The sequence below is a fragment of the Engystomops pustulosus genome, chromosome 9 (assembly GCF_040894005.1).
Source record: "Engystomops pustulosus chromosome 9, aEngPut4.maternal, whole genome shotgun sequence".
Classification (NCBI taxonomy): Eukaryota; Metazoa; Chordata; class Amphibia; order Anura; family Leptodactylidae; genus Engystomops; species Engystomops pustulosus.
The window spans coordinates 24,817,092-24,961,270 of NC_092419.1; the positions used below are offsets into that span (position 1 = coordinate 24,817,092).

Genomic DNA, 144,179 nt, shown 5'->3' on the forward strand with positions numbered 1-144,179 from the left:
ACGCACACACGCACGTTTAAATCTCGACATGCTCTACTTTTGCAAGTCACGCGCGTGAAAAACGCACCATACAAGTCTATGGAGATGCATCAAAAACGCATCGCACTCTGAGACACATGCAAGTCCAATGCAAGTGCAATGCGTTTTTCACGCATCAATTGCCATAGAAAAGATAGAGCTCAGCCTGAGTCCATTTCACGCGCATTTTCTGTGCGTGAAAAACGCATTGAAATTGCATTGCAATTGCATCAAAAACGCGCGTGAAAAACTAAGAACCTGAACGAAAACTGATTGCACTCTGATGCAAAATGCGCGTTTTTCACTGACCAAACCCTGATCGCACCCTGATCAGACTCTGACGTGATCTGCAACGCAAGTGTGCAAGGGGCCTAAGGCTTTTGGCCTGTAAAGTCATAACATCTCAGCACAGAAAGAAGACAAAAAAAGACTACATTTCAGAAGACAAGAAAACTTTATTGTACATGAAAGGTTATCCCACATACAATGTGTACATCTCACATTACAGCAGCATATAATACTGATAACCAATGGGACGTGATGGAGAACCACACGTCCGGGTAAACACTTTCCATTCCCTTTTAGTATAACAACAGCAATAAAAGTACAATCTACAAGTCAGTAAATTAGAGGACAAAAAGATAACAAAGGGGGGGGGGGATCCTAAAAAAGCTTCAGCTGCTTCATAGCCGGAAGGTGAGAACAAAATAACTTACTAGAATAAAACACGTAAGAGGCTCATACTGAAGCGCAAATCTTCTCAGGCTTATGGCAAATTTTTTTACTTTTATACTAAAAAAACCAAAAACTGATATATAATCGAGACCAGTGTTAAGGAAAAGGAGGAATGTAATCAGAAAAATGGGAACGATACAAAAATCAGGAGGATGTAACCTGGCAGAGCGTCCGGATCACTAATCCGGCAATCACAAACGGGTTTACTTATATGAAGAGGTTAAAGGAAACCTACCATTTCAGATCGTCGGTGTAAGCTGTAAACACCGAGCACCAGCTCAGGGTGAGCTGGTGCCGGAGCTTAGTTTCGTTAGTGTTATAAACCGCGGTATCGCGGTTTTAACACTTTTTAAACTTTATAGCAGAAACTGCTTCGGCGCTGCGTGCGCACGCCTACATAGGAAATGCCGCAGGTCGCGTGCAGCGCCGAAGCAGCTTCTGCTATAAAGTTTAAAAAGTGTTAAAACCGCGATACCGCGGTTTATAACACTAACGAAACTAAGCACCGACACCAGCTCACCCTGAGCTGGTGCTCGGTGTTTACAGCTTACACCGACCATTTGAAATGGTAGGTTTCCTTTAACACCCTGATCAATGGGGCCCATTATACCATCTACTGACTATGATCCTAAAGTTTATGGGGGAGATTTATCATCAAGTTTCTGATGTAAAACTGGTCTAGTTGCCCATTGGAAACCAATCAGAGCTTAGCTTTCATTTTATAAACAGCTGTGGGGAAACGAAAGCTGAGCTCTGATTGGGTGACATGAGCAACTAGAACAGGTCTGTCCTAAAAGACTTCTGATAAATCTCCCCCTATGAGCGTGCACTCGCCTGTCTTTAGGGCGACTGGACCAAGACTTGACCCTATATTAATGATCGATGGGACTCAATCGGGGAACCAAGGAAAACATTAACCATTGAAGGAAAACATTAACCATTGCATTTGGCGCAACCCCTTTAAGACAAAGGAAAAATGAAGCAGAACATTAGATATACAAAATAAAAGTCATTAATAACAGATGGTAACTACATGATAGAAGGACAACGCTATAACAGGAGGGACAAAAAAACGCCAGGCCTTTATTTCTGGACATGATGAATAACATCCCAGCAATAACAATTACCAAGGACTAGAAGTGTTCTTAGTGTCTTCATATGACAGGATCTTACAGACAAAGTGAAGGAATATTCCCCATTGTTGTATGTAGTGTTCCCAATATAGTAGAGGTTTCCCAAATGTAATCATGGAAAGCGCAGGAGACAGATTTCCGGTCTCTGTGGCCGCTCATCCACGTCTAAGTCATTACAGGTTTTATGTGCGAAGAGAAAAATAATAAACTTCAGCCGGGGAGTCACAATACGAGTATCTGGAATCATGCAAAAATATAGACATTTCCCTGGAATGAAAGAAGGAATCCATTAAAAAGGGAAAGACAACAACACATCCCCAGGAGTTACAGGACGATTGTGGGACCTATCTCAAGTTTTGTGATCCCTGACTCCCATCTCGAAGAGGTGGTAATAGATGCAGCCCCCGCATCCCCCTCCCCGGTTGTGCACAGCACAGGAAGTACTACCCCCCACCCTCCCCAATTGCATGCAGCACAGGCAGCAGGTTTGTTCTTAAGTTCAGTTTGTATGCAAGTCGAGACATGTATATTTTTGAACGGTAATCAAATTTTTTTGACAATTGGACTTTTTTTTTTACATTTTTGGTTGTCATCGGGTAGAAGTATCAAAAATAAATTTCCATTGCAGACACTTTCCAGGACTCTTTAAAGGACACCTGTCATCAGTCCTGTCACCTCTACCTGTTGGAGCAGCTCACAAGGATCCCATCCCAGCCTTTATCTGGTCATTTCATACATTATTCATTGTAAAATCATCTATTCTTTATCATGTAAATGAGGCTGGTCACATGGTCAGAGGCAGTGATGTCACCCCTGTTACCCCTCCCCTCTCCTCCCCCTGCTCATGTCTGTGTGTAATGTATAGTAAAGCATTGCTAGTGTGTGTGCTGCATCTGCTGACATGCTGCATCCTCCTAATATACAGGTGAGAGACACAGACATCAGATACACATGAATCTGACATGTTCTGCTATAACATGGCTGCCTGGAGCTGCTGTATCTCTCCTATACACACACATGCACACACAGGCTGCAGGGGGCGCCAGAACCAGGAAGCACATCATTATACAGCCTCACTCCATTATACAGGCTGTCAGTCATGCACTGGGGGTGTGGCTGTGCCTCCCACTCATGAATAGAGTGGACAGCTTGAATATGCTAATGCTTCATTGGACATTTCACAGGTCATTTGCATACAGCTTTAGGACCTCATTGCTTAGGTTTACAGGCATGTAGAGGGACAATGAAGGGATACAGGCAATGCTCTCTAATGGCAGTTTATGAAAATATATTTAGTTTAGGGGGGGTTATTTTGCATGACGGGTTCTCTTTAAATGACAGTTATTAACAAGACCAAAGCATCAGAGGTCCGTCTCTAACTAGGAGTTGTCTGTAAGTCGGTGACCGTCTGTGTACCCAGTTTTATCATACTGTACCTTTATAATAAAAATCCGGAGTGTCGCCAGACTTACACCATCTCATACTGGTTGTTGGTGATATATCGCGATAGGCAGCAAGCCAGGAACATTCCTACCAGCTGCAAAACAGGGAACGGCACATTAATATCTGGGAAGGAGGGGGCCAAAAACAGCAAATCCTAATTATGTATCCTGAACGGTTCAGCCGGACCAGAACCAGTCAGCCAGTAGTCACATGATCGCTGCTTGTAGATGTGTCCGTCCTCCGAGCCGCATTGCCCGGGGCCCCCGCTGCTCACAGACACATCACAGCGACTACTGTGTGCACATCCACACTCACCTGGAAACAAGCTATTCCAAACGAAATCCCGGCTACAATGCCCATCCGAGACTCCATCACTGTGGTCACTTTGGAGATGCAGCCCTGAGAAGAAGGTTGTGTTAAAGGGGTTACAGACATCACCTTGAAGTAGCCTCCCTACCCAAATATAGGGATCCCCCAAATATAGGGATTTATAAACCCAAATATAGGGGTGGATAAACCCAATTTCTTTCTATTGTGTACTTTCACAATGCACGTCAGTGAACGTCAGGGCTCCCCCTAACAGGTGGGCCTCTATCAGTGGCCTGTGGAGGTCGTGTGCAAGAGGGTCTTCCCCAGCAAAACCAAATAAAAGGTTTGTCTCCCATAATCTGCAAATGGTCCCCAACCCCCTGTTCCAGTCGGGAGGAGGAGTGCGCGCTCCATATTGTCGGCTCCAGTGACGCTCATCAATCACACAAGTAAATGAGACCCAATGACTTACATCAGGGAAGACGACATTCTTGGCTTTCACCAAGTCCTTCATGATCTCCGGCGGACAAGTTCCTGCCGTCTTACAGCAGCTCTGAGGAATCCCGCTGAGCTGGAAGTAGGGGCTCTGTCCCCAGTCCGCGTAGGATTTCACCCCACAGCATTCAAGCTGCACAATGCAGAAGACAAGGGTCGGGGTCAGTATACAGAAGTGATAGGGCCGACTGCTAGGTTATTACATTTTCTATAGTCCACATCCATTCCCATTGCCCATAAATCCCCCCCCCCCCCCCCTGCAAAACCAAGTTTGCAGCTATTGATTTACTGTATAACAAGGTGACGCTACTAGACTGATCGCCCCTATGGTTGGGTACGAAATATTATAATATATATATATATATATATATATATATATATATATATATATATTATTAATGTACAGAAACCGCTGTGCAAGAAAATCTGTAAAAATAATAATTTTTTGTGCATATTTAAAAGGAACCCATCACCAGGCACCTAATTTTTACTACAGACAGGTTGTAGAAGCCCATTACAGCTGCACATTTGCCTTTCTGCTTTCTCTCAGCATTTGAATTACAATATAATAGTGTGCTATAACTTACCTTGCACCCTGACAGAATCTACTGAAGTCCCAGGGGTTGGGCTTTGGTTTGGAGGCATTTCAAAAAAGCAACATGTGAGCTAACGGTGCACAAAGGTGGGGGCTGAGAGCTGAGGAGTGAGCAGCACAGACAAGTCACATGTTTTTTTTTTTAAATGTTTCCAAACCAAAGCCCAACCCCTGGGACTAAACAGAGGATTCAGTCATGGTGCAAGGTAAGTTATAAAACACAATTAAATTGTAATGCAAATGCTTAGAAAAGGCAGAAAGGCATTTGTGCACTGCAGCTATAACGGGCTTCTGCAACATGTCTTTAGTGAAAATGAGTTCCCTGATGACAGGTTCCCTTTAAAGGCAAGACCGTGATAAATAAAAGGTGCGAGACAAAATAACATCCAAGAACAGGCAATGTATCCTCTCCTCCTACTCACCGTCCTCTGGATGGTGTCCACCGCCTGGCTCCGGGGGTCACCCGTCTCATTATACGAGTTCAGGGCTTGCATGTAACCTTGCTCAAAGCTGTTCTTAATCTGGGAACAGAGAAATACACTACAACCAATCAGGGCCAAGAGACCTACCAAAATAATTCACTCTAGCATCATGTTATATCCTGCATAGATGATCTGGTGTATACGGCCTCCTCCCAGTGAATAAGCCCTCCCTAGGTGACATTAGCTTGTGCAGTTATAGGACAAGATTCTGTGCCCCATTACTACATCCACATCATTAGTGCCCAAACACGACAGAATGACCCCTAGAGTCACATTACATTAGATAACCCTCCCCCCTGTGCAGAGAGTGCATGTGTCCTCCCGGGGACTGCGGGACACCCCATCACCGTACCTCATGTCTGAAGACCAATCCTACAATGGCAGCAACCAATTCAACCAGGAAGATCAGCGATAGGAACATGGCGTACTAAATCCGTAAAAAAGACACAAAGACAATCATTAATAAAGAGAACCCCAACTATTAATTAGGTTTTGTAGCAATTCATTATATTTGGCAAAACAAAAATGGTTATGGATCAGGACTCTCAGCGATGATGGCCATCTCCAGCAATAGACAATGCAGACGTCCAACTCGTCGCTCCGTTCATTAGAGAAATATAATCACAAATTTCTTTATTAATGGCGTCTCACTGACACTAAATATTGGAACAATTGGACACTTGGCCGTGAAGTGTATGTAAAATGTATGGGTGAATAAAGTCGCTGTGGGACAACTGGGGTAACATCAGATATTGCCAGATCCTTGCACCACTGAAGCTAAAGCAACAGAAAGCGACACCAATGGATCCATTTAAAAAAAAAAAAAAATGGTTCTGTGAAAGGTATCCATTAAAAAAGTAAACTTTGCTATTAATGGATCCGCCCCAAAAGTGGTTTAAATTACAAGTTTTATTAAAAAAACAAACTGCAAAACAAAATAAATAAATAAAACTAAGCTCCTGCACCCAATAGAAAGGCACCTTTCAGCCTATACCCTTGTGGGGAGAGTTCTCATACGCTGGCACTCCTGCACCCCCGGATACATCAAGATGCCTGAAGTGGTTTTGCCTAAAAACCAGAAAAGGGATGTTCGCTGGTTTTGCAAAAGAACGCAGGCACAGGGAGGAAAAGCCCACTCCTCTGGCCACCGCACCCCTCTACCCCCACAGTGTGTGGAGGTGGCGCAAATCACTGTTGGAAATGCGCAGTGCAAGAATTTGAGATTATTTCACCGCTTCTACGCAGAGAAAAGATAAATCTCCCTGTGCATCTATGGAGGCTCCATGACCTCACAGATAATCTTCCAGTGTTTAAAAATCTCCGAGAAGCGAGGTTAAACCCCTTCACTTTTAGATTGAACTTTCAAAATAATACTCATAGCATACTACAGCCAGGAAGAACAGAAAGGGTTAACACGCATAGCTGTGTAACAAAGGCATGGCAACATAGAAGTCAGATTGTAACTGAGGGGCACTTCGCAGGGTGCGGTCACACGTTCCACTGCAATGCATGTTAACAATGGGAAACACGTGCTGGCCGTTACCAATCCCCCGAGTTTCAGAGGAAATGCCGATGCAATCGGCACAAGCCCCTCCCCATTCCAAAAAAAAATGCACTGCCAGAGGAACGTGTGACTGCACCCAGTTTCTTTACAAACTAAGCAGAATGTCAAAAATCATCCGAAATGAGGGTTTCTCCATAATATTTCTTTTACCAATTTCAGCATCCAAGTGCTTGCCCGGCATGTGGCAAAGCATCCAAAAGTGCCCAGCAGGATGATGACCGCGCCGGTGCCGATGAGGACGTAGGGCACGTTGGTGGCATTTTCATTAAGCAGCGAGAAGTAGACGTCCAAGCCGACCTTCCCCCAGACGCCCACTGTCAGCAGTATGACACCCGTGATCTAACGAGAAGGGGAGGAAAAGTACTGAGTGAGTCACATGACAACATCATAGGGCGGCACAAGTCTAGTCTAGTCTAACCCCGCACCGGGGTATAACGTACACACAGACAGAGGTTTGGGGCATTTCCCACCTTTCTGGTAAAGCTTTGACCCCTTTGGTACAAGTTGTAAAAGTGTCTGAAAACTGTCAAACATGTGCAAATTGTGGTGCAAGACAATTTTTTGAGTTATCATTAGGACGCCATTTTTTCACCTGGTCAAATTTATCTTAATAGGTTCGCCTTTGTGATAAACCTCTGCGCCGCATTTATTAAATACAGTGCAGGGGGCGCCAGATTCAGGAATTCTGGTGCACGTTCTTCAGGAATCTGGTGCCCCCTGCACTGCTCCGCTTTGGTGCACCTTTAACACGGGCCGTGCAACACGGACTTTGCATGATAAATCTGCTGCGCTATCCGAATCCGCACCGGAACGCCGCCAGCGGTGCAGAAATTTGTGTGCAGCTGTACAAGCAGTTTCCACTAGAAATAACGTGCAAAGTCCAACAGAAAACTGGCGAACGACCCTTAATAAGTGTTAATTGTTAATTTAGATTATTTTTAAGCTGCGCTACAATTTAAAGACTTCAACATCTGGATTGAAGTGATAAATCAGGCACAACATAGAAAGGGCTCATATATTCCCCCAATCCCACAGTGCAGAGAATGGGAGTCCTTGCATCATATTTCTATAGAGTGCAGGGACTCCTGACCTCTGAGCTGTGTCTGGATCGTGTACATGAGCCCTAAATAATAAATGAAAAAAAAAAAAAAAATTGTCCTGGATCAGGACAGATGTGATGTACAGATCTCATTCCCGCGCCAAAACAATGGACGTACAGCGGAATTGTTAACCCCCAATGTTCCTGAATCCATAACCTTCTGTAATCGCTCCCCTCCCCCTACAAATTATCAGGAAGTCATCCGTTATCTGCACATTAATGACCGGCAGCTCCAACGTTCCTGTACTATGACCCCATCACCAAGCGCAGGTCATCAACGTGGCAGGAGTCCCCCGCGCTATAATCACTAGATAATAGCGACTGCACCTCCAGCTGACGGGCACACGAGGTCCCCAAAGACTTTGCGACTGACCCCCCCCCCCCTCCGTGTCTTTTGTCACTCGAGTAAGAAGGAAACAGAACAGACCAGTCTGGGTCTCTACGCCGCTCCTCTGTACACAAGTCACATAAGTTTAAAAACCTGATTTTCCTGATGCAAAATACGTACAACCCTACGATGAAACGGCACAAACGCAACAAACACAAGATCGGGGCTTATTCACACCAGTTTTTTCTTAAAATACTGATAATCGGTTTTGTCTGGGTTTTTCATCCATGTCTGTTTACATTAACTAGAAAGCAAACCCCCTGGATCCCAGCATCGTCCGTAAAAGAAACGCAGTGAACATAAACGTGGATCTATAGATATCTACTGTCGTCTGTGATCTCCAAAAGTGAAAAACAAAAATAGGACCAGTTCTAAAACATTTTCCCATGGACCACGGATACCGAAATGCGAGTCCGCAAAATAACGGAGGTCGTGAGGATCCTGAGGAGGACAGAAAGCAGCCATTAGGCCACATTTTATAATTTAATAATTCTTTTATTTATATAGCGCACACAGATTACGCAGCGCTGCACAGAACTTGCCAGATCAGTCCCTGTCCCCAATGGGGCTCACAATCTAATCAGCCTGATGTTGCAGATGTTGACCCTGGGACTTGAACCCAGGTCTCCAGCGCTGGAAGGCTAACCACTGAGCCACCGTGCTGCAAGGCTGCAGTGCTAACCGCTGAGCCACCGTGCTGCAAGGCTGCAGTGCTAACCGCTGAGCCACCGTGCTGCAAGGCTGCTTTGCTAACCGCTGAGCCACCGTGCTGCAAGGCTGCAGTGCTAACCACTGAGCCACCGTGCTGCAAGGCTGCAGTGCTAACCACTGAGCCACCGTGCTGCAAGGCTGCAGTGCTAACCACTGAGCCACCGTGCTGCAAGGCTGCAGTGCTAACCACTGAGCCACCGTGCTGCAAGGCTGCAGTGCTAACCACTGAGCCACCGTGCTGCAAGGCTGCAGTGCTAACCACTGAGCCACCGTGCACATCCAGAATCTAGAATCAGGTTACTGCACACACAGAAATTATCTGTCGATTTCATGGCCTCCTACACAGATCATCACACACGGAGGCGCCACTTACCTGACTGCTCACATCCAAATATGGCCAAGCACAAAAGAAAAAGGAAAAAAGAAAGCATTAACAAATGTCTGCCCCACACAGAGATCAGCAAGAGATCCACTCATTTCTGTACAGAACCATGGACTTTTCCCAACCCAAAATTGATCTTACATCTTATTGTGATACAGCTGGAAAACCATGTAGTTACCGTGTCCCGGATCCAGTCCTCACCACCAATGGCTCCGCCTCCACAGTCACGTTATGAGACCAGGAATCCCGGAGAACCCTTTTTGCCATAAATGAACTGATATTCAGGAAAAAGACTAACTTGTGTTGGATGGAACTTGATCTTTGCATTACAAATGTTCTATTCCGGAGCTGACCCTGCAGTGTGCGCCCCTCACCACATACAGCTTAAAGGGAACCTGTCAGCAGAAACTGACCTAATAAACCACCTCCAGTCTGTTGTCAAGCAGCTGAACGCCTTCCAGGTCATGTTTCTTTCATGACTCAGTGCGGTGTCCTAGAAAATCCACATTGAAGTGAGATGTAAACTGGTTGTATAAAGTCAAGGAGGCGGAGATTTCAACATGGAAGTCAAGCTCTCTCTTCCTCAGAAAGCCCACTCACTGTAATTGATGTTCCTGCATCCTGAGACATCACTAACCAGATCTCCTGAAGTCTGATGCATGATGTCAATCACAGAGGAGGAGGAGTCAGAGCTCCCCACCTTGACTTCAGTGTTAAACTCTCCGCCTCCTTGACTTTATATATAAACAATTTATCTCTCACAACATTGATTTTCTGGATGTTTCCACCACCACACTGGGCCATGGAAGAAACAAAAACTAAAAGGTGTTATATACTGGTAGAGGTTATTAGGCCAATTTCTGATGACAGGTTCCCTTTAAGGCCCAAACACACCCAGGTCACATCACATCCGATCCTGTACTACACATGGGCCGCAGGTAGGGGGACTGCAGGTTACTGTGGTTTGCAGCAGCCGGGGCAAATATCAGGTAGATGAGGTGTAGAATGTATTGTAGGGTTGGGTAGAGATGGATTAGGACTTTGCACATTACTAGGAACCTACCTAGGATCTAGATTCCTTATATAAGGAAGTCAGAGTTTACATAAGAGACTTTAGTATCATCTCTGCCCACAGAGCAGCAACACAGAGCAGTTTTATGGCCTTTGGGCTTCAGGCAATGAACAGGATAGAAGATCTACAACTCTGAAAACCGGATAGAAGACACATGATGCTATAAAAAAAAATGGATTGGTCCCATTTTTGACTGGCAGCTCCCATTGCCATAATTACCTCAGTGGTGACCTTTGACAATGGTCTTGTCATTGGTTATAGCTGGAGGGCCCCTTGAATATTGACTCAGTATAAAGAACATTTTGACAATCTGCTGACATCCCACAGATTGAGTGATCCCCCCCGGAATAGTGGTCTCATCCAGGTTATATTTCTCTGCACTTTGTTGCTGTTTTGTTATCATAATCAAAGGCAACAATGTGCTAATTGTTATAAATTATATGTCAAACATTCACCCAATAACCTACATTACAAAAGAAGGTAAGAAAGAGAAGCAAAATATCTGCAGAACATCCATATATTTGAATTTTACCCAAACACCTAAAGTATAAAATATACAATAATTGTAGGTTATCAGGATAATATCTGTCTACATTTCCACATATATATTCTTGTACATAGGGGGCAGTATTATAGTAGTTATATTCTTGTACATAGGGGGCAGTATTATAGTAGTTATATTCTTGTACATAGGGGGCAGTATTATAGTAGTTATATTCTTGTACATAGGGGGCAGTATTATAGTAGTTATATTCTTGTACATAGGGGGCAGTATTATAGTAGTTATATTCTTGTACATAGGGGGCAGTATTATAGTAGTTATATTCTTGTACATAGGGGGCAGTATTATAGTAGTTATATTCTTGTACATAGGGGGCAGTATTATAGTAGTTATATTCTTGTACATAGGGGGCAGTATTATAGTAGTTATATTCCTGTACATAGGGGGCAGTATTATAGTAGTTATATTCTTGTACATAGGGGGCAGTATTATAGTAGTTATATTCTTGTACATAGGGGGCAGTATTATAGCAGTTATATTCTTGTACATAGGGGGCAGTATTATAGTAGTTATATTCTTGTACATAGGGGGCAGTATTATAGTAGTTATATTCCTGTACATAGGGGGCAGTATTATAGTAGTTATATTCCTGTACATAGGGGGCAGTATTATAGTAGTTATATTCTTGTACATAGGGGGCAGTATTATAGTAGTTATATTCTTGTACATAGGGGGCAGTATTATAGTAGTTATATTCCTGTACATAGGGGGCAGTATTATAGTAGTTATATTCCTGTACATAGGGGGCAGTATTATAGTAGTTATATTCCTGTACATAGGGGGCAGTATTATAGTAGTTATATTCCTGTACATAGGGGCAGTATTATAGTAGTTATATTCTTGTACATAGGGGGAAGTATTATAGTAGTTATATTCTTGTACATAGGGGGCAGTATTATAGTAGTTATATTCTTGTACATAGGGGGCAGTATTATAGTAGTTATATTCCTGTACATAGGGGGCAGTATTATAGTAGTTATATTCCTGTACATAGGGGGCAGTATTATAGTAGTTATATTCCTGTACATAGGGGGCAGTATTATAGTAGTTATATTCCTGTACATAGGGGGCAGTATTATAGTAGTTATATTCCTGTACATAGGGGGCAGTATTATAGTAGTTATATTCCTGTACATAGGGGGCAGTATTATAGTAGTTATATTCCTGTACATAGGGGGCAGTATTATAGTAGTTATATTCCTGTACATAGGGGGCAGTATTATAGTAGTTATATTCTTGTACATAGGGGGCAGTATTATAGTAGTTATATTCTTGTACATAGGGGGCAGTATTATAGTAGTTATATTCTTGTACATAGGGGGCAGTATTATAGTAGTTATATTCTTGTACATAGGGGGCAGTATTATAGTAGTTATATTCTTGTACATAGGGGGCAGTATTATAGTAGTTATATTCCTGTACATAGGGGGCAGTATTATAGTAGTTATATTCCTGTACATAGGGGGCAGTATTATAGTAGTTATATTCTTGTACATAGGGGGCAGTATTATAGTAGTTATATTCTTGTACATAGGGGGCAGTATTATAGTAGTTATATTCTTGTACATAGGGGGCAGTATTATAGTAGTTATATTCCTGTACATAGGGGGCAGTATTATAGTAGTTATATTCCTGTACATAGGGGCAGTATTATAGTAGTTATATTCTTGTACATAGGGGGAAGTATTATAGTAGTTATATTCTTGTACATAGGGGGCAGTATTATAGTAGTTATATTCTTGTATATAGGGGGCAGTATTATAGTAGTTATATTCTTGTATATAGGGGGCAGTATTATAGTAGTTATATTCTTGTACATAGGGGCAGTATTATAGTAGTTATATTCCTGTACATAGGGGCAGTATTATAGTAGTTCTATTCTTGTACATAGGGGGCAGTATTATAGTAGTTCTATTCTTGTACATAGGGGGCAGTATTATAGTAGTTATATTCTTGTACATAGGGGGCAGTATTATAGTAGTTATATTCTTGTACATAGGGGGCAGTATTATAGTAGTTATATTCTTGTACATAGGGGGCAGTATTATAGTAGTTATATTCTTGTACATATGGGACAGTATTATAGTAGTTATATTCTTGTACATAGGGGCAGTGTTATAGTAGTTATATTCTTGTACATAGGGAGCAGTATTATAGTAGTTATAGTCTTGTACATAGGGGGCAGTATTATAGTAGTTATATTCCTGTACATAGGGGGCAGTATTATAGTAGTTATATTCTTGTACATAGGGGGCAGTATTATAGTAGTTATATCCCTGTACATAGGGGGCAGTGTTATAGTAGTTATATTCTTGTACATATGGGACAGTATTATAGTAGTTATATTCTTGTACATATGGGACAGTATTATAGTAGTTATATTCTTGTACATAGGGGGCAGTATTATAGTAATTATATTCCTGTAGGATAATAGTTGGTATTATATTTTAGATTCAATCAGTTTCACAAAACACAAGCCAATCAATTTCTTTTTTCCCATGGAGAAATAGATGTCCTCAAAAACTTGTACAAGTTGAACAAACGTCTATCAGGTTATTTAGTGCATAGAGAGTCTGATAAGTAAATACTAGACAGTCAGTGTCACATAACCTCTGCCTACAGGGTAGATAAGATCTGTAGCAGCAGATTAACTCTTTATGCACCAAGATGAAGGGAATGAAACAATCCTGTGTAGCATTTATAGTTTTAGGATCTTATTTTATTATTGTGTGTATTATTTATACATGTGAGAATTTATCCCATAAAAATTAAATATTTGTAGCTCATTTTCCTGCTGCTCTCGTGCGTCTGATCTACGAATGACTCTCCTGTAGTCAATGTAAATGAGGCCCCGGCAAAGGCAGAGAAGAAGTGCAAATGGAAGAGGAAAAGCTGCATATCTGGTGTTAATAAATGACCCCCGGAGACTGCGACCAGGGGGTCCCAGATGCCAAAGAATTAGCGCAATGAGATACGACCAATAGGAAGATTCATTGTATACGAAAAAAGATTTTTTTGAACAAAACAAAATTTCAGGCGTGAAGGTCCACGTCCTCTTCACGGATCAGTTCTCTTATCTGAATGGATGAGAATTTGGCTTTTTGGTGCTTTACACCGGATCACTCGCCCGTAATACCAAATATAAAATAATAAGACACCCGATAATCCAGCACAAGCCCCTAATCTACACATTTCTCTACGTGTCTATAGGGATCGGCGGGGAGGAGACACTCGTGTGTGATCTGGTATGTAACACGCGGCTGTTGCTTCTAACGTTTACCTCATTATTAAAAAACGTGAGTTGTCACCTTCAGATCATTCCGTGAGGTATCCAGGAACCTCGCACCTCACACTAGTGACAGGCAGCGCTGGGGTCACACGTCCTGGGGTCGTTATATATTAAAGTATTTGACCTCATTCTTTATCATAGAGACAAGAATCTATATACAGTATATACAGTCTACGCACTATATACACATACTATATACAGAATATACACTAGACACACTATATGCAGTCTATACCTACTATATACAGTCTATACCTACTATATACAGTCTATACCTACTATATACAGTCTATACCTACTATATACAGTCTATACCTACTATATACAGTCTATACCTACTATATACAGTCTATACCTACTATATACAGTCTATACCTACTATATACAGTCTATACCTACTATATACACACACTATATACAGTCTGTACCCACTATATACTGATTATATACACACACTATATACAGTCTATACCCACTATATACTGATTATATACACACACACACTATATACAGTCTGTACCCTCTATATACTGATTATATACACACACTATATACAGTCTATACCTACTATATACACACTATATACAGTCTGTACCCACTATATACAGTCTATACCTACTATATACACACTATATACAGTCTGTACCCACTATATACTGATTATATACACACTATATAGTCTATACCTACTATATACACACTATATACAGTCTGTACCCACTATATACTGATTATATACACACTATATACAGTCTATACCTACTATATACACTATCCCCACTATATACACACACACTATATACAGTCTGTACCCACTATATAGTCTATCCTTACTATATACATTATATACCCTATTCCCACTATACAAGTCTATACCTGCTATATAAACACACTATATACAGTATATAGTCTGTACCCACTATACACACACAGTATTTACAGTCTATACCTACTGTATACACTATCCCCCCTATATACAGTATATACATTATATACAGTCTATACCTACTATATGGAGTATATACCCTACCCCAACTTTATACACACACTATATACAATATAGATTAAGAAACATGGCTACAAGCAACTGAAAAAAAAACCCTGAAGACAAAAAAGTATCAAATTATCTGAGAGACAAAGAAGCGGCTGAAGAAACAAGACAGAAAGTTCCGGCACAATGGCGATTCCATCATCTCCGCCCAGAGGAGCGGTACCGCAGCGGCACCGCAGCTCACAGCACGCAGCCTTACCCAGAAGATGAAGGTGTAGATGAGCAGGACGCTCTTCAGACAAGTTATAACGGGTTTGGTCTGCAGCCTCCGGGACGGGGACGCCATGACTGCTCCCAACTTCTGCCAACTACGAGCCGTGAGCCGGAAACTGCCGAGTCCCTGCCGGAAACTGCCGAAGGAGCTCGGCCACTCCCGGGAGCCGCCGGAGTCTCCGGAGAACATATAGACGAAGCCCCGGGGGGTATCCAGGCGCCTCCTCCGTGTCATCCGGGGTCACCTCCACCAATGGGGCCCCAGGTCATTTTTTGTCTTCACACAAATGTGTGAACGCAGCCAGTAATAGTCTCAGATCCTCTGCCTCCCGTTACTGTGTTTTTATTATGTTATAGCTGTCCGTCCTTTCAGTAAAATAATGGAAGAGTTGATGTATAGGCAATGGGTGTATAGGCAAAGGTAAAGGCAATGTTGGCCACAATGTATTAAGGCAAATCTCTTCTCAGCTGTTGTGATGTGTTTGAAAACGCAAAACGCAATGTGTGAACGCAGCCTCCGAGACATCCCATTTGTAGGTGATGAGATTGTCTTTTTTTCGGGGCTATTGGAAATTGTAGCGTCCCCCATACCGGGGGTTGGTAGGAATCTGTAGTTAATGGGTTACACCCATCAATAAGAACATGTGATCCAAGTCCTGGACCCAAAGTACATTTCTAAAGAATATGGTGGAAGCTCAGATGATTGACAGGTGATTCCTTCTGCATGCAGCTCATAGGGTGATATGGAGCAGCAGCGTAGGGCTTTGTATAGAGCATTGGGAGTAGTAGTGGATGGACAATACCTGGAACCTGATCACAGTTTTCGGTCCTACGTGTTGTGTTGTCCCTTCTGCCGGGCACTTACGGTTTTCTATCTCACCGCTGACAGTCGGGCCACCACTCCATGGGCACTTTGGTTGTGGCCACGTTGTGTGCAGGAGCTTATTTTTCCTGCCATCCTTGAATTTCATAAAACTAAAGAGCGTGTATTCCATGGTGCTGTACATTGTAGAGAAACAAGTCCGGGTTCTACCAAGTTTGTGTGTTATCCCCTATCCACCGTCCAATGGACCCCTACCTACCTGAGGACAGACCCCAAGCGAGTCCTGTTCTCACTTGTGGGTGGAACTTTAGGTCCAGCTTGTGCCCTGATGCTCCATCCAATTGTATGGGAGTGTCAGATACCCCAGCGCTGTGCTCAGCAATTTCTGGGGTATTTTCAAGAAGACAAGATTCTTAAATATACACATTCTCTAATTTGCTGTTATTAGCAAAAATACAGCATTTCACAGATATGTCTGTCTCTATCAGTCCTGCTGCACACAATTTTTGGTTGCTCCGGGATACAACCGTAAATCTTCTGGCTTAGGGTCGGGCAGGACAGATTCTTCTCATGAATAGCTTCTGCCCTGCCCCCTGCATTACAAGACCAGCTCAGGCATAGGCAATTCCTATTGTCTATTGAGACTACAAACTACAGACAGATAAGGTCTTTATAGCGGGGAAGGAGATGTAGCAGAGCTGATTGTGTGTGTATGTGTGTGTTATAGCTGAGATGTAGCAGAACTGACTGTGTAATTGTGTGTTGTATCCATCTCATGCATCTCATCTCGGATCTGTCTCATCTCTTTTTCTATGTATAAGATACTAGTGAATGTTCAGAAGCTAAATCAAAGTGTGGATAAACCTTGTACCCTGACAATCCAAGTACAATGTCAGCACACAGCATCTCACAGCACAGAGGGATCATGGAGTGTCTGCTTAGAGAGTCCCCACTCACACTCTGGAATCTTACACTGACCCTCACTGACTGATGTTCTGTGTAGGCAGGGATCCGTTATCCATGGGTTTTTTTCAACGGCAAAAATGATGGAGGTTGCAGAACTTCTCCTCCAATTGAACAAAATGCATTGCTAACGGATTCCTGCCGCACTGACCATAACGGGTCCCTGACAAAATTTACATAAATGTCAATGGGATTTTTAAATGATATTTTAAACTTCAGTTCAACATACTTTTTGTACTCCAGATTTGTGAAATCCAATTTTTAAAAAGTTGCAATCTATTTTCAGGCTAAATTGCGCTGTGTGAACACTTCCTTATTTTATAAAGGTTTGTGCGGTACATACGGTAAGATGCTTTTTACATGGTTTGTGGATGTGTCTTCATGAATACATTATATTACTGGGTTTACACTTTACTTACTGAAGTTTATTTGTTTTGTCTCGTATACATGTAGATCTGTTGTGTCACTTACTTTCCTCCATTGTGTTGCTAATGGTTTTCCTGCTTATAATTCCCTTTGATCAGTTGTCCCGGGGTAGAGGAGACATCCTGGAGGCTTAGAGATTACTGGACTGGTCTCAGTTATACAGAATGTGCCACTCACACGTGGGAAACACTGGGGGTTATTTATCATTCGGCTCCTGGGGAAGGTTCTATGTCTGTTCATTTAAAGGGCTTTTCCATTTACTACATGTTCTTATGCTTTACTTTCTGTCTGGGATTTTTTTTTTCAAAAACTGCCAAGAATGTCTCAGATTGCATAAAAAGTCCCAGAACATCCACCAGCAGGGACTGGAGTGACTACAAGACTTTTTATGGGACTTTTTTTGCACTGTGTTGCCTGGCGCTGGACTCGCATTAGTTCTAAATTTAAAGAGGACCTGTCACCTATAATAAAAGGCACAAGGAGCTGCTGACTTTAGTAAGTATTAAACAATGTAAAAACAAAGTATCTTCAGGCAGCATGTTATAGAGCAGGAGGAGCTGAGCAGATTATACTTAAGTGTCCCATCTGCAAGCAACATGTTATACAGCAGGAGGAGCTGAGCAGATTGTACATATTGTCCTATCTGTGGGCAGCATGTTATAGAGCAGGAGGAGCTGAGCAGATTGTACACAGTATCCTATCTGCAGGCTGCATGGTATAGAGCAGGAGGAGCTGAGCAGATTATACATAAGTGTCCCATCTGCAAGCAACATATTATAGAGCAGGAGAAGCTGAGCAAATTATACATAGTGCGCTATTTGCAGGCAGCATGTTATAGAGCAGGAGTTGATGATCAGATTGTACATAGTGTCCTATCTGCAGGCAACATGTTATCGAGCAGGAGGAGCTGAGCAGATTGTACATAGTGCCTTGTGTGCAGGCTGCATGGTATAAAGCAGGAGGAGCTGTGCAGATTATACATAAGTGTCCTATCTGCAAGCAGCATGTTATAGAGCAGGATGAGCTGAGCAGATTGTACATAGTGTCTTATTTGCAGGCAGCATGTTACAGAGCAGGAGGAGCTGAGTAGCTTGTCTAGTGCCCTACCTGCAGGCGGCATGGTATAGAGCAGGAGGAGCTGTGCAGGTTATACATAAGTGATCTGCCAGCAGCATGCTATAGAGCAGGAGGAGCTGAGCAGATTGTACATAGTGTCCTATCTGCAAGCAGCATTTTATAGATCATAAGAAGCTGAGGAGATTGTACATAGTGTCCTATCTGCAGGCGGCATGTTATAGAGCAGGAGGAGCTGAGTAGATTGTACATAGTGTCCTATCTGCAGGCAGCATGCTATAGAGCAGGATGAGCTGAGCAGATTGTACATAGTGTCCTATCTGCAAGCAGCATTTTATAGATCAAAAGGAGCTGAGGAGATTGTAACTAGTGTCCTATCTGCAGGCGGCATGTTATAGAGCAGGAGGAGCGATTGTACTTAGTGTAATAAGTGCAGGCAAGAGCAGAAGGAGCTGAGCAGATTGTACATAGTGTCCCATCTGTAGGTAGCATGTTATAGAGCAGTAGAAGCTCTCTACTGGAGGCGGCAGTGTTTGCTGGATACCTATATACTGGGGAGGGGCAGTGTGTGCTAGGCTACCTATCTAATGGGCCGCAGTGTTTGCTGGATACCTATATACTGAGGAGCAGTGGGGCTACCTATCTACTGGGGCCTGCTATTCCCTGAGGAAGCCTGCCTGACTTTTAGGGGTTTTAGCTGTCTTTTATTATACAAGCCTTGAGGCAGAGTGTGCATTGATGCCTATTGTATGCTTGTGTTCTGATACTACTAGTTTGATTAGGTGATATATATATATTTTATTACTCTATTATTCTATAGAGGATCCAACTTGTGCATTGTTGCTTATTCATATCTTTGCCATCATGTTGTGATATATCAGGACTACATATTGGCAGCCAGTTTGCCTCTACATGACTTACTATGGTGTGAGGATAGGGAGGGTTTTTTTTTTTTTACATCTTTAAGTGTTTTTAACTCTATCTTCTGTGGGGGTAGGTTGTGCTGGGGCTACCTATCTTCTGTGGGGGTAGTTTGTGCTGGGGCTACCTATCTTCTGTGGGGGTAGGTTGTACTGGGGCTACCTATCTTCTGTGGGGGTAGGTTGTGCTGGGGCTACCTATCTTCTGTGGGGGTAGGTTGTGCTGGGGCTACCTATCTTCTGTGGGGGTAGGTTGTGCTGGGGTTACCTATCTTCTGTGGGGGTAGGTTGTACTGGGGCTACCTATCTTCTGTGGGGGTAGGTTGTACTGGGGCTACCTATCTTCTGTGGGGGTAGGTTGTACTGGGGCTACCTATCTTCTGTGGGGTAGGTTGTACTGGGGCTACCTATCTTCTGTGGGGGTAGGTTGTGCTGGGGTTACCTATCTTCTGTGGGGGTAGGTTGTGCTGGGGCTACCTATCTTCTGTGTGGGTAGGTAGTGCTGGGGCTACCTATCTTCTGTGGGGTTAGCTTGTGCTGGGGCTACCTATCTTCTGTGGGGGTAGGTTGTGCTGGGGTTACCTATCTTCTATGGGGGTAGGTAGTGCTGGGGCTACCTATCTTCTGTGGGGTTAGCTTGTGCTGGGGCTACCTATCTTCTGTGGGGGTAGGTTGTGCTGGGGCTACCTATCTTCTGTGGGGTTAGCTTGTGCTGGGGCTACCTATCTTCTGTGGGGGTAGGTTGTGCTGGGGCTACCTATCTTCTGTGGGGGTAGGTTGTACTGGGGCTACCTATCTTCTGTGGGGGTAGGTTGTGCTGGGGTTACCTATCTTCTGTGGGTGTAGGTTGTACGGGGGCTACCTATCTTCTGTGGGGGTAGGTTGTACTGGGGCTACCTATCTTCTGTGGGGGTAGGTTGTGCTGGGGCTACCTATCTTCTGTGGGGGTAGGTTGTACTGGGGCTACCTATCTTCTGTGGGGGTAGGTTGTGCTGGGGTTACCTATCTTCTGTGGGGGTAGGTTGTACTGGGGCTACCTATCTTCTGTGGGGGTAGGTTGTACTGGGGCTACCTATCTTCTGTGGGGTAGGTTGTACTGGGGCTACCTATCTTCTGTGGGGGTAGGTTGTGCTGGGGTTACCTATCTTCTGTGGGGGTAGGTTGTGCTGGGGCTACCTATCTTCTGTGTGGGTAGGTAGTGCTGGGGCTACCTATCTTCTGTGGGGTTAGCTTGTGCTGGGGCTACCTATCTTCTGTGGGGGTAGGTTGTGCTGGGGTTACCTATCTTCTATGGGGGTAGGTAGTGCTGGGGCTACCTATCTTCTGTGGGGTTAGCTTGTGCTGGGGCTACCTATCTTCTGTGGGGGTAGGTTGTGCTGGGGCTACCTATCTTCTGTGGGGTTAGCTTGTGCTGGGGCTACCTATCTTCTGTGGGGGTAGGTTGTGCTGGGGCTACCTATCTTCTGTGGGGGTAGGTTGTACTGGGGCTACCTATCTTCTGTGGGGGTAGGTTGTGCTGGGGCTACCTATCTTCTGTGGGTGTAGGTTGTACGGGGGCTACCTATCTTCTGTGGGGGTAGGTTGTGCTGGGGTTACCTATCTTCTGTGGGGGTAGGTTGTGCTGGGGCTACCTATCTTCTGTGGGGGTAGGTTGTAATGGGGTTACCTATCTTCTGTGGGGGTAGGTTGTGCTGGGGTTACCTATCTTCTGTGGGGGTAGGTTGTGCTGGGGTTACCTATCTTCTGTGGGGGTAGGTTGTGCTGGGGCTACCTATCTTCTGTGGGGGTAGTTTGTGCTGGGGCTACCTATCTTCTCTGGGGCTAGCTTGTGCTGGGGCTACCTATCTTCTGTGGGGGTAGGTTGTGCTGGGGCTACCTATCTTCTGTGGGGGTAGTTTGTGCTGGGGCTACCTATCTTCTGTGGGGGTAGGTTGTAATGGGGTTACCTATCTTATGTGGGGGTAGGTTGTGCTGGGGCTACCTGTCTTCTGTGGGGGTAGGTTGTGCTGGGGCTACCTATCTTCTGTGGGGGTAGGTTGTGCTGGGGCTACCTATCTTCTGTGGGGGTAGGTTGTGCTGGGGCTACCTATCTTCTGTGGGGGTAGGTTGTGCTGGGGCTACCTATCTTCTGTGGGGTCAGCTTGTGCTGGGGCTACCCAGCTGGATACCTATATACTGGGGGACATGTGCAGGCGCTCCCTATCTCTTGGGGGTTATTTGCTGGGGCTCCCTTATTTACTGAGGGACATGGGTGGGGGCTCCGTGTAGTATATATTGAGTATCCTTCACATTGCATAAGCATTTTGTGCTTTATGTTATGTGAATTATGGGGGGGGGGGGGGCTGTGTATATGGCTGAGGGGGGGGGGGGTCAAAATAAAAAAGAACTTCTCCTCACTTCTATACCTGCCCCTGTTCTCCGGAGTGTCTCCCCCTATAGGTGAAATCTGTGTCAGGTCTGAGCCTTCTGGTAGAATTAGGTGGCAGAGCATCGCTAGGGGGATTGCTGGTCCTAATATATTCCTCCGATTGGGTTGGCCAGGAAAAACTCCCTTCTACAGGTGACCGTCTGGCCTAATGGGTAAGGCGTCTGACTTTGGATCAGAAGTTTGAGTGTTTGAGTCTCATTGCGAGTGACATTAGTTTATGGATAGCGCCCCCTATCATTATGGGGAGGGGGATTTATAAGGGCACATAGGGCATATAAACCATGGGTTTGCTTCTTTTATGCCTCCAAAATGGAAGTTCCTCATCTCCCTCACAAATGTCAAAAAGAAAAGCGCGTGGAGGAATAAGTAGACCCCAACCTGTGGCGGATTCATCATGAAGTGCCCCCGCTGGTGTAGATGGGGGCAGGTAAGTGCCTATTCATCCTAATAATAATAATTCTTTATATAGCGCACACAGATAACGCAGTACTGCACAGAGCTTGGAAAATCGGTCCCTGTCCCCAATGGGGCTCACAATCTAATCAACCTACCAGTATGTTTTGGAGTGTGGGAGGAAACCGGAGGACCCGGAAGAAACCCATGCAAAAAACCACTACAAAAAAAATGATGTCAGAAGTGGGATTTGAACCCACGCCTCCATGTGGAGACCAGAACACCCATATGTGGGAAGAGCTTCCTCTTGAGTCTGGCGCCTTAGACCGCTCGGCCATCCTGACAATATACTGGAAACAGTTACTGTAACATATTTATATCATGGAGTCAGTGGCTCCACAACCTGTTTATAACGGATTTATCGGAAAATCCAATTATTACAGGCTGAAAATCCAAAAACCATAATAAATCTTTATTTCCAATAGCGCCATCATATTCTACAGATCATGGAGGACAGATTCAAATAAAATAACTGCGAAATAACATGGAAACAATATGAAACAATCGGAGTCACAAGTGCTGGGTGGGTGTTTCCAGAGCCCCTCTGTGCTGTAGCTTCACAGGCTGTTACAAAGTGCAGAGCACATCTCCCCTCCACCTGCACCTCCTGCTGCTACATTACACAGGCAGGGGGAGGGGGAGACATGACTCGCTCATTGTAACAGTCTGTGAAATTCTGTAACAGCCACCAGAGCCCTTCTGGCTCATTAACATAATTACAAAAGTTGATTTCAGAAGGAAGGAGGCCATAGATAACAAATATAAGAAGATTACCACAGTCACAGTGCCTGGATCTATCAGTCCTTGGCACTTTAATGGACACATTTTTTTAGGAAAATTTTTACATGCTGTTGCACAGCAAAAAAAACCCAGCAAATGTGGGAAATGATCGCACTACCTCTCTGATGGGAAGGGGGCGCTCTACCAGCTGAGCTGATTCCTTTCTTTGGTATTTCAGTGTTTGTACCGACCTAAAGAATAAAAGTGTTATTTGGGTCAAACAGTGAAAACCCACAAAAGTCCACAAGAAAATGGCACAAATGTGTTTTTCCAGCAATTTCGCATCATTTGGAATTTTTTTCCAGCCTCCTAGTACATGGCATGGAATATGGCATGGCATGGAATACTGTCACTGGGAAGTAGAATTTGTGATGCAGAATACAAGTCCTCACACAGCTTTTCACATGGAAAAATAAAAAAAGTTATAGATCTTTGAAAATGGGGAGTGAAAAATGGAAATGGAAGTGTCCTTAAGGGGTTAAATAGAAAAAAAACATTTTTTTACAATTATTTTGAAAACTGCTGAATTCTAAATCAAAGTAAACACAAAAGTTTCCCTTATTTTGTTCAATCCAAATGAAGATAGGAGGAGGACATGTAAAAAATAGAGGGTGTGAACGTTCCAGGCGGCCGACCATGACGTCTACCAGACTGGAGGGCAACAGAACAGTTTATGTAACCCACCTGTGAGGGCAATTTAATAAATTACCTGTAACACAAATATCAGTCAACTTTAATTGTATAATTAGCTTCCAAAATATGACACTTTTTGCTGGTTGGAAAATTAGGTCACGGCTTTATTTTTTTTTATATAGGTCACATATCACACACGTGAGCCGGCAAGTCGGCCATCCGAGCAACCACTATCTCAAATCTTCCACCGTTCCGCCTGCTGTGACATGAAATTAAAGGGAACCTGTCACCAGGAGACCCATTTTTACCGCTCCCCCAGTCCCCACAGAGCATAGTACATACGCTGCCAAAGTGTTTTTGTATAAAAAAATAGGTTTTACAGAAAAAAAGATATGTTATATTGTACCTTTCATTACCATCTGCTGTGTGACTAGGCAGTTGCCAAAAGGGAGTGGCTGGAAAGGAGCAGTTCCCCACCACCCTTGGGAAACATGTGACCTTTTCAAATATATGAATAACTCCCATCACTCGGGATTGGCTGTAGAGGAGCAGGGGGCGTCGCTAAGCCCAGTGATGGGTGTTTTCATATATTTGAAAAGGTCACATGGAGAAGCTGTTCCCCAAGGGTGGGGGGGGGGGGGGAACTGCTCCTTACCAGACCCTCCCTTTTGGCAACTGCCTAGTCACACAGCAGATGCTAATGAAAGGTACAATATAACATATCTTTTTTTCTGTAAAGCCTATTTTTTATACAAAAACACTTTGGCAGAGTATGTACTATGCTCTGTGGGGACTGGGGGAGTGCTAAAAATGGCTCTCCTGGTGACAGGTTCCCTTTAATTATAAAATGGTGCACACCCTCCATTCTTCAGTGTGTCAAGTTGGGTTATCAGGCCCTCTGATACTGTGGGCCCCATAGCAGCTGCTACCCATTGTGTCTATAATAGTGATCAGTGTCTTTTACAATGATCTAATTTACATTTTTATTCAGTGCTTAAGAATATTTACAATTCAAATACCGTATATACATTCAAGGTCAAGCCGACCCAAGTATAAGCCGAGGCACCTAATTTTACCACAAAAACTGTGAAAACCTTTTGACTCGAGTATAAGACATGGGTGGGAAATGCATTGGGCACAGCCTCCCCAGTATATAACCAGCTAACCCTCAGTAGAATATAGCCAGCCAGCCCCCAGTAGTGTATAGCCTGCCAGCTCCCTGTAGTATACAGCCAGCCCCCTGTAGTATATAGCCTGCCAGACCCTGTAGTGTACAGCCTGCCAGCCCCCTGTAGTATATAGCCTGCCAGCCCCCTGAAGTGTATAGTCTACCAACCCCCTGTAGTGTATAGCCTGCCAGCCACCTGTATTGTATAGCCTGCCATCTGCCTGTAGTATATAGCCTGTCAACCCCTGTAGTATATAGCCTGCCAGCCCCTGTAGTGTATAGCCTTCCAGCCCTCTGTAGTATATAGCCAGCCAGCCCCCTGTAGTTTAAAGCCTGCCATACCCCTGTAGTGTATAGCCTGCCAGCCCCTGTAGTGTATAGCCCCCCTGTAGTATATAGCCTGTCAGCCCCTGTAGTGTATAGCCTGCCAGCCCCCTGTAGTATATAGCCTGCCAGCCCCTGTAGTATATAGCCTGTGAACCCCTGTAGTATATAGCCTGCCAGCCCCTGTAGTGTTTAGCCTTCCAGCCCTCTGTAGTATATAGCCAGCCAGCCCCCTGTAGTGTAAAGCCTGCCATACCCCTGTAGTGTATAGCCTGCCAGCCCCCTGTAGTATATAGCCTGTCAGCCCCCTGTAGTACATAGCCTGCAAGCCCCTGTAGTACACAGCCTGCCAGCCCCTTGTAGTATATAGCCTGCCTGCCCCCTGTAGTACATAGCCTGCCAGCCCCCTGTAGTATATAGCCTGCCAGCCCACTGTAGTATACAGCCTGCCAGCCCCCTGTAGTATATAGCCTGCCAGCCCCCTGTAGTATATAGCCTGCCAGCCCCCTGTAGTATACAGCCTGCCAGCCCCCTGTAGTATACAGCCTGCCAGCCCCCTGTAGTATATAGCCTGCCCATAAAAAATAAACATCACAGTTGTAGGCTGGCCGAGCTCCGCTCAAGGAGCTTTCGGGGACCTGGAGCCGGCGCCGTGGCACATGAAGATAGAATAGGAGCTGCCCAAGGCATCAGAATGGTGAGTACACAGTTTAATTTTTATATACCCGAGTATAAGCCGAGCGGCAAAAAACCACTGAAGCAGTGGAATTGGTGAATTTGCGCCATTTTCTTGTGGGCTTGGTTTTTACGGCTTTCTCTGTTCACTCCAAATGACACCTCCCCTTTATTGTTTTGGTGCGATCATGGGGAATACCAAATTTACACAGGTGTTTTATTTATGGATTCTTGCAGAGCTCTTTCCAAAGCTAAGCTACTAACCAATCACAGCCTGAGATTCTGCAGGAAAGATAACACAAATATCCCATTTTAACCCCTTCAGTGCCCGGCATGATATACTAAAGGTGACAACACTACATTTGAGCAGTAGGTGGCAGCAAAGTACAGTTATAATAAGGATTACTCATCTAACCAAGGGAACCAATGGTTTTTACTTTTCTCAAAATCAGTGACTTTGGATCCATACAAAATTTTTAGGGGTGATGATGTAACCCATGAAGGTGATTTTTTGACAAACACTTGGACAGTTTAGCAAACGATACATTTTGACATTTTAAAATTAAATTTCTTACGTGTTCTATAAGAGTTCCCCAATCTGGAGAAAATATAAAGATATCATCCAATTAAAATTCGTTACACAACCCAAGGGGAGCAAAGTGCGTTTCTGTAATAACGCAGTCTTCCACTCATCCCCTTGTCTGATCCGGATCAGATTGTAGAGAACCAATGGGCACCCACTACCTGATTGTCTGGGTTTAATCTAAAAAATATAACTGGCCGGAGTGTAAGAAACAAAAAAAAAAAAGCTTAAACTTACCTTCACCGGCGGTCCTGCGCAAAATCTGCTGTTCTCCTCCTCTAATCTCTCCCTCAGACAGAACACTGCAATGTGCAATGAGCTGAACACATAACCAATTGATTCCCCATTTCTAATGTAATCGGCTAAGTGTAAAAAAATGGTCACCACATTTATTACTATGCTTGAACAATACCTGGAAAATCCAATGAAGGTAATTGAAAGAGTGTACCGGAAACAACAAGCTCAGCTGCTGTACTGGACTACCAGCTGGAAAGTCGGCCAGCCGAGCATCACCATTTCCAATATCTCATTCACCAGCTGTGACTTAAGAAAGAACCAAGAACAAATAAACAGTATAAGGCTAAATTCACATGCACGTACGTCCGGAGCACTGGAGATGCACAGCATATGGGGAAAGATAGGACATGTTCGAGGGGATGTACGGTCATGTGAATGCAGCCGAAAACAGTAAAAAAGTGCAATAAAAGAGGGAGGGGAGGGACTGCTTATGTGTGCTGCGATGGAGTGCAGGAGGAGCCGGAACCGCAGCTTCTATTCCCCCTATGTGCTGCAATTAGAAGGGGGAATCGTCATGAGGTCACTCACTGGGAGTGGTGAGTGCCCCCCCATACCAAAACCAGGCTCACTGTCCCTATCGTAAAGTGCCAGACACCCCTTTCGCCATTTACCCTATATAACTGGAAAACCGCAACCACCAGTCCAGGGGCACCAGTCCTACTTGGTCTGGCATATGTTTGTATGACTATGCAACCAAGGAACATGTAAGAACACACCTCTCAAAGTATCTGTAACTTTAAGCCTCTCTGTAACTGTGTAAGAATCGCCGGGACACTATGAACAAAAGAATTTCCCCCAGGGAATCAATAAAGTTGCATCGTATTGTATCCACAGAGGTGTGGATTTTATTGCACAGAGATGATTTTTGCTGTTGTGTCGATAAAGGGGAAAGAAAACTTTCTTAACCCCTTAACGCTCTGCGCCGTAGCTCTACGGCGCAGAGGTATAAGGGATGTATGAAGAGGGCTCAAGGGCTGAGTCCTCTTCATACAAAGGTGGGGATTTTTGCATTTTGCATAAAACCCCCACCGCTAATAACCGCGGTCGGTGCTAGCACCGATCGCGGCTATTAACCCCCCCCGTTGCCGCCGGCAAAGTCGCCGCCGGCATTTAAAAGACGGCGGCGTGCGGGCGCCACCATCCTTTTTTCGATCGCGACGCCCCCGAACGTCATTGGGGGGCGGCGATCGGTTGCCATGGTAGCCTCGTGTCTTATTTATCTGGCAGCCAGTGGCTCATTGTAATGAATGTGCTGCAAAAATGCCATATATTGCAATACAGAAGTATTGCAGTATATGGTAGCAGCGATCTGACTATCTAGGGTTAATGTACCCTAGATGGTCTAAAAGATAGTGAAAAAAAAGTTTAAAAAATAAAAAAAATTAATAAAATATTAAAAATTCAAATCCTCCCCCCTTTCCCTAGAACTGATATAAAACATAATAAGCAGTAAAAATCACAAACATATTAGGTATCGCCACGTCCCAAAATGCTTGATCTATCAAAATATAAAAACGGTTATGGCCGGCGGTGACCTCCGAGGCGGGAAATGGCGCACAAATGTCCGAATTGCGACTTTTACACCTTTTTACATAACATAAAAAATGAAATAAAAAATGATCAAAATGTCGCACAGACCTCAAAATGGTAGCAATGAAAACGTCGCTTCATTTCGCAAAAAAATGACCCCTCACACATTTCCGTGCGCCAAAGTATGAAAAAGTTATTAGCGTCAGAAGATGGCAAAAAAATTTTTTCTTTTTTGTACACATTCGTTTAATTTTTGAAAATGTATTAAAACACAATAAAACCTATATAAATTTGGTATCACCGCGATCGCACCGAACCAAAGAATAAAGTAGGCGTGTTATTTGGAGCGAAGAGTTAAAGTCGTAAAAACTGAGCCCACCTTTTCAATTTTTCCACATTTGGAATTTTTTTTCAGCTTCGCAGTACATGGCATGTTAAAATAAATAACATTACGGGAAAGTAAAATTTGTTACGCACAAAATAAGCCCTCACACAGGTCTGTACACGGAAAAATGAAAAAGTTAGGGATTTTTGAAGTTGGAGAGCGAGAAATGAGCCGAAAAACCCTGCGTCCTTAAGGGGTTAAACACCCCATCTCTTCTCCAAACTTTCTAGCCCTGCGCACTCCTGCGCTCAAATTCACACACATGTTGATAGCTTCTGCTCCAGCAGTAATAATCTCTGTCCCTGCATTTTGGAAGCTCCGCCCCTCTGCCAAAAGACCCTTCCCCCTCACCCACGAGGCTCCACCTCCTTCCCACAATGAAGAGAGCTCAGGAGCAGAGCACAGCAGGGAGAGCAGAGAGCTCAGAAGCAGAGCACAGCAGGGAAAGCAGAGAGCTCAGGAGCAGAGCACAGCAGGAACAGCAGAGAGCTCAGGAGCAGAGCACAGCAGGGACAGCAGAGAGCTCAGGAGCAGAGCCATACAGGGAGAGCAGAGAGCTCAGGAGCAGAGCACAGCAGGGACAGCAGAGAGCTCAGGAGCAGAGCCATACAGGGAGAGCAGAGAGCTCAGGAGCAGAGCACAGCAGGGACAGCAGAGAGCTCAGGAGCAGAGCCATACAGGGAGAGCAGAGAGCTCAGGAGCAGAGCACAGCAGGGACAGCAGAGAGCTCAGGAGCAGAGCCATACAGGGAGAGCAGAGAGCTCAGGAGCAGAGCACAGCAGGGACAGCAGAGAGCTCAGGAGCAGAGCAGAGCAGGAACAGCAGAGAGCTCAGGAGCAGTGCACAGCAGGAACAGCAGAGAGCTCAGGACCAGAGCACAGAAGGGACAGCATAGACCTTAATAAATGGCCTAGATGCCTTTTTATAACTAAATAACATTGTTGGTTATGTTATATAGAATTGTTTCCCTTAAATCCCTTCCTCATCCAATCCCTTCCCTTCCTTGGTTGAACTTTAAGGACATGTGTCTTCCAACCATATAAACTGTGTAACACTGACAGCAATTCAACTGACATAAAAGTCCCCTAACAATTATTAAAAAGATAAGTAAAGTTTTAAATAAAACAAAAAACAACAACACACTTTTCATCCCCTTCTCCTCCAAGTTAACATCAACTTTTATAATTACGCTTATGACCCTGAATGGTTCTGAGGTATTATCAGAGCCCCCTTTGTGCTGTAGCTTCACAGGCTGTTACACGGTGCAGGAGGACTTCTCCCTCCCACTGTGTGAGATTACATCAGGCAGACTAAGGGGAGAAGTACTGAGCGATGAGGGGAAGAAAGACAGTGTAACAGCCAGTGAATCTGCAGCACAGTGAGGCTCTGGTAACACCCCCAGAGCTCTTCAGGCTCATTAGCATATTTTAATAAGGTGATTTTAGAAGGAAGGAGACCATGGACAACACATATGAGAAGATTCACACAGTCACCTTCTCTAATTATTTAGCTTGAAAGGTTTAGTTAAACAATAAGATTTACGTATCCTGAGGCTACATTGTAATCAATGCGAAATACCGGGTGCTGGTCACCGATCACGTACGTTTCCATTAGTCCCCAAATCAATCCAACCAAAACGTGTGAATGTGGCCTTAAATGATACCATGAAAAAGTAATACTGCTCCCACAAAGAGACAGACCTCATGCATCAAGTTATGACTGCAACGAGGCAATGACCACAAGGGGTTAATGCGACTTGTAGGTAGTGGATTCCCAGTTCCCTTCAATGAAATGACACAGGCGGCTGCTGCTTGGCAGACGCACATCCGACTTCTCTTCCTCCACCCTAAAACCTCTCCTCTCCTCCACTACATGACTCTACAGAAGCAGAGGACGCCCGGCAGGAGTCACGTCTGGGGTCAGGAGCCTCCGAGGGAATGAAAGAGGTGACATCACATCAAGAACCGCTGGTAAATTCAGAATTATACAAAACCGGAATACAATATGTCAAGAAATCTTATTGTTACAATGTTGCACGAAATGTATCTTCTAGAGGCTTCTAAAGACAAAGTAAAATGTATGAAATCTTCTCCTTTCTGGTCTCCCTCATTCTCTCTCTATCCCTAATCCTAGTAGATTATCCGATTTATTTTAGTTTGTATTTTGTCATTTCTTATTTAGGCATCAGACAGATTTCTTGAGAAAAATTTATGCAGTTTAAATCATTTCCATACATGTCACTGGGGTTGTTTTGGCAGGAAGTTTATGGATTCCTCCGCTTCTTATTTAGTATAAATGGGAGAACTGCAGATTAGGGTTAGGACGTCTCGTCTGCATTCAGAATTTGGAACTTTATCCCTGCATTTTCTGCAATAGTTTTCGTTTAGTTACTGAATCATCATCCAATGTGAACAGTCAGAAAGTCCCCAATACTGATAATGTAGTGTCTCCTTCAGCTGGGACCCCCAGTGAGCATCCAATGGGGTGAATCCGATATCTCAGCCGGAAGCCGGAAGGACAGGCGTCCATCTATTCCGTCTGCTTATATGGATAAGATCAAAATTATTTGTATGAAATCATCACATTTCCATGGGAAATAACCAAGGTCCATGCAGTTCTCATCATCATCTGGGACCCAGTAAACAGACCAGGATCAAATTATTATCCCCAGTCCTGTGAATAGGAGACAAAAATTTGAGACAACCCCCTTAAGAATACTCAGCAATAATTGATATGTTGTCAACTCAAAACCTGCAAAGTAAATGATTTAATGTTGCAGATAGAAGAGTAACCCTCAGTGATTACATCTTTTGTGTCCCTGGCTTAAAGGACATTTACCACCAGGATGAAGGAATGTACACCCAGCACACTGACATACTGGTGCGCGCCCCCTCTGGTAGGATCTGATCTTCTTCTAGCTTTTTATGCTCAGGTTTTTACAAAAAAAGCATGTGGGGCTTTGGGCTCCATAGGTGTTAATATGATTTGCCCTACAGAATTTGATGCTGCTATATAAATAAAGATTATTATTATGGATCCAGGAGCCCCTCATGCACAATTACCTAATTTTTAAGCAATTTTTTTCTTACAAATCAAGGTCATAGGAAGCTTAAATCATAACTGTAAAGTCACAGAAAAAAAATTGTTTTCGAACAGCTGGAGAGAGTCTTTGATAACAATTCCAACAATACCTGTATCATGCTGCTGCGATATATCTGGTATATTTAACATTATTTCTTATTATATAAGACTCAGCTTTTTCTGAAGTGGGTGGGCACTTCCTGGTTGCGACATCAGCTCAGGGCACTGAAGCCAGAACAGGACAGCATGTTTGTAATTGGCCGATCTGAAGCATGTGACGAATCACATGCTTGTGACATCACTAAAGGTCCTACAGCCCCTCTCTACAACCCTCCTGTCATCTGTAACTGTTCTATGTGGTTTCCCTTGGTTACCAGAAAGCATGACAAATGGAGATTAGCCTGAGGGGAGAGATAAAACCTCCTTTAGCTGCTAAACACCTGCAGATAGCTAATTAGAGTAAATTGGATAATTGCTTATACTTGCTTGGTGCAGAGTTAGGCAAAAGTTTTTATACTTTTCAGTTGTTTCCAGCCCAAGAGGGCAGAGGTAGCCCAAGAGGGCACACACAACCTGGAGGTAGATGTCCTTTAAAGGAGATATTCCATTTGTTTTTATGCATTATGAACCAAACACATGTTTCTCTACTTGTACTGATTGAGGACCCCAGGGATATCCACTGCTTAGAGATATTTTACACCTCCCACATGAGTCATTTGTGAGAGTACATCTGGATTTTCATTCTATCACTGTGTCAGTCTGGTTTTCACCGTGGATCTTTCCTTTAACTTTTTATGTGTTATTATATTTATTAGATCAGTCAAATATATTTGGCAGGAATTTGTATTAGTTTGTTTTTTTGTAATAATTATGCATTCAGCCAGACAGACATTTTGGGGCACATTTACTTACCCGGTCCCGCGGAGTTCACAGAAAGTGCATTGTATGATGATAATGCACCTTGCCGCGATTCACTTAGATCGTGCACCCGATATTCTGCATTTGTCGCTCCGTGCTCAGGTCCGCCGGAGTTCACCTTCTTCTTCCTGGTGCATGTAAGTGCTTGGGCTTGTGACACAATTTGAAAGTTAAATCCCGCGCTCAGTCCGAATCAGTCGGATCGTTTGACGGCACGCCCTCCGATTTCTGCTGCATGAAAGCCACCGCAGTCCAATCGCGTGCGACACAATCCCCAGTTACATACCTGTCACAGCGGTGCAAATCCTGAAAATGTCGGAAAATCCAAGGAAAGTGCGGCCACGGACCCTTAGTATATATGCCCCATTTAGAGCACTGATCGTTTTCTATATATCTGTAGTTATTCTACTGAAAAGAGGAGGAAAAATTAAAAAAAGGACGTCGCCTTGTGCAAGATATCATGGTATAAAGAAAAAGAGTAAATTGGGGGAAGGCTGATTAATTTATCCCCCCCAAAAATTATGCAAGTTGGGCAAGTATATGGAGACGTGACAAGGCTGCCCTCGTCAAGCTGATATCATATCCCAAGAAGGGGTCGAAGGCCAGTGAGAGTAATAGGAGTGTCCTCCAAAACAAATAATCCTGCAACACTCTGTCAGTCCTTAAAGGAAATCTACCATTTGTTTTTATGCATTGTGAACCAAACATAACTTGAGAATGCTGTAGCGACACTGTTGCAGAAACATATCATGTATAATACCTGAGTGGTTTTGCTCAAAAAAACAGTTATAAAATGCTGCCGTACATAAAAAGCACTGAACTTCCTGAACTATCCAGACAGGACTATTCAACCTGAGCTGGATGACTCATGCACAGCAGCTGGGAAATGGTGCAGTGATTGATTACTTCTGCCTGTCAGGGACAACACGTGATGACGTATTCTCGGCTTATGCTGGGCAGTACGAACCTGAAGCAGTGCATAATTAGGGTGAGGAAAGCATCGGGGCAGCCACAGGAGCGACAGAGACTCCTTATCATAATTTTATAATTATTTTTTCAGCAAAACCACTCGGATCAGGGATTAAACAAGATATGTTTCTGCATCAGTGTAATTACAGCATTATCAAGGTATGTTTGGTTCTCAATGCACAAAAGCAAATGGTACATTTCCTTTAACTCCAAAGAATTGTTTCAGGCAAAGGTATGGAGAAAAAATCTATTTACTATCTAACTATGTAATCTGAGTACACGTGTGTGGGGCAGTATTGCTCTTCTTCGTAATTAGTAATTCATAAAATCCCACATTGTGCTGCACAGTCGGGACATCATTGGCTATTATACCTTATAGATGTCAGACCTTATGATCATAACCCTAATGAATACAGCACCTAGATCTTTCCAAAAGTTCTGCAGAGATACATGTTGTGGCACCATATATACTTTATATAGGGGACAGAGGCCCCCATTGATATGACCTATGGTGGTCTCAGTGGTCTCTATTCACATATTTCCAATAGCCCCAATCTTAAAGGGATTTTCTTTTTTATTTATTTTAAAAATGGTTTTCTGACTGTAGTATTTTATCAGCTTCCTGGTAATCAGGAATATTGCCGTAGAGGAGACTTTATTCTGCTGTAACTTCATTTCTACTTGAAATTTCAGGGCAAAGAATTTTCATGAAAGGAACAAATTGTTCTTTGATTTGATTCAGCTGTGAAATCCATTTCCTCGGTAGAATTTGCTGACTGACTGCGTCTAGGATCATCACCATGGAACAGTCCACCCCGCTGCTGCTGCTGCTCGTCCTGGTCCGGGCGCTCACTGCTCAGTATTCTGAAGGTAATTTTGGGTCTATTTTAACCTTTGCAGAATTGCGTAGATTGTGTGATGTTGATTTTTTTTTTAGTTTTCACACTTCCTTCCATTCCTTTTGCTTTTCCATTTACATTCTGGGACTTCATGTGGGAAGTTCTGTGATAATGTTGGGATATTACAAGTTTGAACAGCTCCTTCTTGGGCCCCCTGATCAGGACGTGATAATGGCGAAATGTTCTGGCCCCATCTTCTTCTATGGGCTCCAAAGCCCAGTGGCCGGTACAGTCTTCTAGAATTGTGCACTGCACACCCATTGATGACACATGGGCCCATTGAATTGCACACGTCTTGTGCCTTACATTGTATTTCTCCCTATATCAAAGACGTGTGCAGAAGATTACAACTAGGAGTTATTCTTTCTGCTGGATCTACTTCTGGCATAAAAAAATATACTCACCCTCTCTAAAAAACAAAAACACTCATGAAAGTGTCCTGTCTGCAGTATACTTAAAGAGAACCTGTCAGGGCGATTTGGAACACTAAACCCATGGATCATTATGGACCTTATCCTTATGCATTATACCTTCCAACTTTTTGGGTAGAGAAAAAGAGACAAAAAGGAACCTTCCCTTTTTCCTAAACCATTCCCTTTGTCCCAAAACATAGTATAATATCGACCTTAATGGCCCCTGCATAGTATAATGCCTCCTTCCTGTGGCCCCATATAATGCTGCTCTTTAATTTTATCCTCCCTTTAATTTTATCCTCCTTCAGCAATCTCAGTGTAGTATCTAATGTATGTAGTAATATTCATATAATTCAGCATTGGTGATGCTCAAAGAAAAAGTAAGTCCTAAAATACTCTGTGCTGCTGGGGCCTCTGTCCCTTACTCCACTATGTAACTCTGTCTGTGACAGATCTTCTCGTTGCCTTAGACTATGTGACTTCCAGAATCCTAAGAGATCCTGTACTTTCCATACAGATACAGAACAGCCATCCTTAAATACTCTGTGCTGCTCTATGTAACCCTATGCAAATCCACACACATTCATATTGTGCCCGTAGACCCCCCTCTCTTCCATCTCCTGAAATTCTCTGTGATACTGTGGGCTCCATGTAACCTTCCACAAGATAAGCAGGTCCCTCTCCTGAAATGCTCTGTACTGCTGTGAACGATTAGTATGTTCCTAGCTAGAAACTTTCTGCACTCCTAAAATACTCTGCATTCTGCATATTGTCTGTGCTTACACATCACAGTGTCCTCGGCCTCCAGGGGAGCCCGCTCTAAGATGCAGAGGGGTGCAGCGTTAAATGACTTCATCCCCTTGTAATATTTTCCGAATGTCCGGGGGGTTTTGCAGTAGACGGACTGAAACCACAAAGTGCATGTTCCTGCCGCTGCGTTCCCCCTCTTAGCATACTCATCTGATGAAGTCATATAGCATTCTGCTTAGTCATGGCTAATTCATCCGTCCATAGTCTATGTGAAGCCAATTAAAGGGATATTCCCAACTCAATGGCCAATATATATTAAAGGAAATCTACCATTTGATTTGATGCATTATGAAGCAAACATACCTTGAGACTGCTGAAGCTACACTGATGCAGGATCATATCTTGTTTAATCCCCGAGCTGAGTGGTTTTGCTCAAAAAACAATTATAACATTCAGAACCTTGGGAAAGCTGGGTCAGGCTGGCTGCCTAGATAAACACACTAGACACTGAGCTTGTAATTACAAATGGAGGTTAGTCAAGACATGACTAATCAACCTGAGCTGGATCACTCATACACAGCAGCTGGGGGATCGTGCAGCAATTGATTATTCTGCCTTTAGGCACAAGCCATGTATTACATCAACTAGGAGAAGCCTGAACCAAGTGCCGAAGGAGCCATAGAAGGGGCAGAGCTTCATTATTATAATGTTATATCTGTTTTATCAGCAAAACCACTCACACAGGGATTAAACAAGATATGTTTCTGCATCAGTGTAGCTACAGCATTCTAAAGGTATGTTTGCTTCATACTGCATCAAATCAAATGCTAGGTTTCCTTTAAAGTGTTTGCGCCAGTTATGTTATATTGGTAGCTTCTTTTTCAAATAAAGGGGCGTTCTGCTGTCGATCCGAAAATCCTGACGTAATTGTGGCGCACGTCCAGTAGTCAGTATTCTGGAGCGCTCTGCACATTAGTGACATTAGTGACTGTGCGGAGCATCTTTCTGCCTCCCTAATGATAAATGTGGGCCAATTTCTGCAGTGATGCATTAAGTGCAGATGGTGCTTGGCCTTCAATAATTTGGCGCACCCTGCTTGCGCCGATCGTGCACTCAGTTTGATGGGCAAGCGCAACATTTCTATGTGCAGAGTTTTGTGGCGCAGCCAACACAGTGCAGTTGTATTCAGTGCAAAGTCAGATAGAAAATTGGCGCAGATTTGGGCCACTCAGTCCGATTGGGTCATGCGCTGCTGATCAGTATGAGCATTGTCTACTCAACTCCATTGGACATGGAGTTTAGTTCATTGATCGGGGAAATCCTATTTCTTGGTCCAAACTGGTTCGCGGGCAACTGGCTTTAGACAACCCCTGGTGCAGGCCAGGCGTAGGAAAGAAAAGGGGGGACTTGCCCCGGCTCCTTGTTCAGAAGCTTTGGTCCCTGATGTGTTCAAAGGGCTGATGTGGTTGTTCGGTGGCTCCAGGAGGACCCAGCCACATGTTAACGTAAGACTCCACCTTGATGTACGTTTGGAGGTCTATATTTTTTTTATGTATTATTCAATGTTGTGTTTTTTATGTCCATAAATCTGCTTTAGATGATGGCAGAATATCCCAGAATTAAAGGGGGTTTCACCTTTTACAGAAAATCCCTGAAAGGGGAGCATTTGGTGCCCTCTAATGGGCATCTCCTGTTTGTCTGTTTTTTGCTCCCATCGGGCCCTGATGACTTCATGAGATTGGGCATGTGACGTGTATACTTACACCAGGGATTGTCCCAGACATGACGTGAGGAATGAACATGACACCGTCATCACTGTCCCATTGGGTGCAAAAACCCAGGGGATCGGATCGAGTGCATCTAAAATTTCCCTCAATTTCCCCCAAGTCCTGACCCTTCTAGGATTTTACCCTAAAGTGTTATTCTTATTAGAAAATGAACTAACCAACCATCTTTAATAACACAATGGGGTTCCCATCGTGACGAGGATCCATCTCTATCGGTTATTTCCAGCATAGTCTAATGTGAACGCAGTCTGTTGTGGGTAGGTTGGATATAAGACATTTTAATTTCTTCCTATAGGCTCAGGATATGCATCAGATGAAAGTAGCAATAATGAAGTCTATGTTGAGCTGCGGCCATCTATACCTCAACCAGATTACAGAGGTAAGTGGAAGAGCGAGGCAAGTTTTCAATGAAAGTAAATTTTATGCAGGACAGTAACACATAACAAAAGCTTAGATACTCAACATACGGCATCACAGTAATGGCGGTGGGTCATCTTCAATGGTGGTCACGGCCACGTCCTGCTCATAGGAACCCGGGTGCAGTGGTATAAAATAATCGTGCACCGATGTGTCCCTATCCAATCCCTGTGCATAGCTGGGAGGTGGCTGAGCATTAAAGAGAACCTGTCATTCAAATTAACCCACCCAAAATAAATACTTCATTAAAAACTATGGTTAAAAAGCATTGACCATATCTCTAAATGGTTCCTTTCCAAGGCTGCAATGTTAAAAAATCAGTTTGCAAACTTATATGCAACTGTCCTGACGTGAGTCCAATGAGGCCCTGCATATTCATTGGTTACTTGCATTGTCCGCCTCCTAGTTCAAGTCTCAGTGTCACAGAACTCGATGTGGAACATCATTGGAACATCATTGGCCACTTCATGTCATATGACCAGGGTGACATCATGTAAGGTCCTGTTACATCTATCCTATGTATGTATCAGATCACATGAAATCACAGCAGCCTCCATGGAGGATGGGGAGAAGTCTGCAGGGGCATGCTGTAATCATGCCATGATACTGCCATATGCATAGTGTACAGTTTGTTGTTAGGAGGCTAAAGGACCTGTGATGATGTCACCCTGGTCACATGGCATGCTGAGAAGAAGCATGAGACATGGTGGGTGGTCTTAACCCCTTCACACTCTGCGGGGGGCGTATGAAGAGGGCTCACGGGCTGAGCCCTCTTCATACATGGGTGGGGTTTGCATGGTTTCTGCAGATTCATTACAATGAGCCAGTGGCTCATTGTAATGAATACTGTGCAAAAATGCCATAATCTGCAATATAGTAGTATTGCAGTATATGGTAGGAACAATCAGACTATCTAGGTTATGACACCTCCCCCAGCTCCGTACACAGAAGTATGAAAAAGTTATTAGTGTCAGAAGATGGCAACAAATGTTTTTTTCTTTTTCGTACACAATCGTTTAACTTTTAAATAAAACCTGTATACATTTGGTATCACCGCGATCGCACCGAACCAAAGAATAAAGTAGACGTGTTACCTGGAGCTCACGGTGAAAGTCGTAAAAACTGAGCCCACAAGAACGTGAAGCAAACATGTTTGTTTTCTTCAATTTTTCCACATTTGGAATTTTTTTCCAGCTTCCCAGTACACGGCATGGAATAATACATAATGTGACGGAGAAGTAAAATTTGTTAGACACAAAATAAGCCCTGACACAGCTCTGTACACGGAAAAATGAAAAAGTTATGGATTTTTAAAGGTGGAGAGCGAGAAATGAGCGAAAAAACCATGCGTCCTTGATGGGTTAATTATGAGTCATATAGATAAGACCCACAGTCCAACGATGGATTCACAGAGTTATATATTGTACCAGAGCACAGTTCCTGCGGCCGGGCCTAGGATGGGATCTGTACACAAGTAGTAATTATATCATGAGGTAACATGTCCTTATGGAAACTTATGTTTTCCTAGTTCTGCTGTAATTGGTTGGCAGAGAATGGGTTACATTGGACCTACACCACACACAAACTGGCAACAGTGACCCCCACAGTCTGAGGTGGGAACTGCTTTAGGTAGTTTTCGTACTTTCCAGTTTTTCCTAGAACCTACTGGAAGGCATGCTAATGTAGCATGTGACAATACCTTGTGCTGGAGACATATATATATTTTTATAAAAATTCTTTCATAAGAGAATTGCTGGGTGTTGTAGTTCTTCTGATCATGAATGCAGGAGCTGGGAGACTCCTTATAAAAGGAAAAGGTCACGCTAACACGCATTCATATACAGGCAGTCCCCGGGTTACGTACAAGATAGGGTCCGGAGGTTTGTTCTTAAGTTGAATTTGTATGTAGGTCGAAACTGTATATTTTATAATGGAAGTTCTAGACAATTTTTTTTCTTTTGCACCAGTGACAATTGGAGTTTCAAAATTTTTGGTGTAATTGGACAAAGAGTTATCAATAAAGCTTCATTACAGACACCTTACAGCTGATCATTGCAGTCTGGGACTATAGTAAAGCATCCAGAGAGCTTCACCAGAGGTCACATGGGGCAGAGGGTTCCGTCTGTAACTAGGGGTCGTCTGTAAGTCGGGTGTCCTTAAGTAGGGGACCGCCTGTACTACTGGATAACATAAGGATAAAACATTGGGATAATCACATTAAAATATCCACATTGTTATTTATTCCTGAAATTTTTCCCCTACAGTTCCTCGCTGGTGTTATGACTTAAAGATCCAGGATGGGGAGGCCGCCTGTTACTCACCCCGAGGCGGGGGGTATCGCAGCACCCTAGGAACCAGATGCTCTTTGTCATGTGATCAGGGATTCCGTCTGATTGGTCAGAGCTCTGTGCGTTGTATGCAGAACCGGCGCTGGTCGGGATATGCTTACTGCAGGCGTAAGTGACCTTGTAGATAGATAAAAGGTTAAAGGGATGTGTCATATTATTTATCATTTTATTATCAAGATTTATAATATAATATATAATTTTTAATTTGTTTGTGTTTCACTTTCTTTTGACTTTTTTTTTAGATTCTAATTTTATGACTTTTGTAATGTTGTTCTGTTTTTACGTTCAGGAATCCAATGCCATGTTCTACCAGCGATATCTTACGGCTCGTACCAGTGCACGGCAGGGGTTAATGAGGGATCCCGTTGCGATTATACCTGTTCTCCAGGCTATCAGATTGAGGGCGATCGCAATCGCGTCTGCATGGAAGATGGGCTCTGGAGCGGGGGAGAACCTTTTTGTGTAGGTAAATTTTTTGGATGGATTGATTGACCTTTTGCCCCAGCAAGTGTCATCTGTGATCTTGGAATTGGTGGATTTTTAAGTTTACTGTGGAGGGTGAGAGGCTCATTAAACAAACAAGGTGAAACTTAAGGGGTTGTTCTACACAACTTTTTTTCTTTTGTAAGTGATAAAAATAAGTATAATTTTCTCACTTGCCTTTCCGTCTGGCGCTGGATCCAGCATTGGGTCATGGTTTGGTCGCCATAATCTTTGGTTAGCTTACGAGTGCTTCAACCAATCAGGGATGAGCAACCAATCTTTGTTTGAATGTATCATCATTGATTGTTTGGCTCGGGATTCTGCATTGGGTCTGCATTCTGTTTATAAGACATTGGTGGTCACTTTAGTGTCCCCCCATACCTCCAAAACTCTTACATGCGCCCATCCGTCCCCATGAAATTCCAACAAGTCCCTGGTTTTACACAGTGAAAGTGCCGTTCATTTTGTTATACACAGTATAATGACCTTTACAGCTGATTTTTTGTTGTTTTGAAGACCTACACTGTGATCTTCTCTTCCATCAGATATTGATCCACCAAAGATCCAGTGCCCGAACTCAAGGGAAAAAGTTGCCGAGCCAGAAAAACTGACTGCAATGGTGCACTGGGGTAGACCGCTGGTGAAGGATACGGCTGATGGGGTCATCACAAGGTGATAAGACAAACAGTATGTGACCATAGGGGCCGGTGGATCCGGGGGGTAACGTCTCTATGAAGCGAATGCACCTCTGTAGCTAATATACCTGGTTTCTGTTCCATCCAGAGTATTACGTAGAGGTCCTGAATCTGGTTCTGAGTTTCGCGAAGGTGAACACATCATCCGATACACGGCGTACGACAGAGCAAACAATCGTGCGAGCTGCAAGTTTATAGTTAAAGTAGTAGGTAAGGACCAAACTAACCTGAAGTTTGCCCATGAACAGCACAGCAGCCAATGAAAGCTTTTCTTATTGTCTTCCAGTGAGAAGATGCCCGATTCTGTCTCCCCCTCTACACGGCTACATGACCTGTAGTTCTGCTGGAAACAACTATGGCGCCAATTGTGAATATCAGTGTGAAGGGGGTTATGAGCGTCAGGGGGCGGCCGTCAGGGTCTGCCAGTTCAGTCGGCAGTGGGCTGGATCCCCGGCTATTTGTACACGTGAGTAGCTTCTAGGGATAAAAGGATTTAGAGGAGGTCTGTTAGGCCCAAAATGTCTCCAATCCAGTCCAATAATGCTGTATATGGGGCTTCTGCCAAAGACACTAAAACTTATATGGAATTGCTAATCAGCCTGCAAGTGCAGCGGGGGCGGACCTGACATCCAGTGTCGGCTACAGGTTTCAGTAGGCCCCTGGGCGACAGAGCCTCACTGGGCCCCTTTGCAGGGAACTCACTTGGAAACATTAACAATTCAGAAACTAAAACAGTCTCCTGTCCTGATATATTCCCTAGTTTATCATCCCAAACAACCCCCTCATGGTTATTTTGTATAAAGCCTCCCTCACCCCCTATGGGTTCATTAGTTACAGCCCCCCTCACCCTATGGATTCCTTATGTACAGCCTTATGTGGGCCCCCCCCAGCATCCTTGGGCCCTGGCACTTGCCCAGGTCTGCCCAGTGCTGGCGCCGGCCCTGCTGAAAGCTACAGAGAGGAGCTGGAGCAATTACTTCTCTACGTCCCGGCTCACTTGATTTGCATTACCATAAAAAGACGATAAACTCTGCATTGGTCTCTTGTTTTCCCCTCACTTTAGGGAGTTTGTAAAGAATGTTTAGAGGAAACTGCACTTTGCACCTTGTGTGTCGTGACTTTATGTCTATTAAATCTTCAGCCATGCAGATCAACGTCAATGTGAATTCCGCCGGTGGCTTCATTGACCAATTTTTTGAAAAGCAGCGACTTCTGATTATTTCTACCCCCAGTTCCTCTGACAGATACTACAGACTTCAGAGTAATGCTCTGCAGGTAGGTACTGATACAGATGATGTAAGTAGCCGTGCAACTCTCCTTCATATTCTTACCCATCCTCAGACTGGCCCAAAGAAGAGAAAGTAACTGATGATGGACCCCTGAGCTAAGAAGCTACAAGGGGAATACCCCCACCCAGGGCCCCATAATGGAAACAGCTGAAGACCAGGCAGCAGGACACTAACAGGACCTGTAACAGACCAGGGCGAGGCAGCAGGGCACTAACAGGAACCCTAAAACAGGACCCGTCATAGACCAGGGTCAGGCAGCGGGACACTGACAGGACCTCCATAACAGCAACTGTCACAGACCAGGCCGAGGCAGCAGGACTGACAGGACCCACATGACAGGAATCGTCACAGACCAGGGCCAAGCAGCAGGACACTGAAAGGACCCCCATAACAAGAACCGTCACCAGACCAGGGCCAAACAGCAGGACACTGAAAAGACCCACATAACAGGAATCGTCACAGACCAGGGCCAAGCAGCAGGACATTGAAAGGACCCACATAACAGGAATCGTCACAGACCAGGGCCAAGCAGCAGGACACTGACAGGACCCCCATAAAAGGAACTGTCACAGACCAGTACCAAGCAGCAGGACACTGAAAGGACCCCCATAACAGGAATCGTCACAGACCAGGGCCAAGCAGCAGGACACTGAAAGGCCCCCCATAACAGGAACCTTCATAGACCAGGGCCAGGCGGCAGGACACTGAAAGGACCCCCAAAACAGGAACCTTCATAGACCAGGGCCAGGCGGCAGGACACTGACAGGACCCCTGATAACAGCAATCGTCACAGACCAGAGACAAGGAGCAGGGCACTGAAAGGACCCCCATAACAGGAACCATCATCAGACCAGGGTCAAGCAACAGGACACTGAAAGGACCCACATAACAGGAATCGTCATCAGACCAGGGTCAAGCAGCAGGACACTGAAAGGACCCACATAACAGGAATTGTCACTGACCAGGGTCAAGCAGCAGGACACTGAAAGGACCCACATAACAGGAATCGTCACAGACCAGGGTGAGGCAGCAGGACACTGACAAGACCCCCATAACATCAACGGTCACAGACCAGGGCGAGGCAGCAGGACACCGACAGGACATCCATAACAGGAGTCGTCACAGACCAGGTCCAGCCAGCAGACCACTGACAGGACCCCCATAACAGAAACAGTCTGACACCAGGCCAGGAAGCATGACACTACTGAGAAGATCATTTCAACCCCTGACTCCACCATATTCTAAATTCCAAATCCCCATAACTTATATTTATATAGATTTTAAATCTGTTAGATTGTGAGCTTGCTGCACAAACTGCAGCTAACCAGGACCCCAAATCTTACTAATATAATCTATCTCATATCTTTGTATTTATCTATTTATCCCACGCAAACACGGAGAGAAAATACAGAAAACAATATAGTTCACTATTGGGGGGGGGGGGGTCGATCTCTTGACTTCTGTACTTGCCTCTAGGACTCCATAAAGGCAATTTACTAAATAGAGAGCAGGGCCATTGTCTTCTGCCAAATTTCACATCCTTCATGCCAAAATATTGGTGTTAAAGCTCATCGCATTTTACTCCAGTCTCCTATTGGAGTCAAATGTTGGGAGAATTCTGGGAAGGCCTATGCAGGAGGTATGAAGACCAGCTTAAAAAATGGCAATCTTGATATATGCCAACTCGCAAACACCCTTTTGAAGTCTTGGGGGTTTTATATCTGACATCTAGAAAAACATGAACCTGAATCTCAGAGGTGATATTTGTGGATGGCATTGAGGTCAGGACGCAGTAATACAGGCAGGACATCCTTCGGCCTAATGTGTCTCATCTCATAGCCGGACTCCGCACACAGCCATATTACTACACGTCCTTGGCTACACACTGGCCAGATTTTTTGACAATCCAGCATTTATGGGAGCAGTTGAGGAAACATGTGAGTGGACACCAAACAGAACCTGAATCCTCCATACCCAGGCGTATCTCATCCTGCATCCAGTCTGGAGGCAACATGTTCTAGACCAGTAAGCATAGTCTCCAAAGGTGAGCACCCAGTAGTCCTCCCCTGAGAACATTGGATATAAACTGGGAATTTTACAGGGAAAATAAGCCAATGCTGAGAGGTTATCTCCTAAATATCTATCATTTGTGTTTTCACAGAGAGCAAACTGTGGCTTTGAGCAGCGTCACGTTGTGGTGGTGGAGTTGGTCGGAGAAATACCCAAAGAAGTAGGACGTGTGAGAGCGCATCAACTATCCACAGAACTCATTGATCAATTGAGGTAAATTATCTAAAAACCCTTGTAATGTTATGGTTAGAGCATGTGTAAATCATGAAATGTGAGGGTTCTCCATGTTCTTAATTTTTTCTGGATATAACGCAAATCACTGAAATTGGTGCCATTTTTGCGCAAATTGTGTTCATAAAATCGTAAATAAACTCCAGTCCAGATCATGCATAGGAAAACCATTAGAAGAGATTGTAGTGTGTGACTTTTGCGCAACTTTTGGATAAAAAGTCAGAGGTTGATCAGACAGCAGAATCTGTGGGGTTTTTCTAAGACGAACACCTCAAAGTTCCACTGCACCTTTTCAATGTTATATTCCAATAGCATATTCAGAGGTCCCATATGTAGGAAAAAAAAATGTACTACTTACATTTTTGTTTGAGAACAAACAGTGAATAAAGATATGGCTGCAGCCTCACCTCATATCTCCATCTACCCTCCATATAGATTGTGTCCTCCCCTCGTGTCTCCATCTACCCTCCATATAGATTGTGTCCTCCCCTCGTGTCTCCATCTACCCTCCATATAGATTGTGTCCTCCCCTCGTGTCTCCATCTACCCTCCATATAGATTGTGACCTCCCCTCATGTCTCCATTTACCCTACATGTAGATTATGACCTCCCCTCGTGTCTCCATCTACCCTCCAGGTAGATTGTGACCTCCCCTCGTGTCTCCATCTACCCTCCATATAGATTGTGACCTCACCTCATATCTCCATCTACCCTCCATATAGATTGTGTCCTCCCCTCGTGTCTCCATCTACCCTCCATATAGATTGTGTCCTCCCCTCGTGTCTCCATCTACCCTCCATATAGATTGTGTCCTCCCCTCGTGTCTCCATCTACCCTCCATATAGATTGTGACCTCCCCTCATGTCTCCATTTACCCTACATGTAGATTATGACCTCCCCTCGTGTCTCCATCTACCCTCCATATAGATTGTGTCCTCCCCTCGTGTCTCCATCTACCCTCCATATAGATTGTGTCCTCCCCTCGTGTCTCCATCTACCCTCCATATGGATTGTAAACTCACCTCATGTCTCCATCTATCCTCCATGTAGATTGTGTCCTCATCTCCGGTCTCCATCTACCCCCCATATAGATTGTGACCTCCCCTCTTGTCTCCATCTACCCTACATGTAGATTGTGACCTCCCCTCGTGTCTCCATCTACCCTCCATATTGATCGTGACTCCATCTATCCTCCATATGGATTGTGACCTCCCCTCGTGTCTCCATCTACCCTCCATGTAGATTGTGACCTCCCCTCGTGTCTCCATCTACCCTCCATATGGATTGTGACCTCCCCTCGTGTCTCCATCTACCCTCCATGTAGATTGTGACCTCCCCTCGTGTCTCCATCTACCCTCCATATGGATTGTGACCTCCCCTCGTGTCTCCATCTACCCTCCATGTAGATTGTGACCTTCCCTCGTGTCTCCATCTACCCTCCATATGGATTGTGACCTCCCCTCGTGTCTCCATCTACCCTCCATGTAGATTGTGACCTCACCTCGTGTCTCCATTTACCCCCCATATAGATTGTGACCTCCCCTCATGTCTCCATCTACCCTCCATGTAGATTGTGTCCTCACCTCCGGTCTCCATCTACCCTACATGTAGATTGTGACCTCCCCTCATGTCTCCATTTACCCTACATGTAGATTATGACCTCCCCTCGTGTCTCCATTTACCCCCCATATAGATTGTGACCTCCCCTCGTGTCTCCATCTACCCTCCTAATGGATTGTAAACTCACCTCGTGTCTCCATCTACCCTCCATATGGATTGTGACCTCCCCTCGTGTCTCCATCTACCCTCCATGTAGATTGTGTCCTCACCTCATGTCTCCATCTACCCCCCATATAGATTGTGTCCTCACCTCATGTCTCCAGTTACCCCCCATATAGATTGTGACCTCCCCTCGTGTCTCCATCTACCCTCCATATGGATTGTAAACTCACCTCATGTCTCCATCTATCCTCCATGTAGATTGTGTCCTCCCCTTGTGTCTCCATCTACCCTCCATGTAGATTGTGACCTTCCCTCATGTCTCCATCTACCCTCCATGAAGATTGTGACCTTCCCTCATGTCTCCATCTACCCTCCATATGGATTGTGACCTCCCCTCGTGTCTCCATCTACCCTCCATGTAGATTGTGACCTCCCCTCGTGTCTCCATCTACCCTCCATATGGATTGTGACCTCCCCTCGTGTCTCCATCTACCCTCCATGTAGATTGTGACCTCCCCTCGTGTCTCCATCTACCCTCCATGTAGATTGTGACCTCCCCTCATGTCTCCATCTACCCTCCATGTAGATTGTGTCCTCACCTCGTGTCTCCATTTACCCCCCATATAGATTGTGACCTCCCCTCGTGTCTCCATCTACCCTCCATATGGATTGTAAACTCACCTCATGTCTCCATCTACCCTCCATGTAGATTGTGACCTTCCCTCATGTCTCCATCTACCCTCCATATGGATTGTGACCTCCCCTCGTGTCTCCATCTACCCTCCATGTAGATTGTGACCTCCCCTCGTGTCTCCATCTACCCTCCATATGGATTGTGACCTCCCCTCGTGTCTCCATCTACCCTCCATGTAGATTGTGACCTCCCCTCGTGTCTCCATCTACCCTCCATGTAGATTGTGACCTCCCCTCATGTCTCCATCTACCCTCCATGTAGATTGTGTCCTCACCTCGTGTCTCCATTTACCCCCCATATAGATTGTGACCTCCCCTCGTGTCTCCATCTACCCTCCATATGGATTGTAAACTCACCTCGTGTCTCCATCTACCCTCCATGTAGATTGTGACCTCCCCTCATATCTCCATCTACCCTCCAGGTAGATTGTGACCTCCCCTCGTGTCTCCATCTACCCTCCATGTAGATTGTGACCTCCCCTCATATCTCCATCTACCCTCCAGGTAGATTGTGACCTCCCCTCGTGTCTCCATCTACCCTCCAGGTAGATTGTGACCTCACCTCATGTCTCCATCTATCCTCCATGTAGATTGTGACCTCCCCTCGTGTCTCCATCTACCCTCCATATGGATTGTGACCTCCCCTCGTGTCTCCATCTACCCTCCATGTAGATTGTGACCTTCCCTCATGTATCCATTTACCCCCCATATAGATTGTGACCTCCCCTCGTGTCCCCATCTCCCTTCCATGTAGATTGTGTCCTCACCTTGTGTCTCCATTTACCCTACATGTAGATTATGACCTCCCCTCGTGTCTCCATTTACCCCCCATATAGATTGTGACCTCCCCTCGTGTCTCCATCTACCCTCCATATGGATTGTGACCTCCCCTCGTGTCTCCATCTACCCTCCAGGTAGATTGTGACCTCCCCTCATGTCTCCATCTACCCTCCATGTAGATTGTGTCCTCACCTCCGGTCTCCATCTACCCTACATGTAGATTGTGACCTCCCCTCATGTCTCCATTTACCCTACATGTAGATTATGACCTCCCCTCGTGTCTCCATTTACCCCCCATATAGATTGTGACCTCCCCTTGTGTCTCCATCTACCCTCCTAATGGATTGTAAACTCACCTCGTGTCTCCATCTACCCTCCATATGGATTGTGACCTCCCCTCGTGTCTCCATCTACCCTCCATGTAGATTGTGACCTCCCCTCATGTCTCCATCTACCCTCCATGTAGATTGTGACCTCACCTCATGTCTCCATTTACCCCCCATATAGATTGTGACCTCCCCTCGTGTCTCCATCTACCCTCCATATGGATTGTGACCTCCCCTCGTGTCTCCATCTACCCTCCATGTAGATTGTGACCTCCCCTCATGTCTCCATCTACCCTCCATGTAGATTGTGACCTCCCCTCGTGTCTCCATCTACCCTCCATGTAGATTTTGTCCTCACCTTGTGTCTCCATTTACCCCCCATATAGATTGTGACCTCCCCTCGTGTCTCCATCTACCCTCCATATGGATTGTAAACTCACCTCGTGTCTCCATCTACCCTCCATATAGATTGTGACCTTCCCTCGTGTCTCCATCTACCCTCCATATGGATTGTGACCTCCCCTCGTGTCTCCATTTACCCCCCATATAGATTGTGACCTCCCCTCGTGTCTCCATTTACCCCCCATATAGATTGTGACCTCCCCTCGTGTCTCCATCTACCCTCCATATAGATTGTGACCTCCCCTCGTGTCTCCATCCTTATCACTGTTGTCTTGTATTTTGGACTTGTATTTGTTCTTGTCGTAATGTATGTGATTGTACAGCACCATGCAATTATTGCTGCTCTATAAAGAATAATAATTGGGCAATTGATAGCCTATGAGGCCCATGAGAACAACTGAAATCCTGATCCGGCCAAACATCTTGTGACTGGTATTAAGCGGAGCATAAAAATGAGAAATATAAAAATAAAAACCTCTTTTCGCATAATCCTCACAGACAGGCCCTGCGGATCTCCCGATCATACTTCAACATGGTTCTTATCGACAAGTATGGTGTTGACCGAGAACGATATGTGGAGCCTACGACCTCCGATGAGATCTTCACTTTTATCGACACGTATCTCCTGAGCACACGGGAGCGCGTTCAAGTAGAGGCCAACAAGGAAAACTGTGAGTGACAGACATCACTGCTGCTCTACGGAGACTGGAGATCGGAGCTGTGGATATTGTATTTATTAAATAAAACATAGATAATAACTCAAATGTATAATGTAAAGTTATGTACGACAATGTAACCTGTGGATATAAAACCCGTGTCAAAACTGAACAATCAACTACAGGCAGTCCCCGGGTTACATACAAGATAGGGTCTGGAGGTTTGTTCTTAAGTTGAATTTGTATGTAAGTCGAAACTGTATATTTTATAATGGAAGTTCTAGACAATTTTTTTTCTTTTGCCCCAGTGACAATTGGAGTTTCAAAATTTTTGGTGTAATTGGACCAAGAATTATCAATAAAGCTTCATTACAGACATCTTACAGCTGATCATTGCAGTCTGGGACTATAGTAAAGCATCCAAAGAGCTTCACCAGAGGTCACAGTGGGCAGAGGGGTCCGTCTGTAACTATGGGTTGTCTGTAAGTCGGGTGTCCTTAAGTAGGGGACCGCCTGTACGCGAGGAAAGCGATCAAACCGCGACAAGTAGAATTATTATAAAAGGCTTAAAAAAAAAACTTGCACAATCCATAATATTTCAGAAGATACATTTATTATTTCTACCCCCAGACTGTACATCACACAGGGAAAGATGTGATCAGACTTGGACTTTGTGTATAGAAAGTCCACGATGACTTTCTCCAATACCGTAATGATAGGTGTAGAGTCGTTCTCCGGGCAAAGCTCACACAGCCGGATGGATTCACACCTAATGCACCTCAAATTTCTGGTGCAAATGATTTTTAGGTAAATTCTTACTACTGGATCAACAAAGGGTTAGATAGAAGGGGCAACACAATTTTGGCAAAGTCAACCAATAGTTGGTGTACAGGCAGTCTATGCACCAGATTTATAGTACGGGGTCAACACAAGGATTCAAGTCCACTTAGAGCTACCCCTTATGTCAAAGGTCATATGCTCCATCATATCAGAAGTCTCATGGGGTCTGGTGCTCACATAGCAGCTCCCACTATGATGTGTAACAGTCACACGCACATAGTAGAGACCGGCAGCCATCAGCTGATCACTGGGCCGCCTTTGTCCCACAAAGATTGACCAACTTTTTTTTTTTTTAAGATTAAAGTCTTTTAAACGTAGTGTCTAATGTGTCTAGACAGCAGCTCCAGGGAGACGCTCTACACGTCCACATATAAACCATTGAACAACTTTTCCACCAATTTAAGTTAAAAATCAATAACCACAATTCAATAAATAATCAGCAACATCTACAATTATTGTTGGCTGCATAAAATCTAATTGTTCCAGTGTTATTCAGAGTCCTATAGAACCGAGGAGAACGGGCCAAGCCAGTCCCTTTCCAATATGTTGGGATCACTTTGACTTGGCCATTGATGGTCGGAGCTGTATGGATCCCTCTGCCCAGGATCCAGGATACTGTCTCATCTTAGTCCATAGACTGAGCTCTTCTCCTGTAGAGTCCATCCAATCTACAGGTTGTCCATTGTATACACCTATATAGGAAAATCAAAATCAGGATTACAGTTTCTTGAATAAGACAAGACATTAAAAGTGAAGCGGTCACCAGGAATGTCATTTTAAGCTGTTGTCAGGTTCTAATAAGCTCTGCTCTTTTAAAAAGGCCTTTGTCATCATTCTGAATACTTTCACTACTTTATAAAATGTTATTACACATCACCTGGCTCCCAGCCAGCAGCTGGTCTGTAATATCATAATGAGGGCCTGCTGGTCAGCAATATTATAAAGGAGGTGGCTGATGGTTAGTAATATTATAAGGGGAAGCCACTGCTCAGTAATATTATAAGGGGGGCTGATGGTTAGTAATATTATAAGGGGGACTGATGGACAATAATATAAGGGGGGAGGTGTTGCTCGGCTGAATTAGAATGGGGCTATTGAACTCTGTATTTACTAATAAGAAGGGCTGCTTTGCTAAATATTAGTGAATAGCTGCTGCATATAAATATAAATATATATATTTTAGGACATCCTTCTAATCCAGGTGACCTAGTATAAGTGACAGGTATTTTTAGGGGCGCAGTGTGGAGATGTGCTGCATGGAGTTGAAGGCATCTGCTAATAAATTCTGCAGCTATAAGTCACAGCTGGAAGAAGTTTTCAATGTTCATCATGGAAGACCAGGAAGAGCCATTCCAGCACAAGCGTAGAAGGTTATACAGTAAATGATGCAAACCACCTAAAAACATTAAGACCAAGGAGCACATTTGCCCACTTCTGCCGCAATCCCAGATATGTATTTGGCATCTGGCTGGGATGACCCATAATCGGCACATGAAGCTATTGGCCATATATCCTTTTGTAGGGAATTCTTGGTGCTGGCACAAATTCCTGGCGTTAACTCTTTGAATGCCACTGGCGTTTAAATCAATGTAACGAGTGCACGCTGGCACTACCATGCTGCACGCCGCTTATGGGATCGTCATTTTAGTGCCGCCACATATGCGCTAAATTGATTTAACAGTGTACCAGTTAGAAAGTTGATCCACAATATTCCCGGCTCTTGATATGCATTTTTAAAAGTAACTTTTAACAAACACTTTGTTAAACTGGAACTTCACTTCTCATGCAGGTTTATGAAAATATGACCGATAGTCCCATCACAAAGTGACTCTGTCCCCATTATTTTGTTTATATTCCCCCGGACCACCGACTAAAAGAGACTCCTTTCAGGCAAAAAATGACTCATCTCAACACAACTCTTAATGATTACTATGGAGGTAAATTATTTACTTATATGAAATAATATTTCATAGGTTAGTGGTGTAAAAGTTGAAGACAGGTCAGGTTTAACTAAAAAAAGCAGTTGCCCAGTTCACCGCAACCTTAAAGGAAATCTACCATTTGTTTGGACTGAGTAGTTATGCTGAAAAAATAATTATAAAATTCAGGACCTTGGGAAAGCTGGGTTGCACGCAGGCTGCCGTTCATAAACACATTACATGAAGCTTCCTGAACTGCCCTGACAGGTCTAATCAACCAGAGCTGGATGACTCATACACAGCAGCTGGGGGATGGTGCAGCGATTGATTACTTCTGCCTGTCAGGGACAACATAGTGATAATGTATTCTCTGCTTATGCCGGGCAGGACAAGGCTGAAGCAGTGCATAATTACGGTAAGAGGAGAAGCACTATACAAACCAGAGCTACAGAACCTCATTATCATAATTTTAGGATTGTTTTTTTTTAGTAAAACCACCCAGTACAGGGATTAAACAAGATATGTTTCTGCATCAGTGTCGCTACAGCATTCTCAGGGTATGTTTGGTTCACAATGCATAAAAACAAATGGTAGACACCTTTAACAGTATAAGATTTCATCTAAACCAGGATTACAATTCTAAATGAAGTCAAAGGAGACCAAAACTATGGTTGTGGCAACCCTTAACAAAATGACCTCACCTGTCCCCGGACCCAATCTTACTCCTCCCAGAAAATCATTGCTGGAGAGCGGCTCCCGATCCCAGACGGTCAGTTCCAGACATGTATTCTGCAGGTCCTCCGGCTTGATCCCATTGTATACAAATGTGTGGTTGTAGTGAGGGTTCAGACTCTTCTTCATCACCGGTGTTTTACGCTTGGTATTTCTGCTTTTGATTGGCAACAGATAACTAAGGAGAGAGAAAAACACACCAAGTCCCAATGGATCCAAACACAACAATGGACAGTATTACTTAGGCAGAAAGTTTTTAGGTAAGTCTTTACCCTTTGTACGTCCTTCATTAAGGAAAGCTATAAACTTTTGGTAAAACATAGACCCATTCATTAAAGGGGTTGTCCAGTCACTAGTTATGCCCTATCCAGAGGACAGGGCTGCTGGTCAGTGGAAGTCCCCTGATCGGGGGTGGGATCCCCAGGTATCACAAGAACAGGGCCCATTGTACCCCAAATAAATGGAGTCGCATATCGGACAACCAAGAACAGCGCTCGTTTACCCTCATCAGTGCCATAGAGATGAATAGAGATCGCTGACCTTGTGATATGTGGGGGTCCCGCCACTTGGACTCCTGTGGAAAGGGGAAAACTTAACTTTTTGGACCTCAGTGGCTGTACAACCCCTTAAACTAAAAGGTTTTTTTTTATTTACACAATTTGATTTTCTTTATGGAGAAAAACTTTAGCCTATAGGACAAAATGTCTAAATGTTAGGACTCCACAGTTTCTCACCCCTTGACGAAGCTATCGGATGTCCCGCCTGGTTTTACCGCAGTCAGGTTCTTAGCCTCTTTAATCCAAACCTGAAGTTCACCCGTTTCATCTGTCTTGGCTGGAAAAGGAAACGGAGATCAAAATAAATGTATAAAGGCAAAGGAAAAGTTTGGCACAAAAAATAAATCTCCATTGCCTCTCCATTATTCATGTGATTACCATCAGATTTAGGATCGAGATCCTATCTCCGTTATTTCTCTAAAGAAAACCTACCATTTGATTTGATGCATTATGAAGCAAACATACCTTGAGAATGCTGTAGCTACACTGATGAAGAAACATATCTTGTTTAATCCTTGAAATGAGTGGTTTTTCTGAAAAAAACTATTCTAACATTATGATAATGAGTCTCTGGCGCTCCTGTGGCTGGCCCGCTGCTTATCCCCTCACCCTAATTATGCACTGCTCCAGCCTTGTCCTGCCCAGCACAGTATTTTTCGGACTATAAGGCGCACCAAATTATAAGGCACCTGATTATAAGGCGCACCATCAATAAATGCCTGCTAAAACGTCTAGGTTCATATATAAGGCGCACTGGATTATAAGGCACACCTGATTATAAGGATGAATGACCAGCAGGTGGGAGACCTGTGCAAAGTTCAAGGCAGCTGTTGTGTGTAAGTACGGTTCATATATAAGGCGCACTGGACTATAAGGCGCACCTTTGATTTCCGAAAAATACGGTAAGTCATCACTGTGTTGGCACTGACAGGCAGAAGTAATCAATTGCTGCACCCTCCGCCAGCTGCTGTGTATCCAGTCAGTCATCCAGCTCAGGTTGATTAGTCCTGTCTGGACAGTTCAGGCAGCTCTTTTATGTACAGCAGCCAGTCTGCATCCAGCTTTCCCAAGGTCCTGAATTTTATGGATGCTTTTTTTCAGCAAAACCACTCAGCTCAAAGATTAAACAAGATATGTTTCTGCATCAGTGTCGCTACAGCATTCTCAAGGTATGTGTAGTTCACAATGCATAAAAACAAAATTTAGATAGATTTCCTTTAATGATATGAAGCAGAGATCTCATAAAAACTTACTTTTTCTCCTCTCGCTTCCAGCCGTGGACTTGGATGGTGGGATGTACTTCAGTGACACAACCAACTCTCCTTTGTAAGTGCTTGCCTCTGCTGTGCCCTGAAAGATAATTAGAGGGGGTTGGACAGGGTACACATCATGTAACAACCAGGGCTTTCCTAGATCACCAATAACACAAAGCCATGAAACCTCAACTTGTGAATAAGTTCTTAAATAGTTTGCCGGTATACCCAAAGACCCCCCAAAAAAACATTGGAATTACCTTCCCATGAAGAGGAAGACACTCGTCCATCACAACGTCAAAGTTCCAGGAGTTCAGTGGCACGTTGACCTCCCCGAGAAACGTGTTCCTTCCAAAGCGATCGTGATGCCACACAGAAAGTTGTAGGGTTCTGGTGTGAAGAGTGGACTCCGGCACGATATACTAGGAATAATGACAACCAATCAAAGGGTCTGTCGAAATCCCGCGACCAGCATCTATCCACCTACATGACACATTCACCTACCTGTAGGGTTTCCCCGTACAATGGATTGACAGTGTTCCGCTTTATCGTAGTCTTGCGTTTCCCCTGTCGGGATTTTTCTGGCAGTAGATAGGACTTTACATATCTATTATATAGAAGTGATGAGAAAACGGAGGAGGTTGTTGGAAAAAAAAACAGTATTTTTTTAAGAACCAAAATAAAGACTCCAATGTTTGGGGCAAGAGCTGAGTAGATATGATGAGAACTACATATTAGTGTGTCCACAAATCAGGGCAAGTCTGGGAATTATTTGGGAATACTGAGATTTAAAGGACATCTACCAACAGGATGAAAGACTGTATGCAAATTAACACTTATGGAGCCTGGAGCCACTCAGGCTCATTTGCATACAATACTTCATCCTGGTGGTAGATGCTCTTTAAAGATCTCAAAAATGGAAGAGAAAAGTTGGTTGACTATGGCAGATTTGTCTGGACTATGTATAGGGGCCTTATGTACCACACAGAGGATGTTTGTACTTTATTGTAGCCCCTTCTAGAGGTCTTCAAGGAGCACCCATGTGTATGGAGAGGGGGATCTGTGGATGGAGTCAGGGGCGTAACTACAGTGGTAGCAGCCATAGCAGCCGCTATGGGGCCCGCAGTGTCAGGGGGCCCCATTATCTGACCTGACACAATAAAGAATGGAGGATGTGCACCATTATATCTATATTGTACTGCACATGTCCAGCATAATATGTATATAACATATACTGTGATGTGTATATGGTGTCTGTATACACTGTATGCAAGTATGTTGCACATGGCTTTGTATGTGTATATGCACATGTGTGTATTTATATGTGATAGTAACTCGCATGTGTGAGTATACTAATATGTATATTTCTTAAGTGGGAAGGGGGGCCCCATGCAGTAGCCTGCTAGGGGGGCCCTGTCTCTCCGAGTTACGCCACTGGATGGAGTATAGCCACCTTCATGTAGTCCTTACTCACGGGTTGGATCTGTGCTTCACGTCATCCGCATAGGCCAAGTTCCGACACTCCTTCACAACAACACTGAGGATCTGCGTTTTGCCATCATATTTCATAGAGAACATGATTTCCCCCGTTACAATCACATTTCCAAAATCTCCAGCCTCACTGTAAATACTCATCATACTCCCAAGCGTGCTCTGATAGAAGAAGACAAAAAAACCAAAAGGTCAACAAAAATATTCTCTCCTATGGAACATCTATCTGCTCCCAGATACTGTATTTCTTGTGCACAATCCAAAAATATCCTAAACCTCTCACTATCAGAGTGAACTTTGACCCCGTATTTTACCCAGACTGAAAACACTCAAAAACTGTAAGTGTGAACAGTCCCCATGTCTGGCTCAACAGGTCAAAATGAAAGACATTCCACAACAGGACAAAGTGTCCAGCGCTCCGAGATCTGATAATAATAATCGTTATTTCTAACGATAGCGCCATCATATTCCATAGCACATTACACATCATAGGGGGCATATACAAATACAATGCTACATTACAGAGTAATAACCGTCATATGGAACAATAGGAGAGAGGGCGCTGATCACAAGAGCTTACAGTCTATGAGGATGAGGGCGTGACACAAGGGCTAACAGTCTATGAGGATGAGGGGAGGACACAAGAGCTTACAGTCTATGAGGATGCGGTGAGGACACACTTTAGCCCCGGCACCCCTGAGGACGCCACGAATGTGGCGAAACATGTCGGGGGGGCGTTAGTGTGATTAGTTTTTAGAGAGCAGACAAAGTGTGTGTGTGGTACAAATTGCTTGAATGAATACTAGGGCTAGACTAATACAGGTATAACGATACTACAGAAAAGAGCACTAGATACATAGGATCTTCAGTACACAGTGTTAGAGTGTAACCAGTTGACTGGCAGTGATTAATAACTGCAAATGACACAAGTGTCGGCTTTCTTCCAACTAGTGTACTGGGCACTCAAGACAGTTATACTAAAAATTCAGAGCTATCACAGCCACAATATCTCAATAATGTATTTGAGAGCTACAACATTGTAGCAATACCATTGGTAGCAATACCATTAGTATTAAATATTCAAATTGAGAGCTGCAACATTGTAGCAATACCATCCAATCTGCTGAATAACGTCAGTTTAAACAGCACTATACTGACATCTAGTGGCCGTTGATATATATATCAAGATCCTATGTTCTCTTATAGTCAGTCTTCATAGTTTCAGCGTATACCACACAATTATGTTTCCACGACGGTCTGCATAATTTTAACACAAATCCGACATTTGTCCTAGTGAAAATATTCTACTCTAGTGGTTGAAAGTTACAACCATTTTTTAAATATATATAAATAAAGGTGAAGTTTTAAAGACAAATGAGTCTCAGTGAGGCCTAACGGCCTTTTTTGTAAATAGGATGCGGGGAGGTCACAAGAGCTTACAGTCTATGAGGATGAGGAGGGACACTAGATATTACAGTCTATGAGGATGAGGGGGGACACAAGAGCTTACAGTCTATAAGGATGAAGGGGGACACAAGGTCTAACAGTGTATGAGGATGAGGGGGTGACACAAGAGCTTACAGTCTATGAGGATGAGGGGGTGACACAAGAGCTTACAGTCTATTAGGATGAAGGGGGACACAAGAGCTTACAGTCTATGAAAATGAGGGAGGACACAAGAGCTTAGAGTCTATGAGGATGAGGGGGTGACACAAGAGCTTACAGTCTCTTACATGAAAATGTGACTGCAAAGAAGCCTGGAGCTTGTATTGTTTGTCGGATAAGGATAACAGATGGGAGGAGGACATAGGATGGGATAGGAAAGAGAGTTGACATTTGTCTAAAGAGATGGGTTTTAATAGAACGTTTATAACTTTGGAGGTTGGGTATTAGTTCGATAGTCCGGGGAAGGGCATGAAGAGCACGAGAAGGGCGATAGACTGAGATGAGAGAGGAGAGGTAGGGAGGTGCAGCATTTGTTGATAAGGGTGATAATTTAAACTTTATTAGGAAAGGGACAGGCAGCCAGTGCAGTGATTGGTCCAAATTGGAGGCGTCCGTGAAGCGTTTGGTCGGAAAGAATACATTGGATAGGAGACGGTTTAGCAAATGGAAAACCCATTACAGGCGGTCCCCTACTTAAGGACACCCGACTTACAGACAACCCATAGTTACAGACGGACCCCTCTGCCCACTGTGACCTCTGGTGACCTCTCTGGATGCTTTACTATATTCCCTGGCAGCAATGATCAGCTGTAAGATGTCTGTAATGAAGCTTTATTGATAATTCTTGGTCCAATTAAACCAAAAATTTTGAAACTCCAATTGTCACTGGGGCAAAAGAAAAAAAATTGCCTAGAACTTCCATTATAAAATATACAGTTTCGACTTACATACAAATTCAACTTAAGAACAAACCTCCAGACCCTATCTTGTATGTAACCCGGGGACTGCCTGTAGTAGGGAGTTACAGTAGTCTAGTCGAGATTGAATAAGAACAACAATTAGTATTTTAGAAAGTTTCAATTGTATGAAATGGTCGGATTCTGAAGATGTTTCTGAGATGCACACAGCAAGAACGAGCAAGAGATTGAATATACAGTCCAAAGAAGAGATTGGAGTCCAGCACAATCCCAAAACAGTGGGCCTCCTGCCTTAGTGCTATAGTGATCCCGCAGATCGAGATGGAGAACTCAGGGTTGGGTCGGTTAGTGGATGGTGGAAAGACAAAAAACTCACTCTTAGAAAGATTACATTTCAAGAAGAGAGAGGACATGATGTAAGAGACAGCAGAGACAGTCACTAGTGTTCTGAATTAAGGCAGGGGTGATGTTACGTGCAGAAGTATATAGCTGGGTGTCATCAGCATAAAGATCATAGTGGAAACAAAATCTGCTGATGGTTTGTCTGATGGGGGCAGTATAAAGGAACTTCAACATGAAACTGTAACTCTCTTTACTAATCCATCCCATGTCCTCCTCCCGTCTTTTATACGGCAATCAGCAGATACCAAGCTGCAGGCTTCTCTATAGTCTCCCCGACCTTGGCCTTTGTATGTAAGGTGGTGGCTGATGGCTGGTTCAAACAGCAGCATTTTTTTTGCTGTAAATCTGCTCCATTTGAGCCTTTATAGAGGCCACATGTTGACCCCCCCATTAGTGTGTAATACAGATTTACCGTGGAAGTTCCACTGCGCAAGCTGCTTCTGGCTGTGGTCATCCGATGAATCTCCACCAGGTTGTCAATATCTTCATCTTCCTCATCCTGGGTACAAAATATTGGATTATCTGTCAAATTATCCAAGTTAAAGCAAATCTAATAATTTAACAATGAATAAAATAAACCAAGAACAGAAGTGCCTATTTATGGATCAGTCACAGCCACGTGGACACAACATAGCAACGGGTACAAAAGTCCTTCAGGACCTCTATAATAAACCACCGGGAAGTCTATACAATCATTTGCATGGTGGGTCCCTTCATAAGGTTCTGTTCCCTTATGTGGCCCCATTATATGGTGGGCCCAGACAATACTTACCATCTCAGCATTGAGTCCCGGAACCGACTTACTCCGATCACCCATCGTGTGCGTTTCTTGTGGCTTTTCCTCTGGACGCAAGTCTATCACAGATTTACTGTAGTCTAAAAACACCACAACATGATGAGAGTTTTATGACAATTCTGTATTCGTGGTTACTACAGTAGGGAAAGCATTTATTTCTCTACCTGATGGTTTTAGGAGTCTGCGGGGATTCTTCTTAAATATAGCCTCACTCTCATCTGCCGAGCCACCACTACGATGACCTAAACGTGGTTCCTAGAGGAAAAGATAATATGAAAGAGGTGTATTACACCCTAAAGCAAAGAGGATGGAGATAGTCCTGGAGCTTCCATATTACAATACAACCTAAAAAAATATATAAAGAAATGTTCTCGGTTTCATGGTTCCCATCCCTCTCTCCACTGGTGTCTGACTGGAAGGAATAGGGACCCCTCTGTTTAGTAATAGTTAAGTCCAACTTTTGCTTGTCAGAGCAATCCCATGAAATTGGTGAGTTTTAGGCAGGGTCGGCTCCAGGTTACAGTAGGCCCCTGGGTGACAGAGCCTCAGTGGGCCCCTTAGCAGTAAACTCACATGGCAACATTAAAAATTCAGAAACGAAAACAGTCTCCTGTTTCCTATTAATACCATAGTTTATCAATCCAAACAGCTCCCTCATAGATATATACCGCTCTCTCATGGTTGTTTTATATAAAGCCCCCCTCACACCCTATGGATTAATTAGATACAGCCCCCCTCAACCCCATGGATTCCTTATGTACAGCTTTATGTGCAGCTCTTGGCCCCCGGCACTTGCTCAAGTATTTAGTCCTGGGTTTAGGGTTTGGCACAGGCTCCATTGGGTCAAGATAGTCATGATAATATTCATCAGTATTTGGCACAAACCGATGTCTTAGCTAGATATTGCCCTAGATGAGCATCCTCAGCCATTTCTGTGCACCACAACATTTTACACGTCTTACTCCATACCCTGCAGACTATGAGACTCTAATTCAAATAAACCTCAGCTACGTTTATTACATAATTCGGAACTTTATTACAAAATGATAATATAACAGACAGGTTTCCATAGAATAATACATCAGGATTTCTTCACATTGTTTTCCAAGCACCTAATAAACATATGTACCTACCCCTTCTGAGTCTGAGTGATGGTCCCTGGAGCGCACAGGTACAGTCAGGGTGTCCACCTTAGCCCCACTCGGTCCATGGATTTTTCTTCCATCCTGGGAAGTGCTCATCTTTTCTGCAGAATTTCTCCTTTAACACAAAAAGTCAAAGTCATTGGTTTTGTTGGGATTTCTTGGCATAAAAATAAAAAAAAGGCTCAAAAAAGTTGCAAAGAATTTTTTACATCTTTTTACTGCTAAAAGGTTTCACAAGACTATTTCCAACACTTCACTATTCACTCTGCTGTAAACAATAGGACTACTGCGAGTCCAGCACTGCGCAGCGCCACATCCATGGGTCCCATAGTCACTCCAGTCCCTGATGATGGATGTGGTGGGACCTTTTATGACTTTTTCAACTTATTGAGAAAAAAAATCCAAGACATCCAAGAGCATCAGAACATTTATTAAAAGGCCAAAGCCACAGGAATGAATGTGACGACAGCAGAACTCCAAAGACCGACATAGAACATCCCAAGGAGTCCAGTGATACATAACCCCAAACTGTCCTGTTATCTATTCTCAGTTTCTTAAAGGCAGATTTTGGAGAAAAACTGCAGTAAAGGCTGCATGCACACAAAGGGGATGGGAATGGCTGCACATGCAGCACCGTACCGCTCTGTACATGTCCTATCTTTCTCCGTGTTACGACGCATGCGCCGTGGATCTCTATGGAGAGGGGTGGGTTCACGCCGTGCGGGAATATGTTCGTGTGCATGCTGCCAAAAAATGCTACAAAGGGGGCGACGGAACAAGCAGGAGGTATCTGCTGAAGCTCCGCTTCTCTCGTGGAGATTGCTAGTAATCCCCATTAGTCTCAAGGCTACTGAGCCCACAAAACCAAAAAGTTGGCCACTGGTGCCCCTACCTATCAGAAAAGGCCCAAATCCCTACGATCCAGAGGCCTAGCACATGCTGAAGCTGGGACCTTGATTTCTGGCCCAGCGTTACGGATATACCTCCTCCGTATCATCCAGCTGCAGGCCCTGGTGACTCCGGACCTGGAACACCACCAGAACACCAGGCGGGAGCCCTACCAGAAGAAGGAATTGATTACAGCCATCTGGCACCTCCTGCATTTACACAGAGCCATCATCCCCTATGGCCTGCTACCTCCAGGCCTCCCCAACCCTGTACAGAGGTTGGAGAAATACTCAGGTCATTATACAGTATAAGCCATCCACCTGGGGGTCTCCAGTACTTCCTCACCGATACCTACACCCACCCCTTTCCAATAGACAGTAGCCCTCTGATACATTGTTATTGGGTCTGAGGGCCTGTCTCCATCATCCCCACCCTCTCCTCTATCACCAGATACATCCCCATCTGCTATAGCTGAGGCTCCGTAGCTCTGGAGGAGTGGAGCGGCCACTGTGCCATATATCTTCTTCTATCTTGGACTCTTACTAGGAACTATAATGAAAGCAGAAGTCATGGAAACTTCCTGGGGTTAATAAACTTTTTATAAGATGCACTAAAATTGTATGCGAACAATGGTGAAGGGAGGAAAATATGACAACAATAAAACTCACAGGCAGATATGGAAAAAAATCTGGGAGAAGAAATCTCCATTTCGCCATGGAAACATTCCATATTTTAGGAGGAACTAGGAGCGAAACAAGATTAACCCAACCTCTTGTAAGACTCAGCAGTCCATGCAGAAGATTATCGAAAAGCTATTAGGCCAGTTTTATAAGAGCTATCGGATATAAAGCACAATGTGAGAAAGCTAGGCCCCTGGGGTTGAACGACAAGAAACGCAATCCTCTTTGGTTACTTTTGGGGATGTGACAGCCAGCGCTCTTTACAGTTGCCAATCTCACCTAAACAATATGTTGTTCTATGTAGAGAGTCAAGAGAGAAGGAGAAACAATCTTCGCATCAAATGGGTTCCAGAGACGATACTCCCTGCGGCCATCCCAGAATTCACAGGGACTGTTAAATTCGCAATACGGTTCCTCACACTAACAGCTTGCAGTGCACACACCACTCCAGAGTTTATAATCTACAATCTTAACCTGAACATAATAAGACCTCAATCTGACCCCCACCCCCCCACATCCTAATGACTACCCCATTAGAAAATGGCAGGTGTCAAGGTTACTTCCTGGAATATCAATGGGATGAAATCCCCACCCAAGATATCCAGGATATTCCATGCACTAAGGAAAGAAAAAGTTGATATTGCTATTTTACAGGAAACCCACTTCCTATTTGGACACCCCCCCCCCTTCTCCCCCAAAGACTTTTCCTTTATATTAACCTCTTATTTAATAGACTGAGAAGGTAGGTATTTATTCTATAAAGGGAAGATAGCCCACAACACTGTTACCATAACTGGTCTATACGCCCCAAATGAGAACCAGACACCATGGTCCTCCTCCACCATTCTCCAGCTTTGCTCCTTCAAATAAGGAATCTGTATACTAGGAAGAAACCTTAAGACAGCCCAGGGGCGTAACTAGAAGAGGGCCCCATAGCAGACTCCTAGATGGGGCCCTCTTCAATCCTTAGCTAGGCAGCCTTCTTATCGCAGAGTCAGGGTTAGGTTGAGGGTACATATCTATCTCTGTAGCTGCAGACCACATAGGGGAAGTACACAACAGAAAGCTAGAGATGAGAAATTCCTAGTCTTGCCGTCCAATCCACTGACACTTATTCTTTCCCGACTCAGCTGTGTACTGTACAAGATGTGCAGTGTTATATACATATTATGCTATACAAGGGGGCAGCAAGATATGTATATATTGGTGCACATCCTCCATTCATTTGTGTGTCAGGTCGATTGCTGGGGCCCCCTTACACCGCACGCCCCATAGTAGCCGCTATGGCTCCTACCCCTGTAGTTATGTCCCTGAAGCAGCGCTAGAACCTCTAATCAACTCTCCCAAACTAGTTCTTAATTCTAAAACCCTGAAACGAATAAACATGACCATCTCAGATGCATCACTACGCAATGTTTGGAGACTTCTGAATCCTTCCACCTAAGATCACATGGTTTCCTCAGCCCAACAAAACTCCTATCAGCGTATGGTTTATATATTCTATATGATATGGAATCCAGTCACGCCGAGTTTGTCTTTGCAAATTTATTTAGCCAAAAATATAGATATATATTATAGATAAATTGAGGTATACCGTTGCTGCTATGGAGGCGACAGGAGCAGAGAGGGAATCGGCGGGAAAACCGCTCAGTAGTGTAGTAGCGCCTCTCACAAAGTTAGGAGACCTCCCCTTCTTCTCATAGTCCAACCAACAAAAACTATGAACACTAAAGTCCTGGGCTCGTCCTGGAGCATTCCCTGCCTTCTCACAACTAGAAGAATGGATCCCCTCATGCCTTGGCCATACCACAGAGAGCGGCCGCCTCAGAGAATTGTCCTGGTAGGAGAAGACATTTGCAGCAAAGACACCACCTAGGAAACTGATGTCCACAATATAGAAATGTCTGCTTACGGAAAGTCTTCACCTAACTTCATTCAAACGTGGGAGAACAGGGGCGTAACAAGGTGCGGTAGGGCCCCACAGCAGACTTCTGGATGGGGCCTCCCCTACCCACTCACAAACACATTTATACATTGATATATACAAATTTATTCACTGATGTATATACATTTATACACTTACACAGATCTGTCCCAGAAGCTGCTGACCACATGGGGGAAGTACATGACAGGTATGAGAGATCCCTGGTCCTGTAGTTCTGCTGTCCTCTCCCCTGACATTTCTTACCTGCACTGCCAATTCATGCTGTATACTGTGGTAGATGTGCCCTGTTATATACTTATTATACTATACGATGTGCTGAATAATATATACCGTATGTTTCGGACTATAAGGCGCACAAAAAAATCATTTGATTTTCTCAGAAATCAAAGGTGCGCCTTATAGTCCAGTGCGCCTTATATATGAACCGTACTTACAGACAACAGCTGCCTTGTACTGTGCACAGGTCTGCCACCTGCTGGTCATTCATCCTTATAATCAGGTGCGCCTTATAATCAGGTGCGCATAATATATGAACCTAGACATTTTAGTAGGCATTAATTGATGGTGCGTCTTATAATCCGGTGCGCCTTATAGTCCGAAAAATACGGTATATAATGGTGCACATCCTACATTCTTTAGTGTGTCAGGTCAGAAACCAGGGCCCCGGTTGGACTAATAAAAAGTTGCCAAAAAGTTGCAAAATTTCAAAGAACAACCTGTCCTGTGCCAAGGAGTTAACTTAAATCATCATACATGATAAATGGATATAAAATGTATATGTTTTAATGCTCCACTCTGAAGTTATCCCAATACGGTTTCCTTTCAAAGGGAAAGGGGGGTCTATCTAATCAGTTATGTCTGAATAAAAATAATGAATACCTACCCCCCCCCCCCTCTTCCCCCCCCCCCCCCCCCGGCCTTATCAAATCCATCGAACTATCAAAAACACTTGACCAACATGTGCCATGAATACAGTAGTTGTGTGGCCGGTGCCAGTGTTGCCCCATCTTCCATGTGATCCCCGGTAGCGAGTGGTGCGGCTACAATGTTACTGCCCCTTGTGTAAATAATCTCAAATCTGCATTTGTCTAGACAAGAAGGACACTATTTGTTCAGTGACACACAAGATTATCCGGAGAATCTTGTCTGGTTTTAGAATTCAGAAGTCTACGGAATATTCCGACAGCAACGAGAAACCAAAATGAGAGTCCGCTGATCCCACGACTGGAGCGTTTGTGTCTCTCAATAGCGCCTCCAGCTGGGCACAGGCCACTCCAGTGAGGCTACATTGTCTTATGGGAGCCTGAAACATGAAAAAGGCGCCCTCTATGTCCACCTCCAATCTTTACACTGCAGCGCCCTCTCTGTCCACCCCCAATCTTTACACTGCAGCGTCCTCTCTGTCCTCCCCCATGCTTTACACTGCAGCGCCCTCTCTGTCCTCCCCCATGCTTTACACTGCAGCGCCCTCTCTGTCCTCCCCCATGCTTTACACTGCAGCGCCCTCTCTGTCCACCCCCATGCTTTACACTGCAGCGCCCTCTCTGTCCACCCCCATGCTTTACACTGCAGCGCCCTCTCTGTCCTCCCCCATGCTTTACACTGCAGCGCCCTCTCTGTCCTCCCCCATGCTTTACACTGCAGCGCCCTCTCTGTCCTCCCCCATGCTTTACACTGCAGCGCCCTCTCTGTCCACCCCCATGCTTTACACTGCAGCGCCCTCTCTGTCCACCCCCATGCTTTACACTGCAGCGCCCTCTCTGTCCACCCCCATGCTTTACACTGCAGCGCCCTCTCTGTCCACCCCCATGCTTTACACTGCAGCGCCCTCTCTGTCCACCCCCATGCTTTACACTGCAGCGCCCTCTCTGTCCACCCCCATGCTTTACACTGCAGCGCCCTCTCTGTCCACCCCCATGCTTTACACTGCAGCGCCCTCTCTGTCCACCCCCATGCTTTACACTGCAGCGCCCTCTCTGTCCACCCCCATGCTTTACACTGCAGCGCCCTCTCTGTCCACCCCCATGCTTTACACTGCAGCGCCCTCTCTGTCCACCCCCATGCTTTACACTGCAGCGCCCTCTCTGTCCACCCCCATGCTTTACACTGCAGCGCCCTCTCTGTCCACCCCCATGCTTTACACTGCAGCGCCCTCTCTGTCCACCCCCATGCTTTACACTGCAGCGCCCTCTCTGTCCACCCCCATGCTTTACACTGCAGCGCCCTCTCTGTCCACCCCCATGCTTTACACTGCAGCGCCCTCTCTGTCCACCCCCATGCTTTACACTGCAGCGCCCTCTCTGTCCACCCCCATGCTTTACACTGCAGCGCCCTCTCTGTCCACCCCCATGCTTTACACTGCAGCGCCCTCTCTGTCCACCCCCATGCTTTACACTGCAGCGCCCTCTCTGTCCACCCCCAATCTTTACACTGCAGCGCCCTCTCTGTCCACCCTCATGCTTTACACTGCAGCGTCCTCTCTGTCCTCCCCCATGCTTTACACTGCAGCGCCCTCTCTGTCCACCCCCATGCTTTACACTGCAGCGCCCTCTCTGTCCTCCCCCATGCTTTACACTGCAGCGCCCTCTCTGTCCACCCCCATGCTTTACACTGCAGCGCCCTCTCTGTCCACCCTCATGCTTTACACTGCAGCACCCTCTCTGTCCACCCCCATGCTCAGGGCCGGATTAAGGTTGGTGGGGGCCCCTGGGCAAAATCTGGTGGAGGCCCCCGAATTAGACAATCATTTTAATTTTTATTAGACATAGATGTGCATTTCTGGGATTCGTTTACAAACGCATCCAAAAATGCAACTCGCAGACACAGTTTAAGGCTTCTTAGAATGTTTTTTCCCCGTACTTGCAGGAAAATAAGAGAGCAAGCTCTTTTTCCTGTGGACAGTACGGTACAGTGACATACGTTGTGTTCACCATACCATTGCCGGACGCCACAGGCGTCTATGAGGACGGATATTTGGTCTGTACGGCCGGATACACATCCCCATAACGTTCATGTGAAAGGGGTCCAACAGGAATATAACTACTATAATACTACCCCCTATGTACAGGAATATAACTACTATAATACTGCCCCCTATGTACAGGAATATAACTACTATAATACTGCCCCCTATGTACAGGAATATAACTACTATAATACTGCCCCCTATGTACAGGAATATAACTACTATAATACTGCCCCCTATGTACAAGAATATAACTACTATAATACTGCCCCCTATGTACAGGAATATAACTACTATAACACTGCCCCTATGTACAGCAATATAACTACTATAATACGGTCCCCTATGTACAAGAATATAACTACTATAATACTGCCCCTATGTACAAGAATATAACTACTATAATACTGCCCCTATGTACAGGAATATAACTACTATAATACTGCCCCCTATGTACAAGAATATAACTACTATAATACTGCCCCCTATGTACAAGGATATAACTACTATAATACTGCCCCCTATGTACAAGTATATAACTACTATAATACTGCTCCTATGTACAAGAATATAACTACTATAATACTGCCCCTATGTACAGGAATATAACTACTATAATACTGCCCCCTATATACAAGAATATAACTACTATAATACTGCCCCCTATGTACAAGTATATAACTACTATAATACTGCCCTCTATGTACAAGAATATAACTACTGTAATACTGCCCCCTATGTACAGGAATATAACTACTATAATACTGCCCCCTATGTACAAGAATATAACTACTATAATACTGCTCCTATGTACAAGAATATAACTACTATAATACTGCCCCTATGTACAGGAATATAACTACTATAATACTGCCCCCTATATACAAGAATATAACTACTATAATACTGCCCCCTATGTACAAGTATATAACTACTATAATACTGCCCTCTATGTACAAGAATATAACTACTGTAATACTGCCCCTATGTACAGGAATATAACTACTATAATACTGCCCCCTATGTACAAGAATATAACTACTATAATACTGCTCCTATGTACAAGAATATAACTACTATAATACTTCCCCCTATGTACAAGAATATAACTACTATAATACTGCCCCCTATGTACAAGAATATAACTACTATAGGAATACAATATGCATAACACAAATATCTGCACCCCCACTGCAGGAGTGGTGTGTAATATATGGCATTACACAAAGGACTGCTGCAACCTGTAGCCCTGTACATTACAAAGTTCTGCCCTGTGTACTAGAATACGACAATGTTACACCTGAGCGCTTCACATAGAGGGAGTGGCAACAGTCCTTTCCAAGAAAACATAGGAGGTCAGGCTGCAGCAGACCAATGTAAAATATGGACCTATGTGGTGCATTAGACCTGTGTAATTTATCCACATGGCTGCTGCACCTCGTGTCACCATATTACATGCAGGAATGCTGCCGCAGGCCTAACATCTTTCCTTCCACAGGACTTATGCTGCTACCTTGTGTGAAGAAGAAAGTGACATTTAGCAACTCACAGGTGATGATCTGCTGCATCAGGTATAGAAGTGCATAAAGATTCTCCAGGCCAACACTTGTCGATGAACAATTCATGCTCAGCTGTGGTCGGCTCCTTGCATTACCTCTGTGATCCTAAAGACACTACAGTCACTTACACTATAGTGTCACCTGAATAACACCGTGCTCCTAAATTATATAGTATATACCCCTCTCACCACAACTGACCACACTGTGCCCTAGGATGTGTGTAATAAATTAATAATGATACTTACATGGCCCCTTTTAATTTACTATAATACATTCAGCTCATGTGCTGCCTTACTGTAGTATTGCAGTGTATTGTAGGATCAATCAGACAACCCAGGGGTGTGAAAAATAGTAAAACAAATGTTATAAAAAAAATACAACTAAAAATTGAAATCACAAATCCTCTAGAACTGATATAAAAATTAAAAAACTGTAAAAATCATAAACATATTAGGCATCCCCGAATCTCAAAATGTCTGATCTATCAAAATATGATAATGGTTATTCTCGGCATTCAACCTAGTAACGCAAAATAGCACCCAACTGATCAGAAATGGTACCAAAGAAAACATCAGCTCATCTCACAATATTTCACACATCTCCACATACCAAAGTATGAAAAATATATTTGCGCCAAAATATGGTGAAACAGAGAATTTTATTTTTATACAGAAGGTTGTAATTTTTTAAAATGTATTAAACTACAATAAATTTGGTATCCCCGTGATCGTACTGAGACAAATGTGTTTTTTTCACCATTTTCACTGCATTTGGAATTTCTTACCGCTCCCCAGTACACAGCATGGAATATTAAATACTGTCACTATGAAGTGCAATTTGTTACGCAGAAATCAAGCCATCACACAGCTCCGTACATGGAAAAGTTATAGATTTTTAAGTTGGGGAGTGAAAAATGGAATAAAAAAAAAAAAATAATGCAGGGCCTCAGCGTTAAGGAGTTAATAACAATAGATCTAGTGACAACCTAGTAGTATCCCACAATAACAAAGTGCTCAATATAATTAGTATTTGAATAATTAGTGTCCAGTCCTCCTAATAATAATCTACTGTAGTTTTAATTGTAAATAGTGAGTCCCTCGCCTGCCCCAGCAGTGCCCCCTCCCCCACATTCACTTCAAGTCTCACAGAGAAAGATAACATAAACAATAGGGCAGCAGAGGTTATTTAGTTCATTACCCTGCTTCTTTGAAAGCTGCTGTCACCTCTGGCCTTCTCCACGCTGTAAATCTTCATGGGGTCCTGATTTCTGCCATTCAGCCTGCAGCCGGGCCCGCGCATCGGAGCGCAGCACATAGTAAGTGCCGACACTCCTCCACGCTACACAGGTCGCGCAGTGACGTCACTAGCGCGACCTGTGTAGCTGACATACAGGCCAGGCGCGGTGGAAGGAATAGCTACTCCTCCCCTGCTAGGAGGGAGCGATGCTCTGCAGCCAGTACTCTGTGCTCTGCAGCCAGTCGCTCCCAGCAGACTGTTCTAGTACTGGAGCGGGCAGCTACAGGTGCGGGCCGGCGGCACATCACTTCCACTGTTTTGCACATGACTGGAAGCGCTACGATCGCAGCACAGCTGTCACTCATGTGACAGTTAACTTCCTGAGCTGACAGGAAGCATCGGCGCTGTCGGCTCAGGAAGTTAACTGTCACATGAGTGACAGCTGTGCTGCGATCGTAGCGCTTCCAGTCATGTGCAAAACAGTGGCAGTGATGTGCCGCCGGCCAGCACCTGTGGCTGCCCGCTAAGTCAACCAAGTCTACGGTACCCGTTACTCACTGTCTGTGTCGGCAGACATATAATCAGCTGGTGGAGGCCCCCTGGGGGGGCAAGATGGTGGGGGCCCCGGGGCTAGCGCCCCGGGAGCCCCGCCTATAATCCGGCCCTGCCCATGCTTTACACTGCAGCGCCCTCTCTGTCCACCCCCATGCTTTACACTGCAGCGCCCTCTCTGTCCACCCCCATGCTTTACACTGAACTGCTAAATGATTCAATAACCCATTAACTCATATTACAGGAAAAATAAAATGACACTTAAACATTCACAAAGTAAGAATGGTAAGTAGCTCCGATTCCTGTTGGTTGTATGACGACTGTCCCACCTGTGGTAGGTGTCTCTCCATAACTATTATCAAACCTCTGATTGGGGTGAATTTTTTTATGTAAATGTTCTATACTTGTGCTTTTCCCCCAGAATATGGTTCTGCACACTCCAGGTATAACACAAGACATCGGTACCTGGACAAGGTGGGAGTGCTTCTCTTGGAGTCCATCTTGTAACTGCTGATGCTCATCTGCTCTGTGGATTCTGTGTCGCTTCTCTGGTCCCTTAGGTCTGGAGATCCGGTCACTCCACTGCGATACAATAAAAAAATCCTTAAAGCAGGGGGACAGCGAAGGAGGGGTGCACAAGGTACCGGATAACTGGACACCCCAACAAGACACTCAGAGGGTTACAAGGTTAAGTGGGAGACTGGGAAGTTGCCGATTCCTAGTGAACAATTCAATTCTTTCTTTCCCATAGTCTCCCCATAATTCTGAAGCTTCTGTACAAGATCAGGCCCATGCCAGCACTGGGCATAACCGGGCCCAGAGTTGCTAGGGGGGCCCACATAAGGATTCCATGAGAGGGGCTGTATTCAATTAATTCATATGGTGTGAGGGGGGCTTCATATAAAATACCCATGAAGGGGCTGGTATAAACTTGGGAATATTTTAGGGAACAGGACACTTGTAGTTTCTGAATTTTTAATTCTGCCACATGTGTTCACTGCAAAGGGGCCCACTGAGGCTCTGTCAAACGGGGACCTACTGAAACCTGGAGCCGACCCTGTACAAGATGGTGAAGTAATGGAGATGTGATAAAGGTCAAGGGCCCCCGCAGTGGTAAGCTTAGAAGTAGATTTCCACATTCAATTTTTTTTTTGTTTTTTTTCTATTAAAGTTTATTCAAAGATTTTCCTACAAACTTACAAGTTAGCACACTTAAACTCCGTGTAGTGTCAACATAACACTTATGTACGCAAATGTACAAAAGCAAGTGTACATCAGCAATCAGCCCAGATATCACAGAAATTCTCCAAAGACATCTACACTATGAGGGGGAGAAATGTAGACATTAGATTTAAGGTAAATGACATTGTAGAACATGGGGAGAAAGGAGAGTGGAGCCAAGGGGGAAAAATGAGGTGGGATGGATGGAAAGGTAACCACCCCCTCCTCCTCCTGGTACCAGAATCTATGAGAAGCTAGCTCTCAGTTATCTGCAAAGGAATCACACTCTTCAATTCCAGATAGTGAGGAGAAGCAACAACGGAGGTCCAGAAGAACCAAGTTTTCATGGGGCATGCAGGCCAATTTGGATCCACTGCAGCTCGTTGACCCACGCCAACAGTGGTGTAACATGAAGCTGATGGGCCCCAGTGCAAAGTCTTTGCCAGGCCCCTGACTGTATTGTATGGCCAATAGTACTAGTCTTATACAGAAAAGTGACCCCTAAGGCTCTGGGCCCGGTTGCGACCGCAAGTTACGCCCCGGCATGCCAACCACGGATGCAGTGAGGGGGCTCAGTGGAATGGCAGCAGGCCGGAGTGCAGGCCTTCGCTTTGTAAGGAGTCAACACATCAGTGACATACGTGACAAGAGATATCTTGTGGTGATGTAGTAAAACCCCAGCAGGGTCATCCTGTAACTCATCCTGTCATCTCAAAAATCTCCTCCAATACCTGTTTTTCCACATTCTACTTACCCGGTTGCCTTTGGTCTCTCCTGTGGACTCTTTTGTCCTTTCCTCGCCTTCTGCTCGTTTATCTGTGAATATTCCAGCAATGTCTGTGCCGTTGTCTCCCGTTTATTCCCTGTCAACATAATGATTATTGATAAATTAAATGTTAATGAAAGGCCCAAAATAATTGACATTTCTTAGCAGTCTACCAACACGGTTACAACTCAAATCTTGTAGGTCGAAACAGTGATTTACTAGAAGCCAAAAGTGCCACCAATTGTCCCCATCCCATCAGGATTACCCTGTATTAATTTATCCTGGTTCTCAACGGGTGGAAGATCAACCAGAAGGACAAAGAGCTCGTTCTCTATATATATAATTTTGGTTTATGAAATTTTGCCTTCAGAACATTTCATGTGGAACAGAATGATATAGACTTGTACCTGGAGCTGGAGGTTTACGACGTAGCGATATCCTCACTAAATCACTGCCAAGTCTGTTGGCGAAACGATTGACCCTCTGATCATAAAACCAATCTCCTGTTGATTTCTTCAGCTCCCTGCAACGAATGAGAAGGTTATACATACTTGTTCTAACCCTAAGGACCACAGATGGATGTCAGGGCTGTGGCAAAGTCTACCAAAGTCTACCACAAGAGAAACACAGTAAACATCTCGTGTTATCCACAGATTTTACATGCAAGGAAAAAAGGCGTAAACACTAAATTCGAGGCTTCAGTTTAGTTTCAAACAACCTTTCTTATCGATTTCCTCCGTGCAATCCATTGCCTTCTAACATGCCTGAAGGTTGGTCTGCTCGGAGAAGAGAACCCTCTAGCAGTGGTTAGTCGTAGAGTTTGTTGCAGAATTCCATTTTGTATTGCCAAATGGGTGGTCCAGTTTAGAAAACTCATTTTCATAATCATTTTAAGGAATTCTGAGTTCACCACTCGGGCATTGTGGATTCAGAAAGAGTTATCTCACTCTGAAGAACCTGGTAGACAGGTAAACCATTGATTTGACGATTCAGGCATACATTTAGAGTGTGCAGAGTGCAGTTGAATCCCCTACAGGTGTTGGACTGGGGTCTCTTGGGCCTGCCACATAAAATGATTGGCGGAGACCACCCTAGATCAAAGTCTATTGGCCTCCAAATTGCGTTGTCTTGTGATGTACCTTTGGCCCATCAGTAGGTTACAGCTTGGGAAAATATGCAGAGTTTTCCAGGATAAGGAAATTCACGCCTCTCTAGCTACCTTGTAAAGCAGCTCCCTCGACATTAAGCATGACCTTCAGGAAGCCTAATGATTTGATGTGGGACTAAAGCCAAACCAGTATATCTATTCCAGAAAGAACAGATTCCCAACTGTATCCAGCACTGTTTCGATCGGTTTGCTTCTCTTCAGTACAGTGTAGGGAACTGGTTTGTCTGTGAGATGCTTGTGACTAGGTTTCGGGAAGTAAGAGTTCTCCTTACTGAGACTGGCAATGAAGGCCACCGTGTAGGCGTGTGGAGACTTGTAGCCATGGATGCTCCGCCTGGGACTACCCTCTGCTGGGCCATTGTGACACTGGGTAGAGGTTGTCTAAGGCCAAGAATGTCCAACATTTGCAGAATAGTGAAAAAAAGAAACCACCACCAGGCTGTACCTACAACTTACGCCTCTTTTATGCAGACATTACACTTCCATCCTCCAGTTGATGTCTCCATCCGGCAATCTTTGCACACCAGATGGTTGCAGCTCCGACAAGTGTTCATTTTCGGGAGTAAACGGCCCACGTTCTGTTGGCATCGGGCGCAGGTTCGGTCACTGTAGCGCTGGCTGCCCCTTTTTGCACCTTTTCTTCTTATATCCAGAAGCTCGTTCTTAAGTCTCCTATAGAACAAAAATCAGGTCAAGAATGGCAGATACACAAAAATAATGTGCAATTTTTAAACATTTTGGAGAGCTGACAATTTTAAACAGCTGACACTTTCTGTCAGGACAGAGACATGTTACAGGATGTACAGCGGAGGGCATACACAGTGAGCATGCCGTTTTTTGTTCTATAGGCAGACGGCACCCCTAGTGGTGAAGGGGGAGAAGCAGAAACAGCACAATAACAACTGTCTATGGTTGGTACATAGAATCATAGTTTATACGGTTGAAAAAAGACACATGTCAAGTTCAACCAAGGAAGGCAAGGGATTGGATTTAGTGGAACCAATTATATAGAACATAGCTATCCATGTTATTTAGGTGTAAAAAGCCATCTAGACCCTTCTTGAAGCTCTCTGCTGTCCCTGCTGTGAGCAGCGCCTGAGCTCGGCTATTCCACAGATTTACAGTTCTCATAGAAAAAAAAACCCTGTCTCCTCTGTAGAGCAAGTCTGTCTTGTCTTATGACCCTATAAACAAATGAAATGAGGTTTATGCCAATTTACAAGAACCTCATCTTCCCCCACATCTTTCATTAGAGGTTTATGAGGGGGCCATTGCATATTAGTCTAAACCCACCAAAATCAGTGAATTTATCCGTTGAGGGCCTCCACCAAACCAAACTCTTTGAATCATTTCGTAGGCTTTACTCTACAAATTCTGACACGTTTGGAATTTTCATCAGTGTCAGTAATTTTGGGTCTCTACTGTCAGATGGGTGGAGCCAAGTTGTCTGCTCCAGCTCAGGACCACAGAGCAGACAGTATAATTGGCATTTAACAATTATAGCATATATTTTAGCATGTAACATGCTAATTAGGCACTCTGTTTTTAGGTGGCTAGTCCTGGGCTAAAACGGACATACTGGCCCCTCCCATTTGACAGTAGCGAGGACTACTGAGAAAATTCCAACAACAATAGAATAAGTAAAGTGGCATCTACTAAATTTTCCGAAAGAAGCTGAAAATATAAATATAGAGCACAATGGAAATACTTTCTGGATAATAACCATGGTATGCTGCAGTAACCTGCTGCAGTATAAATGTGAACGCCGTCTTACTCCTCCCTCACCTGATCCGCCGATCCTCCGCTTTCCGCAGCTCTTCATCTCTCTGTAGGACTTGCAGGATGAAATCCTTTTCAGTCTCCGACAGGTAGGACAGATTTACCATTTCTGGATTTTGGGTCATGGTCGCCTCTATATGGTGCAGCCAATTCCCCGGTCACGGCACCTGGACAATAGAAGGAGGAGATTAACATAAAGGCAATGTAGGTGAGGTAAATGATTAAAGATTCTGCATCACCGTTATACAAAATTCTCATCTTTGTATTAGAATCCATAGAATTGATCTCTCTGGCTATATCAGTCATGACCTTGTCCAGCTGATAGGGATTACGATGTAGAGGAGGTGAAGAGGATGAGCTTCCACTCAGGTCCCTATAGCTACCCATTAGGTTATTCTTCCACATAGGAAAATTCTAGTAGTATATAGAATACATTAACCCCTTGCTGCCAATGCCCTTCTTTCAGTTTTTTGCACCCCTCCTCTCAAAACCCCCAATTTTTCCATTTACAGAGACATACGAGGGCTGGTTTTTTGCTTAACAAGTTATACTTCCTAGTGGCCCCATTTTATATTCCATTTCATGTATCCACAGTGATACCAAATTTATGGTTATGTTTGAAGGGTTGGAAATTGGGGGACAGCCTGACACATTGGGGCAGATTTATCAAGTGTCTGAAGGTCAGAATATTTCTAGTTGCCCATGGCAACCAATCACAGCTCAGCTTTCATTTTACCAGAGCTCATGAATATTTTAAAGGGGAGCTGTGATTGGTTGCCACAGGCAATTGGAAATATTCTGACTTTCAGACACTTGATAAATCTGCCCCATTGTGGTAGAGAGTTCCAGAATATGGGGGAAGCATGGGAGAAGTCCTGGATACATACGGTTGTGAGAAGAGCAGATGGTAATAGAGTGAAGCTGAAGGTCCTGTGAGGATCATAGATTACGTGTGGGACGGTATTGGCTGATGAGGTCAGAAATATATGGAGGGGACAGGGTGTGGACATGTAAACCAGAGTTTAGGATGGATTGGAGGGAAGTTCTACAATCTGTGCCATCACCAATCACAAGTGTTTGTTGCTTTTACACACCAAACATCCGGTATGTTGGAGACCGATAGGTCTGTCGGGTGCTGGTAAGGTGTTACAGTTACCATCCTGATAAGAGCTCTTTCCCTTCCCAACCTCTGCTTCCACAGTTGAGGCAAGTCATAGTGGATCCAAATACACATCCATATCAAAGCCCACAGTTTTAAGCTGCTTCTCAAACCACCCGAAGATGGTTTGGAGGAAAGCCAGACAAAGATGGATTTCTTGGACATTGAGATTTGGGTAGGAGATTGTGGACTCCTAAATACTGTGGCATTTTGTAAACAGACCTCGGTGAATCCTCTTTTAGATTCATCATCCTCGGATCCCTCTCATATTATCCGTTTCATCCCAACAGGGCAATTTTTAGGTGCCCACAGAATTTGTGATATGGAGCGTAACTTTACTTAAATCGTTGTTTCAAGGATTATGCTTCATCATAATACTCCATGGATATTGAGAAGGCAAAGCAGAAGACCAAAGCAGAAGACCACGATTGCCGCCTAACCCCTAAACCCCAAAAATCTTCCGATAATCAGGTGAGGATAATTACACCCTATAACATCCAATGGAAAAAGATTGAGATGGTAATGAAACGATTTTGACCAATTTTATTGTCTGACCCGGATTTCTGTAAATGTTTGGCATCTAGGTCACAATTGGTGGCTAAAAGAAGTCTATCGGGGATATGCTGGTTAGGAGTCATTATACACCACAATATCCATAGAACTACATCTTTGGATCAAGAGGACCAAAATGGAGTTCCTTGACTTGTGGATATTGCTTGATCAGTAAATTGATGGTCAAGACCGATACTTTTTGTGATTCATCAAACATTTAAAATTCTCCATTTTATAAATTGTAGCACATCCGGAGTGGTTTATCAATTGATGTGTCCGTGTGGATTCAAAAATATTAGAATGACAACTAGAGAACTTTGGGTCAGGATCCAAGAACATCTCAAGGATGTCTGAGCTGTGACGAAAATCTCGCCAGAAGATTGTGAGGCTTTCTCAAAATAAAAAAAAGTGTTCTGAGACCTTTCCATGAGCTCCATGACAACAGATGGCAGGATGGAGGCGTTTGAGGTTTCGATATAATTAAATGTGGATCACGTGGAGGAAATATTTTCCGTAAACTTGAAAGGATTGAGACAGATTGGATTGTGAGGTTGCAGACTGTTGCTTCATTGGGTTTGAATACAAAGAGTGTCCTTTGCATCTTGTGTGTAATTTCGGTGGTGTTCGCATCCGTAACTGGGGCATTGGTCATGGACTGAAATCGCTCTAGTGGTGATAGTTTGTAGCCGTTTGGAAGAATCCATTGTTTTGGTGTACTGGCATTCCCTAGGTTACATACAAGATAGGTTCCTTAGGTTTATTCTTAAGTTGAATTTGTATACAAGTCAAAACTGTATATTTTATAATTGTAACATCAGACCAAATGTTTTTTTGCCCCAGTGAAAATTGACAATTTCCAAATTTTTTGCTGTAATGGGACCAACGTTTAGCAATAAAGCTTCATTACAGACACTTTACAGCTGATCATTGCAGCCTGGGACTAAAGTAAAGGATCCAGAAAGCTTCAACAGCTCTCTGGATCCTTTTTTTTTTTTAGGAAACTTAGAAACTGCTTTAAAGTTATTAAAGGGGAGCTCCATAAAATGATAAGCTTAAAAAATGAGCTCCATAAAATCGAATAGCACAAAAAGTTTTCACTTTGCACCATTTTCAGTGACTTTAACCCCTGTAAATAATCCCCCAGTCCTCAGAGCGGGTCAGACCTAATAAAAAACTAAAAACCTAACAGCATTGATGAAACTGAAGCTGCAATCCCTGGACACAAAACTAAACCTAAAACTTTTCCTGTTTTGCTTTGTTTTGCTATAGTAACAAAGCTTTATTGACACTGGACGGGTGTAGTCACATCTCGTGCAGACACTCGTTTCAGCAGAGGCAAAAATATCAGAGCGGCCTCCACATTCCATGGAAAGTCTCTTAAGGGTGTATACAGGGGCGTAACTAAAACTTGACCCTATAGCAGGATACTGAATGGGGCCCCCTTCCCACTTAATATACATACTTGTATACTCATGCAAGTTACAATCACACACACACATATATATATATATATATACACACATACACACAGACTTATGTCTAGATATACAGTTCTTCACTCATATACACATATACACACATTGGGGCAGATTTACTTACCCGGCCCATTCTCGATCCAGAGGCGCGTTCTCTGCAGTGGATTCGGGTCTTAAGGCGATTCACTAAGGTAGTTCCTCCGACTTCCACCAGGTGGTGCTGCTGTGCTGAAGTTCCCCGAGGCCCGCCGGAATGCACTGAAGTTCACCGGCCTATTCCTGGTGCAGGTAAGTGCGAGTCCCGCGACACTTTTTTTTTAAATGCGGTGGTTTTTCCGAATCCGTCGGGTTTTCGTTCGGCCACGCCCCCGATTTCCGTCGCATGCATGTCAGCGCCAATGCGCCACAATCCGATCGCGTGCGCCAAAATCCCGGGCCAATACAGGGAAAAATCGGCTCAGATCGGAAATATTCGGGTAACACGTCGGGAAAACGTGTGGGGAGCATCTACAGTGGGGAAAGAAAGTATTGAGTCCGCCACCGATTGTGTTCTCCATCTTATAAAAGTATTTATTTGCAAATTATGGTAGAAAATAAGTATTTGGTCAATAACTAAAGTTCATATCCTTTGATGGCAGTGACAGAGGTCAGACGTTATCTGTAAGTCCTCACAAGGTAGGTACACACTGCTGCTGGTATGTGGGCCATTCCTCCAGGCAGATCTCCTCTAGAGGAGTGATGTTTTGTGGTTTCACATGGGGACCTTCATTTCCTCATGTGGTTCTGGGATTTCTGCGGGTCAGTCACTAGGTCCCGTGTGGTTCCAGGGATTCTGGAGGTCACGAGGTCTCTGTGTGGTAACCCCACGGGGTGAGATCTCGTGAAAGCCCATGATGGAAGGAGAATATCGGGGTCCGGTATGTTTCCATTGTCTAATTATTGCTCCCACAGGTCACAAGGTCCTGAGAGGAGGATGGAGGAGCCGTTACTACAGGTAATGAGAGGAGGAAACAGGAGCCATTACTACAGGTAATGAGAGGAGGACAGAGGAGCCATTACTACAGGTAATGAGAGGAGGAAACAGGAGCCATTACTACAGGTAATGAGAGGAGGACAGAGGAGCCATTACTACAGGTAATGAGAGGAGGACACAGGAGCCATTACTACAGGTAATGAGAGGAGTACAGAGGAGCCATTACTACAGGTAATGAGAGGAGGAAACAGGAGCCATTACTACAAGTAATGAGAGGAGGACACAGGAGCCATTACTACAGGTAATGAGAGGAGGACAGAAGAGCCATTACTACAGGTAATGAGGGGAGGACAGAGGAGCCATTACTACAGGTAATGAGAGGAGGGCAGAGGAGCCATTACTACAGGTAATGAGAGGAGGACAGAGGAGCCATTACTACAAGTAATGAGAGGAGGACACAGGAGCCATTACTACAGGTAATGAGGGGAGGACACAGGAGCCATTACTACAGGTAATGAGAGGAGGACACAGGAGCCATTACTACAGGTAATGAGAGGAGGACAGAGGAGCCATTACTACAGGTAATGAGAGGAGGACAGAGGAGCCATTACTACAGGTAATGAGAGGAGGACACAGGAGCCATTACTACAGGTAATGAGAGGAGGACAGAGGAGCCATTACTACAGGTAATGAGAGGAGGACAGAGGAGCCATTACTACAGGTAATGAGAGGAGGACAGAGGAGCCATTACTACAGGTAATGAGAGGAGGACAGAGGAGCCATTACTACAGGTAATGAGAGGAGGAGAGAGGAGCCATTACTACAGGTAATGAGAGGAGGAGAGAGGAGCCATTACTACAGGTAATGAGAGGAGGAGAGAGGAGCCATTACTACAGGTAATGAGAGGAGGACAGAGAAGCCATTACTACAGGTAATGAGAGGAGGACAGAGGAGCCATTACTACAGGTAATGAGAGGAGGACAGAGGAGCCATTACTACAAATGATTGGAGGACAGAGGAGCCATTACTACAGGAAATGAGGGGAGGACAGAGGAGACATTACTACAGGTAATGAGAGGAGGACACAGGAGCCATTACTACAGGTAATGAGAGGAGGACAGAGGAGCCATTACTACAGGTAATGAGGGGAGGACAGGAGCCATTACTACAGGTAATGAGAGGAGGACAGGAGCCATTACTACAGGTAATGATAGGAGGACACAGGAGCCATTACTACAGCTAATGAGAGGAGGACAGAGGAGCCATTACTACAGGTAATGAGAGGAGGACAGAGGAGCCATTACTACAGGTAATGAGAGGAGGACAGAGGAGCCATTACTACAGGTAATGAGAGGAGGACAGAGGAGCCATTACTACAGGTAATGAGAGGAGGACAGAGGAGCCATTACTACAGGTAATGAGAGGAGGACAGAGGAGCCATTACTACAGGTAATGAGAGGAGGACAGAGGAGCCATTACTACAGGTAATGAGAGGAGGACACAGGATCCATTACTACAGGTAATGAGAGGAGGACAGAGGAGCCATTACTACAGGTAATGAGAGGAGGACAGAGGAGCCATTACTACAGGTAATGAGAGGAGGACAGAGGAGCCATTACTACAGGTAATGATTGGAGGACACAGGAGCCATTACTACAGGTAATGAGGGGAGGACACAGGAGCCATTACTACAGGTAATGAGGGGAGGACACAGGAGCCATTACTACAGGTAATGAGAGGAGGACACAGGAGCCATTACTACAGGTAATGAGAGGAGGACACAGGAGCCATTACTACCGGTAATGAGAGGAGGAGAGAGGAGCCATTACTACAGGTAATGAGAGGAGGACAGAGGAGCCATTACTACAGGTAATGAGAGGAGGACAGAGGAGCCATTACTACAAATGATTGGAGGACACAGGAGCCATTACTACAGGTAATGAGGGGAGGACACAGGAGCCATTACTACAGGTAATGAGAGGAGGACACAGGAGCCATTACTACAGGTAATGAGAGGAGGACAGAGGAGCCATTACTACAGGTAATGAGAGGAGGAGAGAGGAGCCATTACTACAGGTAATGAGAGGAGGACACAGGAGCCATTATTACAGGTAATGAGAGGAGGACACAGGAGCCATTACTACAGGTAATGAGTGGAGGACAGAGGAGCCATTACTACAGGTAATGAGAGGAGGACAGAGGAGCCATTACTACAGGTAATGAGAGGAGGACACAGGAGCCATTACTACAGGTAATGAGAGGAGGACACAGGAGCCATTACTACAGGTAATGAGTGGAGGACAGAGGAGCCATTACTACAGGTAGTGAGGGGAGGACAGAGGAGCCATTACTACAGGTAATGAGAGGAGGACAGAGGAGCCATTACTACAGGTAATGAGAGGAGGACACAGGAGCCATTACTACAGGTAATGAGAGGAGGACACAGGGGCCATTACTACAGGTAATGAGGGGAGGACACAGGAGCCATTACTACAGGTAATGAGAGGAGGACACAGGAGCCATTACTACATGTAATGAGGGGAGGACAGAGGAGCCATTACTACAGGCAATGAGAGGAGGACACAGGAGCCATTACTACAGGTAATGAGGGGAGGACACAGGAGCCATTACTACAGGTAATGAGAGGAGGACACAGGAGCCATTACTACAGGTAATGAGAGGAGGACAGGAGCCATTACTACAGGTAATGAGAGGAGGACACAGGAGCCATTACTACAGGTAATAAGGGGAGGACAGAGGAGCCATTACTACATGTAATGAGGGGAGGACAGAGGAGCCATTACTACAGGTAATGAGGGGAGGACACAGGAGCCATTACTACAGGTAATGAGAGGAGGACACAGGAGCCATTACTACAGGTAATGAGGGGAGGACAGAGGAGCCATTACTACAGGTAATGAGAGGAGGACAGAGGAGCCATTACTACAGATAATGAGAGGAGGACAGAGGAGCCATTACTACAGGTAATGAGAGGAGGACAGAGGAGCCATTACTACAGGTAATGAGAGGAGGACAGAGGAGCCATTACTACAGATAATGAGGGGAGGACAGAGGAGCCATTACTACAGGTAATGAGAGGAGGACAGAGGAGCCATTACTACAGGTAATGAGAGGAGGACACAGGAGCCATTACTACAGGTAATGAGTGGAGGACAGAGGATCCATTACTACAGGTAATGAGAGGAGGACACAGGAGCCATTACTACAGATAATGAGAGGAGGACAGAGGAGCCATTACTACAGGTAATGAGAGGAGGACACAGGAGCCATTACTACAGGTAATGAGGGGAGGACAGAGGAGCCATTACTACAGGTAATGAGGGGAGGACAGAGGAGCCATTACTACAGGTAATGAGGGGAGGACAGAGGAGCCATTACTACAGGTAATGAGGGGAGGACAGAGGAGCCATTACTACAGGTAATGAGAGGAGGACACAGGAGCCATTACTACAGGTAATGAGAGGAGGACAGAGGAGCCATTACTACAGGTAATGAGGGGAGGACAGAGGAGCCATTACTACAGGTACTGAGTGGAGGACAGAGGAGCCATTACTACAGGTACTGATTGGAGGACAGAGAAGCCCTTACTACAGGTAATGAGTGGAGGACAGAGGAGCCATTACTACAGGTAATGAGAGGAGGACACAGGAGCCATTACTACAGGTAATGAGAGGAGGACACAGGAGCCATTACTACAGGTAATGAGAGGAGGACAGAGGAGCCATTACTACAGGTAATGAGAGGAGGACACAGGAGCCATTACTACAGGTAATGAGGGGAGGACACAGGAGCCATTACTACAGGTAATGAGAGGAGGACAGAGGAGCCATTACTACAGGTAATGAGGGGAGGACAGAGGAGCCATTACTACAGGTAATGAGAGGAGGACACAGGAGCCATTACTACAGGTAATGATAGGAGGACACAGGAGCCATTACTACAGGTAATGAGTGGAGGACAGAGGAGCCATTACTACAGGTAATGAGAGGAGGACACAGGAGCCATTACTACAGGTAATGAGGGGAGGACAGAGGAGCCATTACTACAGGTAATGAGAGGAGGACAGAGGAGCCATTACTACAAGTAATGAGAGGAGGACAGAGGAGCCATTACTACAGGTAATGAGGGGAGGACAGAGGAGCCATTACTACAGGTAATGAGAGGAGGACAGAGGAGCCATTACTACAGGTAATGAGAGGAGGACAGAGGAGACATTACTACAGGTAATGAGGGGAGGACAGAGGAGCCATTACTACAGGTAATGAGATGAGGACACAGGAGCCATCACTACAGGTAATGAGAGGAGGACAGAGGAGCCATTACTACAGGTAATGAGATGAGGACACAGGAGCCATCACTACAGGTAATGAGAGGAGGACAGAGGAGCCATTACTACAGGTAATGAGATGAGGACACAGGAGCCATCACTACAGGTAATGAGAGGAGGACAGAGGAGCCATTACTACAGGTAATGAGAGGAGGACACAGGAGCCATTACTACAGGTAATGAGAGGAGGACAGAGGAGCCATTACTACAGGTAATGAGGGGAGGACAGAGGAGCCATTACTACAGGTAATGAGAGGAGGATACAGGAGCCATTACTACAGGTAATGAGAGGAGGACAGAGGAGCCATTACTACAGGTAATGAGAGGAGGATACAGGAGCCATTACTACAGGTAATGAGGGGAGGACACAGGAGCCATTACTACAGGTAATGAGAGGAGGACAGAGGAGCCATTACTACAGGTAATGAGAGGAGGACACAGGAGCCATTACTACAGGTAATGAGAGGAGGAGAGAGGAGCCATTACTACAGGTAATGAGGGGAGGACAGAGGAGCCATTACTACAGGTAATGAGAGGAGGACACAGGAGCCATTACTACAGGTAATGAGAGGAGGACAGAGGAGCCATTACTACAGGTAATGAGAGGAGGACAGAGGAGCCATTACTACAGGTAATGAGGGGAGGACAGAGGAGCCATTACTACAGGTAATGAGAGGAGGACAGAGGAGCCATTACTACAGGTAATGAGAGGAGGACAGAGGAGCCATTACTACAGGTAATGAGAGGAGGACACAGGAGCCATTACTACAGGTAATGAGGGGAGGACAGAGGAGCCATTACTACAGGTAATGAGAGGAGGATGGAGGAGCCGTTACTACAGGTAATGAGAGGAGGACAGAGGAGCCATTACTACAGGTAATGAGAGGAGGACAGAGGAGCCATTACTACAGGTAATGAGGGGAGGACAGAGGAGCCATTACTACAGGTAATGAGAGGAGGATACAGGAGCCATTACTACAGGTAATGAGAGGAGGACAGAGGAGCCATTACTGCAGGTAATGAGTGGAGGACAGAGGAGCCATTACTACAGGTAATGAGGGGACACATGAGCCATTACTACAGGTAATGAGAGGAGGACAGAGGAGCCAGTACTACAGGTAATGAGAGGAGGACACAGGAGCCATTACTACAGGTAGGGAGTGGAGGACATAGGAGCCATTACTACAGGTAATGAGAGGAGGACAGAGGAGCCATTACTACAGGTAATGAGAGGAGGACAGAGGAGCCATTACTACAAGTAATGAGAGGAGGACACAGGAGCCATTACTACAGGTAATGAGGGGAGGACACAGGAGCCATTACTACAGGTAATGAGAGGAGGACACAGGAGCCATTACTACAGGTAATGAGAGGAGGACAGAGGAGCCATTACTACAGGTAATGAGGGGAGGACAGAGGAGCCATTACTACAGGTAATGAGGGGAGGACAGAGGAGCCATTACTACAGGTAGGGAGTGGAGGACAGTGGAACCTCTTGTAGGAGGAGAAGTTACAGGTCTGCGAGAGTCATAAATCTTGCTTGTTTGTAGGTGACCTTATGCTTATTTTCCATCATAATTTGCAAATAATGTTTTCACATTTTGCCTCTCATAGAGGTTGAGTAGAGGTGCAAACACCAGAACTTTTTAGTCTATGTGTCTCTAGTATAACACATTTCAAGGTGGTTGTACCTCTTCTTCAGGACTTGCTCATCTGACTTGAGGTTTGCTGAAAAATTTCTCCGATGTTCTTTTTCCACAATTTGTAAACAACAATTTAGCAAAAAAGAAATTCCTGCAAAGAAGATAATACCCGACTGCTATATGTAAATATATCCAGAATATTTCATCACTAACATAATATTAGTTAAAAGTCAAATAGATCGAAAAAAAAGTTACTGCAATGATATGGAGCTACATGAGGAAGGTCCTGAGAGGAGCCAAGGATCTGCTCGGGGAACACAGCATAAATCTGTCTTCAGTAACCCCCGTCCCCATAATAGTGTCAATAACGTTAGAGATAAAATTGTGACGCAGACTGGGCTGAGGCTAATATAGTTTTGATATAACACAGCTGTTACCAACGTGTTATCACAGCAAAACTGATTAGCTGTCTCCACCTGACCAGAGAAGTGCGAGAAAATAAGCTTATCTCTAGGACCATTCACGTGTTACCATATAAATAACATTGTCCGGTGGCCGTAACTGCAACCTCTGGGTGCAAATACACAAAACAATCAACTATCCTTTCAGTTTTATAGATTAATGATGGATCATTCATGAACATACCATATATACTCGAGTCTAAGCCCCCCCTATAAGCCGAGACCCCTAATTTTACCACCAAAAACTGTGAAAAACTACTGACTCGAGTATAAGCCGAGGGTGGGAAATGCATTGGTCAAACCCCCCCAGTAGTATACAGCCTGCCAGCCCCCAGTAGTATACAGCCTGCCAGCCCCCAGTAGTATACAGCCTGCCAGCCCCCAGTAGTATACAGCCTGCCAGCCCCCAGTAGTATACAGCCTGCCAGCCCCCAGTAGTATACAGCCTGCCAGCCCCCAGTAGTATACAGCCTGCCAGCCCCCAGTAGTATACAGCCTGCCAGCCCCCAGTAGTATACAGTCTGCCAGCCCCCAGTAGTATACAGCCTGCCAGCCCCCAGAAGAATACAGCCTGCCAGTCCCCATGTAGTATTTAGCAGCCCCTAGTAGTATACAGCCAGCCCCTAGTAGTATACAGCCAGCCTGCCCCCACGGCCCTTAAAAAAATAAACTTAAAATACTCACCCTCCGATGTCAGCGCGGCTCCCCGATGTCCCCGATGTCAGCGCGCCCGGTCTTCTTTCTTCTCCGCGGCTTCTCTTCTTTCGCGGGCGCGGCCATGTTTTTTCTTCTAGCAGGCGCATACTATGACGCGGCCGCTGCTGACGTCATAGTATGCGCGGCCACGAAGAAAACACGGCCGCGTCCATGACAGAAGAGAGAAGAGGAGCCGCGGAGAAGAAAGATGACGCGACACGCTGACATCGGGGAGCCGCGCCGACATCGGAGGGTGAGTATTTAAGTTTATTTTTTTTAAGTGGGTAATTAAAAAAAAAAAAAATAGACTCGTGTATAAGCCGAGGGGACGTTTTTCAGCACATTTTTTGTGCTGAAAAACTCGGCTTATACACGAGTATATACGGTAGTTATGGCAAGTAAGTAACTTTGGTAAAGCCATTCTTTTTACAGGTTCAGGGGTCCCTAAACTGACTCATTAGGGTAGATTGGCCAAGCATATAGTTTCTGTCTACGTTGGAAGAGGCAAATTTCAAGCTAAACCTTTCAGATAAGTCACTAAATACAAAATGTACATCTCTAGCAGTGGCTTTTGTTCTTTGTGGAAAAAATCCAACGTCACCCCTGCCCATGTGGGAAGATCTGGACACCATATTAACATATTGGAAAGTCTATTAGAGACCCAAATTGTATTGGCACCTGAACATGATCCCCACCCTCTTGCGCCTCAGGGTGGATTCCTGCTTTGCGTTTTTGCTTAGTTTCCTATTTGTAGCTTTGCATATGTCTCTTCATGATAGTTGACAATGCTCGTGGCCAAGTAGATGGACCGGAGGAATGAGGAGAAACCAGTATGAGAAGCGCATACTTCACATGATGATTCATATTTCTTACTCAGGTACAAGCTAATATTAAATACTGCAGGTTATGAAATAAACGGTAGACATATTTAGGAAATCACTGGATTCCGTAAAATCATAACAATTAAATAAATGCACATAGCCAAAAGCTGAGCCACCAGACAACTAGAGGATCCGCAGGGGAGCCTAAACGCGTCTCAGTGCTCCAAAGGCGAATCTGGAGTCTACGATTTGCCACCAAGTGTTCATTGTTATAAAGTCCTATTAGACTTTATTGTTATTATGAGGTTTTCTACATCATTACTGTATACTGGGCCTGGTCTTCATGAATCTGGCGCCCCCTGCATTGCTCGGGAAATGACCACCATTTTTTCATGCTCTGTTCATGCTGCAGAATTGTCGTGCACATCAGTAATAAGTGTGGGGCAAACTCAGAGTAAGAAGTAACTTGCCCTTTTATGTGCACATTTTTTTTTTAACTTGCCCCTTTATGTGCACTTTTTTATTCTGCACATAAAAAAATGTTCCGCAACACAGAACTGGCGCAGATGCTTAATAAATACATGTGCAAGATCCAACAATGTTCTATTTAGTGCATTTTAATTAGTGCACTTTAATAAATGTGGGCCAATACATGGTCTGCAAACCTGATCTCTGGTGGGTGCAGTGAACCCCAACATGACAAGGTTTCATCGCATGTTTAACATATGTAGGTATAATAGTGGTTTAAGGTCTCATACACATTGATACGCTACTTGGTACAGAGCCGTACAGTGTGAACCTTTACCATACACACTGTGCTGTACTCTACAAAGATAATGTTCTTTCATACTCTCTATGTCTGGAGAAACAGGAATCACAACAAGTTGTCTCTTTCATTGGGATTCTCACAAAATGTTTTCTCCTTCATATCAAAGTCTCTGGAGGTTGTAGATCTGTTATCAGGTTATAAAGTTTTATATTGACATTTAGCCTAGGCTCAGACAGATTATATAGTGCTGGTCAATAAAAAAAAAAATGAAGTGGCCATCCCACATCAAGAAAAATAGGGAATGTTGTGAACGGAAAATGTGTTGGCGTTATTAATAAAAAAGACCTGATTTAAAAAAAAAAGAAAAATAGAGAATTACATGATGGTAACTAAGCTGTTGGAACCAACCTCTGACCCCAGAATCATCTGGAGCCTCCACAAACCAGCCCCAGAACCTTCAAGTCTTTATACATATTCCACCAATGCCTCTATGCATAGGATTTGAGCAACTATTCTTCTAAAAAAAAAAAAACAACCTTTTATTAATGTCCTCTGTTCCAGTCATGGAGGCGGGGAGCTGCAGTATACAGTCATGGAGGCGGGGAGCTGCAGTATACAGTCATGGAGGCAGGGAGCTGCAGTATACAGTCATGGAGGCAGGGAGCTGCAGTATACAGTCATGGAGGCAGGGAGCTGCAGTATACAGTCATGGAGGCAGGGAGCTGCAGTATACAGTCATGGAGGCAGGGAGCTGCAGTATACAGTCATGGAGGCAGGGAGCTGCAGTATACAGTCATGGAGGCAGGGAGCTGCAGTATACAGTCATGGAGGCGGGGAGCTGCAGTATACAGTCATGGAGGCGGGGAGCTGCAGTATACAGTCATGGAGGCGGGGAGCTGCAGTATACAGTCATGGAGGCGGGGAGCTGCAGTATACAGTCATGGAGGCAGGGAGCTGCAGTATACAGTCATGGAGGCAGGGAGCTGCAGTATACAGTCATGGAGGTGGGAACTGCTTTAAACAATGACACTGCTAACCCAGCCATGTGACTCCCTGAAGACAATTCATGAGGGCAGCATGAGGATTATTTCTCTTTACATGGTCTCCCTCAGCCCCCCCTTTCTGAGGGAGTGGTTTATGATGTAGCATTGCTGAATCATAGCCCCTGTCTGTCTTTGTATCTCTCCTAACATTCCAACAAGGGATTGTGTTCAAATTCCTACTGCCCCTCAAGGTAAAAGTAAAGGGAGCTGTATATGTCTAGTTGAATATTGGCAGATGATCCCTACTGGCAACACATGTGTAGAAGTGAGACCTGTCAATCAGGAATAAGGAGACAGGGCACTGCAGTGATATATCTGCATGTACCGGACCCCAATACTATCATTGGATTCACATCAGGGCAGTTGCATATAAGTTCATAAACTGATTGCAGCCTTGGAAATGAACCATTTAGGGACAAGGGCAATGCTTTTCAATCATAGATTTTAATGAGTTATTTTTTGGGGTGGGTTAATTTGCATGACAAGTTCTTGACCTCGCAGGGAACAGATCTGTGTCCACAGCCAGTCCAATGTACAGATGGTACAAGTCATCAGGATTAACCAGGTGGCCATGACTGAGGGACAAAGCCCAGCAGGAAAAAGGTCATCTGTGTCTCTAAGAAATGAATGCAGATCACAAGTGAGACATATCTGAAGGCCGGGCACTCAGTCTGAAACTTACATGGTTTAATCTGATGAATATTTTTATTTAATAAAAATATTTTCTGCACCAAAGGCTTAAAGGTGATGGCACAGTCCCTTTACCTTTATACTATAGTCCATGTGCAGCCATATGGTGCCTTTATGGATTACAAGCAGTCCCTGGGTTACATAAAAGATAGATTTCATAGGTTTGTTCTTAAGTTGAATTTGTACGCAAGTCGAAACTGTATATTTTATCATAGAAGATCCAGACAAAAAAGTTTTTTGGCCAAGTGACAATTGTAGTTTCAAAATTTTGCGGTGTAATTGGACCAAGGATTATCAATAAAGCTTCATTACAGACACCTTACAGCTGATCATTGCAGTCAGGGACTATAGTAAAATCCAGAGAGGTCACCAGAGGTAACAGGGGCCAAAGGGGTCCGTCTATAACTAGGGGTCGTCTGTATATGTGAAACCTAAGTATTAGGAATACATTAACTACTGGCAGCGCTGGAAAGCAGACCCATAAAGCCTTGTTATTTAGATGCAAATTAATATTTAATAGCTGCCCCCCAATATGGAGGGCAGAGGCCTGCAGGTAGGGTGGATCAGCCACATAATCCATAGTGTGCAGCTCCCATGATGGGATTTCATGGCAGGACACCACAGTCTTCCACCTTCTGATGTGAGTGCGAAGTACAAACAGAAAGTAAAGGCAGTCGCTGTTTGTTCTAAGTAATATTTACTTTGGGTTTATTTTTGTCTTTCAGTCTATTTTGGGGTTTTAAAAATTTCTCCACTGAGAAACTCTCAAAATACTAGGTCCAGATACAAAAATGTGAATATTTGGGTGGAGTCTTACCATTTCCATTGTGGAACCATCATAATTTTAGTTATTTTTTTAAGAGCGCACATTCTGGGGGGGGGGGGGGGGGGGGGCACCATTCACCCTTCATGGACAGTGTCCAATGGACAAGTAATAAATGGACCATGAATTCTATCAATCTATCCAGTTGGACGATCCAAAGGGAATCTGTCAGCAGTGTTAGGTTTGACCCTGGAGATTTCTTTGTGTATGGTGTTAGTAACAGCAGAACTGTGAAATACGGATTTTTATTCCAGGTCTGTAGCTTCTGCAAGTGCACTGGGGGTGGGTCCTCACAGTGTTGTGCTCTCTGCACCGAATCCCCTCAGTGCACTTGCAGAAGGTACAATCCTAGAATATAAATCCATATATCACAGTCCTGCTGCTACTAACAACATACACAAAGGTCTGATTATATAGGGACTCTCCATGTCTCTCCAGGGACAATACATGACACTAGCTACATGTTTGAATGGTAATTATGGAGGAGGATCCAGATATGCAGATCTCTAACCTACAGCTTAGCAGTTGCCTTTCAATATAACTATTTGTCATGCCGGAGGGAACTTAAATTATATACAGTAAATAAAGGAAATCTAGGTCAAGAACAGTTCCCTATGCCCAAAATACGTCAGACACCCAAGACATACAGTGCAGGGACGCCTCCCAGCACCTCTGGCAATAGCAGCTCCATGACATTATTTCCAGCAGAGACTGAATAAATATACACCCAACAAACATTACACACAGGGCGCTCGGCCAAGTTACTTTCATGTATTTTTACCGTTTCCTGGGAACCGGTAGTTGTTTTAGAGGATTAAACTTTATGTGTATTCCATTATATACATACATACATGCGGGAGGAATTTTTCTCTCATGGAAATGCCCCCCAATTACTCCCCTCACACCGTTGCCCCCAGTAAATTTGCTCATAGGTTTGCCCCCAATAGTGTCCTCACACGGTTGCCCCCTATAGTGTCCTCACACGGTTGCCCCCTATAGTGTCCTCACACGGTTGCCCCCTATAGTGTCCTCACACGGTTGCCCCAGTAATCACAGGTCCTCTAGCCTCCGGGTCGTAATATTCTCCTGGAGGCTACAGGTCCTGCAAGGGAAAGCAGTGCCTGATGTACACTTTATCACCATCTCTGTCCTGAGGACACAGATATTGATGAGAGTGGAGAGAAATGCCCAGGACAAATGTCCTGCTGACCCAGGGAGATCCGGGCTCTGGCCAAAAGATCCTGGGGGAACTGACTCGGATCTTTCGACATAGCGATGCCCCCCCCCTGCTCCACCCTCCGTGGCTGGACAAGGGGTTTTAGGCCGGTCATATGTGTGTTGTAGGCTTTGACATCAATACTTTTTGACTTCAAGACAATAATTGGATCCATCAAATTAAAAAATAGGCCACATTATTGTGGTCACTAGGATTTTTGTTCCAGTATTCTTCCCTTTTTATTTTGGAAGAGGTTAGAATTGCGTAAGAGTGTATAAAACCCAATTATTGCACTACACAAGAATATATGAAAGGACGGAGTTGTTGGGTAGGTGCACATCAGACCTCAGTTACTGTCACCTCCCTGGGTTGTCACTGGGTAGAAGGAAATGAAGCCACATAAACCCCCACACGATCATAATCACCGCTAGAACATCTTCTATAGAAGCCAATGAAACGCCAATCACAGACTGAGTCTTGGTTCGGAGACGCGTCCCCTGCCCTCCACCACCCCCAGGCTTCACCGCACACGAGGTTTTATTGTTGTTACCGATGTTTTAGATGCTTCTGTGCTTAGTCATCGGGATGAGTAGCTGAATGTCAGCCAGGAGCAGGGTCACAGGGACCAGGCAGGAGATATTCACATCTGTTTAAGTGCACGATTGGAATACCGACAGTAGGTACATAATGTATTATAGCCGCTTATATGATGAGGCAAAGACAAGTGGAAGGAAATCCTAGTTACAGGCAGTCCCCGGGTTACGTACAAGATAGGGTCTGTAGGTTTGTTCTCAAGTTGAATTTGTATGCAAGTTGGAACTGTATATTTTATCATTGTAACCCCAGAAAGAATTTTTTTGGTCTCTGTTTCAATAAGATTTTTACAAATGTTAGATTGCCATTAGAACCAGGATAAATAATAAAGCTTAATTGCAGGCACCTTTAATAACTATTATAGCTGTTTATTGTAGCCTAAGGATAAAGTACAGTAATTTAACAATATCCAGAGGTCCGTTTGTAACTAGGGGTCGTCTGTATGTTGGGTGTTCTTAAGTAGGGGACCACCTGTACAAGCCAAGATCCCCTAGTACCTTAAAGGGAACCTACCACCACAAATCTACCTATAAAGGTAGATTGGGTGGTAGGTGGATCAATGGGACGTGAGGATAGCCCTTTTAAGGGCTAATCCTCACGTCCCTGCACTATTTTGATAACTTTAATTTGATATTTATTCAAATGTACTTATGCGGCTACCGGGGCGTGGAGTAGCCGCATATGAGATTACACGAGGCGGCTACTCCACGCCCCGGTAGCCACTTTACCCCTCCTACTCACCCATCTTCGGCGCACAGCTCCGCGTAGCTGCGCGCCCTCGGCCGGCGATCCTGCCGTCTGCGCATGCGCAGAAGAGCAGGCCCGCGCCTGGTCGGTCACAACTGCGAAACAGGCGCGGGCCTGCTCTTCTGCGCATGCGCAGACGGCAGGATCGCCGGACGAGGGCCAAAGATGGGTGAGTAGGAGGGGTAAAGTGGCTACCGGGGCGTGGAGTAGCCGCCTCGTGTAATCTCATAAGCGGCTACTCCACGCCCCGGTAGCCGCATAAGTAAATTTGAATAAATATCAAATTTAAGTTATCAAAATAGTGCAGGGACGTGAGGATTAGCCCTTAAAAGGGCTATCCTCACGTCCCATTGATCCACCTACCACCCAATCTACCTTTATAGGTAGATTTGTGGTGGTAGGTGCCCTTTAACAGAATATGCTGGTAACATGGGGAATCTATATTATAGTGACATATGTACATATGGACTCTACCAGCAGCAGAATAGTGAGTGCATCCCATTCTAGGCCGAACTGCTAGAGGGTGCGGTTGTGTGTTCCTGAGCTCCCGCACCACTCCAAACAGCTCAGGATGTGAAGCACAGGCCTACTATAGGGTTATGGCTTATAGCACAGAATGTATTCATCAAAGACTGTGTACATGTATCATATATTATATATGAAAAAGGTGTCCAACACCGAAACGTCGCTACCCGTTTCAATAAAAATCACTCACGTTTGATTTGAACCTTGGAGTGCTGCCTGTCTTTTTCCATTCGTTGACTACAAACCAGGATCAAGCCGAAATCCTTGGAGGCATTGCACCCCTCCTTCTCAGGAGTCACTTTACTGTGCGGACTTGAACTTTTTCCAATATATATATATATACTGGCTGTAGCTCCCAGCGTTGCCTGGGATAGTAAATAACTGCTCTTAGTTATAACAAAATAGAATAACAAATAATATTTTGTCTCTCTCTCTCTCTCTCTGACTGTCTCTGTCTCTACCTCAGACTGTCTGTCTCGGTCTGTCTCTAGTTTTCTCTGTATATGTCTCTGACTGTCACTTTGTCTATAGGGGAGATTTATCAGAAGTATCTGAGAGCAGAACTGTTCTAGTTTCCTGTGGCAACCAACCAGAGCTCAAGTCTCATTTTCTCAAAGCCGTTTATAAAATTACAGCTGTTCTCTGAGCAACTAGAAAAATTTTACCTCAAACGCTTCTGATAAATCTCCTCCTATCTCTGTCTCTCTCCATCTTACCTCACACATAAACGCCTTATACTCATTGCCTATAGCAGTGATGGCTAACCTATGGCACTGGTGCCAGAGGTGGCACTCGGAGCCCTTTCTGTGGGCACTCAGGCCATTACTAGAGAGGACTCCAGGTATCTTCCTGCAGTCACAGACAGCCTGGGACTTGCTGTGCACAGAACTATTTTAAAGTGACAGCTCTACCTGGGACTACTGGAGTGGTAGGAAGGTGTGGACAGATCTGGATTATCATTGTAGCTCCTGCTCCGGCCCTGACAATAGGACCCTGTAGGGAAACTACAATGATCATCCAAATTTCTTCTAATTTCTGCTTTATTGGTGTCCTCAGGTGCTGGTATCAATGAAAACTGTGACAGAGAAGGAAGTATAAATCACAAATTCAATTTCTGTGTTGGCACTTTGCAATAAATAAGCGGGTCTTTGTTGTAGTTTGGGCACTCGGCCTCTATAAGGTTCGCCATCACTGGCCTATAGTAACCAGTCACAGTTCAGAGCTCATATTAATGACCTGTGGCAGAACAGCAGCCAGTCACGGCTCAGCTTACAACTGCCACAGCATCAACAGCAGACAATGGCTCCTGTATATGGTGGTTAATAAGTGGATTTTGGAAAAAGATTCTATTCAAAACCGAGTCCCTGAGTCACAGTGGGCAGCTGTGCAAAATTTGGTGATCGTAAACATGACGGTGTAGATTCCTTTAGCGGACATACATACATACATACAATAATACACCAGACAAGGTCAATGGATCTCTATTTTGACGTTATATGAAATATACTGTTATTTGTTACTTGCCGTGCATTGTATTTTCCCATGTGCCATCTGTGCTGAAGGGGGTAGGCTTTTTTTAAAATATTTGGAGTGTTTGCAATGTGTCCATGATTAAGAACGGTCTGTTTGAAACGTGTTGGCCGTTTTACTGGATGTCACTTAGAAGATTTTAATGCAACGCCGAATAAAGTTACAGCATCTGTAGTTCGGCTGTAACTAGTGCCTTACCCGGGTAAAGACGTCAGCTGGAGTTTAGCTCTGTCTTCTGCTCCCAGGGAGGGATTGGGTTTAGGAAGTAAATGAAGCAGGAAAATCCCAGGCTACTGTCTCCCATACCAGGCCGGCGGAGCAGGAGAAGCCAGTTTCAGGCCAAACTCAGAGGTTAGAAGATCTATCCGAAGTCAAGAACGCAGAAATGTGACCTTGGCTCCCACCCAGAACACTCAAGGAAGCCACAAGATCTCCGGTAGACAGAAGAGCAAAGAAAGTAACATAAGCCCCAGTGCTCTTCCTAAACTGCTAGGTGCCTCTGCTGGAAAGCTGGGTGATCATGGAGGATTGGAGAAGTCTTATGGAGAATTCCTTGCCCAGGAATCAGGAAACAGAGAGCCTCCGTGAATACGAGGAACCTGGAAAGGACCTGAAGAAGCTTCAGGAGGAGAAATGGAAGACCATGGCCTTGAGGGGGGGGGGGGGGGGGGGCTACTCGGAAAAAAAGTCAGATTTTCTGACCGCCATTAACAGACTCAAATACAATCCGGGGGCCAGCGGACAGCGGCGCACAAAGAAACTGCTTAATGCCAGGGGTTAATGCCAGTGAGGCAGAGGGCACAAGTAAGTTCGGGATTGGAGAAATCTCTTATCAGGCCAAGCTATGGAATTGGCTCAAGCCCCAGTGTCCAGTGATCCCAAGGCCATAAAACATCCAAGTCTTCCTGGCTGTACTGGTGTGTCTGATGCAGGGATTAAGTCCGGTGATGTTAATAGTGTGTTGGCAGTTGATTCTGTGGTTATTGCTGGTCCACCTGCTCCTCCAGTGGTGACTGTTCCTATAAGGAGTTATGGCAATATCACAGATGGGGCAAGAATGGTTTACTCCTTGTCTTCAGTGGTGGTCAGTCTAAGAATCCAGAGTGTGAGCGGGGACTCTCTAAGCAGACACTTCATGATCCCTCTGTGCTATGAGATACCTGTGCTGACGTTGTGCTTATATTATCAGGGTACAAGGTTTATCTACACTTTTTTTAGCTTCTGAACATTCACTAGTATCTGACACATAGAAAGAGAAATCAGAGATGATGAGATCCATGAGATACATATAACACAATGACACTCTCTATAACAATGACATCTGAGTAGAGATGAGCGAGCACTAAAATGCTCGAGTGCTCATTACTCGAGTCGAACTTTTTCCGATGGGGACCAATAAAATATGTCATTTTATTGAAAAATAAGGATGTCAGTCCTGTTTCTTCATTTTTTTATTCAATGGAATATTCGTGGAACTTCAAAAAGGAGAATGACCCGTGTTAAACATCTGCAATGTGTTCTTCACACATATTGTTCTTCACATACTATTGTGAAGAACACCTTTCTGTACTCATGTCTTCTGATAAGTTGGCAGATGTACGGAAACATCTGCAATGTGTTCTTCACTGTGTTCTTCACTTAAATGATCCTTAAATGATCCTGTGTTCACTGTGTTCTTCACTGTGTTTCTTTAAGTGAAAGCTCGTTCTCAAGCAGGCGAAATACTCGTCCGAGCAACGAGCCATTTCGAGTACTCTAATACTCGAACGAGCATCAAGTTCGGACGTGTATACTCGCTCATATCTACATCTGAGCTATAACACACGTAGAGTACCTCCCTCCCCCAAATCTTGCCTGTAGCTTGTAGAGTAAGTGTCTGCACGCTGCTGCTTGCCGGCAGGAAGTGCCTGTGGTTGAGCTCATTTTGTAATGGAAAGGGAAGGGCTAGAGGTAGAGAGCACTGCAGTGTGCAGACAGAAGAAGCTATTCATGAGAAAAATCTGCCCTTCCCAACATAATCAGAAGATTTACGGTCAGATCTCGGGGCAACTGAAATCGTGTACACCAGGACTGATAGAGACAGGTTGAAATTATATCTGTATAAATGCCATATTTTTGTTACAGTCAATTAGAGAATGTGTTATTTTGTTATCCTGAGTATATTTGAGAATCTTGTCTTCGTGATAATACCCCTTTAAAGGCTGAAAACAGCCAATCATGGGGGATAAATTCATGTGATATAACAATGGACAATGTGTGACCTCATATAGTGTACATACACGCTCCTTCACAACCTGGGGATGGTGGGAATGTTTTCGCGTTCGGTATGCCCTGCAGGTTAATACCCCTGACACAGGGCTGCACTCATGTTTTATCGTTGTCTATTATGTACAATATACCAAAAACACATATAACCTTAAACACTGAATCATCCACACACCAGAATCTCTCCCCGCCATCTATAAAACCAATGCTGCACATAAACCACACAATAAAACAAAAATATCTGAACAGTAATAAAGAAACTGATGAAGTTGTGTAAATCGTTTGCAACAATGTTGAAATGTGATATTGACTGGATTTCAAATGTTCAATGGATTTCAGATTCTGTTGAAAATTTGATTATGGGGGTCACTGTGATCCACTGGGGGATAGAGCAACCCGCCAAAGATGCGTGCAAAGTGGTCCTTCTGTCAATGAGCAAGGGAGACCTCCATCATTACAACCCTGACCGTCACTGATGAGAAAGTTTCATGCATGCTGTCAGGCTCACATATCACTACTTGTCCCCTTGACCCAATTCCGTAACATCTTATCCCCAACCTCCTCCTGTACTTAGCTCAGCTCTAACTCATCTTTTTAAACTTTCACTATTCACAGGTCTCATTCCATCTTCCTTTAAACATGTAACTGTCACACCCATCCCAAAGAAGTCATCTCTGCACCCATCTACTCAGCGGAACTATCGCCCTATAACTCTACTTCCATGTGCTTCAAAACTCCTGGAACATCAGGTCCATCTGGAACTATCATCCAACTTTCTATACGACAAACAGATTTCCTTCTTGATCTGGCCTCCGCTTTTCACACTGTTGACCTCTTCTCCTTCTGCAGACACTTTGTTCTCTTGGCATCACTGACCTGGACCTTTCCTGGATCCCTAACCAGACTTTCAGTGTCTATCACTCTCATACCACCACCTCATTTTATCCCCTCTCTTACGGGTCCCTCAAAGGTCTATCCTGGGACCCCTACTCTTCTCCATCTCCACTTCTGATCGAGGAGATCTCATTAAATCTCACGACTTTCAGTACCAATCCCAAGCTGATGACACACAGATCTATATTTCTGGTCGAGATATCTCCTCTCTTCTAGCCAGAATCCCAGAGAGTCTATCAGCCATATCCTCCTTCTCTTCCCGTTTTCTAAAACTCAACATGGACAAAACTGAACTAATAATCTTTCCTCCTCCTAATACATCCCTCCCACCAGACCTAACCATCACAATTCATGGCTCCACACTCTGATCCCTAAAGTTTGCTGCCTTGGATTTATCTGATCCTCTGATCTCACATCCAGGCCCTTACTACAACCTGCCGCCTCCATCTCAAGAACATCTCTCACATCCGACCCTCATCAACCCGGAGTCTACAAAATTACCAGTCCAAGCCCTCATCATCTCCTGCAATATTGTTCTTTGTGGTCTCCAATCTAATTCTCCAACGTCCCTCCAATCCATCCTCAACTCTGCTGCCCGGCTCATCCATCTATCTCCTGGCTTCTCCTCTCAGCCTGTCTCTCCACTGGCTTCCCATTGCACAGCAAATTCAGGATAAAATACTAACCATGACTTACCTGTCCGTACCCTGTCCCCTCCATATATCTCTGAACTCATCAACCAATATCATCCCATTCGTAATCTCCGCTCCTCACAGGACCTCTATTACCATCCACTCTTCTCGCAACTGCATCTAGAACCGTACTCCAGGACTGTGCATCCCCCATACTCTGAAACTCTCTACACAAATGTGTCAGACTGTCCCCCACTTTCCAAACCTTAAACCTCACCTGATATCCCATTGTTTAGGATCTACAACACACAATAACTGTTCTGCTCCCTCACCTCGTGTCTCCATCCACCCACCATATAGATTGCGAGCCCTTTGGGGCAGGGTCCTCCTCCCACTTGTCCCCTGATCACTGTAGTTTTTATATTTGTACTTGCATTTGTTCTTGTCTTAATGTAAAGTATGTGACCCCCTTACTGATTGTACAGCACCAGGGAAGTAAGGCTGCTCTATAAATAAAGACAAGCAATAAAAAGACAATGATTGACATGATGAGGGTGGGGATTCTTACTTGGAGACCCCCATCCATTGTCTACTACAACAATCACTAATTGGAGAATTTAAAGGGGGGGGGGGGAGGTAATAATAGAGCCACACAAGCCGATAGGAGTGATTACTATGAAAACTATGAGTTCCAGGAAGTCTATCACAGGGACGCAAATCTTTCCGTGCACCTGAATGCCGTCCATTGTTTCCCATACAACTGTAGTATTTCTCTAGTAAGATGAAGGACATTTACACATCTGCCCCTTTAATGAGCATTGAATCTCCAGTGCACATAAACTCTGCCTATGTATCAACCACTCCACATCCACTTGTCCTTAATACAGAGTCGCCACTGCTACATATCACAGCCACATAATGAAAGGGTCTGTCCGAATCCAATGCACTGGATTTGGAGGTTTAGAATCATCTAAAACTGATACAAACAGCAACATAAACATCATGAAAAAACTAGAATGTAACAGCTGAGACAATCCACATAACATAACACTATAGAGCAGCGAGAACAACGCAGGGTTATAGCAGGAAACAGGTGGCAGCACTCAGGGACGGGCACCTGCCGGAACACAATAACACATGTTCTGTAACAATTAAAGGGGTCCTGGGACCTACCTGCTCTCTGTGGAGGAAGGGATCCAGGTTCCTGTGTGTACACTGCAGAAGAGGGAGAGTGACAGAGAGATCAGAAACTTTCACAGGAACAGCTGCAGCCAGGACTAAGGGAGAGGCAGGCGACTCTTAAAGGGACCGCGCTCCAATTCCTCGCAACAAAGAACTGCACCAACCACTTAGTGTCCTATTACCGATGACGGAAGCAGCATTTTAGTTGGTTGTGTATTGTTTTTGTTGTTTCCGTGCGGTTACGTACGTTAAACAGCAATTATGGCTGGTGACACGTGTTGTGTTTTCGAATACATTGAAAACGCACACGTTTTTCGTATGTTTACTTGAATTGGCGTTTTTAAAAAAATGTGCGGTAATCGCAATAAAAACGCAACTCAAAAACAGAGACACAAAAAAAAAAACGCAGGGGGAAAAAAAAACATTTACAAAGCTGATATGTGAAACTGATGCGTTTTACAAGGATGCAAAAATGCAATGAGAAAAAAAACACCAAAAACGCCACGCTACAGATTAATGTCAATTCTAGTAAATACAATTGAAGCTATAAGGGCGCCGTCACAGGGTCGCGTTTTAATTGCGTTTTGAAAATCACTACAACAAGGAGGTGATTTGCTTAATTACATTACTGTTAAGATTTGCGTTTACAAAACGCAACATAAACGCGATGTTAATGCACGCATTAGCAATTTGTATACATTTCAATTTTGTTAACGCACTGTTAACACATGCATTAACATTGTGTTTACATTGTGTTTTGTAAATGCAAATGTTAACAGTTCTGTAATTATGCAAATCGCCTCTCCTCAGCCGCTGTAATGCATTTCAAAATGCAATGAAAACGCAAACAAAACACAATGTGTGACCGCGGCCTTAGGAATATTTTCAAATGACATGGTGGCTCAGTGGTTAGCATTACAGCCTTGCAGCGCTGGGGTCCTGGGTTCAGGTCCCAGGATCAACATCTGCAAAATGTTTGTACGTTCTCTCTGTGTTTGTGTGGGTTTCCACCGGGTGCTCTGGTTTCCTCCCACACTCCAAAACATACTGGTAGGTTGATTAGATTGTGAGCCCCATTGGGGACAGGGACTGATCTGGCAAGTTCTGTGCAGCGCTGTGTTATCTGTGTGCGCTATATAAATAAAGAATTATTATTATGACACCATAAATGTCTAATAAATGCAGGACCTTTGACCGCCTCCAGAAAAGGGTCCCCAAGCCCCATCACCGTATTTTGTGTAGTAGATACATAATTTTGACTAAAGGCCCCTATTAGGGAAAGACCAGAATAGACCCATTATATAACGCCGGGATCACACGTTCTGCTACAGTTGCGTTCATAACGTGACACTAGCGCACAGGGGGTAGGCCTCGCCCCAATCCCATATGCGTATCCAGGGAAACACATGCTATCAGTAATCAGACACCGGTATCTTGTATTGTTGAAATGCGAGACACCGGGGCACCGGGGCTTAACGATCACTTGCGTTTCCCTGGAAACACATATGTGACGGGGCAGAGGCCCGCCCCCTGTGCACTAGCATTGCGTTATGAGGGCGTCTTCCCACATGGCGTTTTTGTTGCGTTTTTAAACGCATCCAAAATGCAAGTGGGAGGGGGGGGGGTCTGTCTGAAAAGCATACCTTTCATTGCAAACGTGTACGCGTTTTGGCCAAAGCTCCTCCCACTGATTGTATCGCTTGTATTGGAGGAGCAGTTGCTAATGGTAACACTTATGTTCTGTGCTTTATCAGTTGGGTTGTTGGACAATCGCTGACATATTTATCCGGGGTCAACTCCCTGGGACTAGTGATCCTCATGTCTGTTCTCACTATTTTTGGGGTGGTGACATAGATCCAAGAATGTATTCCTATAATTTCCAGATATTTCCAAACAGGAAGGAATTTTCCCTTTGTTACATGCCAATTCTCCGGGGATCCCTCACAGATCCCATGCAAGCCCCCGCTTATAAACTATTATATATTTGTCACTTGAGCTGAAAGAAGCTTTCGGGGAAGCTCATAGATCCACGCTATTCACACCCCCAGGGGTAAAAGCTGCGCCATGGGTTCTACATACTAAAAAAATATAAACTATAAGATGATAAGAAGATGGTGACAACCAACACCGAGTCCCAATGCTGTAAGTGTATTTAGGGGAGTAATGATATCCAGCTCCACAAGGGGCGCCATTGTAAAACATTAGCAAATACATTAGCAGAGAACCCTACAAACATTGGGGCAGATTTACTTACCCGGTCCATTCGCGATCCAGCGGCGCGTTCTCTGCGCTGGATTCGGGTCCGGCCGGGATTCATTAAGGTAGTTCCTCCGCCGTCCACCAGCTGGCGCTGCTGCGCTGAAGTCCGTTGGAATGCCTCGAAATACACCGGCCTATCCTGGATGAAGGTGAGTGAAATTTTCGCGACACTATTTTTTTTTCCGAATCCGCCAGGTTTTCGTTGGGCCACACCCCCCGATTTCCATCGTGTGCATGCCAGCGCCGATGCGCCACAATCCGATCGCGTGCGCCAAAATCCAGGGGCAATTCAGGTACAATCGGCGCAAATCAGAAATATTCAGGTAACACGTCGGGAAAGCGTGAATCGGGCACTTAGTAAATGACCCTCAATTTGTCAAACTGAGCAGTGTGCACGGCAATATCATTAGTAATGTGTATATAGTAATGTGTATTTTTTAATCATATACAATGTAACAGTTCACCATGAGCCCTTGATATATAGGGGTCCCTGAGGATAGACACCGCAGGAGGATCCCACATAGTTATACAGGGGTTATCACGCTACATCGGTGCATTGTTGGCAGGAATCGGGGGCGATGTATAGGTAGGTACTTCATTTAGCAGCCCACCTTGTTAGTCACCCTGATGGATGCTTTCATCTCCTGGTTACGGATAATTCTGCACCTGGATACTAATGGAATGATGGAAGTATTGCTGGCAGCGAGATGTGGACGTGCAGGTGCTGCTGGTGATTCTTGCTCTGGGATTTCTTCCGCTTTAATGAATTGGAGTCTTAATGGAGAAATAAAAACGTTCCTCGCTGACATGAGAGAGGGGGATCTACGCCCCCGCCTGGGCAAGGAATCAAAGCTCTTGTATTCTGCAGCAGCCGATGATTGTTTTGGGGGAGATCTTGTTTGTCAAGGAAAAAAAAAAGTTTCCTACTGCTATTGCTATGTATCGGTCCGTCCGAAGTGTTGTCTCTGGTGGACATTGACAGATTACTAAGGCCTCTATTATTCGCCATTAGGTTTGGTTTGGGCAAATAGAGACACTGTGACTTGTGACATTTGTCTCTGGAGAAACAATTCTGTCGTCTGGATACCGTCTCATAAGCCACAAAGACCCGACATTCTTCTAGAGAAGAAGCTGAAAGCTCTTGGGCCCCATTGCCAAATCTGGAACAAGGTCCCCACTTAGCATGTATGATATTGGGTTTTCTGATATGGCAGAGAGACCTGTAGGGTGTAGCTTGTGTCTTGCATTTAGACAATACAAGACACTGGTTCTGGTTAACGATCGCATTTGTTTCCATTGAACCGCATATGTGATCGTCCATGACGCGCCCCAGGACAGGCAGAGGAGAGGCAAAGGAAAGGCAAGGCACAGAAAAGGCAGATGACAGGACAGGCAGAGGACAGGCAGAGGACAGGCAGAGGACAGGCAGAGGACAGGCAGAGGACAGGCAAAGGACAGGCACAGGACAGGCAGAGGACAGGCAGAGGACAGGCACAGGACAGGCAGAGGACAAGCACAGGACAGGCAGAGGACAGGCAGAGGACAGGCAGAGGACAAGCACAGGACAGGCAGAGGACAGGCACAGGACAGGCACAGGACAGGCAGAGGACAGGCAGAGGACAAGCAGAGGACAGGCACAGGACAGGCACAGGACAGGCACAGGACAGGCACAGGAGAGGCACAGGACAGGCACAGGACAGGCACAGGAGAGGCAGAGGACAGGCACAGGAGAGGCACAGGAGAGGCACAGGACAGGCACAGGACAGGCACAGGAGAGGCACAGGAGAGGCACAGGACAGGCACAGGACAGGCACAGTATAGGCACAGGACAGGCACAGGTCAGAGGCTACTGAACAAATTCAGAGCCCTGTGTGATGCATCACATTATAGTTCGAACCTCTTCACTTGGAGCTGCAGATGAAGCTGAAATCTGGCGGCTCAGAAATCGTGATGAACAGACAACTGGATCAGGAAATATCCTCCTGCAGAAGGGTTGATGAGATGACATTTATTTCAATGAAGCTCTCCATGGGGTGTAGAGGACAAGACTCTGTGGGTGGGAAATCTAAGATAAAAGATCAAGACCCAGAGATTACCTTGAGCTCAGACATCCTGCAATGGGCTATTTTGAGGAGGGGGCACTTTCTTATGTTAATCCCCTGAGCCTCCGCTGACATTATTGCCCAAACCAATTAAAAGTGAAGTCATTGGAAAAACAAAGCATTCACATTGCAGGAGGAAGAAGCTGCAGGTGACTTCATGTGATGACTTATTTATTTTTTATCAGAAATACATTTACTTACGGCCGACATATGGAAAAATACATTGTTGTACATAATTCAGTCTTCGATATTAAATGTATGTAACGCCATGAAGGAGACATGGCAGAGGGACACTGCACACTTTATATATTTTACAATGTTTTACTATCTTCATTGTAAACCTGATTCCTTTATTTCTACTATAACCCTTGTCATAATGAACTACCATATATACTCGAGTATAAGCCGACCCCAATATAAGCTGAGTTACCTAATTATACCACAAAAACTGGGAAAACCTATTGACTTGAACATAAGCCAAGGGTGGGAAAAGCATTGGTCAGAGCCTCCACCTAGTATATAGCCAGCCTGCCCCCTGCCCCTAGTGTATAGCCAGCCCCTGCCCTCCAGTATGTAGCCAGTCAGCCCCAGTATATAGCCAGCCTCAGTGTATAGCCATCCAGCCCATAGTATATAGCCAGCTAGCACATAGTATATAGCCAGCCAGTCCCCTGTATATAGTCATCCAGACCATAGTATATAGCCAGCCAGCACATAGTATATAGCCAACCAGCACAAAGTATACAGCCAGCCTGCCCCCCAGTACATAGCCAGCCCCCTGCCCCCCAGTATGTAGTCAGTCAGTCAGCCCCCAGTATATAACCAGCCCCTATATATAGTCAGCCAGCCCATACTATATAGCAAGCCCATAGTATATAGCCAGCCACCTCATAGTATGTAGCCAGCCAGCCCATAGTATATAGCCAACTAGCCCATAGTATATAGCCAGCCAGCCCATAGCATATAGCTAGCCAGCCCATAGTATATAGCCAGCCTTTAGTATACAGTCAATCAGCCCGCGCCCACCCCGCCCCCCCAGCAAATAAAAAAAATAAACTCACTACTTACCTTTCCGACACTCCCAGCAGGTTCTCTTCTTTCTTGCAGCGGCAGGTCCGTGCTGGCCACCTGCTGACCTCATTGCACAAGTTTTGTGCTGAAAAACTCGGCTTATCCTCGAGTATATACCATATGACAATCAATTGTATCTTCTGTTCTCCAGGATTGCTTCTGGCAGAACTGGATACAGTCTTTATGCTGCCCTAGGCGCTCTCAGTGATTACTCCCCCTATTGGTGCCATAAAACTTCTTACAGAACACACATGTGATGCGTTTTGCACAATACATTTGAACACAATTCCAGCGCAGTGCATAGGAGTTACTGAAACACTTGTGGGCGCCATTTTGCTTTGTGCACATGTGATCAGGAGAAACTCCTCACTTTGCTAGAATTGTGTTCCTAAATGTAATTCAAACGCAGCGTGTGAACACAACCAATGTGCCCACTAACCCTAAGCTACTGAGCCACTAACAAATACAGTGCCCTCCATAATTACATGGGTTGTCCGAGCTCAGGACTACCCCAGTAGCCACAGTGCTGCTGCCAGTAGCCAGTGCTGCCCCAGTAGACTGTAGTCACAGTGCTGCCCCCATTATTTAAAGTGCTATCCCCAGTAGTAACAGTACTGCCTCCAGTAGAAACAGTGCTACCTCCAGTAGCCAAAATGCTGCCCCCACTAGCCAGTACTTTCCCCAAGTAGTAACATTGCCACCCCCAGTAGAAACATTGCTTTCCCCAGTAGTCATAGTGCTGCACCTCCTACCCAGTACCTGCCCCCACTAACCACAGAGCTACCCCCACTAGCCAGTGTTGCCCCGAGTAATAACAGTGCAGCCCCCACTAGCATGTGCTTTCCCCCAGTAGTCACAGTGCTGCTCCCGGTAGTCAATAGTAAAAAAATTACATTACATTACATGTCGTCTTTGCTGCGTCTTATATCACATAGACTGCAGGCTTTCGGTCTGTATTATAGATAGGGAGCAGCGTAACACAGGAGCTGATAGCTGTCTCAAGTACAGGGTGGGAGGCGGCACCTCGGCCTGATCCCACCACTGAAGTAATCTGAGGTGCAGGTGCCTGCTCCACCATCTCCCAGGCAGGCGGCTTCCCGAAGAAACTTTGTTTTTTAAAATGAAAAATTCCCTCTGTGCCTGGCTGCCCGCCCTAGGCACCATGTCCACCATGTTTTTTTGGTCTAAAAGCTGAAAATCGTCCAATGTACGTACTCTTGATTTCAAAGGGTAAAAATCAGGATTAGAGATGAAAAAAATCACCTGTATATCTACACATTCACTGTTACTTAAAAGGGAACCTGTCACCAGGGACCTCATTTTCACTAAAGCCAAAGCTTGCAGAAGCCCATTACAGCTGCAGTGCAAATATTCCATTCTGCTTTCTCTGAGCATTTGCATTACAATATAATTGTGTATTATAATTTACCTTGCACCCTGACAGAATCCCCTGTGTAGTCCCAGGGGTTGGGCTTTGGTTTGGATGCATTCCAAAAGACAACATGTGCTGCAGACTCCTCAGCTCTCAGCCCCCACCACTGTGCTCCTGTACAGCTCCTCTTAGGACAACCCCTTTTTCAAGTGGGTTTGGCTGAGATACTCTTTGTACAAAGACTTGAATTTTTTCTGAAGTTTCGGCTGCCCAACAGTCAGATTTTGTGTGCTGCATTGACACTCAACACAAAACACAAAACCAGGAGATGGACTGGATCGGTGCCAGAAACAGAAAATGGATCCAGGAGAGACAGGGCCTGGATGACGGGGCCCCATAGCAGCTGCTACGGCTGCTACCACTGCAGATATGCCCCTGATCCACACTTAATGTAAATCCAGCAACTTGGAGGAGCTTGCTCAGAGGAATTCTCTTTCATCTTCTTCTATCTAGAGGATATGAGAGCTTAAAGAAGCAAAAAAGTTAGTCTCCTTATTTTATCTGTATCTTATTCACCTTCTACCAGAGATCACATTTATGTCATACAGCAGCCAGTAGTCACAGTGCTGCCCCCCAGTAGCCAGTGCTGCCTCCATGCTACAGTAGTCACAGTGCTGCCCCCAGTACCAACAGTGCTGCCCCGAGCAACAACAGTGCTGCCTTGAGTAGCAACATTGCTGCCCCCAGTAGCCGTAGAACTGTCCCCAGTAGCCAGTGCTGCCCCCAGTAGTCACAATGCTGCTCGTAGCAGCCAGTGCTTGCCCCCAGTAGTTACAGTGCTGCTCCCAGTAGCCAATAATACAAAAAAAATACTAACCTTGCTCCTCTTGGCACCTTTTTCAGAGCTTTAGCACAGACAATGTATGATCACCTCAATAATAATAATCTTTATTTATATAGTGCCATCATATTCTTTAGAGCTTTAAAATGAACCTTATACGTCCGTTTCTGCTGGGTCAGTTCTGGCCATAGGCCCATGACCTGGCACTGGTGGACGTGTGGTCACTTTGATGGCAGCTCTATGCACCGTCCATTGTGCCCGGGGGTGAATACGGCCCTAGTAAGGTGTCCTCCATGTCAAGGACCATTCCTTAATATTCTGCCATAGCATCAGTGTGGCCGCTAGGACAATCTGACTCTCGCCCCACCGCACCACCAGGGCTCATGTGACATGTGATTGTGAATTACCATCCAGCCGAGATGTTAAACACATAAACCAGAACCTCAACCTCAGAGTGGAAAAACAAATAGAAGCAGGAATGTAGCGAATTGACGCTGGCGGAGTGTAACAAATGTCACCATCGAAGAGTTTATCTCTGAAAGTGTGGGGCATGTTATCGCATAGATCCTTTTTTAGTAGGTGTTTATGTAACCTCCGCTGCACGTGGCTGTAACTGAAGTGGTAAAAAGTTTAAAATTAAAATATCGCCTTAAGAAATTTCTGATCAATGCTGTGAACTGTTGTAAATATTAAAGGGACTCAGCAGGTGCGACCATACAGACTGCAGCCAGTGTTATGTATTGTCCCTGGAGAGATGTGTAATCAGACCTCACACTGTTGTGCTCTGTGCTCTCTGCAGCCAGTGTTATGTATTGTCCCTGGAGAAATGTATAATCACACCTCACACTGCTGTGCTCTGTGCTCTCTGCAGCCAGTGTTATGTATTGTCCCTGGAGAGATGTGTAATCAGAACTCACACTGCTGTACTCTGTGCTCTCTGCAGCCAGTGTTATGTATAATCCCTGGAGATATGTGTAATCAGAACTCACACTGCTGTGCTCTGTGCTCTCTGCAGCCAGTGTTATGTATTGTCCCTGGAGAGATGTGTAATCAGACTTCACACTGCTGTACTCTGTGCTCTCTGCAGCCAGTGTTATGTATTGTCCCTGGAGAGATGTGTAATCAGAACTCACACTGCTGTACTCTGTGCTCTCTGCAGCCAGTGTTATGTATTGTCCCTGCAGAGATGTGTAATCAGACCTCACACTGCTGTGCTCTGTGCTCTCTGCAGCCAGTGTTATGTATTGTCCCTGGAGAGATGTGTAATCATACCTCACACTGCTGTGCTCTGTGCTCTCTGCAGCCAATGTTATGTATTGTCCCTGGAGAGATGTGTAATCATACCTTACACTGCTGCAGTTCAAATATGTTTTAAAACTTAAAATAAATATATGTGAAAAAAAAAACAAAAGAAGGATAAAATGATATTTCTTACTATGTTATTTAACAATTTATATATATATATACACAAGGCACCGGAGGATCCTTGGTGCGGTGCATCCTCATCCTGTGCCCCGGCGGTGGACACGGCTGCAGGGGCTGCTCCCGCACCCAAAATGGCGGCACCTGTTTCTCCTAGGCAAAATGTAAAACAAATCCAGCTTCACACAACCATCCAGGATAAGTAAAACGTAGCAATTTATTTCATATTTTTTTAAAAGTTCATAGAAGCAAATGAACATATAGGAGGACACAGACATACACAGTGTAACTGCCTACGCATTTTGGAAAAAATCATCAGTCATGGCATAAAAAATTAGAAATAAATTGCTACGTTTTACTTATCCTGGATGGTTGTGTGAAGCTGGATTTGTTATACATTTTGCCTGTGCTGGACTTGGAACGAGAGTTGTGCGTGCTCTTCAGGTGAGCTGACTCTACACTTCTATAGTATATTCTGCTTCTCCTAGTGGTGCGAAAGACAAGCAGCACAAACAGCAGAGCTCCTCCCACAGACGTGCCTCTGAGCCTCTGGACACCTCAAGAGGGACTCAAAGCCGGCCTCCAGAATCCAGACTCCGGGCCTCTACCTCCGAAACTTTAACAGCATCTTCCGAAGAGAGACCCAGCATTCATGACCTGGCACCTGCTGCACCCCAGGCGGTGCCTGCCCTTTCCACTGCGGAGACAGGGTGCAGATGGATGCCCCTAGCCAATAACAGCCTCCTGCGGCTCTTCCTGAGCCTCCTCACCACTAGACAACAGTGTCCTAAAGCAGACGCCCATCTCTCATGAGCCACCAGCATTGGACCCTACTGACATCTTCCCAGCCTGGGGCATCCCCCCTCAGCAGCCCCAAGCGATGATGTTCTAGCTTCCACATGCTCTACCATCACAACTAGGAGTTTGGTGCATTGGCTGAGCTGCATGTTCTATGTACCCAGCTCGGCTCTATTCCTACTAGGGAGGACATGAAAAGTTACATGGCTTGTTTGGAGCAATCATATATTACGGAGTTATGCGTGGTGAGAAAGGATGTTCAAATACTGACCACCAGAGTTTCTATCTTAGAGAACGACTGCACAGCTTCAGCCATACTGGTGGGTGTGCATGAATCAGCCATGACTACAACTACAGTTTCTGGATGACCAGTTAGACGACACAGCAAATAGATGTCGCCAGAATAATATAAGGATTTCTGGTCTCCCTGAGTTAGTAAAATCTTCTCGTTTACACGATATCCTTCAACAGATCTTTAACTCTCTTATGGAAGTCCCAATCCGGCTGATGTTCCCAAAAAATTTTGTCTGCCCTTGGATTCCCAGCTCCTATCATCACCGAATGGCCGAGTCTTCCTGCTCCCTCGGGTCCTGGTTTGGCTCTTCGACTCCCAGCTAGACCTCCGAGATGCCGAAGTCACCGAGGTGGCAGAGCAGCCTCTCTACAGCCACCAAGAACTCTGCCCAATTGTTGACATGGACTGCCCTGCTCTGGTTCAACATATGGATAGGTTACTGGACATAGATTGTTGTTTTTTTTCTATGTTGCTTAACACTCCCTACATATGCCCGACATAGTCTATGGCCACTCCACCTCTCCGCATTCATGCTCCCACACTCCTGGGTCTACCTAGCGTTGCTCTCCCCGGGGTTAGACATGTTATAGATGATAGCAGATCTTGGCTCTAGGGGTGTGCCGGGTTCTCGGTTAAAATATCTTCAATTAAGACACTTTATCTCTTCTCTATCCCCTATTGCAAAGCTCACATCTACATTCACCACATTCAAGGGACTATGTCTGGGATGTGACCCTCCCACACATACTGTCTCACTATTGTATGGCTAGATGTTGAACTAAAAACCTTATTAAGCCAGGGCTTGGGAGAGTTCCCTTGGTAGGGAGCTTTTGCCAGAACAGTGGTCTATAGTGTGCACCCTTGCACATGTTCTATCGTCATTATGTCACCTTTAAGAATGAAATTTTAAAATACTGTATTGTCACAATGGTATCGAACTCCAGTTAAGCTGAGACAATTATCTGCGATGTAATGTTGATGCTGTGAGGACAATGTAGAGAGGATGTTATTTATATATTTGGTGGAGCACTCCTCCCATTACCTATAAAGGTAGATCGGGTGGTAAGTGGACCTATAGGACGTAAGGATAGCCCTTAAAGGGCTAATCCTCATTTCCCCGCAATCTTTCGCTAACTTTTATTCGGCAAATATGTAAATTTTGTGAAGCGGCTACTGGGGGGTGGAGTAGCCGGAGCTGAGGCTATACGGCGCCGCTACTCCACTCCCCAGTAGCCACTTTGTTCCTCCGTCCGAGAATCCTGCCGTCTGCGCATGCGCAGACGGCATGATTCTCGGCCGAGGGCGCGCGGGTACGAGGAGCTGCGCATCAAAGATTTTTTAAAGGGGGAACTAAGAGGCTACTGGGACGTGGAGTAAGCGATGTGTAGCCTCAGCTCCGGCTACTCCATGCCCCAGTAGCCTCTTTCCAAATTTTACATATTTGCAAAATAAAAGTTAGCAAAAGATTGCGGGGACGTGAGGATTAGCCCTTAAAAAGGCTATCCTCATGTCCTATATATCCACCTACCATCCGATCTACCTTAATAGGTAGATATATGGTGGTAGGTTCCCTTTAAAGGAAACCTGTCACCAGGGACCTCATTTTTCACTAAAGACAGGTTACAGAAGCTTATTACACGTGCAATGGAAATCTGCCTTTCTGTCTTTTCTATGCATTTGCATTACAATATAATTGTGAGTTATAACTTACCTTGCTCCATAACAAAATCCTGGGGTAGTCACGGGGCTGGACTTTGGTTTAGATGCATTTCAAAAAAGGCTGTCTCCACCTTTGTGCTCCTGTACAGCTCCTCCTCCTGCTCCTTCTCAGAGGTCACAGCCTGGTCAGCCTGACATCAGTGGGGGAGGGACAAGCTGTTCAGGTGCACAAACATGGAGACAGCCTGCAGCTCAGACAAGTCACATGTTGTTTTTTGAAATGCATCCAAACCAAAGCCCAACCCCTGTGACTACCCCAGGATTTTGTCAGGATGCAAGAGTAAGTTATAACACACAATTATACTGTAATGCAAATGCTTAGAAAAGGCAGAGAGGCATTTTTTCACTGCAGGTGTCATGGGCTTTTACAATCTGTCTTTAGTGAAAAATGAGGTCCCTGGTGACAGGTTCCCTTTAAGCAGTTGTACAATGTTCTTGCAGTTATAACAATTCCACCATAGTTCTCACACCAGAACAAGCCATGCTTTCCATTCTGTCAGGTCCAATCTCCAAAATTAAAAGGAGTCTATTGCGATTCTTTATTGTAGCCACAAACCAAATTGTTCTCAGGAACCCTCCTCTCGTACAGACTGGGTTTCACCTCTCAACCATATATAAAGGAGAGAAGAACTGAAAGCAATAGACGATGTTTGGACCACAATGTTTCTATTTTTTCTTTATGGTTCTTCAAGATGTGCAGCCTCACATGTCACTGCTTATTATTGCACTTTCTTTTCACGCATTGGGTCTATGTGGATCCAAGATTACTTAAGATTTGCCTTCCTAAGAATTAAAAAAGCATTAAAAACATTAAAGTTAGGAGGATTCAAACCATCATCTTCTGATCCGTAGCCGGATATATTGTGGCTTATTAACTAAGGGTCCGTACGCACACTTTCATCGGACTTTCCGACTTTTTTGGGGATTGCACGGCTCAGACAGGTATTTAACAGGTGTCTGCGCTGGGATTTTGTCGCACGCTGTCGGATTTTGGCACAGCCGCGGTGGCTTCCATGCGACATAAATCGGGGGCCGTGCCGCCAGACAATCCAACTGCTTTCGGACTGAGCGCAGTATTTAACTTTCAAATTGTGTCGCAAGATCAAGCACTTATATGCACCAGGAAGAAGAAGGTGAACTCCGTCGGACCTGAGCTGGGAAGAGACGCATGCAGGGTATTGGGCGCACAATCTTAGTGAATCACAGCACAGGGCATTATACACGGACAATGCACTTTCTGTGAAATCCTTCGGACGGGTAAGTCCATTTCATTGCACCACTGGCCACATTTTTTATAGCTTTAGAGGTTTTTGAAAATTGTTGAAAACATTTTGATATGTGTACAAAAATTCAGAAAGGTACGTTTTATTTCACTTAATTTCACATGACCCTGGTTGTCAATGTTAATTCATTTGTAAAATTGTCATATTTGTCAAGTTTACAGAAAAAAAACCCCAACCACTTAGGCCCCTTCCACACTAGCGTTGCATTTTACGTCAGGGTGCAATGCGTGAAAAACTGATGTTTTTGGCTGCGTTTTTGTTCCATTTTTCCTTGGAGTCATTAGCGTTTTTGTGTTTTTCACGCGCGCGTTGTTCGCGTTTTTTTGCGTTTTCGGTGCGTTTTTCACGCACGTTTTTCAAAGGGACCATGGTTCGGGAATAAAATGTTTTATTTAATTGAAAAAGAATGTCTTCTGATAAGTTAGCAGATGTATGCAAACATCTGCAATCTATTCTTCACTGTTCCGCGCGTATATTATCTCCCAAGTTAGCAGATGTGAAGAACAGTGAAGAATAGAATAATAACAGTGAACACCGTGAACACAGGATCATTTAAGTGAAAAACACAGTAAAGAACACAGTGCAGAATAGATTACAGATGTTCGGCACATCTGCTTACTTGTCGGGAGATACCTGCGGAACGGTGCAAACAAAATAGCATTTGAAGAACAATATATATGTGTGAAGAAGACATTGCAGATGTATGGAAACATCTGCAATGTGTTCTTTACACACATATATATTGTTCTTCACATACTATTCTGCACGTATCTCCCGACAAGTAAGCAGATGTGCCGAACATCTATAATCTATTCTTCACTGTGTTCTTTACTGTGTTTTTCACTTAAATGATCCTGTGTTCACTGTGTTCACTGTTATTATTCTATTCTTCACTGTTCTTCACTGTGTTTTTTTAATTAAATGCTCGATCTCGAGCAGGGGAATTATTCATGTCACCTAGCAACCCATCCATTTAAAACGCATTGCACTCGCATTGCACTTGCAATGCTTGCGAGTGCAATGCATTTTTGATGCGTCTCCATAGACTTGAATGGGGCGGGAAAAATGTGCGTGAGACGCAAAAGTTGAGCATGCTGCGATTTTGACGCGCGTCAAAGCAAACGCAAGCACGCGCGTGAAAAACAACGCAAATGAGGAAAGACCCATTGGAAACAGTGGGACAGAGTGCAATGCAAGTTCTGCGCGTGAGAAACGCTAGTGTGGAAGGGGCCTTATATACAATACAGTATATCATTATTTGGTGAAAAGGCAAAAATAAAATATAAAAACTAAAATTTTGAGCTAGGTTGGAGTCGAACTGATTTCTATGGCTTGGGCTTGTTCACAAATTTTTGATTTGTCTTCTCAATTATAGACTGTGTTCACACACTCAGGTTTTCACAACAGTTTTTGCAGCCAAAAACTGTGCAAAGAGCATATATAACTTATATTGCCTTTTTTTTTTTTTGCTTTAGAATACCATGTTTCAAAAACTGCATTAAAAATCTGCATAAAACAACCTAAAGTAGAACAACTTTTTGTTATGTGAAGAATAAAAAAAATGAAAAAACCCCCCATGAAAACAGGAGAAAAACATTTCCTCACTACAGAGATCTCATTCGTTGTACAAAAACAAAAATTTGCTTCCCGTAGGGAAATCGAGACTAGTACTGACACCTGTAGGCCAAAATAGGTATTGAGGGTTTGCATATTTTAAGTACATTGTCAATTTACTATAAAAAAAACTATTAGGAGATCATTTAAAGGGGAATCACTGACCAAAAGACTAAAAAGAGAGGACAATATGATTAGTGTGGTACAGACAAAGTACAGAAATATAAGCAGGTTGTGTTGTCTAGGTGGCAGCTCTCAGCTCCCGTGCTCCGCTGCTTTCCATCTATCATACAGACCATGAATGTGTGATATTAGATGCAGCACAGACGACGTGTAATGACACTTCCACCTGTGCTAGGGCTAGGCCGCCATCATACGTCGCCTCTGAAGAAGGTGCCAAGGGGAGCAAGGTAAGTATAGTATTTTAACTATTGGCCACTAGGAAAAGCACTGTGACTATCGGGGGGGGGGGGGGGGGGTTAGCACTGGCTAGTGGATGCAGCAATGTGATTACTGGGGGCAGCACTGTTACAACTGAGGCAGCTCTGTTACTACTGGGAGCAAACACTGGCATTAGTGGAGGCAGTATTGTGGCTACTGGGGGCAGCACTTTGATTACTGAGGGTAACATTGTGACTATTGGGTTCTGTGGACAGCACTACGGTTCCTGTCTACTGGAATCAGCACTGTGACTACTGGTGGCATAACTGGCTACCATACCTCCCAACTTTTCACAAATAGAAAGAGGGACATTAACCACGCCCTTGGCCACACCCCCTAGCCACACCCCCTTCTCGCTGTTCAGTGATTGTTTTCTTTCAAAGCTGAATTTTACAAAGGTGATCACATAATTTTTGAAAGCCTCAGAGTGCGGTTACATGTACCACTAGCGCTACATTTACAAATGCAACGCTAGTGTATTGGGCGCGTCTTGGCTCAATCGCATTTGCGTTTCCAATGAAAGCATGTGATCGCTAAGCAATCACATGGAAATGCAAATTAGATGGGGTCGAGGCATTCGCTCATGCGCTAGTGTTACGTGTGTAAACACTACCCTAGTGGTGCGTGTGACCGCACCTCGATGTGTATACATGCAATATGCAATAGTGTCCTCAAGAATGCCCACACGTGCCCATCTGCTTCTTGGCACCATCTGAATGGTGAGCAATAAGCTACATTCACACGATGTATGCCCGCTGTAACGTAGTACGGCGGGCATACACCGGTGCAGGGGAGAGGAGCAGGGGATGAGCACAGCTCACCCCCGCCCCTCTCCATAGGGATATACAGCGCCCGGCGCCGTATCACATAGAAAGATAGGACATGTCCCATCTTTCTATGGGCTACTGAACAGTATGGTGCCGCACGTGTGCTGTACCGTAACGCTCCCGTACAGGGCCGTGAGCCCATAGAAGTGTATGGGGGACGTATATTGGCCGTATATATGTCCCCCATACGTTCATGTGAATGCAGCCTCAGTCTGGTGTGGAGTTAGAGGCATTAGTTTAATCCTGCATCATTAATGGCCTGTTTAATTTTTGCATTTTTCAATCCTGAGCTTTTTATATTTCTCCATGTACAGAGCTGTGTGATGGGATACCAAATTTGTAGGTTTTATAATGTTTTCATACATTTACAAAAATGAATCTTCTGGCGCTAAGAACTTTTTCATACTTCAGTGCACGTGTTTGTGGTTGGGGTCATTTTTTGCGAGATGAGATGCCATTTTCAATGCTATCATTTTTAGGACTGTAAGACCTTTTGATCACATCTTTAATATTTTGCAAAATGGCAAAAAAGTGGCATTTTTTGACTTGGACGCTATTTTCCGTTACGGAGTTAAACTCTGGGAATAACTGTTATTATATTTTGATAGATTGGACATTTTCGGACGCGGCGATACCTAATGTGTTCATGATTTTTACTGTTTATTTATATTTATATCAGTTCTAGGTAAAGAGGTGATTTGAATATTTATGGGCTTTGTTTATTTTATTTTTTTTACAATTTTTCAGATCATCAAGGGTACTTTAACCCTAGGTTGTCTGATTAATCCTACCATATACTGCCATACTACAGTATACTACATTATGGCAGTATATGGGGATTTTCCACATCATCTATTACTATGTGTAAATCGCACATTGTAATAGATCGGTTACAATCAGACAGGTGTGGAAATGCTTCGTAACCTGTGAACTTTCAGTCATGAAAGTTCACAGGTTATAGCGAGGGCGCAGGCGCCCCTGTCTGCATCTCCTTCATGCCCTCTTGGCATGGAGAAGGCGTGAGGAGCAAAATAATCGCAATGTCTGGCGATTTGCAAGGCGTTGCGATTATTTCAGGGCTTGTACGTCACAAAACTGACACACAAGCCCTAATAAATGTCTTCTAGCATACAGTCACTGACCTTACTCACTGATGGGAGTAGTTGTCCTCCCTGGTCCCTGCTGTGGAGATGGTCAGTGTAGAGGTGGCAGCGATGTGGTCTCTGTCTGTGCTGCCTCCCTCCCCCTCCACAGCTATCAGGAGCTGCAGAGGAGTCTCCTATGGCCGGGTCACCTCTCCTGCTGTGCCCCGTGATGACTGGAGACACAGGGAAAGCTCACACAGGGGAAAGAGGAGGAGGAGGGGGAACAAGCAGGAGCTGCAGAGGAGCCTCCTATGGCCGGGTCCTGCACTGACTCCGGACAGCTCTCACAGGGGGGGAGGGGGAACAAGCAGGAGCTGCAGGTGAGTCTCCTATGGCCGGGTCCTGCTGTTTCCCTGGGATGATAGCTGGACTGACTCCGGACACGAGGCTCAGCTCTCAAAGGGGGGAGGGTCCGGCCCGGGGGAGGAGGAGGGGGAAGTGCTGGGAGCTGTCAGCTCACTTCCTTGCAGCCGCGCTGCTCCAGAGCCCGTGTCTCTGCATCTACAGCAGTGTGTCCCGGGACCAGGAGACGGGACTTCGTCTCTCGGTCCGGGACAATGGCAGGAAAAACGTGACTATCTCTCAACCGCCCGGGGCAGCGGGACATTGGTGTAAAACCGTGAATGTCACGCTGAAACCGGGACGGTTGGGAGGTATGGGCTACTGGGGGCAGCATTGTGACTACTAAGGGTAACACTGTGACTACAGGGGTCTGGGGGCAGCACTGGGGTTGCTGTCTACTGGAATCAGCACTGTGACTACTGGTGGCAGCACTGTGACTACTGTAGCCTGGGGACATTACTGGCAGCAACACTGTGCCTACTAGAGGCAGCACTGTGCCTACTGGCTACTGTAGGGGCATAACTGTGACTCCTATCACAGTAGCGAACCACAGAAATGACTTGACGCAGTCTCAGGATTTTGAAACCATTTACTATAGGATATAGAACATGACTGATCCCTTTTTTTTGCGTCTCATTAGATTCTTTGGTTGTAATTCTGGGATCTATAGTGCAGGATCAGATTTCTGGGTGACTCTCCTCTCCGACCAGTTTTATATTTTTTGCATGCCTTAGGCCCCTTCCACACGTCAGAGTCTGATCAGGGGGCGATCAGGGTTTGGTGAGTGAAAAGCGCGCATTTTGCATCGGAGTGCAATCAGTTTTCAGTCAGTGTTTGTTCAGTGTCTCAGTTTTTCACGCGCATTTTTGATGCAATTTCAATACAATTTCAATGCGTTTTTCACTGACCAATGGACTCAGGACTGAGCTCTATCTTTTCTATGGCAATTGATGCATGAAAAACGCATTGGACTTGCATTGCACTTGCAAGTGTCTCAGAGTGCAATGCGTTTTTGATGCATCTCCATAGACTTGTATGGTGCGTTTTTCACGCGCGTGACTTGCAAAAGTAGAGCATGTTGAGATTTAAACACGCGTTAAAAAAAACACGCGTGTGTGCGTGAAAAAAAAGTCTGAAAAGACCCATTGGTTACAATGGGTCAGAGTGCAATGCAAGTTCTGCGCGTCAAAAGCACGCGCAGAAAACGCGCGTGAAAAACGCAAGTGTGTAAGGGGCCTTAGTGTCATGCACAGTCTTCACCCACATTTTGTTTTGATCCTGAGAAGATTTACTGTATGTAATTGGGTTTGGAATTTGGTTGCGTTTATCATGAAACGTGTAACTATGGCAACACCATAATAACAAGGCCATCCGCTCTGACATCTGCTGCAGCGGCACTGGAGGCAGAAAACATATCCTGTGACACTGTGTGCCCTAAATTACTCTGTAAATTGCGGGGCCAACAGAAATCACTCTGAGGTCTCCAACATGTGCACTTTTGGATCCGCTGAATGTGTCATTATAGTTAAAGTACAACTGTAAAGTATAAAAACTTTTGCCTAACTCTGTACTAAGCTAAAATAAGCAATTCTCTAATCTACTCTAATCAGCTATCTGCAGTCTTTTGCCTTCTAGCAGATGTTTTACCTTGTCCCCCTGGCTGCTCTCCCTGCCATTGTTTGGATTGGTTGCCATGAGAATCCGTATCTGGATGCTTGGGTTGGGTGGAGCGTGGGTGGACGTTGATGGCTGCTGGTTGCAAGAGAATATCAGTTCTGACTATAGCCGGTCAGCAAGAATTGGACTTTTAGTGATGTCACAAGCATATGACTGATCACGTGCTTCAGGTTATCCAATTACAAACATGCTGCATTCTTGACAGAGCTACTGCAACACCCCTGTCAATGCAGTGTGCTTGCAAAATACAACTCCTAATGGATATAATAGGAATCATTGAGATTGATCATCTCAGTGAGCCCTCCAGTGTATACAAATGGTAATGCAGATGCTGAATATCTGCCTGACAAGGAATGTTAATAGTGTTATTGATTGTGACCAATAGAGTGCATTGTTAATTACCTATGTAAGAAAGCTGCTGGTTGTATAACCTGAGCTGGACAATCCAAAGGGAAGTTTATAGACCCAGAACTGGACAGATCTGGGTCTTTTTCTCCTGATGATAGAGGGGACATGATTAATTTATATAAATATATGAATGGTCCATACAAAAAATATGGTGGTAAGTTGTTCCAGATTAAATCAATTCAAAAGACGAGGGGGCACTGTCTCCGTCTGGAGAAAACAAGGTTTAATCACCAGAGGCGACAGGGGTTTTTTACTATGAGAACTGTCAATCTGTGGAATAGCCTGCCTCAGGCGCTGGTCACAGCAGGGACAGCAGAGAGCTTCAGGAATGGTCTAGATGCCTTTTTACACCTAAATAACATTGATGGTTATGTTATATAGAATTGTTTCCCCTAAATCCCTTCCTCATGCAATCCCTTCCCTTCCTTGGTTGAACTTAATGGACATGTGTCTTTTTTCAACCGTATAAACTGTGATACTATGATAGCTCCGCAGCTGTGCAGAAGCCTTGATAAATATAGCCCAGTATGTTAGTTCTGTTCAGAAGTTCTATGTTTGGGTCGGTAAATCCCACAGATGCCTGGAACAAGTTAGTAAGAGCACATACTGATGTACAATCTGTCTTGGAACAACTTGACTGATTGGGGTAATTGGAGCCTTGAGTTGAGAGGTATTTATTTTCTTAACACCCTTCAAGCGCAGGTGTTTGGGGGTTACCCTCTAACACAGTGGTGGCGAACCTATGGCACGGGTGCCAGAGGTGGCACTCAGAGCCCTTTCTTGGGGCACTCAGGCCATCACCCCAGGACAGAGTTCATCAAACAGGACCAAATCCATCAAATCTTTCTGCAGTCCCAGGCAACTTAGATGCCACTCTTAGCTATTTTGCAGCAACACTTCATTGTTTGGAACTGCTTGAAAAGTGAGAAGGTGTTGAAAGAAATGCATTATCTTTGGAGGTCCTCATTCTGGACCCACCGTTCTGTCTGTACAGAGAGACCCTGGAGACAAGCTGCAATGATAATCTGAATTTGCCCTCCTGCTTTCAACTGTATTGCTGGCCTCGGGTGGCCGATACAATTGAAAGATGTCGAAGAAGAGGTACTGTAGCAATAAGTAACTGCCACGTTGGCACTTCACAGTAAATAAGTTGATTTTGGTTCCTTTTTTGGCATTCGGTCTCTGAAAGGTTCGCCATCACTGCTCTAACAGGTTCCCATCTGTCATTGCAATCAATCAGCACCCTCTGATGATGTCGCCAGGGAGTGGTGGAGGTGGGGGGCACCAATCAGCATTTAAAAATGGTGGCGCCAATGTGCAGCACTGTTAAGGTTATCAGGTACTAACAGAGTTTGCTGTTACGGTAGGAAATCATCTGCCTGTGCTAACCCTGCCAGTTACCTCTCCATATTCCCTCAACAACAAAAAATTTGTTAATTTAAGTGTGCTGGTCATCAAAGGGTTAAGTTAGGGTTAATTTAAGGTTTTCCCTTTTCAGGGGGAGGAGTGAGGCTTGTTGTCACGGCCAGCGCCAGCACTGGGCAGATAATGCCCAAATAAGGCATAGATCATTTATGTAAGGAATCCATGAGGGGTGAAAGGGACTGTATCTAATGAATCTATAGGGGGTGAGGGGGCTTTATATAAAATTACCAAGACGAGGCTATTTGCGCTGATAAACTAGGGACTATTTTAGGACAGGAGACTGTTTTAGTTTCAGAATTTTTAATGCAACCACCTGAATTCACTGCAAAGGGGCCTAGAGAGGCTCTATCACCCAGGGGCCCACTGAGGCTCTGTCACCCAGGAGCCCACTGAGGCTCTGTCACCCGGGGGCCTACCGACACCTGTAGCCGACCCTGTCTGTTGTGTTCCGATTTCAAAGGGTATATTGGTTCATAGGTGGTGCCTGACCTAAAAAATGGGGACTCTACGTTCTGAATGATCCTCCCTATTCCTCGGCCTTCTCTCCCCCTCTATGGCCCTTTGATTTGTCCTTGCCCCTCCACTACCTCTCCTAGTTGATGTTTTTTCCATTTACAGTTTCCTGTCCCTCAGGATCTGAGAAATGAACCTCTGATGAGGACACCTCAGTGTCAATGTATTTGTATTTTTATTATTCTCTGGGAGAAAAGAAAGATGTTTCCTTAATAGTTTACTTAACCTTTCTATTTGGTCCAAGATTTATATTTGAAGGATAAGGAAATTGCTCTCACAAAGTTACATGCAAAATAAGAGTGCACTCGCATGAACGTAATGGGGACCAACATTAGGCCGCAACATTTGAAGGCTCAGTGCTGTATAGTATGTCCTGCAGTGACCCTATAACCATTAGGCCCCTGTATAATATGCCCCCCACTGACCCTATAACCATTAGGCCCCTGTATAATATGTCCTCCACTGACCCTATAACCATTAGGCCCCTGTATAATATGTCCCCCACTGACCCTATAACCATTAGGCCCCTGTATAATATGTCCCCCACTGACCCTATAACCATTAGGCCCCTGTATAATATGTCCTCCACTGACCCTATAACCATTAGGCCCCTGTATAATATGTCCCCCACTGACCCTATAACCATTTGGCCCCTGTATAATATGTCCCCCACTGACCCTATAACCATTAGGCCCCTGTATAATATGTCCTCCACTTTCCCTATAACCATTAGGCCCCTGTATAATATGTCCCCCACTGACCCTATAATCATTAGGCCCCTGTATAATATGTCCCCCACTGACCCTATAACAATTAGGCCCCTGTATAATATGTCCCCCACTGACCCTATAACCATTAGGCCCCTGTATAATATGTCCCCCACTGACCCTATAACCATTAGGCCCCTGTATAACATGTCCCCCACTGACCCTATAACCATTAGGCCCCTGTATAATATGTCCCCCACTGACCCTATAACCATTAGGCCCCTGTATAATATGTCCCCCACTGACCCTATAACCATTAGGCCCCTGTATAATATGTCCTCCACTGACCCTATAACCATTAGGCCCCTGTATAATATGCCCCCCACTGACCCTATAACCATTAGGCCCCTGTATAATATGTCCCCCACTGACCCTATAACCATTAGGCCCCTGTATAATATGTCCCCCACTGACCCTATAACCATTAGGCCCCTGTATAATATGTCCCCCACTGACCCTATAACCATTAGGCCCCTGTATAACATGTCCCCCACTGACCCTATAACCATTAGGCCCCTGTATAATATGTCCCCCACTGACCCTATAACCATTAGGCCCCTGTATAATATGTCCCCCACTGACCCTATAACCATTAGGCCCCTGTATAATATGTCCTCCACTGACCCTATAACCATTAGGCCCCTGTATAATATGTCCCCCACTGACCCTATAACCATTAGGCCCCTGTATAATATGTCCCCCACTGACCCTATAACCATTAGGCCCCTGTATAATATGTCCTCCACTGACCCTATAACCATTAGGCCCCTGTATAATATGTCCCCCACTGACCCTATAACCATTAGGCCCCTGTATAATATGTCCCCCACTGACCCTATAACCATTAGGCCCCTGTATAATATGTCCCCCACTGACCCTATAACCATTTGGCCCCTGTATAATATGTCCCCCACTGACCCTATAACCATTAGGCCCCTGTATAATATGTCCCCCACTGACCCTATAACCATTAGGCCCCTGTATAATATGTCCCCCACTGACCCTATAATCATTAGGCCCCTGTATAATATGTACACCACTGACCCTATAACTATTAGGCCCCTGTATAATATGTCCCCCACTGACCCTATAACCATTAGGCCCCTGTATAATATGTCCCCCACTGACCCTATAACCATTAGGCCCCTGTATAATATGTCCCACACTGACCCTATAACCATTAGGCCCCTGTATAATATGTCCTCCACTGACCCTATAACCATTAGGCCCCTGTATAATATGTCCCCCACTGACCCTATAACCATTAGGCCCCTGTATAATATGTCCCACACTGACCCTATAACCATTAGGCCCCTGTATAATATGTCCTCCACTGACCCTATAACCATTAGGCCCCTGTATAATATGTCCTCCACTGACCCTATAACCATTAGGCCCCTGTATAATATGTCCCCCACTGACCCTATAACCATTTGGCCCCTGTATAATATGTCCTCCACTGACCCTATAACCATTAGGCCCCTGTATAATATGTCCCCCACTGACCCTATAACCATTAGGCCCCTGTATAATATGTCCTCCACTGACCCTATAACCATTAGGCCCCTGTATAATATGTCCCCCACTGACCCTATAACCATTAGGCCCCTGTATAATATGTCCCCCACTGACCCTATAATCATTAGGCCCCTGTATAATATGTCCCCCATTGACCCTATAACCATTAGGCAGTTGCTGTATACCAAGATGAGGTTCTGCAGCAGCTGCTGTATACTAGGATGAGGTTCTGCAGCACCTGCTGTATATTATTATGAGGTTCTGCAGCAGATGCTGTATACTAGGATGAGATTCTGCAGCAGCTGCTGTATAGTAGGATGAGGTTCTGCAGCAGCTGCTGTTTATTAGTATGAGGTTCTGCAGCAGCTGCTGTATATAAGAATGAGGTTCTGCAGCAGCTGCAGAGTCGTGCTATAAGATGTGCTAATATTGCGATCATGGCAACTTGTCCTCATTTCCTGGATAAGAAATTAAAGGGGAATAAAGTCCTCAAAACCCCCATGATGCTCAGCTACATGAACCCAACGAGCTACTCGCCCCTGCCGAGTCCTGTCTTCAGTGCATCGGCTCGAGCATCCTGTATGCCTCCCTGGTGGTCTAGTGGTTAGGATTCGGCGCTCTCACCGCCGCGGCCCGGGTTCGATTCCCGGTCAGGGAAGTGAATTTTTTTTTCTATATTTTTCTGAAAGAGAGTTTATTTCTGTTTTTCTGAGTGTTTATAGTTACCTATGGGAATATGTTTAGTTGACATTTATCACATGTGTAAGAAATACAGTGACTATAGCAGAACAGAACACTTCATGTTGATATGAATAATGTATAATTTAACATATAAGCGGCGGAGCCTGTGAACAAATAATTTACGTTTGAACAACTGAATATTATATACTGGCAGTGATATAAATAATATATACATATATTTTAATTGAATTGGCAAAATAAATGTAAACTAAAAAAAAAAAATATTCGCTGCGTTGGCCGGGAATCGAACCCGGGTCAACTGCTTGGAAGGCAGCTATGCTCACCACTATACCACCAACGCCTGCTGGAGGCTGATGCTGCAGGAACGTCTCATCACACAGGACAGAGGGAAACTCCTCCTGAAGCAGAGTGTCCTCTACTATGAGCCTGATGCCAGAACACACAGACATTACAGACTTGTGGCTCCCAAAATAATTCACTTTCTTTGTCACAAAGGTCCCAGTTCTATATCTAGAGCAGGGGTAGCTCCAGGTTTTAGTGGGCCCCTGGGCAATAGAGCCTCAGTGGGCCCCTTCATGGCCACCCTCCAGTAGCCACACTGCCTCCCCTACCCCGCATAGGCACACGTGATCCAAGGACAGGTGAGTTACGGATTCTGCCACGAGCTGGAAGGGGTTCATTTGTACCAGTGTCTTAAAGCGACATTGGTACAATTGATCCGGGGGCCTGAGTGGGCCCCTCCAGTACCCGGGGCCCCAGCACTTGCCCGAGTAAGCCGGGTGCAAGCGCCGGGCCTGATCTAGGCGGTATTGGTGAAATTTCAACAGTATGGGCATCTGCTGTGGACATTTCATGAAAAGGGGCTCTGATGTTGACATTACATTAAGTGGGGTTCTGTTGTGGACATTTTATTAAAGGGGAGCACTGCTGTAGACATAGGGGGCTCTGCTGTTGAAATTTCACTAAAGGGGGCATCTGCTGTGGACATAATATTAAAAGGGGTGATCTGCTGTGGACATGTCTGTAAAGGGGGGCTCTGCTGTAGACCTTTCATTAATAAAGTGCGGCTGCTGCAGAACATTTTATTGGTAAGATTAGGAGCCTCTGGTTATACGCGAGTATTTACAGTATGAGGGGGAGTTCAGCTACAGAGCACAGAGGCCGGGCCAGGGGAGATCTGGTGTGGATGGCAGTCGGGGTGGATGTGTCATGCAGTTAGAATGTGATTTCCTGAATAGCTGGGATATAAGAGCAGGCGTGAATTTTATCATTAAATTACTTTTATGAACAATACAAGATTAAGTATATAGAGGATATAGAGGGGGTCTAGAGTATATAGAATAGTATTTAAGTCCTAATATCCGGGCACATGTTTTGTGGATGCTGGGGGGGGGGAGTTGTACTTGGGAACACCCCGAGGCCCAAGACGTCTTAGTGGTTGTTGATCTTCTGCGTCTGGGATCTGGGATGTCAAGAGTGTGTGAAGGTGGTCAGAAGAGGCAGTAGACGTTACTGAAGGGTCTAGATTTTGCGCTTGAGCCTGGAGAGGTTCTGGTAACTCAAAACAATATGGTAACAATATTCTTTATAGAACAACAAGACTGCAGGGAAAAAGGGTGGATTCTGAGGAGTGTGAATCCCACCCTTCACAGTGTCTGGCCTATCTTGGCTTCTCCGCTCCTCCTGTGGAGTGAGGCGCTATGGAGCAGTGTCTGGCCTATCCTGGCTTCTCCGCTCCTCCTGTGGAGTGAGGCGCTATGGAGCAGTGTCTGGCCTATCCTGGCTTCTCCGCTCCTCCTGTGGAGTGAGGCGCTATGGAGCAGTGTCTGGCCTATCCTGGCTTCTCCGCTCCTCCTGTGGAGTGAGGCGCTATGGAGCACTGTCTGGCCTATCTTGGCTTCGCTGCTCCTCCTGTGGAGTGAGGCGCTATGGAGCAAGGTGTCTGACCTATCTTGGCTTCTCCGCTCCTCCTGTGGAGTGAGGCACTATGGAGCAGTGTCTGGCCTATCCTGGCTTCTCCGCTCCTCCTGTGGAGTGAGGTGTCTGGCCTATCCTGGCTTCTCCGCTCCTCCTGTGGAGTGAGGCGCTATGGAGCAGTGTCTGGCCTATCCTGGCTTCTCCGCTCCTCCTGTGGAGTGAGGCGCTATGGAGCAAGGTGTCTGACCTATCTTGGCTTCACCGCTCCTCCAGTGGAGTGAGGCGCTATGGAGCAGTGTCTGGCCTATCCTGGCTTCTCCGCTCCTCCTGTGGAGTGAGGCGCTATGGAGCAGTGTCTGGCCTATCCTGGCTTCTCCGCTCCTCCTGTGGAGTGAGGCGCTATGGAGCAAGGTGTCTGACCTATCTTGGCTTCACCGCACCTCCAGTGGAGTGAGGCGCTATGGAGCAGTGTCTGGCCTATCCTGGCTTCTCCGCTCCTCCTGTGGAGTGAGGCGCTATGGAGCAGTGTCTGGCCTATCCTGGCTTCTCCGCTCCTCCTGTGGAGTGAGGCGCTATGGAGCAGTGTCTGGCCTATCCTGGCTTCTCCGCTCCTCCTGTGGAGTGAGGCGCTATGGAGCAAGGTGTCTGATCTATCTTGGCTTCTCCACTCCTCCTGTGGAGTGAGGCGCTATGGAGCAAGATGTCTGACCTATCTTGGCTTCTCCGCTCCTCCTGTGGAGTGAGGCGCTATGGAGCAAGGTGTCTGACCTATCTTGGCTTCTCCACTCCTCCTGTGGAGTGAGGCGCTATGGAGCAAGGTGTCTGACCTATCTTGGCTTCTCAGCTCCTTCTGTGGAGTGAGGCGCTATGGAGCAAGGAGTCTGACCTATCTTGGCTTCTCAGCTCCTTCTGTGGAGTGAGGCGCTATGGAGCAAGGTGTCTGACCTATCTTGGCTTCTCCGCTCCTCCTGTGGAGTGAGGCGCTATGGAGCACAGTTTCTGGCCTGTCTTGGCTTCTCCGCTACTTGAGTGAAGTTGCGGCATCCTGGAGTCTTACAGAAGTGGTGTGAGGCGGAGTATGGGCGCCAAGTTTAGCTTTAGCCCCTGCTTTGCACTGGACCCATTAAGGTGAGTAAGGTTACTCTGTGGTGATCTCCTACCTCTGGCTCTTCACATGTAAAAGCTTTGCATGAAGCATGTTTTTAAGTTTTACCTGCACTGCACTCATGTCCTGGTGAACATGTAATAACTTCCATGTCTGTTACTTCCAGATCTTCATCTCCATCTAGGATGCTGAAGTCACTGCTCAGAAGATCACATGATGCACAAAATTTTACCAGAACCTTCACACTCAGTCTTACCTGGTCTCTTTCTAAAGGCAGATTCTGAAGACTTCCAGCCTCTCTAGACCTCCTATCCCCTTACGTTACAATGTTACTCAGTGTCATTGCTGTTTTAGCTCCTACCACTCAGTGATGGTCAGTGTAAGATTCCAGAGTGTGGGAAAGAACTCTTCATGATCCCTCTGTGCTATGAGATGCTGTGTGCTGACAATGTGCTTAGATTATCAGGGAACAGGGTTTATATACAATTTTATTTACCTTCTGGACATTCTACTACACTGTATCAACTTATGACCTATCCACAAAATAGTGGTTGACATCTGGGGTTCCTCCCACTGATTGTGGGGACACGGGGCCTTCCATTCTCACCATGAACAGAGCGCTAGTCATGTATTTGTGCCGCCACACCTCCAACCCTATCAGCAATTCTAGGTATAAGTCTTAAGTTATTATTGTGGCCACTAAGTTCTAACTGTTGCTTTCCCCAGTTTAACACAAAATATGATCCGGCTATGGCTCTGTCGATAGTATAGATGCACATATAGACAGTCCCTGGGTTACGTACAAGATAGGAACAAACCTACAGAACCTAAGTTGAATTTGTATGTAAGTGGGAACGGTGTATTTTATAGTTGTAGCTCCAGACAAATTTTTTTTTGGTCTCTGTGACAATTGGATTTTAAAAATGTTGGATTGTCATAAGAACCAGAATCAACAATAAATATTCATTGCAGACGCTTATGATAAGTGTTACAGCTGTTTATTGTAGCCGAAGGTTAAAGTACAGTAAATTACCAACATCTAGAGGTCCGTTTGTAAGTAGGGATTGTCTGTAAGTAGGGGACTGCCTGTAGTCAAATTATTCTGACTATACTAACCAACTTGGCTAAAGTATTGTACTATTTTCCAATAAAATGTTTCATTTCACATTAGTGCCATTAGCGGTACAACAAAGTACATGATCACCAAAATATATTCTCTTTGAAGCTGCTCTGTGAATAGTTTCATCTCGGAAATACTACAGTCCATAAATCATTTTAGGACATTTGGTTGTTAGACTCCGTTCACATCAGCTTCAGGGGTTAGACCATCTTTTATTAAAGAGCGCAAATAAAAAAATATGGAAGGTGTAAGGAAAATATTAATGGGGTTTTCCCGTAAAAGCAACTCTGTGCTGAGACCCCCTCAGATAGCGAGAACGAGGGGTCCGACTGCCGATGGAGCTGACGAAAATTGCAGAGCGCAGCACTCGCCAATCCGCGTCAGCTTCAGAGAGATTATTAGAGCAGAACAGTCATTTGCGGCCGTCTGCTCCATTAGTCTGAGGAGCGGCGAAGGGCACAACTTGTCTTCTTGGAAAAAACCCTTTAAGTAGATCATCCAATCCCCCCAGAAATCCATGTACAAAGGGTTAGCTTTCTAACTTAAAAAGTAGAAAACAAAGTTTTTTGGGCTACAAAAGCCAGCAATGGGATTCCCAAGTTACCTGAAAATACAACAAACTATAAACAGAAAAAAAACTTGACCTGGACCCTCACGGTTTGATAGAAAACCTGAACAGGAATTTCATTCACATCATAATTTCCAGCATCTAACATTGCTTAAAGGGCTACTCCCATTTCTGCAAATTAATGTTATTGTTTGTATGGTGAAAAGTTATACAATTTTCCAATATACTTTCCGTATCAATTCCTCACGGTTTTCTAGATCTCTGCTTGCTGTCATTGTATAGAAATCTGACCATGGTCACACAGGTGCACAGCGCGTTATAGCACAGAGTAATCAGAGGAAGGATGAGCAGTGCACCTGTGTGATTATGGTGAGATTTCTGTCAACCGGAATTAAACATTATATAATGACAGCAAGCAGAGATCTAGAAAACCGTGGGAAGGTAAAACCTCTGCTTGCTGCTAAACCCCTGCAGAGTAAAGTAGAGAATTCCTTTTTTTTTGCTTAGCGCAGAGTTAGGTAAACGTTTTTATACTTAACAGTTGTACTTTAAGTCGATTTTTGTAGAATATATATGTATGTATGTATGTATGTATGTATGAGGATTTAGGCCCACACTCTAACCCAGCAACCTGTTATAAAGATTGTGATTGCCCTGTTACCTCTGGGTGACAAGGTTGTGTATAAGACTGTCTCCTGCTGATCGGACTGACAATCTTACACTGCCAGCACGACCATCAGGACGAGAATGGCCGTCCTAATGTGGGTCGCATTAGGACGCGCATTCTCGCCCTGTGACGTCAACCAAAAACCTTATACTTGCCGCTCAGCCTGCCAACCCAAGAGTAACCAAACTTGTAGGCTGTCCATCAATGTAATTGCCTTACCCATTGACGAGAACATCAGAGGGACCCACAGGGCTTGCTGCTTATCTGTAGGACAACAGAGCCTAGTGCTGCGGCTCCTCTGATACAGTGTGAGAATAGGGGCAGCACCAGGTTCTGTTATCTATCAGGAGGCATCACAGCGCCTCACAATCATAACAAGACATCAAGGTTTAAGAGAAATTTTGTTTCCACTAAAGCTAGATCCCCAAAGCAAACGCTGTGGTGCAACCATCCCCTGGAGACAACAGCAGGGACCTAACATTAGCTTAGCCCTCATACACCACAAGCAGAGCAGTTCTGGTGTTCAGACTATGCAAAAGGCATCATTTGAAGCTCTTGGGTACAAAGCAATTGTTGGAGTTGGACAAGTCTTTTCCAATTCTGCTCTGCTCTTTTGTTGAAGAAACGACCGCCTGCAGCTCCATCTCTGTGACCATAACGAGCACAGATATTCTGCGCAAAGATAATGTACAATAAATTGACTCTTTTTAAAGCAAATTTGTGAAAGTGGGCTAAATGAAATCTATAACCATTCTGTGTCATTTAGAATTACCGTATTATTTTTTTTTTTGTAGAAATCAATTACAAGGTTGAGGCATCAATTAGGTCCCTTCTCTCCTCTTGTTTGAAGGCCTTTGCTTGTGAGTGGTCAGTCGGAGCCGTGTGCCGGGGGTAACGGGTCATTCTGTGCTTTAACGTGAGATGTACTCTGTTCATTTGTGGAACATGTGGCTGCAGGTATCGTCCCAGCAGAGTTTGACAGGTGTTGTAAAATACCCTGAAGTATCAGGTTGTTCTCGTGCATGAGCCTTTCTTTCCGTTCATGGTGTCCCTGCATGATCTTCAGCTTGGCCTCATGGTGTTGCCTTAGCAGACTTAACTTCTCCATTCGATATTGTCTCTGATCCTCGACATGTTTTTGCTTCTGCTTCGCCTTTCTTACCCGATCCTTTGCTCGAACGTGGTTGTTGACTTTAACATTTCGGGTCAGCTGTTGAAGACCCACACCCAAATGTAACAAGTCCATGTGGAGAACATGCAACTGGTGGCTTTGGGACCTGTGATAATGACGTTGTGCCGTATGAAGACTCCCAACAACTTTATTAATGTTGGATGGAGCCGACGATGAAGAAGAAGGGTAGTTCGATATCGAAGGAGGTTTAGTAGTCAGGAAACCAGGAAGTGATACCGGTTTGTTTAGAACAGGAAGAGACTTTGTGCTACCTGGAATATGTTTAGGTGGAATAATAGGAGGCCTGGACGCAACAACTGGATTTGAAGAAGGGATATTAAGTTGGGTAGCGCCAAGCGGAGGTGGAGAAGCAGATGGAAAGATTTGAGCTGAAGGTGCGGGCGCTTCGTTGTTGTAGTCAACGGGTTCCGTCTTTATTGTCATCTCTTTGTCCTCTTCGTCTTCCTCTTCTGCCATGTCAACTAAATTAAGATTAAAAAAAAAAAATCATTTGTACAACATTTCTGATTTTAAGCTATAAAAACAGTCTCCAAATTAAAAACGTATCAGTGTACATTGCACACGGCTCAGCATGACTTAGATAACCATATTGGTTCAAAAGGCAGATGCTTACAAGAAGAATGGTTCCAAAAGTCATCATCATAGCAGTGGAAATCTTCAGGATCATATTGACCTGTCCAAAAGTATAAAATTGGATAAGTATCCATTTTTTTATAAGTATCAGTTGCTTTACTTTGTACTTCTAAATCGCTCTTTTCAACAATAAACCAAACCTTTGACTCCTCAGTAATGAGGCTTTTTGTCACCACTAATAAATAATAACCAAGTAATTTAGGTAGAAACTAAAAAAATATATACATTTATTGTAATACAACCAATAAACTTTAATAAATTGTAGTTATGCAAAACATTATGTGGAAAAAAACCATTATTTAGCACATTTTTGCTAAAAACTATTTGTCTATGAATTTGTTCTTACAAACAGCATCTCCTCCATCGGATCCTCAATCCTTGATGACCTCAATTCTGATCTACTTATTCTAAGGCTAGAGAACAGCGTCTCTACACTGACTTGGGTTGGTGGCAATGCGGTAACCACATGGACAACATCTCTAACAAGTTCTGGATATAGAGGAATTGCCAAATGAAAAGTCAGTTTGGATGAACAATTGAAGCTTCAATATGGGGTTTCTCTAGTAACAGCTCCGCAAGTGTTTCCCATGATAATGCTGCACAGTATAGTAACGCTAGATAACACGAAGGCTCGGCTTGTATACCTATAGTACTTTTACATATGTGCGTTTCTGTATTTATCAATTTGAGATGTGAGAATATAAGGGGGAGACTATATTCTATGTACAATGTAAAGAACCAATCAGAGCAGCTAACCTCTACAAACTAAAGCATAAAGCAATCCTGCCTTCATCCAGTTTTCCTGATCACTCTAGCAGTTCTAAGATAAGTGCAGACATTCCTTCTCCTCTGATCTGTAGGGGAGAAGCTTTACTACTGAGCAGGAGCAAAAAGTGCATCCTGATTCATCTCAACCAAAAGACTACATCCTTAGTTTAGGAATATACATTTAGAGGACATTCCATATTTTCCCCAAATTCTGATAAAAAAAATGTTTCCGTACTTGCTGCAGTGAATTAATCGTAACAATTTATCATATATTTTAGGAGTGCGATTCCATCCACTTTATTCCGACTCCGCCTCAACAGCCCTGATTTACAAACACGGCCCAATTTGTAGACGGCTGTACATACCATCGTTCTTTTGTCCAGTACTTGAATAGGAAGTGAAGCCCATATGCGCTCGAGCATTGTTATTACTAGGACCTACAACAAGGTAAACATCAAATATCTCATTAATTACTTGTAAAACATATATCAGTCCTTAGTGCATTGGCTGTGTCTTTCTCTTCATTATAACACATGCATTGGAAACAAAAGAAATAACCAGACTTGTCAAGTAAAGGAAGTGTCACAATGTCTGGACATTGATGTACGCAAATGCAAATATTTATAGTCTTTAAAAATGTTAAGAAGCTTCAATGGAATCTGTAACCAGCGCTATCCTGCCTCCCACCCAAAACTACTCACAGTACCTTGTAGACTTGTTGCCTTTATACATCTATACATTTAGGATAAGAGGCACTATTGATCCCCTCTGATCCAGCCATGAGGCTAAGGTACCTCCAATATGCAGTTGAGCTGCCCAGCCTCACGTGGTCCTTGACTTACGTGGTCCTCGATCTGTGTCCACATGTCCTTCTATCGGCCGTACGATGTCCGGACCAATGACATGCATCAGTTCTTCTTCATATGATAAGAACTGTAAATCCAGGCAAGGGGCTCCGCCATTCTGTTGCGAATGCTTTTGCTGATCCACCATCTTGGCCTTTACACCGCTTATTATATTTCGCAGTCTCTTCTTGCAGTTTTCCACACTTCGGGGCTGGCTGCCTGCCGCATTTACAGCTTCTGCAATCCTAGACCACAAAAGGTTTTTCTGGCTTTGCGAGGTAGTTGCCGCGTTCCTTCCGATGATACCGTCCCAGACGCCTACGGATTCGTGTACCAGTACACAGTTTTCATCAAAAGAAAATTTGATGTTGCGGGGAGCCTTAGAGAGGTTACAATCACCAGTCTTTTCCCTATTGTCCCCATTCTGTGCACGCAAACCCTCCTTTGTATCTCCGGGGACTATATCTTTACTGCTTTGGCTTCCAGGAACATTTGATGCCACTGGTGGGTAAGTGGCACTTCTAACGACATACTCCAGTTTGAAAAGATTGGCCGCTCTGCCCTCCAATGGCGTCAATCGGGCAAGTAGTGTGGATTCCGATCCAGCTCCTGGCGTTTGCTTCTGCATTGCCACTAATTTGTCTATTAGTCTATGTTTGTAGAAATGCCAGTGCTTCTTGGCCTCCTCGATACCTCTACGCCGGACACTCACAGAGTTGACATTTTCTAGTACCCGCTGCCAAATCGAAACTTTTTGTGCGAATGGGGTAATTCGAGCTCTTTCCCCATACAGCTTATCATAATGTTTCAATAATTCCCTAACTAAAACCAATTCCTCTGTAGCTGTAAATATGGGTTGTCTCTTTGCTGCCTTGTGGTTAGTGCTTGTTCCAGTTTTAAGGTGTAAACTTCTTTGTGATGGTTCTGTCAAAAAGACAAAAAAAAAAGACCATAGATAGTTTTCAGGATCAACGGGGCTGAGAAATTATTCAGAGAAGGGTCTACTCTACCTACATACCTTTTTCTGTAGAATCATCATCAGTAGTGACATCGGTTTCATTGACACTCCTAATCCAGAGCAAAGTATCAGGATCATAGACCAGGTCACCTAATGGATATACAACATGTGTTACAAGAAGCAGAGGTGAATATTATGTCAACCATGTTAAAGGGAAACTGTCAGCGCGTTTATACAACTCTCTCTAAAGGGGTTAGGGAGAAATATATTCCTACATATATCCCTATAGATCAACCTCATATGCATGGACCCCAGGACTGACTTTAGATCAGGCACTTGTATGACGATGTTTGGATGGATCTAGAAATTTGGCCTATACTTTATAGAGGTTACGTGTAAAAGGATTTGTACAATTCTGGGTTTCAAAAGGTGAGACTTCTGTAACTGAGGGGCTGGATGTCTCCCACGAAGCTGCATGAATCCAGCCCCCTCAGTCATAGTAACTGGAAGACGTTTCGGCAATCAGTCACATGATACAAAGACATGAAGACATCCAGTCCTTTCAGTCACAATATCTGCAAGTATGAATCCAGTCCGGAGTCTTGGGGGGGTGGGGGGGGGGGGGGTAAGGGGGTGGACGGGAGACAATTTGGCCCAGGACCGGAGTAATTGTAAAGTTGTGTAAAGGCGCCGGGCCTAGAATTTTCCATTATATTGTATTTTTGATTCTGACTCCTTCACCGGAAAGAGTCTTCAGTTTTAACAAGACTGGGGGCATCCGACGTCATGGGAAATTCTAAAGGATACACAAAAGGACAGATGCTGAAATACTGCGTTCAAAATTAGATATGACTTATGCATATGAAAAAAGGAAAAGTGGGTGCAACTTTTTATGATCTTGTGAAAATAAATTCAGAAGTGTTTGCATATGAAGACTCCAGGGCTTCTTCCTCCTTAATTCTTGGAAAAGTGCATGAATTTATTGACCCCTGTTTCTATTACACTGGCACCGGCTCACGAACAAAGTAAATTACAGCTGACATCGCGCTCCGACACTCGATCATACCTGCTCCAATCGTGAGTGTCAACCCCTTACAGTCAAGCAAGACCGTGGCGTGTTAGGGTTTTTACCCTAAGGATCAGATCCCCAAACAGAACTGTCTTGCGCGGACGTCTGCTCCAATAATCTCATGGAGTGACGTGGGGTACCTGGGACCCCGTCGGATCCCTCGTTTTTGTATTCTGTGGGTTAGGCCATATCCTGTGGATGTGGAGCAACTTGAATTTGTGGGAAAACCTCTTTAAAGGATCAATTAGAAAATACATAGAAGGAATATCATTTTGATTTAAAGGGGTTATCCGGGTTTTAAAAATGACTGAGGGCTGGGCTGGGGCGGGCTAGTTAAACATAATAAACTTGTACTTGCCTCCTCCGGCGCCGCCGATGTCCCGCTCCACGGTCCCTTCGATCCGTGCCCCCGTTTGTTTACAGGGGCACAGAAGCCGCGCACAGGGAACTTCCGGTCCACGATAGGGACGGATGGGAGGAGCCGGCCACATCTCTCAGCGTTGTAAGCGCTGGGAGATGGTGTCGGATGGGAGCTTCCGGCCGGCCGGACGAGGTACGTACAGGTTTATTATTTTTAAATAGCCCTCCCAGCCCTGCCCTCAGTAATTTTTAAAACCCGAATAACCCCTTTAAATGCATGCAGAGCAAAAGAAAAAGAGTGATATATATATATATATATATATATATATATATATATATATATATATATATATATATATATATATATATATATATATATATATATCTATCTATCTATATATCACTGGCAAAATCTCCTAAAAAGGGGTTTTATCCGATAAGACACCTCCTTTAAAGGTCTATTAGATACTTGCATACTTGCATGTAGGATGTGCACATATGTTACCACTTCAGTGATGGGCTTAAATGCATACAATGTAAAAGTAGTCAATGTACTAAAATATCTGATAAAAAGGAAAGGGCTACCCTTGTTCATGGGGTCTTCCTGCATCATGCAAAACAAAAATAGGAAAAGTCTTACAATGTCACTTGTCACTTGAGTGTCCGTGAGCTAAAGGAATCTGTACTGTCACATTTATAGTCACCTAATTTTGCACGGCCGCCCTCTGTGACTCAGGGAACGTTATAGAGGAGGTCTTGAGTCAAAATTTTTACCCTGCATTTTCCAAAATGCACTTGTTCACCACCATATGCAGGAGCCATTATATCCTGATGCTCTGGCAGTTAACAACCAATCACAGCTCAGCTTCTATTATGCCGCAGATCATTAATATGAGCTCTGAGCTTTGCTTTATTACCATAGGGAATGTACGTGATGTAATACGCGGGGTGATATGAGGAAATATGTGAGATAAGCATCATAATTGAAAATATATCATCTGTGATACTCTAGTCACATTCACAGCTGCAATCAGCTATCTGCCATTGAATCAATGCAGATGCCTACAGCTCTGGCTGTGACCGGAGTATCAATCTGCTGTTATTATTCCTAGTATGAGGCAGCTTGTGTGTGAGGTAATATGACTTCAATTGCCCTGCTTACATCATATGTGATACTCCAGTCACATCCAGAGCTTCAGTCTTATCCGTGCCATTATAATGAGTTGTAGATAAAGAACTTCACATTACTTGGACAATTATTTAGTCAATCTGTTTTGCATCTTTGGGGTGTTGAATACAGGCAGTACCTTGCTTGAGAACATCCGACTTACAAAACGGAGCTCTGGATGTTGGTAATTTAATATACTTTATCCTTAGGCTACAATAAACAGCTATAACAGTTATCAGAGGTGTCTGCAATTAAGCTTTATTGATAATCCTGGTTCTTATGACAATCCAACATTTCTAAAATCCAATTGTCACACAGACCAAAAATTTTTTTTGTGGAGTTCCAATTATAAAATATACAGTTCCGACTTGCATACAAATTCAACTTAAGAACAAACCTACAGAATCTTGTACGTAACCCAGGGACTGTCTGTATAAGATTTCAAATACTTCTATTATTTTTTGGGATTCTTCAAAATAAAATGTCTTTATGATTTGTGATCTTTGTGTGCAAAATATTTTTGTTAACCCGTTCTATTTATAGCTAAGAGTTATACTATCCCAGGCACCGCTGGGGGCTGCAGCCAGTACTGTATATATAATAAAAGAAGCCTCGTACCAATATGATCCTGTCCGGGCGTCTCCTGGTCTTGCATCAGTCTTTTTACTTCCTGCTCCAGATAGAAGATCCTAATACGCGACTGCTGCAGCCAACGTTCATCCGTGTAGCAAAATCATCACTGGAATAGAAAATACAGATACCGCAAAGATGTAAGCAAAGGGAATATGAAATTTGATTACTTAAAGGAAACCTACCACTGCTAATGGTAGGTATTAGCTGTAAACACTGGGCACCAGCTCAGGGTGAGCTGGTGCCGGAGCTTACCTTTGCTAGTGTTTTAAACCGCTATATCGCGGTTTAAACACATTTTGATGAACAGACCCGAGGTAGCTTCGGCGCTGCGCATGGCCGTGACGCCTCCGGCACTTCCTATGGAGGCGCACGCGCACACTGTTCATCAAAATGTGTTTAAATCGCGATATAGCGGTGAGCTGGTGCCCGGTGTTTACAGCTAATACCTACCATTAGCAGTGGTAGGTTTCCTTTAAAGGAAATCTAACATTTGTTCTTGTGCATTATGAAGCAAACATACATTGAGAATGCTGTAGCTACACTGATGCAGAAACATGTCTAGTTTAAACCCTGATCCAAGTGGTTTTGCTGAGAAAACAATTATAACATTATGATAATGAGGCTCTGAAGCTCCTTTGGCTGGGTGAGTGCTTTTCCTCACCCCAATTATACGCTGCTCCAGCCTTGTCCTGCCCAGAATACGTCATCACTGTGTTGCCCCTCGACAGGCAGAAGTAATCAATCGTTGCACCATCCCCCAGCAGCTGTGTATGAGTCATCCAGCTCAGGCAGCTCCTGTGTATGTGGAAGTAATGCGTTTATGTAGGCACCCAGCTTTTCCAATGTCATGAATTATATAATTGTTTACTTGAGCAAAACCACTCAGCTTGGGGATTAAACAAGATATGGTTCTGCATCAGTGTTGCTACAGCATTCTCAAGTTAGGTTGGGTTCACTATTCATAAAAACAAATGGTAGATTTCCTCCAATAACATTGTAAGGCATTTTTTTTGCACGAAATAAGGCTACATTCACAGTACCGTATGGGGGACATATGTACGGCAGCAAGCTTACGGCCGTACATACGTCCCAGTAAGTGGCAAAGGCCGAATGGAGCGATACAGGGCGCTGTACCACTCCCTATCTTTCCCTGTGTACACGGCCTATACACCAGTTCCTGTAAATGCAGCCTAAAACCCTGAGAGGATAGATTTCGTAATGAAAAATATAAAATAAAAAAAAAAACAATTCACATCTCTGTTAGGCCGTGTTCACACATTGCACTTACCCCTGAAAACATAAGCTTAGACCTAAGCATTTATCACATTAAGTGGCGTAACACGTATTACAAGTGTTTGTGTGTAAAAGCATCGGTGTTCCTCCCCGTGCAGAACTCCATTCAAGTGCAATGTATGCATCGGTTATTTGCATCAGTTACTGTGAGCAAAAACCAGGAGTGGTCTAACACACAGAACAGGTCCAAGTATTTCCATTCTACCTCTCCTCTGTGTAGACCGGCACCTGCTCTGTGTTAGACCAGTCCAATACTTGATACAAATAACCAGAGACCTAATGGAGGCATCAACTGGTCCTCATCACTCTGAAGGTCCATGACGGCTCCACCACGGAGTCTCCGCTACTTACACTCCCAACAAGTGAGGACAATGCACTTGTTCTGCCTGACACCATGGAGGTCAGCAATGCAGAACCAACATGACATCACAGCTTATTGTCCAATGAGCTATGGGGGGTCCCTCCTGAGCAGAGCCCCCCAGATATAGGCGTCGCCGGAAGCAGAACAGAAGCTGCTGCGCTTGTGCTGGAGACACACCAGAAGAGTGAGAGCCCAGTGGGTAGGCGGCTCTGCAGGGGCTACTGGGGGAGTGGAATAGCCTTCACCCCCGCAGCTTCCTAAGGCTGCGTTCACACGCTTACCTTTTCAGATGCAAAAAGTGGGTGATGGGTGAGAACATATCATGGGGAGAAGCTGCTCCTCCTCTCTTCTCACTCTACTCCTGTTTTTAGACATGGAAAAACTGCACCAGAAAAACTGAACATGTGAACGCGTCCTATGGTTTCTACACACCCCAAGTAGCCCTGGCAATTAATTAGCATAAATAGGAAATCACGTTTATTTTAGAAAAGGCTGAATACCAGAGTCAGCGGATAACAGTATCCGGACGCTGCAGGGAGGGGGAATCTCATTCAGAAAGTAAATTTCCTCAAACCCGTTTTTAAGCAGTCCGTTAAATAAACGCATGCGTTTTTGACCTGTTTTACCAATTATCCTAATGAAAACGGGTCAAAAACACGCGCGTTTTTAACGCACTGCTTAACGGCCCAAAAACTGGTTCAAAGTGTGCCGTCGGCCTTTAGGGTGCATTCTCACTTTGTGTTTTGAAACCCATTACAACAGTTGATTAGAGGCGATTAACCTAATTACATTGCTGTTTACATGTGTTAACGTGATGGGAATGCACAGGCTACGTTCACACGATGCGTCGTTTCACGGTTTTTGACGCATTTAAATGGCACTGCATCGCGATCACGTGCAGAAGTTACATTGCGTTTTGTCAGATGTGATGGAAACACAATGTAACCTCAGCACGGGATCAAGGCTGAAGCCTTTGGAATGCGTCAAAAGTGTGACGCAACGCATAGTGTGAACGCAGCCTTACAGTTTTCTCTTTCGTGTAACGCTAGCCGGTTGTCATGGCTACTCATGATATATAAGTGTATCATATTACAGTATATATACCCGCCCCCCTCATAAAAGCCTCAGCTACAGCCCCTCCTGCAGATAAATGTATAGATTACAGGAACCTGCAGAAAACGCGTCCGGTACTATAAGTAAACGTCTCTTATACGGAGATAAATGATAACGGACGGAGTTTTTATTCCTTATATCTCAGGCCGCTGCTTCCAGAATTAGTCATAAAACATAAACCCACAAAACCCAATAAGAACCGGCAATAAGGACCGACCCGTTACCTGCGGCTCCGCATCATCATCATCAGCAGCAGTCGCCACAGAGCGCGCCGCGCATGCGCACACTGACCGGCGCGCTGCATTCTGGGAAACTGCCCTGGGGGTCCGCAGCGGCAGATTCGTTTACAAGTTATACCACAACTCCCATCATCCGTGTCTACCCCCCTGCAGAGTTGTTCTGAGAGGCTAATAAAGTGTCTTAGTGTGATTCCTTAAACGCGCGGGAAACGCTCTTCCGTCCCCGTTCGCTAGCGCTCACCCTAGTTCGGCGGTGTGTGTGGCACTACATGTCCCAGCAGGGCTTCTCCGTCAGTAAAATGTCTATAAATCCTTATGACTTGTTGAAAATATTAAAAGGGAACAATTATAGAAAGACAAAATGTTGTTACCAGAAGTGGGGTTCGAACCCACGCGGACATATGTCCATTGGATCTTAAGTCCAACGCCTTAACCACTCGGCCATCCTGGTAGCTGTGGAGTCAGGAGGGGAGGACGGGTAATGAGAGCTGCGGCCCGGAGACTGGCGCTATTATAATGTGCAGAGCAGAGGCGCAGTAACCAGTAGGACACAGTTTTTGGGATAAGCATTGAGATATGTACGGCAGATAATGTATTCAGTCAAATGTTACAAAGTGTCCCCTCAGCTGTTCTACTGTCTTTTTGATAAGACACAATGTAAAGTGTAAGAATGTGAGATCCAATTACAGACTCTCTTTAAAATATTCATGAGCGCCACTAAAATGAAAGCCGAGCTGTAATTGGTTGCTTGATAACTCTTAGGCAGCTTGATAACTCTTCCCCCCAATATCCTCTTCCTTTCCAGCGCTTTCAGTCCGGCTGATGTTCTTCATGTCCCCAGCAAAGAGTTTGCAGAGAATTCAAAGTCCTAAAATCGCTAATATTAAAAAAAATATTGTTGCAAAATGTTGTTACCAGAAGTGGGGTTCGAACCCACGCGGACATATGTCCATTGGATCTTAAGTCCAACGCCTTAACCACTCGGCCATCCTGGTAGCTGTGATTGGTGCAGGGAAATTGGGTTTAAATAACAGGGGATGCCTCAAAATGCTAGGTATTAACCCTTTAACAACCCAGCACAGTTACATTTTTCACACACCCCCCTCCTTCAATAATCTATGACTTTTTTATGAGTTATTTTTTCTTTTACCGGAACAAATTGAAATTTTTTTGTCCTGGCAGGAAGTTGGGTCAGACCAAATTTTTACCAGTTGTTTTGGTTCACGGTTCTCCCAGGAGGGGCCCAAAAGACCATAGTGGATTTGCCTCCACTGCAGAGTCCGACAGGGGCGCCAGGGAAGGCGGCGTGCCGCTCGCTCGTACCCAGAGGATGGGTGGACGGAGCAGAAGCCACCCTGTCCCCTTATACAAGTCAGTCTTTATCACCAGGAAAATGACAAAGTGTCGGCCATTGCCATGTGAGGTGGACGATGCTTGATCCACGCTGTCTCCCAAGATGAGTGAAAGGCTTCAGTCTTTGTCACCAAAAAGTTACAAAGTGTTGGCTTTTACCTGCTATGGCCATTTGCTCTCTGTGGTGGAGGCTGGCGATGGTGAGGGGTAAGCGGCTGCCCAGGGGTTTGTGCTGCGTGCTTGTACCTGGGGGTGGTGTCCTCTGGGTTTGGGCTGGGGAGACCTCAGGGAGGATGGCTCTTAGGCAATGCTTTCCCCCTCTCCAGGTGCAGGAGGGGTGGTGTCCTCTGGGTTTGGGCTGGGGAGACCTCAGGGAGGATGGCTCTTAGGCAATGCTTTCCCCCTCTTCAGGTGCAGGAGGGGTGGTGTCCTCTGGGTTTGGGCTGGGGAGACCCCAGGGAGGATGGCTCTTAGGCAATGCTTTCCCCCTCTCCAGGTGCAGGAGGGGTGGTGTCCTCTGGGTTTGGGCTGGGGAGACCCCAGGGAGGATGGCTCTTAGGCAATGCTTTCCCCCTCTCCAGGTGCAGGAGGGGTGGTGTCCTCTGGGTTTGGGCTGGGGAGACCCCAGGGAGGATGGCTCTTAGGCAATGCTTTCCCCCTCTCCAGGTGCAGGAGGAGTGGTGCCCTCTGGGTTTAGGCTACCAGGGAGACCCCCAGGTGGACAGTGCTTAAACCATGGTATCCGCCTAGACCAGTGGTGGCGAACCTATGGCACGGGTGCCAGAGGTGGCACTCAGAGCCCTTTATGTGGGCACCTAGGCCTCTACCGCAGTACAGAATTTGCTAGATGTGACTCAAGGCTTCCTCATGCGGTCCAAGACAGCCATGGACATGCAACGCTCAGTGCTATTTTAAAGCGGCACCACCTTGGCTGCCAGGACTACTCGGAAAGCGAGAAGGTGTGGGCAGAGATGGATTATCGTTGGAGCTCCTTCTCTGGGTGCCCTGATTCTTCCTCTTCAGGGACCCTGGAAGGAAGCTAAAATCCA

General features: G+C 44.8%; 4 protein-coding genes and 4 non-coding genes across 11 annotated transcripts; 2 read left to right on the forward strand and 6 right to left on the reverse strand.

Moving 5' to 3' along the window:
* Positions 1-1,312: 1,312 nt before the first annotated feature.
* Positions 1,313-15,723, reverse strand: TSPAN6 (tetraspanin 6). The gene is made up of 8 exons (XM_072123518.1): positions 15,528-15,723; positions 6,925-7,113; positions 5,563-5,637; positions 5,151-5,249; positions 4,111-4,266; positions 3,645-3,728; positions 3,323-3,423; positions 1,313-2,153 (listed from the first exon to the last, which is right to left on the reverse strand). The coding sequence occupies exons 1-7, from the start codon at positions 15,612-15,614 to the stop codon at positions 3,355-3,357; spliced, it is 759 nt and encodes a 252-aa protein (XP_071979619.1). The 5' UTR covers positions 15,615-15,723; the 3' UTR covers positions 1,313-2,153; positions 3,323-3,354.
* A 7,080-nt stretch (positions 15,724-22,803) lies between these two features.
* On the reverse strand, positions 22,804-22,912 carry TRNAL-CAA (transfer RNA leucine (anticodon CAA)). The gene is made up of 2 exons: positions 22,875-22,912; positions 22,804-22,849 (listed from the first exon to the last, which is right to left on the reverse strand). It is a non-coding gene; the product is annotated as a tRNA-Leu (tRNA).
* A 7,884-nt stretch (positions 22,913-30,796) lies between these two features.
* SRPX2 (sushi repeat containing protein X-linked 2) lies at positions 30,797-50,108 on the forward strand. Its single transcript, XM_072123071.1, has 11 exons — positions 30,797-30,973; positions 34,665-34,841; positions 38,116-38,199; positions 40,502-40,693; positions 40,875-41,051; positions 41,614-41,740; positions 41,852-41,973; positions 42,050-42,229; positions 42,905-43,038; positions 45,214-45,335; positions 49,775-50,108. Exons 2-11 carry the CDS (start codon positions 34,772-34,774, stop codon positions 49,953-49,955), a joined length of 1,389 nt encoding a protein of 462 aa, XP_071979172.1. The 5' UTR covers positions 30,797-30,973; positions 34,665-34,771; the 3' UTR covers positions 49,956-50,108.
* Positions 50,109-50,464: 356 nt separating this feature from the next.
* On the reverse strand, positions 50,465-101,374 carry SYTL4 (synaptotagmin like 4). The gene is made up of 17 exons (XM_072123201.1): positions 101,219-101,374; positions 76,196-76,356; positions 74,867-75,082; positions 73,650-73,765; positions 73,231-73,339; positions 71,721-71,837; positions 61,419-61,545; positions 60,450-60,540; positions 60,262-60,365; positions 59,902-59,988; positions 56,708-56,886; positions 55,738-55,840; positions 55,494-55,655; positions 55,234-55,330; positions 54,158-54,257; positions 53,393-53,601; positions 50,465-51,464 (listed from the first exon to the last, which is right to left on the reverse strand). The coding sequence occupies exons 2-17, from the start codon at positions 76,312-76,314 to the stop codon at positions 51,325-51,327; spliced, it is 2,076 nt and encodes a 691-aa protein (XP_071979302.1). The 5' UTR covers positions 76,315-76,356; positions 101,219-101,374; the 3' UTR covers positions 50,465-51,324.
* Positions 101,375-125,652: 24,278 nt separating this feature from the next.
* TRNAE-CUC (transfer RNA glutamic acid (anticodon CUC)) lies at positions 125,653-125,724 on the forward strand. The gene has a single exon. It is a non-coding gene; the product is annotated as a tRNA-Glu (tRNA).
* A 4,048-nt stretch (positions 125,725-129,772) lies between these two features.
* On the reverse strand, positions 129,773-142,171 carry LOC140076548 (uncharacterized). Of its 4 annotated transcripts, none has more exons than XM_072123115.1 (7): positions 142,149-142,171; positions 138,757-138,877; positions 135,602-135,691; positions 134,581-135,507; positions 134,104-134,175; positions 132,951-133,010; positions 129,773-132,798 (listed from the first exon to the last, which is right to left on the reverse strand). In XM_072123115.1, exons 2-7 carry the CDS (start codon positions 138,791-138,793, stop codon positions 132,014-132,016), a joined length of 1,971 nt encoding a protein of 656 aa, XP_071979216.1. In that variant the 5' UTR covers positions 138,794-138,877; positions 142,149-142,171; the 3' UTR covers positions 129,773-132,013. The 4 variants fall into 4 exon arrangements, with proteins under 4 accessions (XP_071979216.1, XP_071979214.1, XP_071979215.1 ...); XM_072123113.1 differs by lacking the exon at positions 142,149-142,171 and adding an exon at positions 141,763-141,876; XM_072123114.1 differs by lacking the exon at positions 142,149-142,171 and adding an exon at positions 141,756-141,860.
* TRNAL-UAA (transfer RNA leucine (anticodon UAA)) lies at positions 142,146-142,228 on the reverse strand. Its single transcript has one exon. It is a non-coding gene; the product is annotated as a tRNA-Leu (tRNA).
* A 461-nt stretch (positions 142,229-142,689) lies between these two features.
* On the reverse strand, positions 142,690-142,772 carry TRNAL-UAA (transfer RNA leucine (anticodon UAA)). Its single transcript has one exon. It is a non-coding gene; the product is annotated as a tRNA-Leu (tRNA).
* Between the last annotated feature and the right edge of the window lie 1,407 nt (positions 142,773-144,179).

Excerpts from the sequence above, each read along its gene's own strand:
- TSPAN6 (XM_072123518.1), bottom strand. The coding sequence starts at position 15,614 with ATGGCGTCCCCGTCCCGGAGGCTGCAGACCAAACCCGTTATAACTTGT. Across the intron at positions 5,638-6,924 it reads GCACTTGGATGCTGAAATTG|TACGCCATGTTCCTATCGCT; the intron begins GTAAAAGAAATA and ends TTACGGATTTAG. Across the intron at positions 3,729-4,110 it reads AGAATGTCGTCTTCCCTGAT|GGCTGCATCTCCAAAGTGAC; the intron begins GTAAGTCATTGG and ends CCTTCTTCTCAG.
- SRPX2 (XM_072123071.1), top strand. The coding sequence starts at position 34,772 with ATGGAACAGTCCACCCCGCTGCTGCTGCTGCTCGTCCTGGTCCGGGCG. Across the intron at positions 40,694-40,874 it reads GGGATATGCTTACTGCAGGC|GAATCCAATGCCATGTTCTA; the intron begins GTAAGTGACCTT and ends TTTTACGTTCAG. Across the intron at positions 41,052-41,613 it reads GGGAGAACCTTTTTGTGTAG|ATATTGATCCACCAAAGATC; the intron begins GTAAATTTTTTG and ends CTCTTCCATCAG.
- SYTL4 (XM_072123201.1), bottom strand. The coding sequence starts at position 76,314 with ATGACCCAAAATCCAGAAATGGTAAATCTGTCCTACCTGTCGGAGACT. Across the intron at positions 60,541-61,418 it reads ATCACTCAGACTCAGAAGGG|GAACCACGTTTAGGTCATCG; the intron begins GTAGGTACATAT and ends CTTTTCCTCTAG. Across the intron at positions 56,887-59,901 it reads TGCGCAGTGGAACTTCCACG|AGCACGCTTGGGAGTATGAT; the intron begins GTAAATCTGTAT and ends TTCTTCTATCAG.
- LOC140076548 (XM_072123115.1), bottom strand. The coding sequence starts at position 138,793 with ATGCAAGACCAGGAGACGCCCGGACAGGATCATATTG. Across the intron at positions 135,508-135,601 it reads TGATGATTCTACAGAAAAAG|AACCATCACAAAGAAGTTTA; the intron begins GTATGTAGGTAG and ends TCTTTTTGACAG. Across the intron at positions 132,799-132,950 it reads CTTTTGGAACCATTCTTCTT|TTGACATGGCAGAAGAGGAA; the intron begins GTAAGCATCTGC and ends ATCTTAATTTAG.